The sequence below is a fragment of the Larimichthys crocea genome, chromosome XXII, assembly GCF_000972845.2.
Source record: "Larimichthys crocea isolate SSNF chromosome XXII, L_crocea_2.0, whole genome shotgun sequence".
Lineage (NCBI taxonomy): Eukaryota > Metazoa > Chordata > Actinopteri > Sciaenidae > Larimichthys > Larimichthys crocea.
Genome location: NC_040032.1, coordinates 9692637 through 9835843, shown reverse-complemented (window position 1 = coordinate 9835843; position 143207 = coordinate 9692637). Strand labels below are relative to the sequence as shown.

The following is a 143207-nucleotide window of genomic DNA, read 5'->3' as shown; positions in this document are numbered from 1 at the left end:
GCCTCTCGCTCCACGCCCTGATGAGGATACACGGTTACAGAAAATGGATGGATGGTCAATGATGAGGTCAGGAGTTCAGAAAGTGTTCAGGAGCCTCTGATTTCAGAAAGTGTTCAGGAGCCTCTGATGTCTGATGCTGTATTATTTACTGACGATTGGGAATTAGAGACACTCTCAAAGTTCATCAGAAGTGCCTGAGTCGGTCTCACATTCTGCCCAACTCATCCTGGTGGATCGACGTTAAACCCCAAGATAACACCACAAATACTACACGCCCAGGATTAGTCTTAGCACATGGAGTGCATGCTCGACCAGGGCGCCCCTAAATTATCAGTATTTATTGTCACAACTTTGTTAGAGACTTTAAAACCCTGAGAGAGATTTTCATGTGAGACAAATCTGTCCCAGGATTACATAACAAATGTGACAGGAAAGTATCCGTCTCCTTGCTTTTATTTTGAAGGCCAACTCACCTGTTTTCCGGCCCGAATGACGTGAGCCTGACGTAGCTGTTTAACTTACCTTAGCAACGCAGAGGCCGGCCGCTGGTTAGCTGGTTCGCGGTTTGATTGACAGGACGCGACAGCCAATCGTATTTGGGGATTTCTTGTCGCATCAGGGCGGATCAGCCAATCAGAGCGCTTCAGACCTGTGCGAAGGTGAGAGTTGAAATCCTGCTGCATTAAATGGACTGTGGGAAATGTGAGGACTGTAGTTTATTCTGATAACTCACATTATTATTATTATTATTTCATATTTAATGAATTATTCATTCATATCTGTTCATGCACAGTTTATAATTGTGCATCCTGATTGTCCATAGTTATAAATAGTTATTATAATTATTATCTCAGGTCAGATGGTGTTGTAATGCTGTATGAACTGTAAAGGAGCCCTCGAGGGACATTTGTGATTTGTGTAAATAAATTTGACTTGACAGTGAGTTGCAGTAGTGCCTCAGTGGGAATGTTTCCTCTCAACAGTTGCTGTCATTTGTTGCCCAACAGCAGACTCTGGTGGTCACCAAAGAAAATAAAACATCTAATCATGGTGAAACTGGACTGAGAATAGTGACAATAACAGCACCTTTAGAATAAATGATAGAAACACATCGTGACATGCAGAGCGAACGTTCATCGACCCTCCTGATCCCTCGCATTTCTCATGGATTGTTTTCTTTCCAGGAGGAGGAAGGGAGGAACACACTCAGGAAGGATCAGGAGTGTCTCTCTCCATGTACTGACCTCAAATAAAACCATTATACTCACATCGAAGTCACATTAATATCCCGTTTATTGAAGATAAAATTGCACAATCACAGAAGAACAGGACTATATACAGATCATTAGTGCTCAGATCGAAACAGTTTGCATGTTTTATAACTTAGATTTCATCCTCGAACACAAACTGAACACGTCGTTTGGACTACACACATTAAAGTACTTTAATTTATAATACAATGATACATCCACATTTCTCATTAAGCATGTAGTCTGTACACTCGATCTCACTTCGACGTGCTCTTTGCCATCTGTAGTCTGTACACTCGATCTCACTTCGACGTGCTCTTTGCCATCACAAACATTCTCAGAGGCAAAACATCCTCCACCCATTCTCCATCAGACTGCAACATCCTCTGCCACAAACTTGCTTCACCTGCCGTCGAATCCATCCACACCACCTCCGTCCCGTAACTCTTGCCTGCACGCAAAGACACAAAGAAATGTTTGAACAGTTTCTACCAACACACACACACACAGAGAATATTAGACTCCCTAAGAACCACCACCACGATGACAGACAACCTTAATTAGCTCCAGACAGATTAAGATTAATAAGATTACTGTTGTTGATTTGTGAATGGAACCAGTTCAAGAACCAGAGCGGAGGAAAGTGGTGCTGCTGATCCACATTTTCTCATTTGGAGCCACGACTGTTTCTGAACCATTCGTTCAACCTCCATGCACTAACTCGCCCTCACTTTTTAGCTCCTAACTAATCATGGATGTATGCACACACTAAATATTGCAGAAAATGCAAAAATTAGCTGAAATTTTGTGTTTAAATGAATTCATTTCAGAGATTCCTCTACAGCGAGGTTGCGTACAGTGTCCTAAACCATCTCCAGAGGACACAAATTGTGTCATTTTAATAATAATAATCAGGTTTGTTCATTATCCAAACTCAAATCACATATGGTGCCCACAACTTTCGACCTCAGAGGGTCATTTGTCCTCCTCGTGCTCCCCACAGAGTTTTGTTCTGTCCCTGCTGTTTCCTCTCTACACCGACGATCGAATGAGTCAGCACAAGGACATTCTTAAATTCACAGTCAGTCTGCTTCACAGAGATGAATCATCACACAGGCCTTGTACAATGCGGCGTGTTGTGTCTAAAACCAAAGTCGTGGTTACTGACTTCCCTTTTCTCGCAGATTATAATTGGACAGATCCAAATCCGGATCACACTTTAACAAAATGAGGTCAAAGTCGTGTATCAAAAGCATCCAGCCTGCAGGTGTGACCCTGCTGAAGTGGAGCAGAGTCTCACCTGTCCCCAGCCCGAGCCTCAGACCACCGATGTAGTGATTGTTCAGTCGGTCGTGATCCCACACCGTGATCTCCGCGCAGGCCTCTTTCAGGTCCTCTGGCCGGAAGCCGTCGTACACCATGGTGTGGTTGAACATCGGGTTGGCTGTCCTCTTCACCACCCGGGTCTTCTGGCGGCTTTTGCGGCTCGTGTCGGGAAGCACGGTGCTGCACAAACATTCTTTAATTATTCATTGAATTCTGAATAGTGAGTCACCTGACAGTTTGGAGGACATCCTACCATTTCACAAACGGGTCGATGATGACTCCTCTGACTGGAGGAAGATTCTTGCAGTCTTTCACCCAAATCTGCACCTCGCCAGTCTCCATCCTCGACGTTCTCTTACCTGTGGATGCAGTCAGACCACAATGCATAGAGAGAAAACCAAAACTCTAGCAACAAATTGATCAGAACTTGAGGCGTGGTCAGCTCACTGTGGGACGTCTGCGGCAGGAATCTCAGGGCGACTTTCATCTGTCCTCTGCTGTCCATCAGATGTGAAGGAGACGGCGCTGAAGTTTGTGCTGAGACCTGAAGATTGAGCCGAGGTGAGTACACGTCTTACTTTTATAACATGCAGAGCCAGCCTTGGATTCCACATTCATTGAGTTTCCCGGTACCTTGCAGCATTTCTCTTCTGTCTTTAGAAGCTTTCCTATGGATCGTTTTCTTTCCAGAAGTCTCAAAGAACCTATCTATATCTAGTCTTAATGAATAATAGAAGAACGTGCAATAAACAAGCTGAATGTTCTGGAAAAGTTAAGATTTATCGCTGCTTCTGAGATAAATATTCATGATTAGGACGACAGCTACTATCTGCTAACAAATACTCCCTCACTGTCCATCAGATACGACGGAGACGATGTTGAAGTTCGAGCCTTACCCTGGCTTTTAGTGTATATTCATTTATCTGTGTGTTACTGAAGTCCCACTCTGACAGATCCAGGTCCACCTCGCCGAGGAAACTGTTCCGCCCAAAAGTGTCATTGTGCCACACTGAGATGTTCAAATCCTGAGTTTTCAACACCTCCATTAAGACTTTAAACTGTGGAAGGAAAAGAAGGCAACAGAGACGTCTGTAAAATATTGAATACATGTAATGAGAAACCTATATAAGACTTAAAATCGAAGTCTTACCCTGAGGATTTCATTAAAGTTCGGGTTTAAAGTTTTCTTTTTCACTGTGGTCTTTCTCTTTCCCAACTTTGTTTTGTCTGGAAGGAGGTAACACTTCACATATCTGTAAAAAGACAGATTTACATTCCTGTTATAAACTCAATAAACTGAACGATATGACTTCTGTTCTACCTTTAACACTTCGATCACGACTCTTACGGGTCAGAGTGGTTCTTCTTGGTCTCAGCCACGGCCAGATCTCTGCAGTGCACCACAAAGATGTGCAACTCTCCGAGCTTCTGGATGTAGTTCACTGCAAACTGGATGCTTCCCTGGACTTCAACGTCACCAAAGTAAATGTTGCTGATGCTGCCGCTGATCTGCTCGATCATAAATAACAAAGAAGAGAGAGAAAACACACACCACCCCGTCTGGTTTTAACTGACTTGCTTTTCATGTATTTAAACCTGTGCAAATAAAAGAAGACATACAGACGACATGGAGGCCATTCCCGAAGAAAGACTGATGTTAGACATGGAGCTGCCGGTGTTTCTTCTGCAGCCCAAGCTGTTCTCAAAAGTGCTGTCACTGTCGGTCTGATGGAAACACAAAAGCAAAATCATTTATTGATTGTGTGAGAAGTAAAGTTGACAGCTATATCAGTAACTGTCGTGCTGGTATTTGATATCCTATGCACAAGAGTAAGTTAAGAGCGATTTACCTCGTCGTGCTGAAGAGCAGGCACCGACGCGCTCGCTTTCATCTGCTTCGAGTTGGACAAAGTACCGAGTGATGGAGGAAGTGAAGAAACTGAAAGAAAGACATGACGCTGAATCTCTAACAGAGTCTTTCTTATTTCAAAAGAGTTGAAAAGATGAAATATATTTACCGTCATCCATACTTTGATTCATTTGGTCGCTTGAGTTTTTTTGGGTCCTCTCTACATCTTGAGAAGAAATAAGAGTAACATTGACCAATATATCGTTTGACAAAGCTTTATGACCATCAGATGTGTTTGTAATATCTGAAGAAGAGTTGTGTTACTTGTTTCTGAGATGAGGTTTTCCACACTTTTGGATGAAGACATGCTCCTTAAAGATAATCGTTTCAGAGCTGACGCGATGGGATTAGAAGTTTCATCGTGACCTGCCACGAATGAAACAAAATCAGCTGTGGAAAAGAGACGCCAACTCACCAGAGATTTACTAAGCATTCGTCTTAAACTATAATACTTGTGTTTCCATGAATAGAAGTAATAGAAATAGAAGTTTATTAATGTTTAGTAAATAGGTTTGCAGTGTTATCATGAATTAACAGGAATATTGTTGTTAGTAACGCCGGTCCTTATCGTAGAGAAATGCTTCCTCTAACAAACCACGTATCTATTGCATCAACTCTTTAATCAAGTTGTTTACTAAAAACTAAAATAGATTCCAAAAAAAGTTAAAGGCCAGCTAAACATTTGTTCTACAGTTTTGTACAGATTCACCTGAAGAGGAAATACAAAGAAAAAAACAGATTGTACAAACAGGAATTTGTCTGGGAAAATACTAACTCGCAGTCAGATCAGACATTAACATTAACCTGATGTGATTTGTCTAAAAGAAAACATCACTATGGATTCTTTATCTTAAAGAAATATTAATGGAGAGAGAAGCTCACTGCCTGAACTTGCCCGAGGCAGAGACCAGGTCATTTTGTCGTGGCTGGAGTTTCCATCTTTCCGAGAACTGATTCCGGGAGGATTCCCCTCGGCGGGATTGTCACTGTGGTTCCCCACATGGTCTCTGAGGGCGTTTTGTGGTCTGTGTGCTACAGCACTCTCTGCAGGAGCAGCTTTGTCTTGGTGGAAAGGAGGAACATGGGCTTTCTCCTGTGGCCCGAGGTAGTGCTGATAATCCTGAGGGATGAAAGATCTAGCAAGGGGCGTGCTAGTTCCCAACTTGTTCCCTGAAGCTTTTATGGATTGAGGTGAAGTCAAGCTTGAAGTATTCACATCACCAAAATAAGCCCCTCTGTCCTCTACATGGACAGGGAGTGGTTTAACGTCCGTCAGCGCTTCCTGCCTGCCTGTCTTCCTCGGTTTTGGCACTGGTGTCACCTTCCCTTGATGGTCTTCAGCGGCCTTAGTTTGGGGGTTTATGTTTATTGGAAAGGTTTTCAAGGGAGAGCCTTCCAGTCTGGATTTTGTAGGACTGGAGGATTCTCTAGGTAGGACTCTTGGGTGGCAGGTCTTAGATGGACTCCTCCTGACCACATCTTCCTGGTCTTTTAATCTTGGAGTTGGAGTTGGAGATTTACTAGGACTGAGGGGCTTTTCTTGAGCCTCTGCATCAGCCGCATGTGACCTTTCCGGACTGATAAAACCCTTGTCTGTCACTTTTAATGATTTCAAGACAACACTAGACCTGGTTTGTACCTCACCCTCAGACTTCTCTCTACTTTCTAAGGATGTCCTCAGATCAGACTGAGGTGAAACAACTTTGTCACTGAGTACTGGAATCCTTGAGGCTTCCTTGGCTCTTGCAGCAATTACCTTGGGTTCCTTTTTCCAGAAATGCTTGAGCTCATCGATCTTGGCTGGCTTGTCCTCTTCAAGACTTGAAGTGGACTGTCTGGGAAGGGGAACTGGAATACCCCTCTCTTGTTTTGGAGTGTTGAAGGCTACAGAGGAAGGCACAGGAGTGATGAAGTCTTCCTTGGGTTCATAAATCTGTGACTCTGTTATTGAACCCGTTAAAGAGTCATCCGTCTCTTCGTCGATGACGACTGGATTTGCTCTATATGTGCCGTCTTCTTTAGATGAATCTACAAAGAGGCGACTATTTTCTTGGGATGTGCCATCGGTATCCTTAACTGACATGTCAGATTGTGGTGAGACATTGTTGTTGTTACTCTCCACGTTAGAGTTAGTCTGAGGGAAATCTAAATCTGGTGTTATCTTGAAGATGTCTTTGTGCCTTGTCTCTTCGCTGGTAAATATTTTGGGACCACGGTTTTCCCTCTTCCAGAAACCTTTCAAACTGTGTAGTCTCCCTGTAACAACTCTGTCTTCTGTTGTTGCCTCTAGTTGAGTGTCTGCTTCTGCTTCTGCTTCTACCGAGGTCCCAGTTTCTTTAAGCGGAGTGTTCTGCAATGCTGTGAGTTGAAGAGTTCGAACCTCCATCGTCTCAGAGGGTTTAGCTTCTTGTTCGACGCTTGCCGGTTTGTCCTTGGTTGTATCTGCAGCAACTTGGGAGCGATTCTGGGTGTTGCCCGGTTCTTCCTGCGTAGATATCTTCACATCTTCTTTTTGAGCAGGTTTGTGTTTCTCTCTCCTAAAAAGTCCAAGCAGTCTTTGTCTAGCCTTCGGTGAGACAGTATGAGACGAACCTTTTGAGCTGCTTGACGGCTTGGTATCTGAGGCGGCCTCATCAGAGATGTCAGTGCTTTGTTCAGGCAGTGTTTGGTGATGAATGATGTGTCCGGTTGGCCAGTTAACGGCCCGAGAGCGACAGTCGTCTTCGGGCTCTGTCTCCAGGAGAACAGGCTTACCTGACTCCTGAACGGGAGATATTCGTCCATACACTGCTGGGCTTTGGAACTCCGATTGACAGTGTTCAGAGACATCTGCAAAGACAGTAACCACCAACTGGATCACTCATGTGCATTATGTCTGCTCTGCACAGTATAATTAAAGTCACAATTTTTGTGTATCACTGTTAAATGAAGTAGGACAATTCATTTACTATGCACAAGACTTCAAAATTGGCACTATGCACAATTCATCTATTACAAGGTGCGTTATAACCAGGAGCTCAAATTTTGAGCCAAATCAAATTAGCAGATTATCAAGGCTTTACTTTAGCCCCACTGAGATAATTTGGGATTAGCAATGCCACACTTCATTTCACAGGAATGTATTAAACCAATGAAGAAGCCCAACACATGCATAAGACATTAAAGGAAATGTTGACGTGAATGAATCTTGAATTCAGAATCTCGTGACAGACTTCCCATAATTCCCAAGCGAGGTTGTTCTTACCAGAAGCAGTCCATGCAAGAACATGCACAAGACGGAGGAGTGTAATTAAACTGCTTGTCCATGGATGTATACATATGAAGGTCATTGTTAGTTTGATTAATTGATTGGTTGTTAGTTGACTCATTGGCTTTTAGTAAAACTCTTACCACCAGGGACCTGGTGTTGGCCAGCTTCTTGCTCTTGGAGGATTTGTTCACCTTCCTGAGAATCCACTTTACTCTGACGGACTAAAGGCCTACCTGTTCGAACAGTGGTACTGACAGTATGCTCAAGGTCCCTATTATTCTCCACCTCAAAGGGAGCGATGGAGTCTACATCCAGCACACTGTACTCTCCAAGCTCCTTCCCATCGTGCCAATCCACGCTGCTCTGACCGACCACGGAGCTGAACCTCACCTGCTTCCAGGTCTCAGTAGGAGAGTTCAGACTAACTGGACTCTGAGGGTCCAGGTGAGAGAACGGGGAGTCTAATGGGCTATAAGTGAACAAGTGCTTGAGGATGCCACGTGGACTAACAGGAAAGTTAGTCTCCCTATCTTCTGGCCCATCTACCTCCTGAGAATTGTTGCTGACTGAGCTGTTTATGGGAACATATGCATTCTGGGTGAACGGATTATATCCGGGGTCCTGTTTAAGGGCACTAGCAAAAAAAATGGAGCTGCCAGATGATGGGAAAGGCTCTGAAAGAAACAAAAACAAATGAAAGCAACAACACATCAGCTGTGTGTTTTTCTCATGACGGTAACTCTGGAGGTGAGTTTCAAGTCTTTCAAGTCGGAGTTCTGTCTTTTGTGGACAGTCTAGTTTAGTTTAGAACAAGTTGAGTTTCTTTGAGTTTCTTTTGCTCTTCTACTTAAAGTCGAGCAGGGAATACAGTCGCCTACCGTGGTAGTTTTCTTGCCGGGTTTGGCAGAGTCAGATCAGTTATTGTAAATCGTAAACCATGTGCTTAAACCCATTCTGTTGCCTGCTAATGACAGATTTGGTTAGCATAAGTAAAGCTAATTGTTATGCTGTGCAGCAGTGATTGAGAAGCAAAATCTGGCCCCAATTTTTTAGAATAATTAACGTAATTATTGTGATTATGTTTCATGATTTTTACACTGCAAGGGTTGGTTAGGTACAACACCCACGGTGGTTAGCATGCATGCATAACATGCTTTCTGTATTGTACAGGTATTGAGTAATCAATCCGTTTGTGCCTCGTCTCGACTGTCACTATTTGTGTCGGCTGTTCCTTCTAATCGTCTAATGTCTCATACAAAAACATTGTTTTCAGAGTTGCTGTAACATATTTCCAACAGGCACAAGTCATGCAGTACAGATTAAGGCTTTGGAATGTATTTCTGTTTAATCCTCTGGCTAGTCTGGCAGCCTCGTGTATTTGGACTTCTATCCACTTTGACAACCCCTGGGAAAAGTCTGTGGTCACAGCTCACTGGCTCATTTCACAGTGACTGGAGAGAGAAAAATGCACTTAGAAACACTGCCAGAAATGCAAAGACCTCAGCTGTGGAACTCTGTGGAACGCCACCTTTTCCAGTCCCACTGTGTTACAAACTCTGCAACAAAAACAACTAGTATCAGATGATAAAGCTGTCAGACATGACAAGCCGGGACATGCTTTCCAAAGCCATGCAACCGCTGTTCATGCTCAACATGCATGAAGCATTAAGGAACCCAGCACCTGCACGGCAAACCGATAGAACGAGACTTACTTTGGTTTGTTATGTAATCGCTTTCACGATTTTCCCATCAAACAGTCCACTCAATTAAAAACATAACACACAATATATCATCAGATCACGAGGTATAAAGTAACAATTTAATATTTAAAGTAGCACAAACTGTGTTCATGAGAAGACTCACCCTCAGGCGGTGTCTTGGTTTGATCCAATGCTCCGTCCAATAACTCTTTTTCCTCAAACGTGTCACTTGCAATGATCTCAGTGTTGAATGGATTCTTTCTTTGCTGGAACAAAATAACATTAACACATAGAACACCTGCAACACTCAACTTTTTAAATAAGTTTCTCCAGACAGGTTCCTACCCGTGTGGGCGACTGTACATCCGGTTTATCCATATCTCGCAGTGTTTCATAAAAGTTCTGGTTTTGATACCTGTGAGAAAAACAAGATTACAATGTGTTGACAATTCCTAAAGACAGGGATGTGCAACTTCAAACTTTGTCTTGTGCATCAGGCTCTTTTCTATACAACAGACCTGCTTTGATCAATGGTCAGTGAAATCATAATCTCATTACCTAAACAATGCCTGTTCTGTGCAAGCTGCAACATGTTTCGGGACAAATTCCACTTACATATTTTTGTTTTTTAATATCAGACTGGAAAGTCCTCATCACTGAAGACAGGGTAGAATGTTACTTACTTTTTGTCAAGGAGTGGAAAACATAAACATGTGAGACTTGGCCTTATAAGACGATTACTGAGAACGATGGAGCCGGTTACTAAGTATCCACTTACTGTGTGTACAGCTCTGCTTACTAGCAAATTACACCCAAATAATCTACTCTACTCATGAAGCATGTGACGGCGTCCAAAACAGACAAATCTTTGTTTATGTAATAGGAAGTTACTGTTTTCTGAGTGTGTACAGGCAAGAAATATGTACTTTGTTTTCTTTAACTATACAGCTGCAGCTGGTAAAGATGGGTTTGTTATTTTACTACATGTGCTGCTGGTAGCTTGTGAATCTTCATCCAGGGATCAATAAAGTTTTACCTGCAATAATATATCACAATGTATCTATTGATTATATTTTGGATTATTAATCTTGATCTGCAAAGTAACTAAAGTTATCAAATACATATAATGCTGACTGAAAAGTTCCTTAAACTTGTACTTAAGTACTGCATTAAACAGCTTTGGTTCTCTTTACTCACGTTTCATTGCTGCGAGGCTCCTGAAGGAGTCCACAGAGAACAGGTGGGACGAACACTTCTTCATTTTCACTGCTGACAAAACTGGGCCTCTCGGGCAGAATCTGGGAGCGCTCCACTGCAGAACACGACACACACAGAGCTCAGAGCTATACTGTTAAGAAAGCTAAGCATTCATTACACTAACCCAACAGCTACCGTAGAAGTGAATGTAAAAACAACTCGGATGTAATTACATGTTGTAAGATGTGCTGCACGGTTCAACATGAGGGAGAGAAAGCAAACATGAAACATGGAGGGAAAGGTTTGCACCGCTCAGTTAAGATTCATGACAACAAAACGAAACAGTTCAGACGTGTGAAGAGACGAACCGTCCTGTCGAGGTCTGACGAGTCCACATTTTAAATTCTGTTTGGAAATCAGGGACACAGTGTCCTCCAGGCGAAAGAGTAGAGAGACCATCCGGCTTGTTATCAGCATCCGTGATGGTATGTGGGTGCATTAGAGCATGTGGGCATGGGAAAGCATGCAGTGCTAAACAATACAGGGCAGGTTTGGGAGTAGACGACATCTTACTCAGGCTTATTTCATCAAGATGATGCCAAACCACGTTCTGCATGTATTCCAACAGTCCAGACTGTCACCTATCAATTCTGAAATGTAAAATACTTCCTCGCATTTTATGTCATCTCCACCCTGAGCAAAATAAACTTCAGAGGCACGCAAACACTTGAAGAGAAGCACCTCAAACAGCTTTTTGCATGGTTAAAATCAGTGCTTACTTTTGTTACTATAATAATCTATGATGCACCAATACAAATATGGCATGAATATATATTTTCACAAAGTGCATGCAGACCCCTGCAGAGCCTGCGTTCATTCATGTGCAATGACTGTGACCCCACTCTGACCTTTTCGTCTACACTTCCCTTTGTTGATCTTGACTGAGGATTATCACAGCCTCATGAAACATAATGACTTAAAAAAAAGGTCAAGATAAATAATGGGTTGTTTTGGAGACACATGACACAAGAACAAAAGCTAGATGTAACTGGGACGTTCCCAGACTGACCCCTGCAGTGTTATCATACTCTACTAGGATACTCCAGAGTCCAAGTACTCTTTATAGTATTATTCACAGAGACGCAACGACCATGAGCAGCGACAGTGGCAACTTCCGTCAACCTTCATCCCTCTAATCATCTCCTCCACACTGAGCTTTCAAACAGCTCTTTACAAACCTCTGGGTGACGTCACAGAGACAACGTCCATGTTTTATACAGTCTGTGCTGATGACCTCAGTTTATACTTAGTGTGTTGAGCACAAAGAGTTTGTGAGTTTGGTCTCAATAAAACAGACTCACATATAGTCAGAGGTTTGTGTGTTTGTCTCATGGACGCCCTGATGATGTCGGAGCCGTGGATGCGATCCTCATGGCGAAGCTGCTTGGTCTCGTAGAACCATTCTCCGGTCATGTACCTCAGCCGGTCCCTGTCACTGACCGTCCTCTGGAGGTTCCTGAGTGCAGAGACATTAGGTGGGACATGTATGAACATTTGTTAATTGCAGTACATGTAAATGAAGAGTCTTGGAGATAAGTTGGTGCTGGTGACACTCACTGGATCCGCTGCTCTTCGGCCTTTTTCAGCTGAGCGTCTCTTATCAGCACGGACCGGATGGTCTCCTGCTCCTCCTCTGACAGGAAACTCAGATCGATCATGGCGGCTGTCTTCAGCTTTCCACTGCTCACTGACTCACGCCTTGTTCTGAGTTAACTTAGTGTTTTATCCATCCTAATGTTTCCACTCCTCTGCTGCTGGTTTTGGATGTTTTCCTTCAGCTGGGCTTGTTTTACATGTTTACCTGAAAGAAAACAGAAAAACTTAAGGGGGGAATTCCCAGACAGTAGTTTATAGAGACTTATTTCCTTGTTGGAGGAACTGTGATTGACTCATTTCCTCGTCTCTGACAGACTTCCTCGAGATAAGCAGAAGATTTAACAAACAACATTTATCTGGTTTGCAAAAGTAAAACTTGAAAGTCACGCAGCAGTTCAGGAAACATCATCTCATGCAACCTGACACATTAAAACCTGTCCGAGGCGTCATCAGCAGAATCATGTGCAGGCACATCCTGCGTCTAGATGAAACGAGCAGCTTGACTTCATCAACACACACTATCTACCGGGAGATCAGAGTGTGTGATGAAGATGACACACCTCTATCTGACAGAGGACAAGTAATTATAGTGAAACCAGGACGTACGTATGAGGATCTTTATCTCGTTAGAGCTGCTGCTCTTCCTTTAAGAAGACAAAGACCTTTCTGAGGAATGCCTGCGTGTTCTGACAATGTGCATATTCACTCACATCAGAGAGCACTGTGGGAACTTTTATTTGATTACAGGTTCATACTCAGCTACTATGGAAAGAAGTGAAATGAATGAACACTGAGCTGCACGACTTTTCCTGCACGACGAGTACTTTTAATTTTTTCTTTGCAAAGAAGAATGTTGCACGTCCGGCTCTTCTAACAGGATAAGTCTACCTGAAGGACAGAGGACTTGTTTTCTTGTTATGTTAGCTGAGATTTAACTTACTTCCTCATTGCTGTCAGATTAAACAAGCTACATTAGTCCTAGTCTGAGTTTTGCAAATACAAATCATTGCTTGTTGTCATCTGCAAATCCAAACATTAAGAATTAAAAAGCAAAGAGCAGCAGTGATTTAAAAAACACAACTAAGCCAGTTCATCTTGAAAATGCATTCACATAATGCAAAGAATTAAAAATAATGACACACAGGCAGACGTCTGGTTAATGTTTATCCACTGCAGACTATTAGAAGTTGTGTCAGGTTAAAGATCTACACTGACTGACTTTATAATATGTTGTAACATTACCAGCCGACAGTCACAGGAACTTTGCATCAGTGCTCATTGGATCAGAACAATGGTTTCTCCCTTCGCTCTGACTTTCACTGAACATTCCTCCCAAACTACACCGACGCCGCCTCGGCTCTCAGTCTGAACACGAGGACAGACAAACAGAGGAAAGTGTGTGTCATGCAGAGAACAGACAGTGATTTCTAAGAGTGAAGTCAGAAAGCAGCCAGCTCACCTCTCACCTCCTCGCTGTGGCTCCTCGCTGAGTTAAAGCTGAAATGCAGCAGGATCCTGAAGCTGCTGCAGGTGGGAGGAGCAGCTGGGAGGTCCGCCTCACCTCCAACCTGCCTTAGTGTAACAGCAGAGCCTGTAACAGAACATTACAGGGCCTCAGTCTCAGGTCCTCCTGCAGCAGGAGCAGCTGGAGGTAAATACACGTGGATGAAACTTTGAAGAGGAATATTTGCATCAAGAATTCAATTTCAAAGTTATTGAAGCACAGAGAAAAACACATTTTCATAATTAAATTGTTGTACTTGAGACCGGTCTGTAGACCCTGTAATGTTCTGTTCTGGCTCAAGACTGAGACTGGTCTCAGACCAGTTTTTGAAGGTCTTGTCTCCGTCTCGGACAAAGAAGACTCAAGACCACAACTGCAGGAACATCACCAGAGTTTTCTCTCTAGGTTGTCCCGTCACAGTTTCATAGTGTATAATTTAATTAAGTGGGTATAATTTAATTAATAACACGGGAACAGGAACTATATTTCATGGTACACCTTGCATTTAATAAGTGATTGTTAATATGCGCAGTGTGATATGATGTATCACATTGTTGGTCAGTCATTAAAGTATTCATGTCAGCCTGTAACTAATATAACTTACAGCTGAGAGTAACCAGCTTTACAATAGTTAAAAGAACAATATGTAACTTTGCTCATAACAGTGACATCTAGTGGTTAAAAACAGATCTGGTCCGATCTGGAATTTCAAAAGAAGAAACACTGTTTCTTTAATCTCTGCTGACGTAGCATGGTCGTGTCATGATTTAATACAGTCAATATCTGACATATTGTTCCTTTAATTCAAAAATACTTTTTGACACTTTGACTTTTATTTAATGCTGGTTTAACTAATGTTGCTGCAGCGCTGAGGAGAAGAAAAGAAATGATGGTGAAAGAGAGCAAACATGAGCAGTTAGGGTTAACCCAAACCCGGCTGAAGAGAGGTCAGGTCGAGGTGAAACCACAAGCCAACGGCTGCAAAGTTCTTCCAGGAAATCAACCTCAGTGTTTTTACAAAGCAGGTCAACAAACAGCTCTGTAAATGTCAGCTCAGCCCTTTAGGTTGGAGTCATTACTGCTAATACACCATCAGTTTCTAACATTGATGACAGGCCACCAAAATCAATTAGATCAATTAAATCAATAAAATCAATCCATTAACAAATAGACTGCAGCTGCACCCGTAGACCACAAGATGGCAGAAGAGCTCCATTCCTCTGTGGGGATCTCTAACCTGTTCGAGTTTCTCTCACTGAATTTAACAAAACCAATAGAATATAATGATGATGAGGAGGAATATGTAAGAACATCACGACAAGAATACCAAGTATTTCAGCTGAAAGGTCAGAGGTGGTTCGTTACAAAGAGTAATAACAGTAGCAGACATCTATCGACTTCCTGTCAGATGTTATCAGAAAACTTCAACTTGATGAAAAGAAAGTTCAATTCATCTCATCCTGACAGCTGAATCATCATGGTTATCACAGAAAAGAGGTTTCACAGATCGCAACAAAACACAATTCAGTTAAAGATCAACAGTGTAATGGATCCATTTAGTCACCACCTGAACCAGACATCAGACAAAGATCTTATGAAGCTTTACAACCTGGAAGAAGCTGGAAGACCGGAAACAGACTCTACTCTGACCTCCTCTAAACGTTTGAATGTACAATCAGTTCAATGTTTCAGAACTTATTGCAGAACATGCTGTTCTCTAACGAGGTGATGTACGCAAGGGACCAGACCTCAAACCGACACTGGATGTCCGCGATCTTCAGGCCCAGCGGACAGCAGTGCATCAGACACGAGGCCTCAAACAGGATGTACTCAGAGTGAAGCTTTTTGAGTTAAGTCGACTTGTGAACAGCACGAGCTGCTAGTCGAGCTGTAATCGATGGTCAAGGATACATGACGAGTTACTGAGACATTAACATGTTATGTTGTGGTATAGCCAGCATTGTTGTTTGAATAAACAGTTTGAAATGAAGAAATTTCCATCGCATGCTTAAATTAAATGTCCTACTTTCATGATTTAATAGCACTGTAGCATTTTACATAAACTAAACTACGAAAGTCAAATATCCCAAACTTTTCGTGAGTAGTGTATGTTCAAGATATTTTGCATAAATGTTTTTGTACTTAATGTTGTATTAACGTAAAATAATTTCTTTATATCATCCTGTAACTGACAACTGTTTCCTGTGTGCCAATTAGTTCAGCGTTGACCGACACACCCGCACAGACTTAATCACATCTTCCTTCGACAGCTGCCACTATCTCCACATTCGTTTAACTGCCGTTTAATGAGAGCCAGAATGGTTAAACCGATGTGATGATCGTCTTCATTCTGCCTTCAGACACAGGCAGTGTTCGTTTTTGTAATTCATACCAATGCAAACCTTTTACCAGCTATGGGCCGAACCAGATCAGGACGCTGGTGTACTGCTCGGCAGAAGGAGAATATTTCTGTTAACAAGCTTGTTGTTGCAATAGCTTTCGGCTGATCTCAGAGATCTAACATCAGTCCGAGGCGGGTTTGAACCAATGACTGACGATGCTCTTCCAGCTCAATAGTCAAATAAGGTTAACTGTCTGAAGACTCCCGTGAATAGGAAGGCCTCAGTTCAACAGTGAGGCTTTTATTAAACCGCCAATTCATTCTACCATGAAATTCGGGTGTCTCACACAAACACACACTTTGCATCTTTCGACTGCTGCATCCAAAATAAGGGGAAGTGGCAGCACGACAAAGACTCTTCTTATTGCTGGCGGAGAGACTTTGCCAAGCAGGATGTAGCTTTATATCAAGGTCTTTCTGTGTGTGTGTGTGTGATGCACATGGATGAGCTGCTGCACCTGTGGGTTCAGCAGCAGAAGCCTCCATAATGATCGCTGGCACCCCCAAGAGCCAAAGACTTTCCACAAATTCAGCTCCAGCGTTTCCTGAAACTCCACAATTTTTTATTACCGACAACCAAGTTTCCAAAAAGTTGTCCTTCTGTGTAAAATGTGAAAAGAAACAAAAAGTGATGATGATGATGATGTGCAAAACACTCACTGTGGACAGGCTGGTAAAGATAATTTAGACTGACGGTGTCTCTCTACGTAAAATCTTGTTCGTCTACAGTTCATGAAATCATTCAGAGATTCAGAGAATCAGAAGAAATCTCTGTACGCAAGGGACAAGACTGAAAATCAGTCGTATCTGTCGGTGATCTTCAGTCGGTTCATCGTCTGTGAACACACTTCATCTCTGCATCCACAAATGACAGCTCAAACTTCACCGTGCAAAGAGGACACCGGATAGAACCCAGATCTGGAAACGTCACCGCCGCCTTCTGTGGGCCTGAGCTTATTTAAGATGGACTGAGGCGAAGAGGAAGACTGTCCTGTGGTCCGATCATGGACGCAATGTCTCGTACGGTATGGAGGTGCATTAGTGGACATGGCATGATGGGTAACCTGCACGTTTGTGAAGACACCATTGATACTAAACGATGCATTAAAGGTTTTTAACGTTTGCTGCCAAATAGTGGACGTCTTTTTCAGGGACGGCCTTAGTCGATTCATCAAGACAATATCAAACCACATTTTGGATGTAGAGTCAGGGTCCGGGTGCTAAACCGGCCAACCAGCAGTCCAGGCTTGACCTCTAGTTTGATGCATGGAGACCTTAAATTGTTGGGCATCAAGCAACAGCGGGAAAACATTCCACTTTCAAGTTCTGAGCTGAACTGATGAACAGAGTGCGAAACACAACCCTGTCCAGCTTTTTTGGGGGGGGTTGTATTAGTTTAGTGGCTCTTTATTTAATCTATTAGACATGAAAACAGTGATATCTTCTTCAGTGGCTCTGAAGGAGTTTTGTTATCTCAGCTTGGACTGAAAGCCCAGTGTCAACAGGGGTGTGACATCTCTTGGTTGAATTATGGGAAATGTAGGATTCAGGGTTTCTGCAGCTCGTGACAAAAAGTCAGGACATATCACAATTCTTTTTATAAACTCTGTCTCTCCCAAATTCATGACCGTGTAATACAACACTATCCCTTTAAGAGACAGCTTGTAAAGGTCACATTATTTCACAGAGACGTGTGTATAATTACATAATGTCAAGAAAATCAAACCCTGAAGTCTCTGAACACGAGAATATACGACACGTCTTATCATAGCTCAGACTGCATTTATTTTTGGTCTGAGCCAACCATGACCTCGCCTCCAGGGAGACTCAAAGGAGTTCCCATCAACCACCCGCCAGCTCTACTTAACCACCGTGAGACCCCTCGTGAATTCACGGGCCTGCACTTCATACCAATGTGAACTTTGAGGAATAAACACAGAGCCAAAGTGTGGAAGCTTGCACTTTATTGGAAAAAATCAAACAAACAAAAATATAATCTGCAGGGACAATGCAGAAAATATGCTCAGTTAATGAATCAAGGGCCGCTTTTATGTTCAGACCATCTTTTCATACCTGCACCCAGCCTTTCCTGTGATTGGCAGGATTAAGTTTTATATACACAAAGCACCGATCAACAGTGCTCTATTCTCCTGCGCACCCACCCGATCCCTCGACACCCACCCCTGACCAGAATCACATGAACCCACGCACCAGTGCTCGCCTGTGGAAACATGATCTGAGCATGAAAGCGACCCCGCACATTCAAGTTGGAAGAAAAAACAAAAGAAAACGGGCAGCCAGCAGCTTTGTTAAATGTAAGAATAAATGGCATGCCAAAAGCGTCATAAGCATAAATGCAGATTTTCCTTTCCAATGCAATGTTGCCTCGATCACAAAATGTAGTGCTTTTATTTTTATTTTTTTTTGTTGATGTGAAAAATGTTCCCGCGCCAAATTCATAGAAATCGAGCCCACCGAATCTGACGGCGTTGATGAATTATCACGTTCATACGCAGGACGCGAGCCACGGCGAACTGCGCGAGGCGTCGTCCGAGTACAGAGAATATTTTAGTGCCCACCTCCCCCCAACAGCAAAACATGTCATCTCTTTAAACTTTATATTAACTTCTTCTTTTAAAAAAAAAAAAAAATCATCTCAATCACTCAAAATCCAATTCTACAATCAATCATACCTATGTATATAAACCTGAAGACCATCCACGAGGAGGGAGGTCGGTGACTAGTTACATTTACATTTTTTTTTTTATGCCATCCTCTCTGCAAGTAATCATAAATAAATACAAACAATACACAAGGAATGTCTACTGCAAACAATACATAAAAAAAAAAGAGAAAGAAAACAAAAAGGTGTGGTGTCGCAATTCTTTTTTTTCTAATCTGGGGATTTTCTTTAAGAAGCTAAATCATGATTGATAAATCAAAAAGAAGTGACTCTCTCAGCCTCACCTGGAGAAAGAGGAACAAAAAAAGGCCAAACAGTGTGACAACAACCCGACCCCCCTCCCCATGAGTACAGACGGTGTCCGGACGCTCTCTTCCCTCTGGGTGTTGTGTTTCTCTTAGTCCAGGATGCAGTGTAGGGCTGATCCCCGTCCCACGTGGGTTTTGAATGGCAGCACGCACTCTTCATCTCCTTCTTATGACTTAGACATGACTAGACGGGCACAGTGTCCACTGCTGATGCCTCTCTGAGGTGGCCAGAGCGGCTCCAAGGTCACCAGTGATTTTTATTCAACAAGTCTTATTTGGGCCTTTCGTTCTCGGACAGAGAGAGAGAGAGAGAGAGCGAGGTGAGTTCATTGGAAGCAAACTGCATCGTTTGCCGCTTGGATAGTTTGACTTTGTCGTGAATCATCTTCAAAACGGGAAAGACTCCCAACCCGTCCTCGGGTTACATAAACTGCATCTGCCAAGACACAAAGAAGAAAAAACAACAACGTCAACTCTTTTTTTTTTTGGAACAGAAAATAGTTCTGGAGGCAGAAATGAAACCAGCATCCAGAAATCTGATGTGGAAAGACGTCAGGATTAAAGCTGCATCTCTTCTAATCTTTACATCCGTCTGATGACTCACATCATCTTATTTCAGACGATGAATCAGACGCCGGCGAGAAACTACCGAGTGTAACTTCCCACATCCGACCCTGATCCGACAGGAGACGAGAGTGTGTGTGCAGAGCGGGGACGCCCAGATCCATCGTGCCGCGATCGATGATGCACGTTGGATTTGTTTAGTAGATCTCGACCTCTTTAACGCGGAGACAGAACCGAGCAGACTAACCAAGCTCACGCAGAAGATGAGCTGGGCTGGTGAGGAAGGTTACGGCCTCTTCGTCGCTTCACACTCTGAGTGATGAATCCAGATTTTAAATACTAAATATCAAAAAATGTTCGATGTCATCTGGGCAGAAGTAAACAAGTGTCTCCGTCACACTTCATCGCATTTAGTTTGCGTCCGTACGTCAACGTTTCGTTGACGTACGGACGCAAACTAAAGGCGATGGAGTGTGTTTCTAGTCTTAGACATTAGTGTGGATCGGGTAAACTATGAAGCTGATGTGATCAAAGTCAAGCTCTGTGTAATCTCATAAAACATCTCGGCACGCCTTTTAACGACGGTTTGATTTTTATTTAATCTCGTAAATAAATTATCTGACTCCCTCTGAAGACGATCTCGTGTTAATGAACACAAACGTGTCGAGGTTCGGAGGTTGGGGTGTCGACATCTTTTACCTGTGCACCTGGATTGGCGCCAAACGGGTTGGCGGGCCTCATCACGGGCTGGGTGTACATCATGGTTGGCTGCGTCATCATCACGGAGCCCATGTGAGGAGGCTGAAGAAGAAGAAGAAGAAGAAACAGCACGGATGAAGTCTGTCACCTCAACAAACAAGTAGTACACTAGAGTGTGTGTGAGTGTGTGTGACGGGAAGTGAACTCTTGCTGAACACACACTCCCAGCTGACTTACCATTGCATATGCCATCATGCCCGTCGGTGTGGTTGCAGGGAAAGCCATGACAGATGGTGCCTGAGGCGACAAAAAAAAAAACAGGATGACGGCGTGTACGGAATCAGGACAGCGCTCACATTTAACGGTTTGTTCTCAGAGCACACGAGGCTTCATAGTTCTGTTCACGATGAAGACATGGAGTCTGTGATGATGACTATGAATGCAGCTTGAATGGAAGGAAGATGTTTTTTGGGTTGCAGATGACCAAAGGCCAATGTTTCAGGGCTGTCCTAAATGGATAACATGTACACGAGTTCCTCTGCTAACCGATGATATCTCTACGAACAGATACAACTCAAAGAAGCGAAGACACAGCTAAACCCTTTTCACATGTTTCTTTTCAGCCGCTTAATGTCTCGGGATCAAGTGTCAAATGTTCTAAAGGCCGCGTTAAAGAGCGTGTCAAGTTGGTCGGGGCAGGTGCAGAAGCTCCTCGTGGAAAGAGATTAGAGAGAAGAAAGTACAGACTCTTTCTCTGAGCGCTCCTTGCTTCTCCAACAGCCCCTGCAGTGACAACAAACCCAGATTTGTCTAACACCCAGCCCTCTCGGGAAGGATACGTTTCATTAACTATTCAGGCGTTGGCGAGGGAGCCGCAAGTGAGTCAGACGTGACGCCGGTGCCAAAATCGGTGCTTTCATCGCAGACTGTGCTTGTTTCATTGCAGAGACTTCTCCTCCAGAGTCGCTCCTCGCTGACAGAGTCCGGTTTGTTTCGAGGACGTCTCGCTTGGTCGATGAGACTTGATTTGTGTTGCATCATGTGAGGGATTATCCTTTAATGACTGACGGATGCTGTGTGTAGCAGCATTCTTCAGGTGGCCAGCTCTTTCTTTGGATCCGTCATCTGACGCTTCGCCACATCATCAACCAGTCTGACTAATCCAAACCTGGAGTTCCCACACTTTTTAAACATCAAATTCAAGGTCTTTTCAAGGACCTGCCAGGCCCCAAGGACCAAACATAATCGGAGACACAGATTCAAAACCTGTTTTAAATTGTTTTTTGGGGTATTCATGTCTTTATCTCTACAGGAGCTCAGTCTATGACTCATGATCAACAGGCTAAACTTTCCCGTTTCCTCGTTGCGTTCGGCATCCACACGTTGCTTTGATGCTTTATTCCCCGTGCAACATAGAATAATATTTGTGAAGTGTCTTCATCAAACCAAACACTCAGCCTTTTCAACACCTGACATCCCTAACCCTCTTCCAGGTGAGCTAACATTTATGTCGAGATTTTTCTCCCTTGAAGCCACAAACTTTGAAGACTGACTCATTTGAATAACTGGTATTTCATACTCTAACCAGAACCTTTATGTATCTGTATGAAAGAGGTTAAAAGGTCTTGAGGTTAAATCAGGAGGATTTGTTCCCGACTGTAAAATCAAATTCTGGTTTTGTTGCTCTGACTGGCATCTTCTCCAATAATTTAATAATTCCAAATATTGACTTTGAATAAGAACTAAGACCCTGGGGGGAAAACATTTCAGTGCAATAAAATCATGCAGTGGGTAATAAATCTTCAGTCATGTGAAACAATAAAGAGAAGCAGGAAATGAGCCACTGGAGCTGTCATTTAATTGGCTGGCAGACACGAGCGGCTGTGGCCATTATGACGCCAGTTAAAGAGAGTAAAGGACGCCAGGGAGCCGAGACAGGCACAATAAATTTACAATTCAGGAAAGACTCAAGGACCAACGAGGAAAGCTGCAGCTCCACAATCACTCAACACCAAACCCTGGGTCAGAAAGCTTCACCGGGAAAACCCGACGAGCTGCTTTGTCCAGGACAAGGCCGTCCACAAGACTCCTGCACCAGAGAGTGATTCATTCAGCTCGACGTACAACAGGTGGAGCACTCGACTGACAAACAGCACATTTATCTACAAAGCCAAAATAGTTACAGGCCATTGAGTTCCTGCACGAAAGCCTGAGAGGAGAGACAAGGCTATGACATGTGTCTAAAATAATCCAGTGGAATTTCCCCGGTGTGGCATCAATAAAGTTTAATCTTATCTTTACTGGTTGGGGAATAAAACGGCGACGGGTGCAGACGGGCGACAGTCTCACCATGGTCGCAGGGTTCCAGGTGGTGGACGGCGCCGTCTTGGGTTGCCAGTTGGTCCCACCTGTCAGCTTCTTCTCACCGGGCTGACTCCAGTGGAGATCGCTGCAGAGATCGAGCACAAACGTCCAGTTTAGTATGTTCAATGTGTTTCTGATGCAGCGTCAGGGACAGGAAGTTAAACATTATTTGAGGGCGCTTACTTCTTTGGTGCTCCGTTGCCAATTCCCAGATCTAAAGAGGAAGAAGACGAGTCATGAACGGACATGAAACAACACTTCGTTAGTTCTGTTCGGGGTCGCGGTCACAACTTACTTCCAACAAGATTGGCCAGTGACGAGTCGAGGTCGTTGGACACCAGTTTGTGGAGCTGCTGGCCATTCGGGGTCATGACCTGATTGGGTGAGGATGCCACTGTAGGTTTGAGGATGCCACCTAAAACATCTTAATCAAAAGGGGGCAGGACAGAGGGAAGAGGGAGAGGAGAGGAGAGGAGGGAGGGCCCGGAACAAATGAAGACACGATACAACGGACAGTAACACGGCAACAACACACAAAGACAAACACACAAACAGAGAGAGAGAGGATGTGGATGAGGCAGGAAGCAGAGCTCACACAGGAAAAATAAAAAACTCATCAAGCCAAGACAGTGTGAGAGGAGTGTGTGTTCAATCAACTCACCCAGTCATGCATATGCCATGCAAAAAGCCAAGGCGCCCCGCGGAGTGTGTGTCACCCCGGGACAACGGACACAAGAGGAAACAAAAAAAAAAAAAATGTGGTGAGATCGTGAGCAGCAGAGAACCCGGCGAGGGCGTGACACACTCCACGTGCTACATGTGGCAGATTAATGAGGACACATCGGGATAATTAACACACACTAACGAGGCAGAGGGCCAAACAGTTGTTTCAGTGACATTCATGAGTCATTACACCTTTAAAGATTTTAAATCTTACAAACAGGGAGACAATGATTAAGACTTATCAAAGATTTGGGGACTTTGTGAGGTAGTAGTCAACAGGTGCGAACACATCAGTGGAGGACATCGTCTATCTGTGACGGTTTTGTCAGACGCCCACTGCTGTCACCGCCTCATGATGACGATGTACAGAGCAGAGTGTAAAATCAGTTTCAAGTCTTTATTGAAGCATCGCTGTGAGTTCAAACTGTTACTGATGCCAACAGTGAGATTCCACTTTAATTTTTCTGCTTTTATCCACATGAAAATACTTGAACAAAGGTTGTTATGATACCCACAGAGTATTTCATTTGCTGCCTGGTGTTCATGAAGGCGGTGCGGCTGTCCACCTCCATGCTTGATCTGGTGTTACTTACTTACTTAATAAACCTTCCACATTTGTTTTTATGAGCTGCAAACAGACGCCGCGTTAAACTGAAGGATGTAACGAGTACAGATACTCAGCCCTGAATTAGCATGGGATGGTCACTGCACATCATGAGGATATAATCAACAATTAAAAGAAAAATACATAAAAACACCAACACACAGACATTCTCAGGATTCCTGACATCACGAGAGGACGGTTAAAGATTAAAAGTAGAAGCACAGATCCGTTTCTTCGTCTGACTTCCTTGAAAACCTTCGGTCACATTTAGAAAAGACACTTTTCTCAGTCCGATGATGACGATTGATGAATGATTACAAACATCTCACAGCGACAAACAAATCAAAGTCCAGAAACACGACATGAACCAACACACGCGTGCAATCTGTCCCCCAAACCTTCAGGTGGCGGCAGAGTACACGACATCTGCCGGCTCCTGAAGGCCAATGGGAAGAGAAAATGGCTGTGTGTGTGTGTGTGTGTGTGTGTGTGTGTGTGTGTGTGTGTGTGTGTGTGTGTGTGTGTTTAGGAGTTCAACACTTACCTGTAGGATCCAGGTTGTTGCCGTTGGTGTTGTTGCCAAAAACTGACTCAAAGTCGACGTTAAGGCCTCGAGAGTTCTGTGGCTGCTGGGCTGTCGGGGAGGCCGTGAACCCTGAAGAGGCAAAAAGAAATTTCAGACGACGACACCTCGACAGATCGGCTCCTCCACACACACACCGCTTTATCACATCTGCTCCTCAGATGATCGTGGAGAACTCTTGGGAACATTTTGTTCTGAAGATTTCTGCTTTACTTTTTTTACGTGACAGTAAACTGAAGCTGCAGCTATGAAAGCTGTGAAAAGCTCAACGTCCCTCCACCTCAGTGTACCTACCTCTGAATAGACCAGCTATGGCAGGGGGCTCAGATTGGAAGAGAGGAGTGGTGTTGTAAGGGCTTGGCCCACAGAAGGAGTCTGACACACAGGGACGACAGCAGACGGGCAAAGAACGAGATGGAGAGAGAGAAAAGAGGGAGAAAATTATGAAAGACACGAGGCCGGAAAAAAAAAAGAACAGAGCGGTGAAAGAGCAGCGAGGAAGCCGAGCAACTGTGGGAAGGGCTTTTTAAAAAACAGAGGAAGAACAAAGATCAGGGTTTGCAGGACAAAAGCAGAGGAAGCCAGCACTCATCACACCGCTAAAAAATTCAGGGAAGTCACGACCAGTGGCTGAACACAAAACAATGCAGGCTCACGCTGGTTTGTAGAAAGCAGGGAAGGCGGCATGTTCAGCTGGGAACGCTCTGTGTAAGAATAATCTGAGACGCAGCTCACAGCAGCTCTACATCTAGCAGCCACACACTTTGGTACCTGTGATAAACGTCTCTAACTGTGCGGCAGAGTCAAGATCAGACGCCAGGGAAGAGCTCGAGTCAAAAAATGGATTGTAATGATCTGGAGACAAAGAAGAATGCTGCTGATGAAGATGGACACTCCTTTGAAAATAACCAACAAAGACTAAAAGCAAATAAACGATTAAACCGAAGAATGTTAAGAGCTGAGGAAACAAACATTAGGAACTTGGCCTGATTGTGGAAGGAGACAAATATTTGGAGCAGGGCAGCGAGCCAGAACTTTGATGGATGTGAGAAAAGTGTCGAGACTCGGCATTCAGAGCGGCGACCCGAGACCACTTCAGGCATTTCCTCCATTTCTTTCCCTGCTGCTCTGAAATATTTGAGTATGTACTCACTCAGTACTCTGTTTAACTGCAGTAACTGTAACTGAAGCCATCAAACATTACGGTAACACTGTGACAGTCTAGGCTGTGAAAGAGAAGATACAGCAAAAACAATCCCACCGAACAGTTCATGGCTCGGTGTCCTAGAGGACAGGCTGCCAGCGTCCGAAGACGCTGTGGACGGGAGGACAGCATCGACAACGGGTAGTGTGAGGAAAGGGTTTGAGTTTGGAATGGATTCTTCTACGGCTTCTGCAGCGGAGGTGAAAGGATCTGAGGTGGGCAGAGGAGGAGGAGGAGGAGGGGAGAAACAGGAGTACAAGGACAAAAAAAGGAAGGAGTAGAGAGATTACGGTGGAGAGAGGAGGTGGAGGAGAGTTAAAAAGAGAAGTTTAATAAGTGCATGCAAGATGACAGGCAGGGAGAAAACGTTAGTGATGATACAGCTGTTATCGGGACACGCTGCTCTTATTGGCCCGACGCTTTAAAGCCCAGATGTTTATGACGTTTGTGTTGATCTGCTATCACGTGCACATACTGTAATTATATATCATATAACGAGCTTCTAAACTTTATCTATTTATGTTTGTCACAAAGACAACAAATGTTAGTTCAAGTTCTTCAAACTGTACTTTCAGTCTGCTCGCTGATATCTTCGCTTACATGCAAACACTGCGGTTATCGTTATTGACACACACCAGTTGATATGAAACTCAAGTGAAAAGCACACAACATTATCAGGAGATAAGGAGGCGCTACGAAAGTCTGGGATCGACTCGTGCTCGTGTTGTTTTGTTTTAATGAGGGAAAGTCTGCGTTCGCAAATCGTGCAGCAGGAACGAGCTCCATCATGAACGGTGATGTTTAAATAAAGAGCTGACGTGCAAACTGTTATTTAAATTTATTTAACTAATCCAAACACACACACACACACACACACACACACACACACACACACGCTAAGAATAGAAATCCAGTTCACGACGATACACCTGCTGTAATTTGCACGAGTGAGTGGACATTGTTCGGCCAGCAGAGTTGATGATTAACAGAAAATATAAAAACACAGACGACAGGTCGAAATAGAACAACTCAGTGTGTGTGTGTGTGTGTGTGTGTGTGTGTGTGCGTGTGTGTGTGGACTGAAGAGTTTCCAGGAATAGCGGCGCTCTCACCTCCCCATGTGTTGGAGGTGGAGATGGGCAGTGGCTGCTGGAAAGCCGGCTGCAGGTCCAGCAGGTCGCTGGCTGCCTTGGAGTTGCTGCAGGGTAAAAAAACAAACAAAAGCGACACGGTGGATACGGAGGATGAATCAGTCACACACTGACAACACATCAGCTTCTGTCGTGAGCGACCATTACTGCAGCAGAAGTGTTTACAAATGCGAGCGCGGGGTTGTGTAACTGTATCTGAATGTGTAGACGTCACATACAGATAAATACAGATTTGTCTCTTTGCGTCAGTTCTTGAATTTCTGTTGTGTTTTCTTGCACTGCTTCTAATGTTATCAGCGCTGCTGCAGTGTCCCAGTTTCTGCACAGGTATCAAAGTTCCATCTAATCTTAGAGAACCAAGAACCCGTGAAACCATTTTGAAACATGCAGTTCAGCAATCCAGCCGGCTCCACTGACCCAACTACCGAGACTTCAGGTGTGGAAGCTGAAGATGGCACGAAATAAAAGTCTGAACAGCCTTCAGCCTGTTTTTAAGTCGGTTTCGATGAGTCTGTGTTGATCTGCGCGGACGAGCAGCAGGTGGAGCATTGACCGGTCGCTTTAAGATGAATAATAAGTCCCGTGGCTCACCTGTTGGTGGAGCTGGGGGTGGAGAAGAGGTCGATAGCAGGGGCTGAGTTGATGGTCCCGCCGATTGTGGAGACAGGGGAGGAGTCCGTGGTCACCGCATTGGGATTCTTCTGGAGCTCTTTCAGACGCTGCTCCTTCGACAATGAAAACGAAGATCAGCAAAACATTTTGTTTCAATTTGGGAGTTCAGAGAGACGAGAAATATGTGGAGAGAGAGCGAAGGTGGAGACCTAAAGCCAAAACCGAAGCAGGGATGTTGGGATTACATCGTATACATGTCAGACCACTGAACCACAGGAATGCACAACAACTCCGAATCTGTAACCGTTGTTTTGTCTGTGCGTTTGATTTAATCATGAGATACAGGAAATACTGGCCTAACGACATGACGTCATTAAACTTTAAGGAAAACGTACTTTTAATGCTTTTAGGCGAGCCTGCTCCTCTTCCAGGGCCGCCTGTTTTTCCCTCTCGTCCACTCTGGTGAAAGATATGCCGGTGTTGGCGAGGGAGGAGACGGCGTTGGAGAGGGTGCTCGCCCTGAACCGAGGCACAGACACGGAAAAACAGTGACTAACCAAGAACAACTTCACATTTAACCACCGGATTTTCAAACTGTGACACAAAGAAATAGTTAAACTTTCAAAATAATGTTCCACTTTGAAAAAAAGAGAAAGAAATCAGTCCAACACTATCAAGTTACTGAAGCAAACATGAGCCTCTGCTCCGAGTCGGGATCAAGTGAACAGACGAAGCAGACTTACCTGCTGGCTGCTGTCGAGTCTTTGACTTTCTTTCCCTCTAAAGAGGCCAAGTGCTGCTCCAGGGCGTCCAGCAGGCTGCTGGGGGCCTAGCATGACACACATTAAGTTTTAGAGACCGAGGAAAGCCGAACGCGAGACAAAAACGAGACACTGAAGCATGCCAAGTTATTGCCAAGAGTTCACAGACAGAGCTACTCACAAATACAGAGACACAGAGAGAGAAAAGGTTCAGATACTTACACAAACTGTAAACTGAAAACGGAGAGACAGAAGGAAGGGAAGATACAGAAAATAAAGGTGGTAACAGTCAAGAAGACGTCTGAGAGAAAGCTGCCTAATCCTGGTTCACAAAGTTCGACTACGTAACGAACAACAACACCTCTGGATCGATGTGTTTTTTGTGTTTTGCGGCTCTGTAGGAGGTGGACCAACAGTAGAACCCTTCGTCTACACCTTTATTTGCTGTATGACGTGCAAGGTCAGCGGTGAGTGTGAGCTGGAAGGTGTTTAGAAGTGGGCACATGCATGCATCGCCTGCCTAGCACAGCGCTCAGGTGTTAAAACGTGTTCGGCCTGAAGCTGCAGGAGGTGAGCAGCCTGTAGAAAAGGCAATGACAGCCAGAATTTGGGAGTTCATGTGATGGAGGTCATGAAATCTACAGCAATGTGAATGGACTGCTGCATGACTGCAGAGCTCTCTCTCTGTAAAGTTCCTGTGCTATTAGATCAACTTAAAGTATATCATTAGATTCACAATCACTGCAGTTAACCGCTTACAGTAATTATTAACTCTGAAGTGATTTATAAATGTGAGTACCAGGCGGAGCAGTCATTGAGTCATCAGTACTGAGTGACTGAAACTTTATAAAGAAATGGATTTGTGTTTGAATCCCTCGTACGTTTTAAGATCGATAGATTCTTGAGGTTGTGAGACGTTAAGATCTACGTCTATTCTTCAGATAAAATTCAGTTAAAAAGAAGAACATCACATCCGTACAGCTGTACATTTATTATTCTGTGATCTACCACCTAAAAACAACATCTGTGTGTCGTCTCATGACAAACGGCTGCATGTTGCGATCACATTGTATAAATAATATTAGATTTTGTATCAATTCACCCAAATTTGGCCATTCTCCTTTTTTTTTAGTCAAGCAAAGCCAGCAAAGAGATGAGTGGTAACGAAACTGCAGAGATGCCAAAGACGTGCTTACCTGAGACAGATCTGGGATGTCCCCTCGATCGATTCCAACTTGCTGCAGGAAGGAAACAAAGATAATATGTGAGAAGGAATACTGCCAACCCATCAACACGACCTCGGGTCTTTTCTAACTATTAACTGGCTGATCTCAGGTTCAGACTCACCTCTGCAACTTTGAGGAACTCGGAGATTCTCGTCATTCGTGTAAGGAACTTCTTGTAGATGTCGAGTCCTTCTTTGCACTGGACTTTCTTCATGTCAAAGTATTTCTCTGTGAACACAACGAGACAACAACAACTCATTTCTGTTTTGTCGTTGGTAAGATTCAAGGCCTGAAGCCTCCCTTGAAATCCTGACAAAGTGTTTTCAGATTTGTATGGTTAAAAAGTCCAATCATATGAGCGTTGTACAACATGATCGGCCTCATCTCAGCAGTCTTTAAAGCTACACAAAGAAAACCTATTGTTTGTCTACAAGAAGGTGACACACCAAGGTGGGCAGCCTGGCAGAAGCTGAAACATTCATTTAAAGACTTCACACGGTCTGCAGGGAAACAGTTTGCGACAGCGCTGAATAAACTTTCTTTGAAATAATTCCATCAGGTTTCCAGTTTTTCAGAGAAATGCTAACAAGCACCCCAAATCTCTAAAGTATTAAATAAGTCTGCAGTCTTTCAGCCCATGACCCGTCCTTTATTATCTGACCCTTTAATCATAATGCACACGAGTAGTAGGCTGTGTCAACACAAGCGCTTGTTGCTACCCAGCAGGTTGATTATTCCCTCGTTGTACGCTGCAAACAGTCGGATCGCATCTTTGAACAGAAGCATGAAGGCTGCATTGATCACACCGTTTGTCAGTTCGTTGGCGTTGACCTGGAAGAGAGGTGGAGATGTAGAGAACAATCGTTTTTTTTTTAAAGTAAGTCACAGACAAACATCCTGAAAAGCCGCCGAGCGGCGTGGCACTCACATTGAAATCCAGCAACACGTCCATCTGATTCTGGATGATGGGGATGGTTTTGAGGAGCTTCTCCGTGTTCACGGTTCTCATCACTCCGTCAGACCTGCAGCAAGGAAAGAAAAGAGACTTGTTTATTCATCTTTTATCTTCATTATTCGAGGAGGTCACTGGATCAACATAAAAACACATTCATAGGTAAATAAATCTCTTTTTGCAGTGGGGAAAAATACAAACTAAATCTTCTATTTGGGATTTTTTTATGCAGCCGCCTAAACTGCAACTTTTACCAAAGCTGTCACGACATATTTTGCAAGAAATAAAAATGTTATTTTGCAGCCTCGTCTGTCACGGAGCTAAAGGACACGCTTCTCTGGCTTGTTCTCGAGTTTCTGGAACAACAACTTCAAGCTTTGTGCCTCGGGTGCAAGTCAAACACAAACATCCCCGTCGGTTACAGCGGCGGCTCCTCACCCTCTTTTCACTTTAGTGAAGTCGAAGGCGACTTGTCTGTAGGACACGGCCTTCTCATTCAGGTAGCGGCTATACCTCCGTATGAACGTTGACATGTCGTAGCCTGTGTCACAAACAAAAGAAGTAAAGGGGGTCATGACACGGGTGGATATCAGAGTATTCAGAGTGTGTGGTGTTGGTGACGCACCTTGTAGGCCACTTTTGTCCAAAAAATTGCTGAGGTTGAATAGTGTGTTCCTTGAAGCCAGATATTGTATAAATCTCTGCAGGGAAGAAAACATATGAGGAAGTCAGATTGCACAACAGGCACAAGTAACCGAGCAGTGAACTAACTCGCTGTTGTGCAACGGGCGGCTTCAGTTAACAAGCAATCTCACAGCACACGTCAACTTCATCAAGAAGTCCTGACCTCGTTCCCGTAGACCATGAGATGGTGCGTGGCGGTGAGCGACTTGAAGACGACCACCCAGCTGGTGTTGGTGGTCCTCTCGAACAGCGTGTCAGCCAGCTGAGGGATGTTCACGTTCATCTCGTTCGTGCACTGAATCAAGTCTGAGGAGGAGAAAAGGAAGGAGACGAAGAGATGGATGAGATGTTCAATAAAACACTGCGGGCCAATGAAATGCTGCTGAGGCAGAGTTCAGGACAAACAAACTAAAGGTCCAGGAGTATCTGACAGACTCATGATCAGGCGCTCAACACTTGTTATCCGTGGACTGACGGGGCATGCACCCTTAACACGGCACGACCATCTGGCCTGAAGTGAAGGCGAACGCCGCCTGGTTCCTCTTTTCCATGAAGGAACACACACAACTGCAGATCTCATAACCTGAACTTCACGGTGCCGCAATTTTGGATCTCAGTTTGAGAGCTTTGGTGGAATTTATTGGAAGAATAAAATAGAAATGTTGTGTTTTTGTTACTTTCTATCTACAGAGGGAGCAGGTCCTCTTCCACAGAGTCCTCCATGTTTCTACAGGAGCACAAACTAAACACTAGAACACTCCAGACTGGGCCTTTTGCAGTTTTTATGGGTTTTTGCGGGCGCTGTAGAACGAAGCAGGACGAGGAGCTCAGCTGACGGGACGGTGAACTCTGACAGTCATCAAACAATGTCAGCCGAGTCGCGGGACGTGATGTAAACAGATATTATCACATTTTTTGATGAGACACCTAAGGATTGTCTTTATTTTGTCCTGTTCCAGAAAATCATGTGACGGACTGTTGGAGAACGATGCCAGTTATCCAATATTCATACCGACCGGACGCCAGAAGAGGCCTGGCACACAATGTAAATAAATATTTAAGTGAATTTTATATCTGAGGGGACATGAGCGATCACACTCGTTCCTCAAGATGTAAAATTAAGAGTGCGTGCTCCATTTTTATATCCTCGTTGTGTTTTATTGGCTGTGGTTTCACTACAGATGAAGCCTTTTAAGTGACACGCTGTACATCATAACTCACTGTACAGAACCACATCAACCGACCTGTTGAAGCATTTTGTTAAATAATAGTTACTGTTGTGCTGCCCCATGCGGGGCCTTGTTTACATGGGTGGTCTATGAATCCTCCTCAGTGTTTGTCGAGAGCCACACAAAAGGCTTTTTGCCTTTTACATACACAATGGGGCCACCCATGTGACAACAAAAGCCTTTTCAGACGCCGCTGAAACGCCCGTGCGGAGTACAAACTCGCCACCGATGTTCTCCGCTGCCGTTCCTGCAAGTTTGTTTTGATGATCAGTCGTTACACTCGGCACCGGACTCATCACATCACGCACAGATAATCTGAACCCCGTGTACAGACAGACAAGGTCAATATGGAATCTATCTGAAATTAAACTCCTCTCGTGACCTTCTGTTGGAAGTGTTTTGTCTCACACACACACACTCTGCGTATATCAGAGCCTGTATAGCATGTCAGCGTTCTAATGTTAGCCTTCGACTGAAAGCATAGCTGAGGCCGACAAATTACAGCTTACGCTGATCAATCCTTTCCTCTGGTGCTGCTCGCTCTCCCACGGGACGAGCGTTACAGTATCTGTGGCGACGACCTAAGAATAGCAAACGTGCCTGGTGTCTAACGTATGTATGGTAGGTCAGCGTTCAACAGGAGTCGTCTCCAGCCCGGGTCGAGCTACCTTGTGGTATTCAGAGAATCCGTTTGCTCCTCCCTTGTTTGTGAAATGTTCAAATATATTCGAAACCCACCGACTTCCCTAACATCCATTGTTTTAAGGAAACAGAACTAAAATTGTTGAGCAGGGTTTCCTCAGTTTACACAGCTCTTGGCTAATACGACATTTAAAATCCTCTGTCAGCAGAAATTCTTGAGTCGGCTGGATGAGACAAACGGGACATTATTTCCCGACGTCTCTTTATATGTTGGCTCGGCCGCTATAATCGCACATTAAAATGTCACTAAGTGCAGCTGTAACAAGAAGCTTATAGAGCCCACACACAGACCGTAGGCCGCGGCGGCCTGCATACATTTCATCTGGCCGGCTTTAAAGTCCTCGCCACGACAGATCTGCAGAACAAATCAAGGAGCTGCAGGCCACAACTGTAGATTACACCGAGTCAACCTTTTTCTTGTGACCCAGATTCAAGCTGCAGGTCGTGCTCTCCCCCTCTCTCTCTCTCACACACACAGACTTCTTTATTTTACTGTCACTATAAGGTAAAATGTTGGGTCTTTAAACTAGAAAGACAAGGTTGCACCTTTAACGCTGCATCTCGGATCGTTCAGAGCTCTGCAAACATCTCAGAAGGTCGAGACAACAGGAAGACAACAGGAAGCCAGAGAGAAACAAGGTGGTTAAAAGAACTCAGACGAGAGATGAGCTGGAAGGGACGCAGAGGTGGGCGACATGTCAGGGTGGAGGCGATGATGGCTGCATTATTAGAGTATACTCGGTACATGCCAGAGGAAGTGATGAGCACACAACTTTCACAAAAATGGATGTGGGTGAGCTGGACCGGCTGTAATCACAGGAGCTGTAAAAAACAGCAGCTTCTTTTAAGTTTAATATGTCGTGTCTCACAAAGTTTAATTAAAACACGTCAACAAACATCAAATGAAGTCGGTTTCGCAAAGATCGCTCGATCACACTCCACCGCTGGCTTTTAATTAGCGATCTGTGGCACAAACTTCTGCTTTACGACACAGCGGTCGGAGCTTTGAGCTTCTACTTTAGCAGCTTTTGCTTTCCCGATGACGCCCAAGCTCCATTCTCAGTTAGACACGGTGGAATTTTAAGATAACGTGATCACAGACGTGTCTGGGGTGTCGTTGGCGGCTCCGATCTGGTCTCTGGAATCTCGGATGCTTGTAATCAGCAGCGCAGGAAACGCATCGAAAGTCTCGCAGCCAATCTCACATCTGATCGGCTCAGCTTCCCGGTGCTTTGGGAAGCGGCCGGGTTATGTAATGACTTCCTGTTGGCTGTTTACCCTTGGCAGATGAAAAAAGGCTTCAGGAACTAGAAGGACACTTCCTGCTTCAGGAAATGTCTGATGTGGGGTGAAGCGCATACGAAGCCCCTGAAACCACGGTGTGATGTTTCACTGACAGGAGCAGAGTGCGTGCCGCTCATATTTCTGTGTCTGCACAAAACAGCGAAAAGAAAGTTTGACACAAATTGCCAAGAAACAGTCGACAGGCGCCTGTCACCGCTTTAAGACTCCTCCGGTACATTGCTGTGGTCTCTGGTGGGCTCGCGTCACTGCAGCCAGTTTGAGTCGTGCTATTGAATCTCACGGGCCTTTCACAGTTACAGTGGACTCCATTCAGCTCAGCTGGTGGACAGGGTGTCAGCACTTTTTTTTTTTAAGGGCCGTCACTTGATGCCACTGCAGTCACATGCTCCTTGTGCAGCGCTGCATTCAGCGTGGGGCCGAGCCTCCGGTACACCCACATGTATACGAGTGTTTCAGATGAAGCATGTACTGACACAGAATCAACACGTTCACCTGGAGAAACATTTAATAATATCATACAGTAAGTCACCAGCAGGTACAAATAAAACTTTAATAAACCTGATGTCCTCTTGAATTATATCTCACCACGAAACTAAAATCTGGTCACGACATTTCCAATTCTCCGCTCTAAACATTTCACCGTTTCATTAACAGTTCATTCTCAGCCTCGGAAACCTCGTGTACGTCCACAACTTCCCACGTTAAGTTGTTTCACAGACGGACGTGTGAACATCACATCGACTGTGGACCAGAGTAACTCGGAACAGGTGAGACAAGAATGAGATGCCACACTTTCATACCATACAGACACTGTCAGTGCAACATAACGGCCTCGTTTGATCAGCAACAGTGAAGAAACGGGTCGACCAAAGGTGGAAGAGGGGAAGACACAGCCTGTCTGCACAGACGCATGACTCAGGCTGCAAACTTTGCCCCTCTGTGTCACTGATAACACACCGTAACACAAACATGTGCATAAAACAGTAACACAACAACAGAAGAAGCGTCTGCGACAGATAAATACGTATTAGCTCTGCTCGCCTTTGCACTGAGTAACAGGAAGTGGTGCAATTGTCTCGTGCGAGGTGTCACAGAGCTCGTCTGACTGACATCCAGGAATAAAAAGCTGAGTTACTGTAAAGCTGCTTCAAGTCGTCGCGTCATCAGAACGAGCAGGATGACTAGAATACGCAAAGGGAAGTGGCGTCACTTCAGAAATTCCCCACCGGCGTGTGCACGAGTGTCACAGCAGCGGCACTGAACATGACTTTAACATGACTTTAATATGAATAAATACGGGACCAGAGGACATCTCAGGGCTCGTTTATGTGACCGTACTGAGTCATGATGTTTGTGCGGGGACCAAAGGTCGACAGCCGCCGCTGATTTCATGGATTCATCATCTCATGAGAGACCTTTGAGCACTTTAAGAGCAGCGTGTGATGTAATGGCAATTACCCTGTCTGGAGATTGCTGCCATGCGTTCAGGCTGCAGAGGAAATACCATTCATTACAGAACTGTGAAGACAACGTGTCCAGAAGAGAGTCTGCAGTTTCATACGCTCCAGCGCACGATGTACTTTAACCCACTTAGGTGCAAATTTTCCCTCGCAGTCATTTCACACTCACTTTAAACAAACACACGAGTAAATAAGCTGGAGCTCGCAGCGGAGGTTGATAATTGCAGAGTCGCTTTAAAGTTACGTGATGGAGTTTATCTAGCGAGGCGGTGTTAAAGAATGCGAGTGCAGAGGCCACATCTCACCTGCGATCCAGACACGGGGAGACGCATCGCAAGCGCAGCTATATCTGGAAACACCGAACACAAGTGTGCACCCTTCAGCAGCCCTCTTTAAATACCTCGACCCCGAGTGAGAGTCCTGCTCGGCTCCAGCGGCTCTCGAGATTACCTAGAGTACACCTGGTCGTCTGGAAAACAGGAAGGTCACTGGGACACGGCCTCGTTACCGCCGATCAGCTGTGGTTACGTGACGTGTGTGACCACCACACTATTTAAACTTTATCCCACGCACCGACTGACGGCTGCTGTTCAAATTAAACAGACGGTGCAAAAACATGCAAATTCAATGCGGATGCATTGAATTTGCATGTTTTTTTACCGTCTGTTTACCGTCTGCGTCCTGATGAAGTCACGATTCGGTTTGGCGGAAGCAGGTAAACTAAAAAATAAGATGACAGCTAACCGACTTCAGCGTCCGGCTGCTGCTGATTTCTGTTCAATTTTCAAAACAAATATTAATTTTAAAAGGAAGCAGCAGAAACAGAACTCGTTATGAACTTCTGTTGTTCGTCTGTGCATCTTTTCTATTCACACGAAAACAGCTCAGCGTCCTTCCCTCAACATATCCATCCCAAAGCCCAAACGGAGTCGCGTGGAGCTTTTACCGAAGTAAAAACACGGAACCGTCGACTGATTACGGACGAATTCTCTTGATGTTACGGCTCGACTTTTCTTATTTTGATTCTCCAACAAGCCAGACAAAAAAAAAAGAGACAGAACAGAGAAACAGCAGACGTCGAATATCAGGAGATATTCTGTCGTGTCCCCATGTCACACACAGCTGATCATCATCGTGCTGATTCTGTGTAACACTTCAGCACGTCGCCGCTGTTCGTGTGACTCTTGCTCCACATACGGTTCCTCAAACCGACACAGTTCCACCTGTAGAGGCGAAACAGAGGAACCGACTCCGTGTGATCGAACCTCTTCTGAAAACAGACTCACTGCTGCACGGACGCTGATATTAATACAGGGTTCCCACACCTTTTCCATGAACAAATTCAAGCACTTTTCAAGCACCTTCAAGCACCAGTTTTTCCATTTTTCCAGCACCTTTAAATAGGTAGCCTACTAGTTGTGTTTGCCATGATGGGAAGTGCAGCGGTGCCACTGTATGGCTTAATAATATGGGTCTAATTAGCATTGTTTCATATGGTGGTAGATTGACTGTTTGGCTTGTATTTGTCAGCTTGTGAGCGGCAGAACACCAAGCGAGTATGATAACTGAGTTCTGCATGTAAAGGCATCGGATCAAGCGCGTAGCCGCTTAGGAAACATTTTTGTTTTCTCTTGGTTTATTGAGATAGACTTCACAACAAATTCAAGCATTTTCAAGCACGTCACAAAAAATTCAAGCATTTTCACAACCTTGAAAACACTGAATTGAAATTCAAGCATTTTCAAGGAATTCAAGCACCCGTGGGAACCCTGTTAATAACAGCTCCACGCTAAAATAACGACAGTGGATGTGGTTCTGACCCGTCCACATCCTCACAGCCACTTCCTGAAAAAATAAGAGCATAGAAAGTGCTGGCACACAGAGAACACACAGCACCGAGCTGATGTCATGCGATTATTGGATTACTCAGATTTTTTACACGTTTATTATTGACTAATTTCAAAATAAAAGCTCAGTCCATAGGGGACTTGACTTGGGAACCTGGAGGGTGTCCGGTTCAAGTCCAGCACGGACCAAAAATATGTTGGCTGGAGGTCCAAAGTCCCAGACCGACCCGCACCACCAGTGATCTCCACTGTCACTCTGTCTGCTGCTTCTTATGTGTTTGTGGAAGGTTTTTAACACGACAGCACTTTTTAATTTAACTGTATTTTAATTAAATTGTATTTATTCATCTGTGTAGCTGTTATGTTTTGTTCTTACGGCTTTGTTGTGAAGCACTTTGGGTACCGACTGGCTGCTGTAAAGGGCGATATGAATAAACCGGTGCCGGGTCAGCTCCTGGGCACCGAACCCATCACTCCACCATCTCTCTACACATTTGCATGTCTATGAGTCTTGCATACTGCATGTGTGTGTGTGTGTTCTGGGTTACAAATAAAGTTCTTACACATGATAACTTCACAGTTTCACTGTGTTCTGGTGTCAGGAGCTCAGACTCGGGTCAGACTGTCTGAAGTTCGGGTCTGTCTGCAGGGTTAATCATTTCACGTCCCAGCCTTTGTGCTGCAGCTCGGTGAGCACAAAGGGAGGTCAGTGCATGAGACATAACGCGTTATAAAGTCAGTCTATGAGCAGATATGTCACATGCAGGCCTCACAGCCTCGGAACCGGCTGGACCCAAACACAGACAAACAGCAGAATCAGCAGAACCACACTCACAGTCCAGATGTTTCTTCTTGGGCCCCATGATCTCGTGCGTGGTCGCCTTGCACACGGTCTTGGAGATCGCCGAGCCGGTGACCGAGTGCTGAGCGGCGGTGATCCGGTCCGTAATGCTCTGCCCGGACATCCTGGAGCGGGTCGACGGTTCCACGGTACACCGGAGACAAGTGTGTGTGTGTGTGTGTGTGTGTGTGTGTGTGTGTGGACGGTCTTCACCTGACAATACTGGAGACAAGAGACAGAGAGTGAGACAGACAGAGAGTGAGACAGACAGAGAGTGAGAGAGTGAGACAGACAGAGAGTGAGAGAGTGAGACAGACGACGGTCGGCAGCCGTTACATTTCGCTCCTATGCTAGCTGGCTAGCTCCGCTAACAAACGGGCCCGGTACCGGAGCCGTTACTTTAAAAAAAAAAGCAGCTTCGGTAAGAAGAAGAAGAAGAAGAAGAAGAAGAGTCCAACGGTCCGTGACGGTTTAATACGAACCCCCGGTGTCTTTCCGTTTGTTTTTTAATCGGTCCCTCACGGATACGGTGTCTCCTCTTCCCGTCCGAGTCTCCCGGAGCCGCTCACACACACACACGGTGAGAACACACGGTACTTCCGGAGAGGGGGTTTCAAAATAAAAGACACATTGCGGTAACAGACAGAAATGTAAAATAAAATAAAAACTGAAGAATGAGAGTTTAATGTCACAGAGGGAGCAATGATAATAAAATGATAATCATTAAATAATACTAACATAATAAATAAATAAGTTTATGGTAAATACTAAGAGTAAAAAAATAAAATCGATAAAATAATAATAAATTGATAATATTAAAAAAAATAGTATGTTAAATACTAAGAGTAAAAAAAATAAAATCGATAAAATAATATAAATTGATAATAATAAAAAATAACGTATGAGTTAAATCCTAAGAGTAAAAAAATTAAATCGATAAAATAATAATAAATTGATAATAATTAAAAAAAATAAAAAAAGTATGAGTTAAATACTAAGAGTAAAGAAATTAAATCGATAAAATAATAATAAATTAATAATAATACTAAAATAAAAAAAGGGAAATAAAAAGAATGCATAAAAATAAAATAAAAAGTCCAACAAATAGATTCAATAAATAAATAAATAAGCAATCATGAAGCTAAATAAATAAATAAAATAATATCTACAGAGGGAGCGGGTCCTCTTTTATGGAGTCTGCCATGTTTGTTTCTACAGCAGCCCAGAAGGGACAAATATACTACATATGTTTTATAAGTTTTACAAAAAATGATAAAATATGATAATAATTAAAATAAATTAATTAATTCTGAGTTAAATACTAAGAGTAAAAAAATAAAATCGATAAAATAATAATAAATATAGAATAATAAAATAAAAAAGATAAATAAAAACAATACATAAAAATAAAAAGTCCAAGAAATAGATCAAATAAATAAATAAATAAATAAATAAATAAATAAAATAATAAATAAAAAAGTAAAAAAAAATGTAGATAAATAAAGGAAATAAAATAATACAAATACTAATAATAACAATAATAATAATAACAGCAGCAACAGGCAGAGAAGACAAAATACAAGTACATCTTTGCACAAAAGTGATCTGCATTATAAGTCTAAGTCTTTACAACTACTAATATTAATTAAATATGATTTCTGCTTATAGGTGTATTTGTTCAGATGAAGCTCTGTATTAAATGTCCAAACTTTAATTAGTGATTAAAAATCATAAATAGACTAATCTGGCTTCCCACCAACTGTGGGATCATTGAGTTTGAGATTTTATTTTGGAGTCCACACATGTAACTTCCAGTATCACCTCCTTTAGAGAGTCCAGCTTGACGCTGGTTCTCGCTGTTCTCTGGTTCCCACGCTGAACTCCGTCCAGCTCCTCGCACAGCGCCTCCCCCTGCTGCCTTTAAATCATCGTTTAAATGGACTGAGGGGGGCTGAAGGAAAATGGCGGGTCTATTTCCTGACCTTTCATTACCTCTGTACACAATGCACCATCAGTGATAACCTGAGAGCTTTATGTGGTCTCTGTTGGCTCCAATGACAGAAATGACTGGTGACTGTAAATCAAAGAGCTGAAAGTTAAACATTAATTCTGACAAACCCTCCTGCTGCTTTATCATCCATGGAATATTTCAGTATTCAAAGTGCTGACAGTACAATGCATAAAAACCTGAAGAAAACTTGCAACTTTGGTCCAATGTGCCCAAACCGGATCCATACTGAGCAAAAACTAAAACTAAAATGAACCAAACGCTGACAGGCCGAGTTCAAAGTCAGGCCGAAAGTTAGAAAACTAGCATTAAGCAGGAAACATTTTCTTATTCCAGCAGAAATATTTGTTTCCTCATAACTCCAGTTACTCATTCATTTCAACACAGACACATTTCTCTCATCGTATTCATCCGAAAATGGAAAAACTGTTTTTACGGTCAAAAACTGTACCGTGATAAATACGGTATAACCTTTTCTTTTTTTTATGATTCAAATTTTTTAGCGAGTTTTACATTTTACAAAATTAACTAAGAGAACAGTGGAAAAATAAAATAAATAAATAAATAAAAATAAGGCCAAGTCAAGATAAAAGATGCACAATCTTATTTTGACAATAAAACATAAAAATAACAAATAGAAAATGAAATTAAATAAATACAAGTCCCAGACAGATACATCAGTCCATGCTCAATATGTTAAGCAGTCCATTTACCAGAAAACAACCACTATACTGTCCCATGTGAAATTCACTGACCACAAGTAGACTTCCGGAAAACAGATCCCTGCATAACATCCAGTCCACTTCCGGTATAACCTTTTCTGATATTACGGTAAAAGGATATTGATCATGTGGATTTCATGTTCACGATTGATGTTTTATTCCATATTTTAAAATGTCTCTGGATTTTTACGGTGAAAAACTGTCAAACCATGACAGCAAGATCAGACTGTACGATATGCCATTAAATATTACGGTGTTTTACCGTACAGTTAACGTCTTTAATATTAAAATGCTTCATAGTATATTTACGGTCTTTTACTGTCATCATGGGCATCATGGTTTGGCAGATATGACGGCTCCACTGACGCGTGACTGTTGATTATTTTGATGATTTAATAAGAAATAAAGATTTCTGACAGATCCTCCATCTGTTTTGTTGATCTTATTGTGTTTTAGTGATCAATACATGAGCATGAATGTTTGTTTAATTATCATTAAGGCGCTAAAGGACCCAGAGATCATTGACCTATACTGATCATACTTGGTATCTGGTACAAGCTCAATTCCCAGTCAGGAGCGGAAGCTTTTCTTTCTGCTGGGCGAAACAATATGTACTCTGATGAAACAGGGTTACTCATCCATCTGCTACAGGAAGCGGTAACATGAAATGTCTCCAAAGATTCGCCTCCTTTGTGAGGCTTCTCTGTCCTGACTCCATGCACAGTAACCAAAAAGGATCTGGAGACATAGCTGGAGACTGTTGCTCAGGGGGGGGGGGCTGCATTTGGCCTGTTTTGCATGTCAAGTGCTACAGAGCTATTTTGGGATCCAGTGGAAAATATGAAGTGAAGGACATGCTCTCAGGCTACACATGATGTTGCAAATGATGGAAATAAAAGTTTACAGCAGACTTCTGATTATTTGGGACCTACATAGGATGTTTCTTGGTATTTAGGCCCTGAAAGCAGAACCCAGACCAGGAGCTGAAACAGTAGCCGACAATGACTGAATCACTTTTAGCTCTGACTCAGCCTCTGTGTCATCTTCCCATCATGACTTCTTGGTAATACGGATACCAGAGAAGAAAACTTCCTCATTTAGCCGCCCCTGCTGTCAACACTCAGCTGTCTGCTCTGTGTTTAATCAAGATTTAAATCTGCGTTTTCCCACAGCACTTGAACATACCCTCCCTGCCCTGCTGTCACTGTGGTAAAACTTTGAGGACATCTAGTGGTCACCATCTGCTATGTGGCACTACACAGACAACTTCAAGCCACCTTCCAGAGATTCATGTATTATTTGTGTGTGCATACATTTCATATTTTCTTTAGTTTTGTGATCTAGATGACCAAAAATCATTTTTTGATAAACATACCAAACATCCACTCGCACAATGTGCCATAAATTGAAGGAGAAACGCTCTTACATGTTTTTTTCATGTCGACCACTCATTAAAGAGTCATGCAACTGAGCCGACCGAGTTGCATCATCGAGGTTTCTCCAACAGGACCGGAGCAGCTGTGATTACGCACGACCATTACGCACGGCTGTGGGTATTTATAGCGCTCGTACCCCAAATGCATCACGCACGTACCCGTAAACCATCATTTCAAACGTCATTATTAAACCCCGATCATTAAAATAATAGAGCTCAGAGGGAAGAGTGTGCTATGCAGACTGCAACGTAACACAGTGAAACTGGAAAACGTCTTTCTACATTTACCCGCAGCTTGTGTGTCTGTGTGTGTGACTAGAAAGGGGCTGTGCTAAGTTCAGGGTAAGTTAAGTTCACATTTGAATGGTACTATTTCTGAATATAGTTAACTGTATTGAACAGTAAACACTGAACAGTATATGTTGGTTCATGCATGAGGATTTCTGCGCACCTCCATCCATCCATCCATCCATCCATCCATCCATCCTCCATAGCTGCTTATCTTTATCAGGGTTGTGGAGGGATGGAACCGATCCCAGCGGGCTTTGGGTTTGAGGCCAAGCACACTGGCTTTCGACAGGACCTGTTATGTTTTACAGCCACCACAGTTACTCTTCCAGGAGGGAGAGGGTGAAACGAGGGGGTCGCAATCTGCAACTACACCACTAGGTGCCTCTAAATCCCACAGGCTGGTCCTTTAAGTAACCATTCTGGTATAATGAGGCGAGACATTGATAGCTGTGCCTCCTCTGGTCTATGTCTCTCTCTGTGTGCATTCATCGTGCTTAGACGAGCTGGGAATGTTGCAATATCTATAAAAGTATGTCAAACAATAGAATACATGTCATCTGGTGTTTGTAGCCCACTGATGAACTATTTCGGATTTATTTTCCAGGTTGAGATCATACAAGTTTTCTCTTATCCCTCTGCAGTGCATCACTTGACACTGACATACCTGCTACCTTTATCTTCCACCTACTTCTTGGCCCCTAGCAAAGGACAAATAATAATAATAATAATGATAATCAACTAATGAAATGAGCTTCTACACCTGCCTTGGTAATCCAACCTTGGCACAAATAACGCACGCTGTCCTGCCTCGAGGTCAGTGCTGCATGCTTCCAGCTGAAAACAGTAAGAGAGAGAGACGCGTCATTCATCCTCACAAACAACCTCACTGTCAACACGAAGACGAGCAGGACGATATCAGCTGAGACAGGTTCTTCAGTTGATGGACAGTTTATGGTTTGTTTTGTCCACGACTTTCCGTCACCATAAAATTGTGTCCTTCATTCAGCAATAGGAAGTTGTTTTGCCATGGGTATCGCCTCGCAGGCTAGATACAATAGACTGCCCTACATAGGGCATAGGGCATATAGTGATAATTAGGCCATTGAGTCGGACACCATCATGAAAAAATCTGTTTTTCAAGTATTACAATTGATCAAAAGATATACAGAAGAATTATGTAACCGACTGTTCGTATTATAGTTCATTTCAGTGATTTAACGTTTGTTCCTTTCCTGCAGCAGCTATATTACCCGGGGAGAGAGCGCGTCCTCCTCTGAAGAACGTATTTGTCATGTATATAATGGGTATGTCAACAGGGAGGACAATCGTATACAGGGATACTCTCTGAGGGACACTGAAAATGATGCAAAGACTACTTGTATGCGTGCCAGGTGATGACATTTTAGCCAACAAAAGCGGAGAGACTTGCCCTTTCATTTTGTCAAAGACGCAAAATTATTTGTGTGCCAATCAAACTGCTAAAGAGAGCTCAGTGTGACGGCACACAGTCTAGATTGATTTCACTCCAGATAAAGGATCCTCAGATCTTATTCTGCTGACAGAGATTGTCACTAGTTTTATCATTAAACCAAATGCAGTTCTGAAAAATAGGATGATTGTCTCATGTGGCCTTATCATATCGGTATATTGTCAGCAAAAACTCAATTATACATTCAACCCCTGAACATTATCACCTATATACAGAAACTTAATTTGTCACTCAAGAAACGTGAACCCGCTCTGACCTGGATGTCACACCTCATGTAAGAGCTCCCATGTGATACATAGGAGAGGGATCTAATGTACAGTGCAACGAGGACAGCTGCAGGGGGATGGATTCAAGTCATTGTCATCTCTATTCACAAACCCACTGTCACTCATGACTCATTACTGAGGAGATAAATTGGGCATATAGTTTGACAACAGTGAAAACAAAGCACAAATAAATATCGGTTTCAACTTGTCGCCTATTGGAAATGTTGGCGAATTATCTAAATAATCCAGTTCCCAGACTCTTATATGCTTATAGAGTGCTATCAAAAGCAGAGCTGATGAACAGAATGGTAAACATGAGCATAACTATGACGTTTATGAAACATGCTGCTGGCATCAAAATGGACAAATCATTAGAAATATGGTTATATCATCAGCGTAGAAACGGACTTTGCAATCCTCTGTTATATAAATATAAATACAAGTCCTAGTATTGATCCACATGGGACACCGTTGTCAACAACAACTGATTGAACCAGCTGAAAGCAAAATAATCAAAACCTTGAGTCACTTCTATGCATCCATTTTCCTTCTGCTTATCCAGGGTCGGGTTGCGATGGCTGCTACAAACATCATTTGCAAAACTGCTGACGCCGCAACAATCCGCCGGTCAATCTCACGCTCCATTTCCCCGTCACATCTAAATAAGACCCCGAGATACTTGAACTCCTTGTGCTGCTTGTAGCAGCGACTTGCTTCCAACCTGGAGACTCAGAGAGGTGCAGTGTAGAGTGACTTATTCAACAGTATATTATGATCAGCTGTATCAAAAGCACAACATGACATAACAGCAAGTCCAGCAGTTTTTTTGTGTTGTGAGCAGGTCTAACTTTCTGACTGCTCTGGCTGAAGCACAGAGGAGTGTCGTTGTGAGTTAACCAGTTATTCTAGGACTGTATGCAGACAGAAGAGTCAAGATATAGACGGAGACAGGTTAGGTAATAAATGCTACTACCTTTGTGTGAAGGAATATGAGCTGTTTTCCATGTACGAGTTAAAAATTTGATGAACGTGGAATAAAATGACCAACATTTACTGCAGTTTACTATAAATATAGTTGATTATTGGGGACAGCAGGACTTTTCAAATCAGACTTCATTAACTGAGGTGAACTGAGTGCTTACCTACTTGATTACATAAATCTTATCTCTGAAGATAGTGTAACAAATTGTCTTAGTATGAACTAAAACAGTTTTTCTGCAAAGGGAAAAGCATTGACGGCATAAACCTGCACCTAGTAACGTTGCTAGTGCAATAATGTGTCCTTTATGTTACAAAGGATCATAATTATACCCATGGGCCTATAATTTAAGACGTCAACACCGGATTTATGCTCAGGTCTGAATAAGTCCTTGATGTCAAACAGCAGGTTGTCTCACAGTAATCTTGAATTGGAATCCACGCAGATTAAGACATCTTTGTTTTCTACCAGACATGATCACCAGAAAATTAAATTTGATCTCAAACTCAGTGAGCAGTCCGTCACCTATAACGTACCAGGATCTAGTCCAAGGTGAACGGAGTGCAGCATCCTGCAAATCCATGAGCATTACAGTCCTTCAGGGCTCGTAGCTGCAACAACCTAACTTGATAATGTTCATTATTTGTTACACAGAATTTATTTTCTGATATGTTATTGTCCCTCACACTCAGTACAGAGCTGGAAACTATGATTGGGTGAATGCAGTGTCCGTATTGTACTCTGGTTGTTGACTAGTCAGGGAGAAGGACACATGATCATTTAACTAATATAAGAGATCCAGCCTGAAGAGCAGCAGGAGCTCGACCTCCTCCGTCCTCACACACACCACCCTGTCCTGCAGGTGTCAGTGTTGAGGCATTTTAATCAGGAATCAGAGTTTTTGCAAAGGATAGATTTTATAAATGATACTGACATTTGGTAATGGCTTATTTCAACATTTCATCTCCCTGTTGCCCATAAATCTAAATCTAAAAATAGAAGAGGAGCAGCCTCCTCAGTAAGAAATGAGCAGAGATTTTTCTTTTTTAAAGGCAATGAAATGTTTCTTTAAGCAAAGAGTGTGACCTGTATATGCTGCCAATAGTTCTACATTCATTTGTACACAGGTGTCCTTCCTGAGAGGTCATGTGCTAATAAACAGACATTTATCATTTTTATGTTGTACTGTCAGTGTCAGTGTACCAAATGTTTGGTTTGATGTCATTTTATTGTGTTTGGTTGTTTACTGAAAGCAGGAACACTTGTTGATTATACTGATTATAGTTGTATTGTATGTATAGTTGAAATAGTGAATATTTTAATTAGCTGTTGCCAAGAAATGAGGATCCAGATAAACAATATAAATCACGGGAAATACAGTGTTTTCCATTCTGATTCATCATACAAAGAAAAACAGATTGAGTTCATTTAATTCAAAACTTTTTGTCAGTGCCTAGTCTCTGTGAAATCACAGGTTGCTGTGTTGTTGTCAGGAGAACGATTAAACTACATGTTAGCTCGCCTATAATTTGTTTAGTAACCTCTCCGCATGTTGTTTTTGCCTCCATCATATCGTCTCCATGTCTCCTCAGATGTCATGAACAGACATGCATTCACATGCATCTTCAAAGAGCTCTCAAGCAGACCTGAGTGAGGTGAGCTGACATTGTTAAAGGAAGGTGATGAAAAGCTCCAAAATGGTGTCTTTAGCCTCCATAGTGGCCATGTTGTATGGTTTAAGACGCTCTCAGACTGATAAGATCGACGGGATCGTATAGAGTGATGAAATGAGTTCTGGATAATTGAGGCGCTCGGGCACTCTAGATGGCTATCAGGAGAAGAAACGTACTATCTCCAGTTTTTTTGGCCGAGATTCTTGTAATTATACTTCATCTGGATTAGCAAAGTCATTAGAAATAAGAAGTTGCTATTCTCCAGCTCTCAGTGCTCCGTGAGACTATCAGAGCAGCGAAGGAACACGACTGAACGTCTTGAGCTGCCGAGGGTCACTACGGTCCAGGAGCTCGACAAGAGGAAGACACCGCGGGACAAACACTGCCTGGACACCCTTGAATAATCTTCTGAAGACAACAAGATACTCTTCAGGTAAGAAGAACCTGCCTAATTAACTGTGTGCTAATGAATCGAGTCAAATATAAAGCTGTCTATATCTGGTGATGGGCTAAGGTTAGGAGGCAAAACCTTTACTGAAGCCAGTTTGTAATGATCATGTGATGCAGAAGAGAGAAACCAAACAAGCGCCTCTTGTTCTCCTTCAGCCTAAAGTGAGAAGTTTGCACTGCAATGTCCATCTCATGTTCCATATTCACATAATCCCTGTGTGTCCTCTGGTCGGCCTGGTTCACACTGCAGCAAAGCCCGTCACATATACTGCTGTCCATATGGAAGACGGGACAGCGAGGACCCGGCTAATCCCCCCCCCCCCGAAACGCCATGAACTTTGCTTTCTTTCTCTTTGCTCTCTTTATGTGTCCTGTAACCAGGAATCAAAGTTTCAGGTCAGGTAGGAGGCCCGGCAGCAGCTCACAGCCCCACCGAGCAGATTGCCTGATGCTGTGCTGACTGAGTACTGCTGCACACAAAGCATGAAAAGCGTGGATTCCCGGGGCCAAGGGCCCGCGTGGTGGGTTTCTGCACTCCCTGACTGGCCTTGGGAGAAAGGAACGGCTCAGTCAGCAGGCCAGGGCCACTGGAGCGTTGAAAGGATAATTCTCCCCCCCACTGCCGCTGGACCTCTTGCGGCGTCAAACCATTTGTGAGCGGTGACACAGCCAGATTGGGCCGAAAGGATATGAGTGGGAAACTTCAAAACCTGCTCATGTTTCTGCGAACGTGAAAGGATTTGTATAACACATTCAGATTTGATGGACTTTCCCATGTTCGCCCTGGACAGCCCTTTTTTGTTGACATGTTCAAATAATGAATCTCTTATGTGTAGGATCCCTTTTTCCCCCCCTGCCCCTGAGTCCCGTTTCTAGTTGTCGGGGTAGGGATGCTGTGCGGACCATTCCATCGTCTGTCCCAAGCTTATGGAGAACCGCTGACTCGCTGGCTTCCAGGAACCAGGGTGAGTGGATCTACGTCCCGTAGAGCGGCGGTCTTACCTTTTTTTTTTACCTCAGGCTGTCAGGAGCAACACCATCTGCTGCCAGGGCAAGGGACACTAACTGCAAACTTGCAATTACTCCTTTAATTTAGCCGTTTGCTCCGGACTGAGACTCTGTATCTGTGACTGACAACGATTATGTGATAAGAAGGTTTCACGGGACAATGAGATGATGCACGCAGAGATAAGCCATTCTACTTTATGAAACGAAGCAGTTATGAGCACATTATCCGGCATCGTTTCTTATAAGTTTGATGCCAAAGCTGCAGATATTTCAACGTGACATTTGTAGACTTTGATTTGTTTTGGCAGGCGTGTGAAAGAAGTCCAAGATAACTGAAGTCTTCTGAATATTTTGTGTTTTTCTCAGCACAAAAACTGAAATTTAAGATTGATTTTATTTTCTGTTTTTACCCTTTTTTTTTTTAAAGATTTTATTTGCTGCTTAAAAAATGTATTTCACACATTAAGTTCAAACTGTCGCTCTGTTTCAGGTGCTGAAATGGAACATATACTTTTGATTCTTTTACTGTTTATTAAGGCCTTATCAGTTGGAGCTCAATTCAACGGATACAACTGTGACGCCAACTTTCACAGCCGCTTCCCCGGTGAGGAACTGACACAGATTCACACGTGATTATGTTTTTTAATGGAAAGTTTATTGGGGGATGATGACATTGATATTGACATGATGCTTTTGGACTGTAAATATCACAATATACAATATCGCACGGCTCATTTTTTATTTCTTGTTGCAGCCGAGAGAGACATCAGTGTGTACTGCGGGGTGCAGACCCTCACCCTCAAGATCAACTTCTGCCCCGTCCTCTTTTCCGGCTACACTGACTCCGACCTGGCTCTCAACGGTCGCCATGGAGACGCTCACTGCCGCGGTTTCATCAATAACAACACCTTTCCCACCGTCGTGATCTTCAGCATCAGCCTGGCCAGTCTGGAGTCCTGTGGCAATTCCCTGGTGGTAAGAGGAACATCAATGCATACGATCAGGCGTTTTACAGCAACACTCATGACTGCTGGAGCATGTAATACTGTTGTTAAGGTGAATAATAGGTATCAGATTGCAGCCTTGAGAAAATAAATATCAATCAAGGTAATAGTTTGTTGTCAAGAGATTCCATTACACACAGCTCCTGTCATGAAATGACTCTACAGTTTTCTGTCTGACTAACACAGGCAGCAAACTGATGCTGAAAACTTAAAAACCGTCCCAGCATTTTCTTGTAAAAAAGATCAGATGTGTCTTTTCTTTCAGCGAGCTGTCTCTCCTTCACAGTAGCCATGTTTTGATGTTGACAAGTTGAATTTATGCAGCTTGGGAATGAAGTCCAGCAACTCGTTATCTCGGTGAAAGAGGGGGCTGCCGCGGAGATCCTAGAGGCCCTGTCAGGATGATGATGAGTGGAAAAACTATTTCTAAAACAGTTTAAAGTGAATCGTTGCTGAGTGTGCTGTCGAGCTGAACCAGATGGAATGGGACTGTTCCTGCAGGGTATGCTGTCAGAGATGGAGGGATTGAGTCTGGGATTATTGATGGGCATTAGTGTGCCCGGTGGGATGGCGATCAGCCCCTGTGCAGCGCGTCCACTGTGAGATAATGTCGGTCGGTTAGGCGGTCAGGAGGAGTGTTACCCACACTGATGCTGCTCTCTGCAGGTCTCCACAGCTCAAGGCCCGAACGCTTACGGGAACCTGTCCCTGGTGCAGATTGGAAACATATCAGGGTATATCGACACTCCCGATCCCCCCACCATCATCAGCTACCTGCCGGGTCTGCTGTACAAGTTCAGTTGCAGCTACCCGCTGGAATACCTCGTCAACAACACGCAGGTGGCCTCGTAAGTCTCGCTCACATACAGCCGGCCACCACATCATTCATTTCAATGGGTAAAGCATATTGTGTGTGGGACTGGAAAATAATCATGCAGGGACATTTTAAAAACTGAGAATGGACACATGCAAAGATGCAAAGCTGTTTAGTTTGTGTTGTTGTGAATCAAAGATACATTTCTGAGGCTGATAATTACTTTTCTTTTCCCATTTTGTTCTTGTGCAGTGTTACTGTGCTCCGCTTTTGTCTCACAAGGACAAAATGGACAAAATATTAAAGCATAAAATTATTAAAGTGTGAGACGTACATAGAAATCAGCAATGTGAACACCCCCAGCTTCACAAAGGTTTCAGGGTTACCTTCATCACATTTTATACAAGTGTTCAAGTTATTGTGCAAACCTCCTGCTGCTAAAATTATTATTTTTTTAAATCATCTCTGGATCTGGCTGGGAAAGAAAATAAATGAATTTTTTGGGGCCATTTCATACTGATGTGAAAACTGATTATTAAAGTTGAAGATGAGAGAAAGGTTGTCCAGATTCTGCACAGTATAAAATATAAAAAGTTTATTAACCATGTGCAGCAGTTTTAAGGTGCAGTAAGTTTGTTCTTCATTAATATTGTGAATTATTAATTTAGTGTTCAGAGCAGTTCTGGCAGCTTCGATCTTTTTTATCTTTACTGAAGGTCAGCAGCTGCAATCTCAGTGAAGGACAGCAACGGTACCTTCGTCAGCACGTTGAACCTCCTGCTTTACAACGTAAGTTCACATCGTTATTCTTAGCGTGCGTTAAAGAGCGCAAGAAGCTCTGCAGCTGTTTTAAATTCATTTGCACCTTTCACATCTGTAATTGTGATGATACACCTGTAAGACTGGGCGTGATACCAAACTCAGAAACCCTTTTATGCAGCGTAAACACTCTGCAGATTGCCTTAAATCCTGTAATTGGAGAAGATTATACTCAATTTACCTTCAATGCATTTCAAACCTTCATCTAACTAAAGTCAATTTTAACCAGAATGAGATTCTGAAACACTGTGTTTACGCGCAGGACTCATCGTACGTTCAGCAGCTGTCCATCCCGATGGCAGGACTGACCCTGAAGACGCGAGTGTTTGCAGCTGTTAAAGCTTCTAACCTGGACAGGAGGTATTCAATCAATTTGTTTCATCTGGAGGTCTCAACAGAGGCAGAGTACATCACCATATCCCTTCATGTTGTCTGCTATCATTCGTCTTCTGCCAAGTTGTTGGATTATTTTAATGGAAATAATGCAGAACAACACACAGGGCTGTAAAATAACATGATATCTAGGTGATGTAGTCACAGAACATGAAGACAAACACTTAGTCTGACAATAAAGTTGTTCTCTTTAGTAAAAGTGTTGCTGGACTTGAATATTTAAGTGATACCAGATCTCAGTAAAAGTTTAATTTCACTCCAGTTCTCATCGAGCACGAGCTTCGATGTTAACACTGTGAGAAGGACTTTTGTTTCACGATCAGCTCCTGTCGTTGATTCGTAGAGAGCAGTCCCTCGACTTTCAGTGTGAGAGCTTTCGTGACCTAAACAGGAAACTCTGGGCTAATTATAAATAATGCTTTCTCCATCATCGGCCGGATTTCCTCCCTGTTTGGGGATTGAAATCACCATCGAATGTAATTCATGTCGGGAAATTGTTGGAAATTGGTTCTGATAAGTTTGCCTAACCTCTCCAGAGAATGGGAACGAACATGTTCAGCAGCAACACGTTTCACATTTGTGGAAAAATGACTTTGACTAACTGATCTCCCCTTCTGTTGTCAACATGATTTAACCATGTAAAGTCTTGTGGGTGTTTAGTCTTGCCTGTGGGGTGGATGTTAGGCACTAAAGACATTCTGTTTATTCATTTTGAAACAGAAGATTGTTTTCTACATTCTTTAATACTGAATGCATCTGCTTTAAAAGTTTAAAGGTTTGTGTCTCGCTCTGCTCAGTGAACCTCAAACATCTAAGAAACATAAAGAAAGAGACATTTTTGCAGGAGGACTATAAATATTTAAAAAGCCAAAAGTAACAGGATATGTACTTTATTAACATTTAACCACCATCTGTCCCAACCGTGAAACTACAAGCAGGACTGAGCGTGTGAACTCTGCTCATCTTCCTATACAGAAATATAAATATTAGTCTTCCTACAGTACAAACAACTTCAGCGGGAGGTAATTACATTTCTCTACAGAACGAACAGGTTGTGTGTTGGAGCTGTACTGTCTCATGACTTCTTAATCTGTGTTGTTAAATAGGTGGAACATCCTGATGGACTACTGCTACACCACGCCCTCTGGAAACCCCAACGATGACCTCCGCTACGACCTTTTCTTCAGGTGACTAAACTTTGAAAGCAGATCTGTGATCCCGTTCGGTTTGCTCTCCTTTCTCATAATGCTTTCTGTAATCTCCCCTCTCCCTGAGCCAGCTGTGATAAAGACCCCCAGACCACCGTCTTTGAAAACGGGAAGAGCCAAATGGGACGCTTCGCCTTCGAGGTGTTCCGCTTCGTGAAGCACAAGAACCAGAAGATGTCCACCGTCTTCCTGCACTGCGTCACCAAGCTGTGCCGAGCAGACGACTGCCCGATGCTCATGCCGGTGAGACTCACACTTAACATGACAAACATTCACTCACTATCATCTGAGTCGCTTTTAAATAGAGATACATCAGATTAAATGTTTTATATTAAGTATAAAATCTGATCCAGGTAGCGTAGTGGGTTAAGCGGCCGCCCCGTGTGTGGAGGCTATAGTCCTCGCTGCAGCTGGGCCCGGTTCGAATCCCGCATCGGACGGCTAATTTTCTGCGTGTCACTCCCCCTCTCTCTGCCCCCTGCTTCCTGTCTATCTTCAGCTGTACCATCAATAAAGGCATAAAAGGCCAAAAAAAGATCAGTCTGAATAAAGTTCTGTGGTTCTGGTTCTGTACAGTGACCAGTGAGGCCCGGACAGAGATGACTGTAGATAGACCGGATCAAACGGGAAACACGTCAGAAGAGAGAAAGCGTTTGATTGGATGTAAAATTAGTACACGCCCCCCGACTTTGTGGAATATATGATTCTGATTGGTCACTCTACTGTCTGCTACCACCACTAATACTGCTATATTACAGACTACCATGGACACGGGTCAGGTCATAGACTCAGGAGGACGAGCAGACTCAATTAAATCATTTTTAAATCAATAATTTGACACAGAATATTGATTTCTCAAGTAAGTAGTAATAAGCGGCATGTGTCCCGTAGGGGCGTGTGATACTACAGAATCTGGTATTGATCCGATACAAAGTAAATACAGGGCCAGTATTGCTGATAAGTCATAATTTATGAAGTGAATGCATCAATATGCAAATATAGGAATACTAATGCTTTGACAGTTAAAGGGTTATTATATTCAGTCATATTCACATTTCAGCTCTGAGTGTTATAGATCTTTATAGATGAATATATTTTTCAGGTCCAGTCTAAATAATTCATTTATATTTATTCCATCTGACTGAATAAATTATAAGACTGTCTGAGTAGTCTATGTTTAGACTCTGTCTGCTGAAATTACACTTTGAAAAATAACATGAACTCATGATGGAGATGACGAAGTCTTACTTTCACTTCTTTAAATCAGCTACCTGGATAGACCACGCTGACCTCTGTCTTCATGCCAGACACAGATACTGATACTGGTTTGGGGATCTCCATCCTGAGAGTAGAGAAGAGAAAGTGAAACTTAAGTATCGATCGAGCCTCGTGGTTCAAGTCCAAAGTTTGGGCTATAAGTTTCTAGTTATTACACAGCAGACCTTTTTCCTGTGCGTCAATGTTATCTTTGTGCCCTTACCGCTGACATTTCTCTGTTCAGAGTAAAACCTAATATTTTCTGTCAGTTCAGGCAAATGTCACATTTATATATTTGTCAGACGTGATTACAGTGCGGGCCTTTTTATATCCATGCAGCCTAAGTGACTGTCTGATGTCCTGCTCACATTTCCAAACAGTGCTTTATCAGGGGGCCTAATTGACAGCAGCTGAGCAGCCTGTGATCTGTAAAAGTGGAACAGCTGCATGATGCGAACACAGAAAATATCTGAATTATGAATGACTGAAGGGGGAGGATAATTAAAGTCACTATGAGACAGCGTTTGCTATTTTAAAGTCAAATTTTTTTCATACATCACATTTCATATGACAACATAACCCAGAAAAATACAGTAAAAATGTAAAATGAAGCATCCAGTATGTGTCTCCTGAACACATCAGGGGGGTTTCATCCAGCCACCACATCTCCACGTCTCCACGTCTCCACGTCTCTGTTTTTTCCACAGATCTGCGGCAGCAGAAAAAAGAGAGACGTCTCAGAGGGAAAGGAATCAAACGGCGCATCTGGGAACGCTGTCCTGACTGCCGGGCCTATCATCACTCGCAGTGGTACGGTTTGATAACACACCTCCTCGTCTTCTGTTATTCTTTTCCCTTAGCGTCTGTTTCACCACCAACCAACCTTCAACTTCCCGGCGTTAACCGAACAGCGCTGTTACATGAAACATAAACCTTGGGAGTGGAGCGCCATGGGCTCTTTCAATAGCACGTGTAAATCTGCAATCATTAACAGATTGAATTATATTAAAAGCTACTTGCGTGTGTCTGACTCCGAACTTGACACTGGGTTGTCGACTGATGGTGAGAACTTATCTGGGGCGGCCTAGATAGTCGCCGCCTGAAGGCATCATAAAGACATATTTTGCACAAGAGATGAACACATGTAGTGTAAAGCATGCTGTGCTGAATACAATGCACTACTGTCACCCTTAAACACCCTATACTTTTCTTTTTCACAGATGAAACACCGACTAACAACTCTCAGCTGGGTAAGATTCACGTTCCGTCCACGCAGTGTGACAGTGTAAATGTGGCACATGAATAAGAGTCATTCCAAACAGTAAAAACCTTCCAATTGCTCGAAAATGTCTCATATCCTCGTCTACGCCATTATCCCTCATTATCCTGCGATGCTTGATGTGTGACAGGAGTTTTATTAAATGCCCCATTTCTCGCAGAATGCATTTTCTAAATCACACAGTCAGTTATTTTGCTACATGTGACAGAACGAGGAGTGAGAACTCCCACAGAAATTATCGCGTTCGCACGAGTGGAGATGGATGAATTGATTGTAATTAAGCGTGGCTGCGAGCAAAGAGAGCGGTGCTCCATAATGTCTTTGTCATATTCTGCTGTTTGACTTTAATGTCAGCGAAGAAATCGGTTTCTCTGATTTCTACTTTTGTCCTGATTTGTGATAGTTTGGCTCCTGCTGCTGAGCTGGAAATGTCTCAGCGTGACTTTAGAAGTTTTCAGGTACTGCAGACGTGGCAAAGATCTGATCGTCTCTTTGTGTTTCTTTCTGCTCCAGCTCATCTCAAAGCTCCGGCGTTCCAGATGAACACGGTGACGAGCGCGCTCATCTCGGGCATGATCATCCTGGGCGTCATGAGCGTCTGCTTCTTCATCTTCTCTCTCACCCTCCTCAAAGGCAAGGGCGCTCCCGTCAGCAGCCTGTCTGGAGCCCGCAACCCAGCCTTCAACTGAACGCCTGAACCCGACTCACCGCAGACACTCCGACCACGACCGACAGTGCTAAGCGAGGGGCAAACAACAGATGTGACATGATGTTTGTGCATGTAGTCATTTTACAGAAGAGCTAAATGTTGATTTAGAACATTGTTAACAGGTCTGTACAATGTGCAGTAGTGTAGAAGTAAAGCAGGACTTTTTATATGTTGTTTATATGTTGGGCTGTAGGTCTCAACCTGCATGTGATCATTCGTCATGCAGCTCTAACCCACATAGCGGGGGACACTCATAACTTAATTCAATACCTCAGCTATACAGCTTTCATTTGCAGGGCATAGGATCAATTGCAAAGCTTCCACAGCATATTAGAGTAATGCATGATGTAATAAAACTCACAGTTAATGTTAAGAGGCTGAAATAATACTCACGGGACCCAAAATAAACGCTTCACTGAAAGAGCAAACAGGAAGCCGGTCGAGCTTCTCATGAAATCTAACTTTTAAAAGTATATTGATATAATTGGAATTTAATTTATTAATATTTCTACATATTAGAGAGGTAGGCGTTGTGATTAATCAATCGATAGGTCTGTTCTACCTAAATATGTAGTTCACTCACTCACTTTAAATATTTTAATGCGACGTGGCAGCAATAAACTTTATTATGTTTGTTAAGTTTCATTTGTACATGCACCCCAATGTAATTGTGTATAACGTACCCGTAATGTGTTTCTTAAAAATGCCATTGATGATCTATTCCTGAAATGTGCAAATTGTGTACAATTGTACATATTGCAAACATTGCACTTTGACTTGTGATTAAAACTTATCCCGGTGTCGTATTTCTAAACAAACAGATTGAATTTCTTTCTGGAAACTTTCAGTCAACGACAAAAGGAGAATGACAAGGTCAGATGGTTCAGTTACACATGTATATTGTGTTTTCTCTACATTTAAATGCACAAACCTGACCAGGAAAAAACAATACACGCATTTAGATATAAAAGCTTCTTTTATCTGGCGCCTGTTTTTCTGGCTTCAAACTGCAGCTCACGATCTTTCAGTTCTGTAAAATGAACGTGAAAGATAAAATGTTAACTTCTCACTTCTCAGTACATTAGATATGATTAATCTGCTGTTCTGTCTTCAATCAGCAGATAGATCTTCCATCACAGTGAGCAGGCAAACAGGTGAAAGCAGCTTGAAGAGACAGATGTTCTTCTCAGGTGGTGGAGGAGCCTCAAAAATTAGACGTACATTCACCAGGTGGATACAAACACTACGTCGATAAGGATCTAACATCATGATATGTCAGTGTCATGTTCACAGCCTGTTTCTGCTGCCCCCAAGTGGCCAAAAAAAACAGTTACTGCAGATTTAAATTATTTAAATTTATTTGCAGTTTGTCGACCAGTTCCAAAATGTATGAATCAATCTTCATTAAGATATAAAACAGACCTACAGTAGTTCTGGGGGGGCTAAATCAACACAGTTTCCGTTTTCTATCTAATGATGGGAAAAAAATCCATGAAATAATAAAAAGTATTTCCAGTGACTGGAGTGTTACAGAGTAGCTTGGAGGCTTGCGGGCTCCTGGAGCGCCTTAAGGTTGGCTCTCCTACTTGTTATGTGTTCTGAAAATAACTCAGAACATTGTCTAAGCCAACTGAGAGAAACAGTTCAAAGCAGAGAGCCATGTCTGATGTTTAATTCAAACAGTCTTTTAACTCGGCGTCACGGGGATCTTTCTGGGCAAGTGATCTACACTGTCTTTGGGGTGGTGGGCAGAACGGCTGACGTAGTTTACCTCTAAAGAACACGGATGGATACACATTTGTTTAAACCAGGTAATATTTTAGTCAAAGTAGAAGTGTTCAGTGTATGAATGAATCTTTATACTGAATTAATCAGCAGAGTGTATTTCCCCTCACTTGTGAATGAGCTGTGAAACCATAGTGAAATAACACTGTGGTAATAATAATAGGTGTTGCTTTATAGTTGGATATTTCTACACAGGCTCTGAACAGTTTGAACCAGGAATGATTCTATAGCTCGTAAAACGGTCAAATGATTTGAATCAGCAAAGGTTTTTCCTGTTCGGCGAGAATGAGTTTTTACATTTCTACTTGTGCACAGATCATACAGATTAGCTTGCAGCCAGGCCGGCTGTTTCTCTCTGACTTCAGTGGATTGACTTCTATGAATCCCAATTGAATCCTCGCTCACAGTTACTGCACAGACCGAGGAGTGGTATTTATCTTCTCAACTAGCTCTCAGCAAGCATTTTCCCCAAAACTATCAAACTTAACAGCCACTCTACCACCAAGATGGTCTGTCAAGCTGTCTTCAGTAACTGTAACCAGAAATGTACATCAGTGCATTGATATCTATCATCACATAACATCAGATAATCGTCATCAGGGGGACGTACTCGGCTCTCACTGCCCAGTCAGAAGCTGTTTTCTCGGGGAGAGTCGGCATGGAGGACCGACCGGGTCAGTACAGTGATTTTTAATTAATTCACTAATTAAATTAACTTTCTTCAGTCAGTGGTTGCTAATTAGTCATCTGCTGTGGTATTTAAAACACAAGAGGCAATTAGTACAATGTGATAATTACTCAGCTGTTGAAAATGTTTGGACACATTTGGAAAATGTGATAATATTACTTGATGAATTACACAACGTGAAGTGACAGCCGTCCTCATGGCTCCACATTAAGGCACCGTGCATTGTTTTGGGTAATCTGCTGGAAAGGTCACTCAGACACGCTCAGGTTATCAATCAGAGAGCTACACCCACCTATCATCTTCCACTGGAGATCGCTCACTGTGTGTCTTCTCACATTTTCCTTTTGAGCAGAAGCATTCATGTGTTTGACATTTGGCAATTAAAGTGGCAACACCTCAGTGCGCCCTGAGCACCGACAGTGAAACATTTAGGAAACACTTTGTGGTCATGAAGTAATGCAACAACTAAGGAATGTCAATCATAATGACTGTGTTCATAGGTAAGTTTGCAGTTAAAGAGACAAATATGAGTTGGAATATTATTAGCAGTATTTATTTATGAGTATCTTATTACCACTGTCGCTTTAAACTAAACATCTTTAGTGAAACATTTTTGTGTTTACCAGTGTTAACCATCACAGAGCCAAGAATAGAGCTCGTGTTTGTATTTGTAAAAGTGATGGAAGACTTGGATGCATCAGTTTTACATTTTCTGTAGCGGAAAATATAGTTTGAAAAGTCATATATCTAAAAAAAATACTGATCGTCACATCCTGTTGGATTTCAAGCACTGTAATCATCCGACCCGGTCCGCCTTTAACACTTAACATATGAAGAACACATGATGAATGGTGGCATAACTGGGACTTCACATGTATTAACTATTTGTGGTAAATATTGAGCAATAAAACATTCAACCTGCTTGAGCTGAGCATACTATACGTATATGTTCATTTGATAACCTAAAGGTCCAGTGTTAAAGATTTGGTAGTATTTCTTTGAAGGAATTAAATTATGTTTTCATACGTCTACAACAACCTGAATATATGAATTATAAAATGAGTCCTTTATATCAACAGTAAGAGCGGGTCCTCTTCCACGGAGATGCTGAACTACAACTACAGATCTAGAAATGGCCTTTATGAATTGATGTGAATTTGGCAGCCAGAGTTTTTCCTACATGCTTGGAAGGAGATGGTGAGACGTAAGAAGAGTGTTCATTTGGTTGCAGTTTGCACCTTCACCACTAGGTGCCACTAGATCCAACAGACTGGACCTTTAAGTTGATCAAATTCAGTGATTTCACATTATCCCAGCTGTAACTAGAGTCAGATTTCATTAGGCTGTTTATTTTATGTTGCTCTTATACAATGCAAAGTTATTTAAGTTCATAATGTCATTAAAACTGATGTAAAAAATGTAATAAATAAGTTGATGTTAAAAGGGTAAAAATAGATTCAAATGGTTCAAAATCCACCAACTTAAAATAATATTTGGTTAACATATTTAGAGCTTTTTGTATGGGTTCCAAAAAGCACACAACGTTTCTCACATAAACAACGTGACCTGAACACAACCCATGGTATCTAAACACTCTTTTGGTCCATGACCTGTGCTGTTCATATCAGGGTTCACGCAGAAGTTTGGGATGTGAGGAATGCATCTGGAGTGTTTACCATAAGTAGTCATGTGGATTTACTCCCTGAAAAGATCATAAGCTGTGTTGATTAGCTATGCTGAACCATAAAGCATTTTTCTGACAAGGGTTAGACAGCTTTAGAGCTGCACAGAGTGAACTTAAAAGGTAAAGGAAAAGAATGGCTATGAATAGCAGCAGAATGAGTTTATGCAGTGATGATATACAGCGCGGTGCCCGCAAAGAAGCCACCAGTTTCCCCACAAATAATAAGAATTCTCTCCCAAGTTTGAAGATGATTTCTCTGCAGTCCCTTTTGTTAAGGAGGCTTGTGTTACTATAAAATGTATTGAACTATCTTGATAGCACTCTTATGGAGGTCTGACTGTAGATAGATGACTGTCTATTTATATTCTGACTACACCTTTTAAACCAAAAGGCATTGGCTTGAAACCATCGTTTACATTTTACTTTATGAACATGCGTCTGTCTTTCCTTCATTATCACACAGGCGCTCTGACAATCACCTGAAAAAACTACAGCATCCTGCCATAATTCCTGTTTCAAGATGTTGCCAGGCAGCAGTGAAATATCTTCTTGTAAAACACATCTGATCCTGGAAATATGCTCTAACAAGCTCCGGCTGCAGAGAAATGAATAAAGAATTGAATATCAGCAAGATAAAATAAGTATGATGGTCTCTCCTGACTGAATGTAGTGCCAACTCTTTGGACCATGTGTCAATGAGCCACTTGGGTAAAGTGACAACCGATGCACCACCAACATAAAGATTTTCTTCAGCAGGCGAAACTAGAATTGATTTATACATGTGATATTTTTCCATTATGAGAAGGATATTCACCTCTACTTCATGTCAGGATGTAGGAATCAACGCCTCCTGTAATGCTATATTCACTAATTTCCATGGATACGCATTACACTACAAGTAAACAATGAAAGGACATCCTGGTTGTCAATAGAAACAGAGCTCCAGGCTTTACATACGGTCTCTCAGGCGTGCAGATGTCACTGACACAAAACAAAAAGCTGTTCTGTAACAATAGTCACACTGAGGAACAATCAGTCTTCTTTTCTCTGCACTATTAGCTGTCATTCAACCTTGAGAAACCCAAATACATACGCACTCTTTTTCCTTTCCAATACAATCAACTGTAAATGCCCATCCTGCAGTCTGGGTTTAATATTGAGTCATTTAAAATGATTGTGTCAATCTCTGACCCACTATGCAGACTTTGGAAACCAATTGAAGTACCCGCAGTGAAATCTAGGATGTGGAACTATCCCAGCGGATCATCTTTGGGTCTTGATAGCGGATATTACTGTTATTGTTAATACGTACTATCACCTTAAAAGGGCACCAGAGTATTGTGTATTATCTCCAGGGATTTAACACTTACTTCATCTTAACATTCTAAGGGAATCTGTATGTTACAGAAAAGAAGCTCGGTCATTGTCCCTCATAAAGACTCACTGTGTAGGGTTTCAATAATTACCCTTAAGGTAAGGTCCATGGAACACCCAGAACAATTGTTCCCATAAAGTAAAGGTGTAAAGTTAAGGTGCCCCAACCTACATTGACCTTGTTTCTGTCCAATCCTAAGAAAGAGTCATAGCTATATAAGAATCTCTGTGAGTCAACATCGTTCAAATCAGTAGACAAGCAGAGAAGATCGGTGGGACAAGGTGGGTGTCAAATACGGAAATATCATCTCCAGAAACATCAGGTTCTTTTAACGCATCATTATCTTTTGCTGTTACAGATATGCCAATACCAAGGAATGACAAGATGAACCTCCTGAGCTTTCTCTTCTTGGCATCCGTGGTGGCCAAGAGCAGTCAATTAGCATGCCAAGAACACCTTCGGCGTCCAGGTACGGTATCCCTGCTTCAACCTGTTCTGATGTGTTATGCAGGTCCTGGAAAGGCATTTATGTTCTCATCCATAGTTTATGTCAAGCTTATTATTTCATTTTGGCCTGAGGACCTCTAAAGTAACAATATTTTGCCACCTTTGAGAAAATTCTTCTTTTCTTCTATCTTCTAGACATGGATGAGTCTTGAGATTTCTTGTGACATCTGCAGATAAAGCTCACTGACATACCTTTCTCGCTCTTATAGAATACACTGACATCGCAGTTGAATGTGGCACGGCCTCAATTACTCTGTCGATTCAAATCTGTCCTGTTGTGTACACTGGCTACAACGAGTCTCTGCTCATCCTCAACCACATTTATGACAAGCCTGAGTGCAGAGGGACCTTGGATGAATCTGTCACGCCGCCTGTTGCCAAGTTCACCTTCCCACTCAACATGACCAATGCTTGTGGCAGCAACTTTATGGTTAGTAGAGGTTGGAGGTTAAATTGTGGAGAATCCATATGTTTTCTAAAAGCATCCAACTCTTTTTTTTGTACCCTGTGCTTGACTTTACCATAAATATTGCCCCCCCAGACAACCAGTGCACACGGCACGGGGATCTTCGCCGACTTCTCCAACATCCAGACAGTCAATGTCAGCGGTGTGGTGCGTTCACATGATCTAACCTCAGGAACAGTCACCTATAACGCTGAGCTCAAATATTTTTATTCCTGTGCCTACCCTCTGGAGTATCTCATCAACAACACCCAGGTGGACGTGTAAGAGCTCTGCTTGTATCCCTCCTCTTTTGAGATGTTTACTGTACATGACCGGACATGTTGTGACATTGACTTTGTGATGACAAGGACCTTTCTGTTGTGACCATTCTGATGGTAAGTGAAGGGATAGTTTGGTTTTGGATGTTTTTCTAATTAAATAGAGTGAGGAATGACTTTCTGTAAAGACATGTTAAATTGTGATATTGGCCTAGTTTAGCCTAATCCTGGACTGTTGCAGCTCTTGTTGCAGAAATAGGCAAAGAAATTAGATTATAACAAGATGCTGATCTTTTGGTTTACATGTACACACTGCATGAGACAAATAAAGTCTAAATTATTTTTGTTGGTTTAAACGTGTAAAGAATTAAAGTCTCGGTTCTGCATAAGACACATTTCTTGTCAACACTGTGTAGCTTTAGACATAGTAAATAAAACTCAAAAAACCAAACTATCCTTTTGTGTGTCACTGTGGTCACTAAAACAGCTGTAACCAAATATACTATGGTGATATACATGTGTCAAAATAAGATTTACAGGCCTTAAAAACATCTTAACCTCCTCTGTTGGTGGAAATCCAATCCTGGTGTACAGTTACATGCAGTCACATATTTCATCCAGCCACTGTGTCTGACGTCACCCCTTGTCCCATTTAGGTCATCATCTTCCATTGCAGTGAGGGATAACAATGGAAGCTTCATCAGTACTTTGAGCATGCAACTATTCAGTGTAAGTTGAGATGTTTCGTGGTCAACTTAGTGTAACTAGATATGTCGAATTTTAGAAAGTTGTCTTTCTTGTTGCATGTCCACAAGTGTGTTTTGTGACAGACGTTCAATAAAGTGACATTTATTCAAGCATTTTACCGTGAAATATATTTTACTCTGGCTCCCCCAATATCATTCAACACAACATACAAATCAGAACGATGGTCAGATGTAGATAATAACCAGCATTTACAGCTAAACAACTCTACATTTCTATTGACAGGACAGCTCTTTCACTACTCCTCTGGTCATACCACCACTGGGCTTAGAGCTGAGGACCATGATCTATGTCCAGGTCAAAGCAGCCAACCTGACTGATCAGTAAGAGACACAGTATTGGAGCTCTGGTATCTCAGAGGAAAAACATAAGAAGAAAATAAACATGTATTTTTGCACCACCATCTGATGCTCTTCTTCCTCCACCAGGTACCACGTCCTCATGGACCGATGCTATGCTTCCATTTCTCCTTATCCCTCCAACTCCACCTTCTTCAACCTGTTTGTCTCGTAAGTCCTCAAATCTCATTCTGAAGAGGCAAATTAAAAAGTCCACGCTGGGCTAACACTGTTTTTTCTTTTTTCTTGATGTCAAACAGGTGTTCTAGAGAACAGATGACCACCATGATCGAGAACGGAGACAGTCACCACGCTCGCTTCTCCTTCTCAGCTTTCAGGTTCCTCGAACAGCAGAACGAGACGGTGTCCACCTACTACCTGCACTGTATCACCAGACTCTGTGAGATCAGCACCTGCAGTGACTTCAAAGTCAGTAATACAAAAAGACATTCAGTGGTGGGAGTAGAGTTGTCACGATACCAAAATGAGTAACCACGATACTATACCAGACAAAGTATCATGGTTCTGGGTATTATCGCGATACTGTGGCATTTTTTAAATTATTATTATTTTAATGAACTGCAATGTATTTGTACAAATTGTTTGGTGCATGATAAACATAATACTGGGGAATCAAGAATTAGGCCCGGTGCTTCTGCCACAGTGTGTCGTCTCGGGTTTGTGACTGTAAGCCGTGCACGTCTGGGCCAGACAGAACTTTAGCTTGTTGTTTGTTTTGAAGCGGACTTCATGTCTTCATGGAGTTCATTCTTGCCGGCAGAAACACACAAACAGCCAATCAGCTAACAGACGGTAACAGGCAAACAGCCAATCATTCAGCAGCTGTGTAGTTCGGTTGCAGTAGTTGCCATGTTGGTTTGTTTACAAGGGAGTATCATGCAGTGAGAAGCCGGGAGGAGAGCAGAGGCGGCTGCTATGTAGCGGAAACTGGCACCGGTAGTATAGTAATCCACGGTAGGACCGTTATGATTTGGTACCGGCAACTCTAATTGGGAGTTGTTCATTCTTTTTTCTTCTTCTACAGCAATGTAACCAGAGGAGGAAAAGGGATACTCCTTCAGTTTCAGAAACTACCACCCTGTCTTCACAAATTCCCATTGTCGCCCAGAACGATGAATGTAAGTACGGCTGGATCATAATGCAGTAACAAAATACAAAATAATAACTTTGAAACTCAATAATTTGGAAAATGATATACCCATTTTAAAGAGCCATGCCATCACAGGTGCTGGCTTTTGAACTGATAATAAGCCGGATAGTCCTCCAAGGCGAGAGAGGACTCTCTTTAACCTTGGAGGACGCGGCATCCATAATTTCACAGGACGGTTTTCCACTTCGCCTCGGGCCATCTTAAAAATGAGCTTGTGCACATAAAAGCCGGTGTCCTCTTTGCATTGTGGATGAAGTGTCTTCATAGCAATTGGTTTTCAGAAGTGCTCCTCAGCCCATGCAGCGATGTCCACGACAGAATCCTGTCTGTGTTTGATGCACTGCTGTCTGCAGGGCCTGAAGATCACGACCAGCTCCCGTACATGCAGAGATTTCTTCTGATTCTCTGAATCTTTGAATGACATAATGAAGTGTAGACAATGAGGTCCACATATCCTTTGTATTTTTAGACTCGCATAATGTTACTAACCTGTTCCCAGTTCCACCAGCTGTTTGCTTTCAGAGGTCTTTTGTTGTAGCTGTCCAACTTTAATGAAACGTGCAAATGCACCAAAATGAGCACATCATTTTCCAAAATCAATTAACTTTAATGGATTACAGTACAGAGGTGTGAGGTGGTCATGTGATGTGGAACATTTAAAAGGTTGCTTTTAAATTTCAAAGTCAAAGTTTCGGTGATGTATTCTGATAATCACTTGAGTGGAGATGGGTCGCTAAGCTTTTTATGACTGAATGAAAATGAAGAAAGTGCAACAAGAGTTCCCTCAGATATCCTAATCTATCTTCTCTTTCTTTCATCTCTTCAGCTCTGGGATACGACGCAGGTATGATATAGTTTCACTCCATAAATTAAACGTATTTCTTATCGGTTCACCCATGAATTCATCATTTAAATTCTAAGAGGAATATAAATGTTTCATTTTAATAAGTGCTATCTCTTTGGTTGTGAAATTAATTATTGAATAGTGAGACTAAAGACCGGCTTGAGGCGAATTTCTGCCTGGCTGTATGCGGATAATGTTCTCTGAGTCAATGTTTGTATCGTGTGTTCGAGCAGTTCCGTCCAGCAGTGACTCGGACTTCAGGGTGGGCCTCGGCGCAGCTCTGGGAATCCTCTCTCTGGCATTGATGGTCTAGTCTTCAACAGATCCACAACAGGCTCAGACAGTTTTTAAAGGTGAACAGACGCCTCTGCACAAGCTGAATTGTCGGATTAATAAGGCGACGACTCCCACGAGGCCTGTGATGCAGAAGTAGCGTGTACGTGTGTGGTTTAGAGGTCTTACTCTTGTAGTTGTGCTAGAAATGTGCCGTGTATACTAATTTGAAATGCAAAGTGAGATGCTTTGCCTGTTTCCAGTAGAAAAGCAACATTATATGATGACAAGCTTTAGTGTTGGCACTCGTGCGCTTTGGCTTTAAAAAGCATAAAAAGGGGAAGTGATAGTTTGTTATGAGGGTAACAAAATGATCTAGAGATTATTTTATCACCAGACACAAACGTACTTATTCTAATCTATGAAGAAATGTGATTCATGTGGTGTTCTGCTGAGTTTTATGGAAGCTAAACTAAACTAGTGACGCTGCTCGAATGTTTCCGGGTCACTCAAATGTTTGACATTAAAGACTTGAGTGTGAAGCCACTAATCAATATATTGTTTTCTGTATTTATTAGGTTTTTGCTTGGGTGTACACAGAACAGAGAATAAAAAGATGTTCTAGCTTTTGTGTTTGTGTTGTGTTACAAACCAGAGCGAGTGACAGTGTGTATGTGTCGACGGCCTCGTTAAATCTCAACTATTTAAGGCATATTTGTATAGATGTATCTAGTTTTACAGCAGACCACAATGGAGGTGAAACCAGACTCTGTCTCCTTCTATACAGCCTGTCTTTGAAATGACCTTTGTGATGACTCATTAATACAAAAACATCACGCACCATGAATAAAGTCCGGCACCAGTTTCCTTTCTTTGTGATGTCCGGACTGAAACTGAACACCATTACGTCAAAAACAGCAGGTCAAACAATGAGGTGGGACAGCCCCCACATCACCACGCCTCTGCTTTATGGAGGCCGGATGCAGCAGCAGCGCTGCCTCACTTTAAAGCAATATTAGAAATCTGCATTATTCAGAGCAAACTGAGTCCAGCTAACAAACTGAGCTAACAGCAGCTACAGCTGTCAGCAGTTTACTTCACTGTCCATCATAAACTCTGTGAATCACAGAGATGAGTTGATGTGCAGCAGCGATCTGGGGAAATTACAGGTAACGTGGTGTGTCAGGTGTGTCAGGTGTGTCAGGTGTGTCAGGGCGGGACAAAACACTGAAGTGAAAGTAGGACATGCATGACCGCCAACTCTGCAGGGAGGACACACTTCTGCATCCTCTGCTGGAGGAGGAGTGACAACATGCTGAATATGAATATGACCATTAAGAACATAACTTAACATAGACACTTCACAGACTGCTCAACATAAATAAACATAAATAAACACAAAGTCACTTTGAAACTCAAACTGACCTTAAAAGGAGCTTCCTGTGCTTGCATGCACAGGTGAAGTCCTGCTGTTAAATGCATCCCTGCACAACAGGTGACAGATATGAGTTCCCACCTGGTACACAAAACAAATGAATAATATAAATCCCATAAATAATACACACAATCATATTCATGGCAGCTCTGTGTGCATTAGAAATGATCAGCTGTGACTCTGATGAAACATTTAAACTGTCACAGCAGCTGGTGTCAGATGATAAACGTGATGCTGCAGAAAACCTCGTCAGCTTTAACAGCGACTGAGCTCCTTTAAACTTTCAGAACTTCAGTAGTATCATAAGGTTACGCACTATTAGACCTCTCATGATGCACATCGCTCGGTTCGAGTCTTGGACACATGGGTGAAGCTTGGTCTGGTATTTGGAGGTGTGAACCTGTGGCCTTGACAACTGTAACACTTCCACAGCAGAGGCTGAGCAGATAATGTGAGTACAGGGAGAAGAAGGAGCTGTGAACACACCGACGTGTCCGAATATGAAATGATAAAAATACTAGAGCTACCGTGTGACTAACACCACAGTCGAATGAATCCTGATAGATCCGGCAGCGATCTAACAATCTTCGGTTGCACTCTCTCGGCTTCATTTTTAGAATCACTTAATGGGACGATGGAAGGATTATGCTGTGTTTGGGTTTTATGACCAGAAAAGTCTCCACACAGTGTTTCACAGCATGCATAATCATGTTCTGATCCAGTATGTGAAACAGAGTTTAGATCTGTGATAGTTGAGTCAGTAACAGTAGATACATGGTGCATTCTCCATGTTCCATATAAAACTACATATGTGTTTGTCAGCAGTGTTTGGCTGTTCTTCTTCTCACTGGCTTCATGGTTAAATGACCCGCTCCATGTTCTTTAACTGCGTGCACATCCCTTTGAAACACACAGCAGTCTCATGTATGTACAGTTACCCTCCACGCCTGCCAGTCTTTTGAAGCCGGCTTGCTAACTTCAGCCGACCGGCTGCTTGTATTTGCACTGTTTGCCGTTTGACTTTCATCTGCATGACAAGCTTTGTTTGACTCTGCCTGGAAATAATAGGATGGAATTTCCTTTTGAGTTCTGCTGAAAACTGCACCGTGGATTCAAAGGGAAACTCTATCAGCAAGATGCTCGGTTACTGAGAGGGAGAGAGAGAGAGAGAGAGAGAGAGAGAGAGGTCGGGGTGTTGTGTAAGAACGGATGACAGGAGAATCACTGAGACTTTGAACTCATGCAGAAGTGGCTTCGTTCTCTGCCTCACACATGCACAAACACACAAACAGCAACAGGAGGAGTTCAATAATCATCATTATTTTAGGGTAATAAACTGAACTCACCTGCACTCTGGCAGGAGTGTGCATATATTTCATGTCCTTCTACAGTAATTCCTCAGGTGAACCAGCAGGAGGCACTTTAATCATTAGTTTCTGCTTGTGTCAGTTTATATAATTCCTCATCTGCTTTGCCTTTAATACAGTACGGCCATTACGCACAGACTTATTAATATATATTCCCAATACCCCCTGTGTGTGTGTGTGTGTGTGTGTGTGTGTGTGTGTGTGTGTGTGTGTGTGTGTGTGTGTGTGTGTGCTGAATGTAAAACTCAGGCTTTAAATTAAAACGCTCTGCTGGGGGTTCATTCAGATCTAAAATGAGAATCACCGCTCGCCGGCTTCATCGGTTTGCACTTTAAAGTAATAGTAAAGATTTAAATCTGTCGACCCACAATCTATCCAGCCGGGGGGGGGGGGAGATAAAATGATGGTGATTGAACCAATGACCTCCTGATGAACTCTTCTTTCATCTGCAGCATTACAAACTGGGTTTCTGTGGCGCACACAGTTGGAGATGTGTTTTCCATCATGGCGGTGCAAGCCCAGCCCCTCTGCATGCCATCCAGCTTCACTCTTCAGCTGTCACTATCAAAATAAAGGTTCAAAAAGTGCCAGAAAAACTGCAATGCACTGCAGGTACGGGCTATGACCTAATGTCAGCGTCTACCGGCCGCAAGAACCAGCAGTAAGCAGCCGAACAGGGAGTACAGCAGCCCACAGAGATGGTTTATTGCCGGGTTTGGCTCCTGGCATCCCGAGCATCCTGAGTCAGTTCAGCTCCCTCAGAGAACCTCAATTAGAGGTTCACTACTTAGCAATGTTTCCAACAGGAAAGTCCCTTCGGTCGGGTAACATTATTCCCTGCTGGTCCGGTTCTGTTGCCTGCTAACGGCAGATTAGGTTAATTAGTGGTTATCTGCTGTAGCGAGTAGTTAAAGCTATCTGTCCATCAGAAAACATCAACCCTGCATATATTCTGTTTGAGTAATTAGCACAGTAATTAGTGAGGCCTGGCCATACATGCATGTAGCAGCCTTCAGAATCAAACAGGAAGCTCACCGCTCCGGCGGCGTCATCACCTAGATTTCATTGGCTGTAAAATGATTACGCGCCCCGGGTGCAGGATGAGTCATCGACAGTTTTTATGGTTTATCAGGAAACTCCACCTGAAAATACTGAAACGTACGCGGGCGATGCAGACGGGACTTTGAGTCTGAGGTGTGTCTGGACGGAGTTATCAGGCGTTTACAGCAACAACAACAAAAAAGCTACATTTGCATTATTGAAATGGCATTTAACAATTAACACAAGCCTGAGGCAGAATGCAAAACTGCCAGTAAGACCGTCAGTGTGTGTTCTATCTGTAGGTTTCATTGTCAGCACAGTTAGTCTACAGATACAGCCTGCTACACTCTGCAATCCTCCGTCGATGTATGTCTGCCAACATGCAAACACAGTTATCTGTGTTGCAGAATGTGTCTAACATTTGTGTTTTATGTTTTTATGAGCCTGCGTGCAGCGACAGGGAGGTAAACACACAAACTCGACGTGGCTTTGTTTTGGTGGCTCAGTGCTGCTGTCAGCTACACCTGCACCATCTTCTTATCTTCTCCGCTCAGCCTCAGACTGTTCCCTGCACAGTCTCTGTCCACATCAATTTTTATTCCCCGAGCTGACTCGGAGATTGATCGGGTGTGCCATCATCACAGATGTTTCAATTTTGTTGGTGTACATCTGAGGAGCGAGAGGGAGGTACAGACGACGCCGCACCTGTCCACTAGATGTCCCTGGTTCTCTGTTGAGCACCTGACTGTCCTTGTTATCAGCGAGCTCCATGCTCAGCTGCTCCTCATTATGTACATACAAAGGAGCCCGTTTCCAATATGTTAGTGGCAGACTGGATGCTGTTTCTGTGAGCCTGATAATCACAAACAGATTTTTATGCCAGCTGCTGTTTCTGTGGCACTTCCAGGGTCTTGGTGTTGTGCATGTTTTTCTGCCTAAGTTTAGGGGACTGACTAAACTTTGTGGCGCTGTAAGATTGTAAATTAGCACACAGATATCAATGCACAAAAAAGTTTTTGGTCTCTGCGAGGCCAGACTGCCTCATTTGGAACAGAGGCACAGTTTCAGTCTGGCCTTCGGGTGGCCTGATGCTCCGTGGAGGATCTGACCCCTGAACTGTGTCTGCATTTGGGTCCAGGTTTGCGCTGGCTGCCTATCTTAACTCTGGCAGGTCGCATGTGAAAGGCACACGGGACGTGACTACACTTCGTTATGCAAGCTCGTGGCTTAAAGTATGCAGGAAACAACGCGGTGCAGAGGAGAAGTAAATGTCCTTGCAGGAGAAGAATTACAGTGAAAAGAGAAGTTTGACCATTCAGACCGTTCTGAAAACACTGAATGGAAAAAAGGTTTGAGTGTTGACAGCAGTTAGAGATCAGTATTTGTTGGATTTGTTGCCTCTAGTTTAGTAAATATGTTCAGCTGTACTCGAGTATTTGTTCTGATTACTTTACTTGTGATCAAACATCAACCAGGTCCCCAGCAGCAGCTGATATCACTGCCTAGTCCAGCAGCAGTCAGCCCAGCTCGGCGTCTGTCTTTCAGCCTTTTATTTCACCAAGCTCTCACCAACCACTAAAAGTCAGTCCCAGGTTTTTACTCTTGAGTTCTTCCCGTGCCCGGAGCACAGAGTGCACCATTTACCTGAATACAAGTCACTGTAATTATTTAAAATCTGTTATTTAACAGTAGAAAAGTGGCAATGTTGCTTTATATGAAAAGAAATGGATAGTAATGGTTGTTTTTCTTGGCAGCAAATGTGCATCTACAAATAGTCCTAATGTATCATTTCCTCCCCTTTATGTAACATTTACTAAAACCTGCAGTGAGCAGCCGTTCAGGAGTCCACCGGGCCTCATTTTAAAGTGTAATACAGATATTAAAAGCTTAGGAAACAACCAGCTCAAGGCTGGGAGGCACATTTTAGTAACACATATGCCGTCACCTACCAATAAGACTTTATTTGGAGAGTCTGCCCACAGATAGTTAACGTTTCAACTGTTTGTCTCTGTAGATGTTTAACAGATTATCGAGCGCATGTGACAATTCATGAACTCTCAGCTAACAGGCCGCTGAGATGTTACAAGCACAGCATAAACAGTCTGTACGCAGACTGTCCAAATAAAGTGATAAACTCATGACAGAAAATGCATTCTTGTGAGAGCCTCTGCTAACTCTCATCACTGGCAGGTACAGAGGACAGCCTGCAGGAATGTTGGCTGTATAAACTATGCACCGAGGCCTATGATATTTAATGAGTTCACATTCTTTCAAATGTTCACCATGACGTCTCCGACTGTCCAAGGCCGTGCAGATCTGCTGTTGGGTTTCTTTTCACGTACGCTGTTTACAGAGGCGACGCCGTTCTTTGTCTGAATATTCGCGTTCATGCCGTCCAACCCTCGAGCGTGGAGTGCAGCTGAATGCAGCTCTGACCTCTGCCCTCCCTCGGCGTATGTGTGCGAGTTAAACACAGCAATCGATGTAGTTACATTATTGGCACAATGTGGAGGAGAGTGCAGAAAATGAATTCTATTGAATATCGATGGGACTTCATTCAAATCCGCGTTAGCTGCCAGAGTTTAAACTGGAAGAGAACAAACCTGGTGGAAGGTGCGATGCACTCGTAACACGTTTATTGACCGAGAGCTGGAAAATAAAACAGAAATGTATCGGCTGTCAACGCAGCGCTTTTAGTTTAAGTCGATGTTGCTCTGCATAAACTCTTCAGTGAGGAGGTGCCATGATGACTTAGTGTCATGTCCTGTTACTGTGATCTGTCCCAGTGAAGTTTCCTCAGGTATACAAAGAATCAAACTCAGAATATCTTCATGTACTTTTACAGTAAATGACTCATAACTCACAGTAATATCTTCATGTACTTTTACAGTAAATGACTCATAACTCACAGTAACATATATGAAGGTCTCTGTATTATCCTGAGTTTCTATTGTAACCAGACACAATATTACGGTAACATTACTGTAGAACTACATTATTTTATAGCTAAATCACAGTATTGTGTACTTTATATTACTTTCTCATTACTGCAACTCAGTAGCCAGTAAATTCCTGTAGATTTACACGATGTGTGCTACATTATATAAAAGCCACTCTGTGATATTCCACATAACAACCCATCATGCGCTGCAAAAGTGTCATTACAGTAGTTTACTGCTTATTTTTAACAGTGTACACAGATACAGACAGCTGAAAACATAAACGTTAAATCACTATTTACATATATAATGCTGGAAATGTGTAGATGTGCAGGCAGACGGGTGCAAAGGATGCTGAGATAGTATCAGTATGAATGATATTCACATTTTTTAATGAATGTAAACACAGTAGTAGTAGTTAATGTCTGACAGAGGCAGAGCTGACAGTGAGCGTATACACTGTAAGTCACACCTGGCCACAGGTCATACTAACTAGCTCGTTATAAAGTCACACTGTGTTATAAATACATAAATAATAAACATTCTTCATGTAATGCTCAGAAATCTCTTCATGTGTGGCATACACTGCATGACCTATGATATCATATTTATAGTTGCATGACCTATGATATCATATTCAGGTGTTCCCCAGTGTCACAGTTTCAATAATCTGCTGTTATTATAGGAAAGCCCCGGTGGACGAGTTTGGAGTTTTACTACAGTTTGAAAATGAATTATGGGGATCTTCTTCTTTTTAATAACAGCTCATTGTTGCTTATTGAAAAACACTGTAGCTTGAAGAAATGGTGCTTTCAAGGACGACTCGTAAAGTTTCCTGTAAGTGTTTTTTTTTTTTTTTTTTCTCGAGCCTTAAGGCGACAGTACCTGCAGCAGCCAGCCAGGTGTGTGAGCATGCGTGACGGGACGGGGCGGGAATGAGTGACTGCGGGGGGCAAAACAAACCGAGACACGAGTTTAATGTTTGTCTATGATTCATCTGACGTCAGTCTTTTTTTATGAAAGGTGATGCGTTCACTGACAGGTGATCACACCTCCATGACAGGTGATCACACCTGGTCAGATCAGCCTGTTGGAGTGACACACTTTATTCATATTTACAACCTGACATCTACTTCAAAAGGTTTTTTATTGCGTCATCAAAGGTTGGTCACTTCCTGTAAAACACCTGTAAAAAAACAAAAACAAAAAACTAAAAAAAACTACAGCCTCGTGCTTTGTTTGCTGACCTTCCGCGTGCATTTCTAGGGGAGTGTCCATATTTCCCGACGGCCCCTCAAGGCCACACGGAGGCAAAAAACCCCGAGGAGGGTTGGTCTCCTCCTCCTCCTCTACCCCCTCCTCCTCCTCCTCCTCCTCCTCCTCCTCCTCCTCCTGTTCATGCTCTCTGTATTTTACCTGACTCACACACACACACACACTCTCTCTCTCTCTCTGGTATGTTTCGGACTTTCCGCACCTCTCTCTCTCTCTCTCACACACACACACACAGCAGTGACACATTCACGGGCTTGCATTTGAACGTCTCACACGGACTCCTGATCTGAAGCCGAGCAGACGCGTTCACAGACCCCGCACAGACCCCGCACAGAGACTTTTTTATACATTAAGGATGGATTCGGCTGCGTTCCTGTTGCTGCTGTGCGTGAGCGCCGGGACTCTTCTCCGAGGTAAGGCTCGTCCACACTGAGCTGGGTTTATTCTAACATAGGAGTCTATGTTCGCTGTGTTTGCGTTCCGGTAATAACTCCGGACCGGTTCGGTTTGATGTGAAATACCTGCAGCGTGAATCAGCCGCACACCTGAACTTACCTGGAGCTTCATGTTCACGTGTTATTACGCTGCAGTGACACAAGAAATAGTCCGCGGAGGTCTGACCCATCACCTGAATACAAACACATAAATATAAATATATATTTTATTAATGATGGATCAACTTTGTCTCCGTGTGAGCTGCTTCTGTATTAAAGGTGGGGTAAATAAACAGGTGGGGCAGTTTGTTTTTAACCCTCCGGGGCAATTAGTTTGAATAAAGCCTAAATAAACACCACCTGCCACAGCCCCCACCCAAATTCTGTTGTAATCCAAGCCTGTGTGTTTGTGTGTGTTACGTGAGGCTGTGTGTGTGTGTGTGTGTGTGTGTGTGTGTGTGTGTGTGTGAATGGGCACACTCAGGGTGGGCCCTGTTAATGACTCAGATTTCATGAGATGAGTCGACTCGTCACCTCGATGGGGGAAGTTTGATGGGGAATTTGAAATGTGCTCCCTGGTGGTGTGTTGTGGTTCGCCCTCTGTGTGACTCTCCCTCTCTGACTTTGTCTTGTGTCACTTACAGAATAAATAGTTTCTCTCCCCGGCTCTTATCTCTGACTTGCGTCTGTGTCGCCGGCCATCTCGCCGCTCACAGAGCTGCTCTTTGTCAGGGCGGCTGGAGGGCGGGCGAGCCTGTCTGAAGCTGGGGATGAGTGGGTGTGGGTGTGTTTGGAAGTGGGTGGGGAGGTCATTGGTGGTCGCCACTCAACACAGCCAGGGGCACCATCCCCATCTCCCCACCCTCTTGATGCTATCTGCTCTGTCTCTGGATCAGTGAGTCCACAGGAGGTGGAGGAGGGAGCGCTTGTTTTTTTTCTTTGTGGTCACATTGCATTCATGATGAAATCCATATTTATCCTCCACATAATGACAGATAGCAGCGCAGCAGATAGCAGCTGAAGTCAGTTTCCAGCTTGATCTGTAGCATTCCTCACATCAAAGCGGGGGATTGCTTTCAAAGGGACTTCTCAGACTCAGAAGTTTGAAGCCGCGGGAGGCTTCCAGGGTGACTTTATAGCGGTAAACTGCCGGCACAGATGTGAGGGGGTACAGCAAGAGAAGTGTGGGCTGTTAAAAAATGTATAGATAAATGGTAAACAGTGTTTGGAAACATCATTAGTGACAGAAAACGACAAATAAATGTAATTCCTGAAAGGTTCCCAGCTGTGTTACATCTTATAGAGTCTCCTATAGAGACAACGAGCGCCGTAAAGTGCCTGTAAACACTCTGAAGGGTGTGTGTGGTTAAGCATGCTGCAGAAGATAAGCCAGTTAATTTAGCTGGTTTCGATGATGGCAGGAAGAAGGCTCTGTTATTAAGACTGCAGCAGCCCTCGTTCATCCGAATGGCACCGGTCCACTGACATACCAGGGGAGCCGACGCAGAGGCGTCCACAAAATCAATTTGCCACAACAGAATGCACCCTCACCCTCACCCTCATTCAGCGGCCAATCATACGCAGCGTACACATGCATGCAAGCGACACATTCCTGGTTAGATTAGCTCTCTGCGCCGACTGTTTAGTTTGTGATTGTTGCAACAAAAGGTGGAACGACCGCCGCCGTGGCTGAACTCGAGTTGTAAACTGTCTCATTGTAATTCAGCCACTGTGCAGTGTTCTGTCTCCTGCATTCCTGCAACATGTTTCATGTTTTACTGGTTCCTTAAGCAAAACCAGCGCAGCCCCATCTGCTGCCAGAAGTCCTGTGTGCTCTTAGTAAGATTAACATTAGGAAGGCTCAGTATCCAGCACAGCAGCAGAGAGACCTTTAAACTCAAATCTAGTCATGCTTCTGCTTTTTTTAAGAAACTTTGAATGCCATAACACATGAGGAAGTGAAACCATGTGAGCAGAAAATAACCTGGAAGTGACGCAGGTGGAATCACAGACCAAAACTGAACCCATGAAACAAAAAAAAGGATTTTTACGCTTGAATGAATTATCATTCTTACAATACTTCCTGCTGAGCTTGATCCCAGTGAAGAAAAGTTACATCATAGTTTCAGAAACATTTTGTATTTTATATTTTAATCATCTGTCCGTCCATTATTAGTACTGGTGCTGGTTGCATGGCAACTAGAGTCAACCTCGTGACGCGGGGCGTCCTGTCATCAGAGTTAGAGGTGTTAGTGACGTGTTCGCTAAGGTCAGTGTGCGTTAATGCTGTCGGTCCGAGGAGAAGAATGAATCAACCTTTGGTCGGTCAGACGTCGAGGGCAGAGGAAGTCATCCGTTGGATCTGCAGTCCGGTGAATTTGTTGCTCAAGAAAGTGTAATTTTAAACACCATCATGAGACCAATCACAAATCCCATGACTATCTTATGCTGGCTCTCTAAATTGGCACCGTCATCAAAACTTTGAGAACTCCTGATCTAGAAGAAACAAACCCTACTACCTGCCAGACGTCTCTCACTAAACCACTCTACGAATTTACCAAACTGGTTCGTTGCCAGATGCACAAATGATTAATGAATCCTCCACGAATGGCAGGGCGCCTCTCCATCCTATAGCATTATGCAAATTTCCCCATTTCTCATTTGGATCACGATACTTTTTTCTCAAAAGGTTTCAGCCCCCATTATCATTACATGAGTACCTGAGTCCTTTGGTGTCAAGCTTTGATCCTTTCAGAGCACAGGTTATAATTCATTCCAGTCAGGCTGTAATTAGACTCCACACACACACACACTTTGAAATTGACCTAAGTAAAAAAAAGGTTGAGGTTCCGATCTGTCCTCTCCTAAAAAACAAAACAAAACAGGGTTGGTGGTTGATGCCGGGGCAGCCAGACAAGGTAATGGGTGTGGTATGCACTTAAAATTGCTTTAGCTCGGGGGACGGGACAGTTAGAAATGCTATCTCCATCTGCCCCGACATGTAAAACGTCTTTTTCTGGAGGGAAAATACCTCAGTGGGGGTCGACGGTGGTGTGGGAGTGGAGGGAAGACAGAGGGAGGGAGGGGGAGTTCATCCAACATCAGCCAGTAGCTGATTTTCTGAAAGGTCACAGTCTGTTTGAAGCTCCACCTTAAATCTTTCTGTCAGATGGTTTTAGTTTGATCTCCCCACCCGAGCCCTGCCACTGTTCAGACACGTCCCATTAAACGTCTCATAACTTGCTATTGTCACATGGAAGGGGTTAAAGGTTTACACGCTTCCACATCGAGGAGCTGCTGCTGAAAACTCGACTTTAAACTCCAGGATGTTGCATTTAAATTCTGAAAAGCTGACGTTTGGGAGTAACGAGGGTTTCGCCTCCGAGCAGCAGTGACATCTTAAAAAAAGCCGAGGCAGCCGAGGGAATGTCACGACGGTATCAGATCACCGATCACCAGAAATATAAGAAATAAAAGTTGATCGTAAGATGTGCTCACAGTCTTGAGTGATGCTACTGATTCAGCGGTACAGTTTCCTCCCCAGAGGGCCCCGGGTTTCCTCGCTCAGGCTGGATTAACGCTCCAGTCAGCAGCCTTGACAGTCAAAACGTGGCTCTATTTAACTCATTCACATGTAAATGAAAACACTCTGTCGAATAAATAAAGATCCTGGATGGATGGTGGCTGAAATGCAGACGTCTTTAATAATCCGCGAGCTGTGAACCAAACAGGTATTTTTAAAGAAACACACAGAGGAGTATTAAACTTAACTAGGAACAGGGAGGAAGCTTTTCTTTATGAGTTCATTATATTCTAGTTAAAGTGCTACAGTAAAACATCTTCGGGAGGATCTAGTCTCCAGGAGGAGGTTGAGTACTGATAACTCCCTCTGGCAGTAAAGTATCAGGTGTCAGTAAACAGCACAGAGTCATTGTGTTTGCCCGGCCCGGCCTGAGCTGGGCTGTGATGCATTACCACAAAAGACCATGATGTAACCTATCATCTCGTAGCTAATGTTGATTGGCCGCTGTGTTCTGCTTCTCTGGAACAGAGAAAACCTGTTAAACAGCAGGGGGAGACTAATGAAAGCAGAAACACCAGAATGTCTTGAGAATATATGATTCTCTCTGTGGGCTTTAGAGCCCGCGGGCCTCTTTTGTGAAGGTGAGAAGTGTGTCTAATGTCGGGGGGGGGGGGCAGAAAGCACCGTACTCTCACCGAATTGTCCAGTAGCTGAAAAGACCAAAAGTGAAACTAAATGAGATCATGGGCACACACACTGCTTCCTTCCAGAGGCGGTGTGACTCATGCATTCCACTTATATCCCTGTGGTGAGTGTCGGGCTGTTTATAGCAATCTGTATCTACAGTAGTAATGATGTTATGGAAAGTCATTTGACTTGTCCAGTCAAGTATGCATCATAAAGTGAAGTGAAACTCCGGGTTTGCCCTAACTCAGGTTTGATGTGATGGGAAATTTAGTCCAGCTCGCCAAGAAGAAACCCTGAAAGCAGCTTGAGTAACTTGTGGAGTAACTTGTGTTTATTGATTCGCTGTTGACGAGCAAAACAGGAGCGGAGCGGCGTGTTCTTAATTGAATCCATGGAGGAGATACGGAGGATTGATATTCTGTTCATCGATGGGAGAACCGGACAGGAGGAGGCTCAGGAAGACATGTCAAATATAACCTGGTTACTGCAGAATTATTAGATTATCTGTTAGGAGTGTCATTAGACGGTAATGGAGAGTGACAGGAACGCTTGGAAACTCGGGGGGTGGCGGCTGCAGAGCAGAGCGCGTAGTCACAACAAAGTTTTTACAGTAAAGCAGCGTGACAGCGTGAAGAAGCCTCTTTCATTCGGACCATTCTTCAGCGTTTCAACGCTTCATGGTCGTCCTCCTGTCGGCCTCCCACCCTGTCAGCGCTAACAGACATGGGACCTTCTAATAGACTTTGCCAAATTGCCTTAAATCTGCTTCCTTAATTACCCTGGAACCACATGAAATTGAAGTTTTATCACGGAGATGGTTATATTTTTAATTGGCGGCTGAAGGAAAGTAGGAAATTTGTATAGTTGCTGGTGCCAGTCCTGAATGGAGCGAGCATGCTGTGTGCAGAAACACTATTATTTATGTAGATAAGAGATTATTTCTACCCAGAAGCCGTCGCCATGCGGTGCAGGGAGGGCCACCGAGAGGCTCCGTTAGATAAGTTTTAAATAAAAGATAGAATAAATGTATTTGCAATGTGCTGCTCACTTTGTAGTCGCTGAATACATTACAGGCAGCTCGTGGAGAGAAGCGGTGGAACAGAATGTGAAGACACTGATTTGTTCGGCGGGCACACACACTTATCAATTTGATGAAATTTGGCTCATATCCTGAACCGAAACTGAACCTTGAACTCTTGATACCGAAGACAGAAACAACCTCAACAACATCATGAGCTGACAAGTCTTCAACCGTTTCTTTTTTTATTCCATCCCAGACCACACTCTCCTGTAGAGGCCTCGCTGCTGCTGCTGCTGTTGAATTGAATGGTGAAAAACCTCCTGAGATCCTGTTAAGAACACTCAAAACACAAAAAAATCAATAGCCATAAAAGAAGTCTTAACTGGGCTTGGACTCCTATAACCAGTGGTCATTATTGCAGCCTTAGACGTCAATTAGTGGGATGCAGCTTAGAGTGGCTCCTAAAAGGACCAAGAGAAGAGAAATAGCTCTATTACCTCGGAGCTGAAGGGAAGCCTCTCAGCAATGTTGCCCTATCTGGAGAGTTCATGTGCTTTTTTGACTACATCCGAGCCCTTGCGCTCCACCTCGCGAGGCAAAATCAAATCTCAGAAGCTTCGAACATAAAGAGGAGATTGCACAGAGTAGTTCTGCGTTCATGCTCTGCATCTATGAATTCATAAAGAAACGCAGGTCTTCAGATTAGCATTGAACACCAAAGCATCCAATTACTCAGCTGAATAGGCATCCCTGATGCATTTATGGGGGATAGAATAGCCTGCCCTACTGTCATAGACCATTTAACCACCTATTTATCCAACGAACATAAGAGAGATGAAATACTGCCCGCCAAAGAACACTGCAGGAGAACTCCAATCTGTGATATCGAGTCTGAGCAGCACAATAATAATCACACACTCTCGCGCTTTCTAACCCGCCGGACACAGTTGTTAAAAGTTAATTGGGTGTTCTCTCGTATGCCTGTTAACTTCCAAGCAGGCTGTAGCAGCTTTACAGTCAGCTAAACACACACATACTTGCATATTTACGGACATAAGTACGCCTGATACTTGAGAAGCAGGTATTTGACTTGTTGTTTGACCCGCATTCCTGAGAGGTTCAGGTCACCCAGGTTCTGTGCAGCTAAAAAAGAAGCCAACACGCGGAGTCCAGCTTCAAACTAACCACACAGGCTTTGTATGTTTTATCAAATCAAATCAGATTTTATTTGTACAGCCACAAAGTCCCAAAGTACATTTTCCTCTGAGGGCTTTACAATCTGTACAGGGAGTGACACCCTCTGCCTCGGTTCGCGTGAGGAAAAACTTTTTATCTGCCTCCATCTTATCAGGTGGTCAAAATAACTGTGGCATTTTAAAGACGACACCGGGCCACTCTTTTAAGGATAATTGGATTTTCTCAGTGAGACGTCCGCTCCGCTCTGCAGCTTCCTCCAGCTTTTATTTCACAATGTTTTGTTCCTGCAGCAGGTTTCATGCACACTCGTCCTGATCGTCTTGAAAGCAACTGGATGTGACAGAGAAGCATTTCTCTGCATGCCGAAGGATTGTGTTACAAAGTGTATATGTAGGTAGGGTACGAACATGCCTCCGGGGGGGGCAGAGGGCACGGTGCTGTGTTTTGAACTAATGCTGTTGAAGTGCGTGCGCTGCAACTTCTGCTTTTCTGACAGAGAGTGGTAGCTGACAACACGGGCAGCAGAGGAGACGGGAAAGTGGGTCATGTTGACATTGTTTGCTGCTTTTAATTGGTGCGTCCTGCGAGCTTCACAAAGCAGGCATTCATCTTGTGTTTTCCCCTGCAGCATCCTAATGCCTGATGAAAGCACTACAGTTGTAGATCACCATGTTTGTGTTAAACCTCCTTCAGCTAAAGTGTCTTGTGCCACCTCCCGTGTCAGCAGCAAACAGCGGTCCAGCTGCGGGATCAAAATCACGATGCTGCTGCTGCTGCTGCTCTTGTTTGTTGTGAATTAACAGCCTCGAACCAGCCTGGAATAGTTTGAATGACAGCTTAAAATTAGAGCCTGATATCGGCATTTATAACGGACGAAACCCATGTTATGGGTTTGTCCACCAGGAGGCACTCAACAACGTCCCTGATGGCAACACTCGTGTTAATTAATGCAGCAATTTGTGTGGAGGAGAGCCTCGTTGCCAAGGTCCCCGTGTGAGTGCAAATGCAAGACAAATCTTAGAAATGTAGAATTCCTCAGAACAAAAGCGAAAAATGGAAAACAAGTAGGTCAGGGGAAGAAAATTGAAAATGCACTGTGCTGTATCGTCGGTGTTGTTTTATTAGAGAGAGGAAAATGGCCTAACCGCAGCACACCAGCGATAAACACACCTCGATGCACGGGGTAGTTAACATCGGGATGAGAGGACGGTTCAGCTGCGTAAACATTCGTCTCCTCATTTCCAAAGATGTAGACCGTTGAATAAACACTTCTCTCGTCTCGGAGAGGCTGGAAGCTCGGTGTATACAGAAGCCTGGAACAAACCTGGGAATAAAACATTTAGATGCACAAAGCTACTGACGTTTGCCTGCAGCAGTGTTGTGGAGTTAGGGGAAGTCAGATGAGAATTTTAAGTGAGAGGAACTGAAAGTCCTGACCTTGATGTGCAACGGGAGGAAAGGCGAGATGCATCTTCCTTTAATTGGCTTTTCTTGTGGTCCTGACATGAAAAGTATTCCAGTGGGAACTGGACCAAGTGTCAGACGCCGCAGGTGAATCAGTGACGGCCACTTTAAACAGAAAAGGCTGTGAAAGATTTACTGCCACCTAGAGGTGTAGTTGTTGATTGCAGCCTCCTCCTCGTCACACCTTGGGGGCGGTTGTGAAAAACACAAACTATCTCGAGCTGATGTTCAGTTTGTCTAGAAAGAAACTGGCAGATACTTTTATAACAAGACCTATGTTATGATTATACGATATATTCTGTTAAAGAGTCCCTGAACTCTCACACAGCGGACCTTTAAAGCTTTTGTTTGTTCTCAGCTTTCATTACCGTGAGTGTAGATGTGTGTATCGAACCCGGAGGATTTGGACTCTCTATCTTGTAAAACATTTAAACACACAGTTTCTAAAAAAAACAGAGAAATCCATTTAATTCTGACAAAATGTCAGATATAGCTTTAATATCACAAGCTCAGAAAACATTGAAGAAATATCATTATTCTCTGGAATTCATGAGGCGTTTTGCAGCCACAACATTTGTGCTGTTTGTAAAATCTTCTTGTTATCCTCCAACATGCTGTTTCTGCTGGTAATCCTAAACCGTATGCAGCCTGAAGCCCAGGCTTTTGGTTTTAAAGCTGACAGCCACCTCTGTGTCTGTGAAGCTGCTGGTGGTTCAACATGATGCTTCACATATGACATGAGTTGTGGATATCAAAACGCTGTCGACCTGCTCGAGTTTCAGCGCCGCGAAGCAGGAATGCCGCCGGCCTCATCCTCGTGTTCGCACGATCTGCAGGAGATTCAAATTAATACATTTTTAGGGGGATTAACACTCAATTAGAGGCTTTGAAGTCTGATATTACTCTGCTGAAGAACATTTAGGCCTGAATTTACTGAGCATTAAACACTGGAAGGGTTTGGAAATGGTTTGTCCATCCATCTAATCTGTGATGCCACGTGGATGTGGAGGCCCCATGGAGAGCACGGCAGAGAAAAAATGAAAAATGTGTCTGTCACAGCTGCTACCAGCTCCATATTTTAATATAAGACACACCTGAATGTCATAATTGAGACGATTATTCTTTGTGTCACGCTTATTGTTGCCGTGGCATTTTCAGAACGGAGAAAGAACAGGGCATCCATAGGCTAATTACATTTGAGTGATAGTTTCGGATTTCAGCCATTTAACACGTTTTATTCTCCATCCGTAACTATTGTGGTGTAGTCTGAGCTGATGGAGCAGTCTTAATGGACCAATGTGGAGGATTTATTGGCATCTGCGACACAGTGGGTGCAGCGTGACCGGGACCTTCCCGCGTGGAGTCTCCAGGTCTGTAGGTGTGAACGTGAGTGATGTTTGTCTCTGTGCGCCTGTGATGAACTCCGGATCTGTCCGGGGCCTCTCGCCCGATGTCAGCTGGGATCAGCTCCAGCCCTCGCAGCCCTGCATAGGATAAGTGGTTCGAGATAATGGAATGAAGGATGGATGGATGATAGCGGTGGAATTACTTGAACTGCCTCGCCTCAGTGTCTCCGTCGAAGCATTAAAGAGAAACTACAGTCGCTGTGGAAACAGCTGCAGCAAACTGAAAACATACTTGTGCATATTATATTCACTGTCTGCCATGTTCGGTAAACAGCGCCCCCTAACACTGACTCTGGACCTTCAGGATTGGCATTCTGTTGAGGCGCTGGTGCTCAAGCTGTTTGTGCTGTGTCATTGTTTCAAACCGTGGCTGAACGTCTTTAATATTAATGCTTCATGCGTCATATTGAAATAATGAATCAGAAACGGAGTGCTGCTCTCTTTTCTCACTTTGGATTGGTTTTATTTTGGCCAGCTTTGTTTGTCTCTCTCTCTCACAGCGAGCACTCCAGCCTGGAACGCCGAGCACAAAGAGAGAATTACAGGTCTTAAGGTCTTCATCTCAAGCACCGCCCGCCAACATAAGGATGCGAGAAGTTCCACGGTACAATTGATTTTCATTCAACAAAGTATTCTCGGATCATTGTAAAAAAAAAAAAAAGGTTGCCCTCCACATGCACCGTCAAAAATGCGTTCTGCTTAGACGTCTCTCTGTTTGTTTACAGAGTCTCTGCAATAATTGAGAGATTATTCCTTTGAATGGTGCTGAGAGCCACAGTGAACCTCGGCATTGTGTTTACAGCCATGGGCTTGTCTCTGAATCCACTTTGCTAACCGGGGGGCGTTGTTCTTTTTCCATTTTCCGTCGAGTCGCTGTCGCTCTGCCACAACACGGACAGACGGAGATACAGTGTCACGAACTTTGCAGTTTGGACTGCTGAACGTTGTAGAAAGTTGTCTCTTTGAGTCCGTCTGCCCTCGCTTTTCTCCTCACACGAACCCTACCATTAACCAGTCACGCTGGTCGTGTAGGAGAGCCAGAAAAGGACTGGTGCAGGCCTTTTTTTCCCCCCATGAATTTGAAATATGTAATTAGGTTTGTTCTTTTGTTGTGCATCAGAGCCGCAGCCTCGGGAGTATACTGCAAACCCATCCACTGCTTCCCTGTCCTCGTTCATAATATTAATTTAATGCTTTATTAACTCACGCAGACCAGAGAGTCTGTCCCAGACTTCCTGAGCGAGCGAGTGATGAAGTTGGAGAGTTTCCTCATTTACCATTTCAGAATGAAAAGGTGTGGACGTTAATTAGGCAACTCCAAGTTCTGTGAGTGCAGACTATCGCTGGAGGGTTTATCTCTTGCTAAAGATTTTCAGTGTACGCCTCCACCTTACCCCCACGTCTGTCTCAGCTTGTCTGCAAGTTGAGCTGTGAGAAGACGAAAAAACAGCTAGTTAAAGGAACTGTGGGCCCCACAGCTGATGTCTGCAGTTACACTACATAACTAATGAATCACTAGTGGGGTTAGGACATGCAGGATGTGTCCATGCACATCCACTTTAAGAGAAATCAATAACCAGCCCATAGTCAATGCGTCACAGTCGCAGTACAGCGTCGGGATTATACATCATCAGAAGGCACGGTGACAGCACAATACCTGATATTCACCGTGAGGGAGTGAGACTGGAAAACAACATGAAACCTGCCGCCGTGAGAAGCTCAGAAGACGGTTACCCTTGCAACAGTCCGGCACAGAGCGAGAGGGGAAGGGGAGAAAATAGCCACCAAATAACAATCAGCCTGAAAACGCTCGAGTGAGTCAGACACAAATGAGAGACGTGAATGAAAGAGCAGGGGCAGTTATTATAATAAAATGAAACATCTCAAGTATTATTCTTACAACTGCACTTGTAACATTTTATGACGCAAACAGGGGCTGCTTCGGTAAACCTTAAGAGCAAACAGAGACGATACAGAACACACGAAAACCAGACTTCAGTCTCTTTGTCTTCAGGGTCAGATACAGCCCTGGAGCTGGTAGTTCAGTATTTTGCTGGAGGACACTTCAGGAAGCCGAACGTCTACAATGAAGCAGTCCTCCAGCTGAAGGATCGTCTGCTGCAGCACTGCTGTGCACAGTGTTCCTCTGTAACTGAGGAATAATCCCCAGAGGTGCTGTGTTTCTCCTGGCTAAGACTTCAGGTATCTGCTGCCAGACGAGAGCACAGATCTCAAACTAGTGCAAGTCTTTCCTTGAGATGGACGTGTGTGTGTGTGTGTGTGTGTGTTCAACTTCCTCTTCACATTTTTCTTCAGAGCCCGTTTTAGCTCACACTCATTGCATTTAAGGTGGTATTAAGATTTCAGAACCCTGTAGGCCGAGACAAGACAAAGCACGACGCATTTTCAGATTCGCCCCGTGACGGCGCCCTGTCAGCACGCGCCATATAATTCATTAGCACGCAACAAGAAACGGCCAATTACCGGTGATCCTTGAAACACAGCACTACGCCCTGTTACCTGACTGAAATGCTAATCATGTCAGAAGTTGTCATATCAGTCCAGAGAGCGAGGCATGCGGCGTGTGAAACTTTCCATAACACAATTTCTGGAATTGACTCCTTGCTTCTCCTTTCTATGCCCGGCTGAGCGTACAGATGGCTTCGTCTACAGTTTCTGTCAGACGTGAAAAATGAACCCACCTCCGGGCCGAACAAACGCACACCATGAGTGCTAAAACATACTGTAAGCTCGACACGTGCGAGAGAGTATTATTAAAAAATGATTAGCTGTGAACAGACGGTGGAGACATCGACAGGATCGCTTGTTGTTTGTGGTTTATTTCAGACTTCAACCTTCGTCTGGAGATTTCAGACAAATGAAAAAATAAGCTCCTAAGCTCTGTTTGCATAACGTCCGGCTCCCCTTTGTCATCATGTCTGTATCATTTTACATAAACCAGCTCATGCATCGTGATGTGGGCTAACTGAGAAACAGCCTGAAAGCACATCTTGATTATTTTTTCACAATATTCCCAGTTTATTGCTGAGGTGGGGACAATAACATCGAGTACAGACTTTACATCACGAACAAACACGATACATAAAAAGTGAATGGCACTCCAAACATCGTCCGTCCTCATCGAGGTGAGCGTCTTACTCGTGAGAATTGAAAATAAACTCAGCGGACGTCTGAATCGGGCTCAATGAAGAACTGCACAGTGAATACTAGGCACCGCGCCAAAGCTTGGAATTGAGTCAAGACCAAACAGACACGATCACTCGGGAATACAAATCACTGCAACTCTTACCACCTAGTTCATCTCTCTTATCACCGAAAACAAAAAAAAGGACAGATTAGTTTTAACGAGGACGGGACGTAACCCCCCGGCTCAACAATCGTCTCCAAATACGACCGGAAAAACAAGACAGCAAGAATTAAACTGGCTACTCTACAAAAACACGAGGACGCCTGGAAGCTGCACAGTTTGTTCCAAATCAGCTTTTAGTATATATTCAAGTGAATTCGCTCCAATCGTTCAGATAACACATGGTCACATATAAATAAACAGTTTCAGGCGTTCAGATTAGAGAACCGCCAGCGAGTCTATCAAACGGCGTCCACCAAGCATTAACAATAGCAGCTGCTGTGACAGCCTGCTGGAAATGAACCAGAAGCACAAACAGCACTTTAACACCGGCTACATTTACTCCCATCTGGAATAACCCTGATTTTCTAATTAACGAGAAACCACAAAAAAAGACATTGCACATGTTAAACTACAGTATCTTCTTTAATAATACCCTGCTTACAGTCCAGATGGTCCAGACGGATCGTAAGCAAACAGTTTATTGGAATATTTTAAATCATCCGTCCAAAGAAAACACCGAGATCCTTCAACTTTAGTTAATTAACATCTCTTCCAACTTAAAACTTCTTTCCAAAAATATGTAGAAGTAGAAGAGAGCAGACCCTGCACCAACAGTCTTCTATGACAGATCATTTCTTGGTAAAGTTTGATTACACGTGCCTGTAAAGATATTAGACTGAGCCTGCGACACATCACAAGGTTCATTCAGTCAAAATCTTTTTCTCAAGTGTGCGTGACTCCTCGAGGTTACGCTGCGTTTAAGGGTCTAGCGATTCTGCATGAATCATCACACGAGCGCAGAGTCATAACATAAAGTTGTAGTTGCTGGAGTAAAGGCTGAAGCAAGACCAGACCTGCTGTACCCTGATGTTCTCCGCCGAGGCCAGGGGGGTATTAACATCTAATTTTAACTTTGAGGCTGGATAGGAGCCGCTGGAATCTCGGCCTCTTTTGGCCTTATTGAGGAAATACCAAGGTGATCTCCTAAGGACCAGTCAGAGATAACACCCACCACCACCAAGCTGTCTCAGGACAGTCTCAGCACTCAGGTATTTCATCCTGGACTAACATCTCCTTGAGACAACGCTCTTGAATCTCTCTCACTTTTAACCCTGCTGCTAAAGGATTCTCCACGCGTGTTCATCGCTGATAAGAAAGCACGGAGGGATTTCTATTTAAAGGGACTTTTTTTTTGGGGCTGATCTTTATCTAGTAGAAGTGAGACAAAGAACACACACAGTCACAAAGTTGGCCGATACTGAAACCGATGGTTCAGTTTTGCTGCATGCTGCCGTGACCGCTGAAAAAGAAGAAGAAGAAGGCTGCGGTGCAAAGGTGCAGCACTCCCCAGCCTTCCCTGCGTCTCTCGCTGACATACACAGCAGATAATAAAGCTAACCCGAGGCCACTGAGGAATTGGCTCATCTCCTCTCCAAAGGCTGTCTCACTGCCTCTGCTTTGGCTCGCACTCGGCCTTTCTATGGCTCTCTCCTCCCTTGTGTATAGTACACCGCTCTCCCTTTCATTCCAGTGCAGCCATTGTGTTCACACCCTCTTGTTCTAGCTGTTTTCCTGGTCACCGGAGAATGTGGTTGTACTTCCTGTCCCCGTTCCTTAGAGGCTTGTAAACGCCTCCGGTCGCCTTATTTGGCAAAAACACATTCGGTGAACGTGGATCACATGCGTGCACGGACACGGGCTGTTTCCACCAACAGCAGTGACGTTAATTTGATGTTGACGGGACGTTGCCTAATGATCACATACTCCAAAGCAGATTTAAAGATTTGCTCAAGCACCTTTTCATAATTTATGCTTCAAAACCTGCAGCCGCTTTGTTCAAACATGGATCAATCAACTTGTCGAGTCGTCCGTCCCTCGCGGCGCACGCGGCGCGTTCATCGCTGAGTTTGTTTCTTTTCACGTTCTACCTCGTGTGTGTCTTTGTATCTCTGTAACCGCTGAAGGCGACGCAGCGTGAGGAGGACGCTGACAGACCTGTCGTCTCAAATATTTAAACTTACAAAGGATTGCTTCCATCCACGGAGGAAGAACGGGAAAAAATAAAGAAAACTGTGATATGCAAATGAGCTCAAAATGCAGGATAGATAACTTTCAGCTTTTCAGCTTCGTTCTCCCTCTCCACCTCTCTTTCACTCTCCAGGCTCGAGCCGTGACATGCAGCTTTGAAGAGGGATGCTTTGGCACAGTCAAGAAGTCTGATGTGGTCTTGATAGGCTCGTTGGCGCTCATTGAATTCAGTCAATCATGCGCAGGATAAATAAATAGATACCCCGGAGAGCCGAGTCATTCGGAAATATATTTCCTCCGAGCTTCACGACATGAATTAATAGTGGCTGTACTGTATGTGGCTACCTGGAGGAATGATGAGTAATTTAGCATATGGGCCGGCTGCAGCAGAACTCGCTGAGAGAACAGTATGTTCTGTTTGTCTGGCTGGAAATTTCCAAATAGATTTTTTTTTTTTTTGTTGGTCAAGTTCAGACTTGCAGAGTTCTTAAGGAGCTGATCAGAGAAAGAAAACTGCGGCGAGAGCCTGAGGGCAAAATTCCAACTCGTGCTTGAAAGACTAAGAGAGTTTCTCAGTTTAAACACACTCCATGAAGTCAAAACCAATGTGTTTTCATCATGTATGTCTGCTGTAGGGGCGCAAAAAGTTGGAAACTTTCCATGGGAATTTACAAAATTGAAGGTTGGACCTTAACAGAGAATTTAAATATATTTTTTTCCATAATTCTCATGGAAATTTACCAAATTTCGACCCCTTTGCAACCCTAATTTGGTGCTTATACTTGGACCAACACTGACACAGAGTCACAAAGTCATCTGTGTCATCACTGATTACTGAACAACTTTAGAACTTTATTCAAACTGGATCAGATTTTATACACGATATATTTGCTGCTTTTCTCCGACACTGCTGCTTCGGGAGGTTTGTACACGCTGACATCTCAGCTCATAGCGCCAGCTGCAATGCAAGTTAGTCTCCCTATCTGAACATTTTTTATAGGAAACACGTGTGCCTGTGAAAGGTAATCACTGATGATGATCATTGGGTTTTAAATCAGTGACTCTTTGGAGGTGACGTGTCGCCAAGTCACCTGACATCTGAGACAGATTGCCACCACAGGATGAAGCCTGTTTGATTTTGATGACTGACGGTTGGTGTGAGGCATGGAGGGTTGTGACATCCTGGAATCAAACCCAGGATGTTGTGGTTTTCATGTGACGCGGCTCAGCAGCACGCCCCCCTCTCTTTCCTTCACTTTTCATATACATGCTTGTTGTTTGACAGATGAATAATAAATACCTGCTTTGGTAGATTTTTTTGACATCTTGGAAAATTTGAACCAGATCAAACACACGCATTGTTTTTTTTTATTCTAATGGAGCTGAAGGAGTTTCATATTTTTCTCTTTTCAAACACAGAGAGCTTCAGTGTTTGCGGCTCAGTCGCATCTTATTAATTCTCAACGTGTCCGTCTATGAATAATGTCATCGTGCACTTTACCGGAGCCAGTCAGGGTTGGAGAATAGATCTAACAGCACACAGTACCTGGAAGGTAGATGAAGGGAAGCCTTTGTGTGTCAAATAGCTGCAGTGTGTCTGGTAATTATAAACATTTCAATGTGTAATGTGCAGGCTGGCGTTCAGGGGACGTGAAGCTCTTCAGGAAACGGTGCTGATTATTTAAAAGACTCGGACTGGGCAGCCTCTCATTTTCATTTCATGTGTATTTAACACCTCAGACGACACTGTTAGGATCTATTCAGACCAAATCAGTCATGGTGGAGGGCTGAGGGAGCGGGTCACTGGAGGTAACCTTTATGAAACAATCAGAAAATAACCGGCGCGTCCTCGTTCTCATTCAGTGTCTACGTCGCTCGACCACGCACTCTCGAACAAACCAAAGGTAACTTGTTGGTCCAATGCGGGAACATTGTCACAAACTCGAGATCCACCTGCAGCTGATTGGCTCAATCAGGATTGTGTTGACGTTCACCCATCCATCTGTTTTCTGTAACTGCTTATCTTCATCAGGTTTGTCGGCTCAGTTCTCTATAAAACTTCTGAAATCTCTTGTAATGATTCGAAATGATTCTGATCATGTAATATGATGAAAACTTGCCAGAGAATTAGATCATTTTCATGCAGTCAGAATAACCAAATAGGCTCCAAACACGTCTATTAAATATTTATCTGTCTGAGAATGCATTATTAAAAAATCAGAGCTGCAGACACGGTTCACATCCAGCCAGTTTCTCACTTGATAATGTGTGAAGGTGAGAATATCCTGCACAGGAACCTGCTAAACACGTTTAATTCAGGTGTGAGGCGTTGGAAATATGGACAGGAGTGATGAGATTTTATCGATATCGATGCCGATTATATCGATTCAGCTTATCGATCCAGTTCTTTCATTGATTCCTGGTTAAAAGTAGGTGTCCACAGGTTTCATTGACTTTGAGTCTGAACTAAAAACAGAGTGTGTGCAAAGCTCCACTGTTTTCTTACTCAAAGAAAAAAAAAACCTGCTAATCCAGTCTGCATGGCGCCAACGTTACAGGACACTAACCCCCCAGTACCGGACGTGCTCGGTGTCAAATACAAAAGCATTCATGGAATTTAGAAGCTGTTTTGCATGTCGCTGTTGTTCCCAGCCTTATAATTTCACAAACCAACACTGTTACCTCCTGTTTTCCACCTCGAGAGAGCGTAGACCGTTTGATTACTCATGAAGACGTGATGTTCTGCTGTTAAAAAAGCAGGAAAACAGTTTGGACCCCCGTGTGCGTCAGTTCTTATTTATACTAGATTGTTCCCTGTGAAAACAAATAAATCATGCTCATGAATTCACGTCCGCCTGAAATAAACTGTCATTAGCAGCTGACGCTGGGTCCTTAAATCACCCCTCTGCCTGTCGCATCACTCCAGAGGAAATTATTAATCTTAATCTTGCTGTTGGTATTCTGTAAATTGGTGCCATCACCTCGAGGATACATCTTCTCGCAGCAGAACAGATTGCTGCCAGCGAAGCTGCTGATTTTCTGTCATCCTTAACACACACACACACACACACACAGACACAAACCTGAAAAACGCATGCTGCTACATTCCTGCCATGCAGGCGGTGTAATTCTAGTCCGAACCGTGTCACCTGTCACACGGCTGAAAACCTTTTTCCTCAGCCGCTCTGCAGCTAAAAGCTCCATTGTTTGGCCTTTGTCCCACTTCAGACCTGAGACTGTGGAGTACACGTTACACTTCATTCTTTCCATCTGTTAAATTCAAGTCATATTTCCATCTGTAATAAGGCGCACGCTGTTACTTGTTACTTGGAAAATTCACTTAGGCTATCTTAAGAAACATATTCAGCTACTTCAACGTGATGAAAAATCTTCTTTTGAATCTTTTGAACCCGTTTTACAGACGATAAAATACATCAGCTGCCAAAATCATTGGATTCCTTTAATATAAACAAATTAAAGTTTTACTGTTTCAGGTTAGAAAAACATCATAAAATATGCCCGTTATCTGTTAAAAGGCAAACACACTCGTAGCTCCGGCGGTGAGTAATAGTGTATGGAGTGCATGACATCAGCTCCCTGTCATTTAGAAGCCAGGAGATAAGACGGATGACTGATGCTTTATCATCCTTTGAAAGGATGGAGGCAGACGGAGGAGCCGATGCAAAGAGGACGAAACCTGAACTGTTTAACACCTGCACGGCTCCAACAGGTTCTACATCACTCCCCCTCCCCGTGGCAAAGGTTGTTTTGTCGAGGCAGATAAATGGTCGAAAACAAGGCGGCTGATAGATTCGTGCAGATGTTTATTTTCCGAATCCGTTACAAGTTCGATCAAAGCCAGAGATTTCTGACGACAGCGGTTCGACTCTTTACAAATTCCTTTTCATGCTGTTTGATAGATAACGTAATCCTTTTGATATCTACATAGCTCCCTGATAAGGCTGAGATAGGCCCGCTTCCACGGCGCAATGCGATTCTTAGGGTGGGTTTGACGTTTTTTTTTAAGATAACCATCCGCAGACATCACGGTGATAAAGCGCCCGTTCACGGCTCTGTTTAGCGTCTCTTTCCTCCATATCTGCCACGCTTGGAGTGCCTGAGCGTTTAGCTGCTGATAGACTTTTTTTAACCATTTGCTGGAGAGCATCTCCTGACAAGCCGTGTCCATTAATACCCACTCTGATAAACATGGAGTGCTGCCTCTCTGTGTCTGGTAATGGACCTCCACTGAGAAGGCAATTGTCCAATTCACTTCCCTCAAATGGCAAGTGCATGCCTTATGCGTGAACACTAACAAGCATAACGACAGGGCATCCGCTGAAGGTCAACATTTCCTCCTCGCTCTTAATTGCTGCGTTCGTCTCTCAGACTGTCTCTTCAGCTCGGATGCAGTGCACATTGTTTTTTGGTAAATTAAGTGGTTAGTTGCTAATGAAAGGCACTCAGGTTTATTTTTTTAACAAGAGGGTCTAATGTTTGTGACGAGCAGCATAATGCTGCTGTCCAGACATGCTGGTGCCTCCGCAGCATAGGGGCATTTTTCCATGTAGAATGAATTAGCTGAAATTCTCAGGGGTACTTGCCTTTCCATCTCCAGCTCCTCCTGCAGGGCACCACACATGGGGGCACGCAGAGGCCGAGCTGCAGCTAATCAGGAAGTTTATATGAAGCGTGTGTGTGTGTGTGTGTGTGGGAGTAGACCATCAATAACACATGGTTCACCCGTCCTGAGGGATGCAGAGGCGAACGAGCAGCTGAGGTTCAGAAAGAGATGGAGTTTTTTAGTAGCGATGGGAAGTTCAGTTGTTTTTAGGGAGTCGGATCATTCGACTCAGCTCACCAAGAAGAGCCGAATCCCAAACATCTCTTCACTTTAAGGCTGTTTTATGATTTGCATGTGTACGCTACACTTAGGACGGCTATTGACTGTTGGATGTACAGTTTTCATGTGTCTCATGTGAGGGTTGTTTGTGCTAGCGATGGGAAGTTCAGTTCTTTTTAGGGAGTCGGATCATTCGACTCACCAAGAAGAACCGAATCCCAAACGTCTCTTCACTTTAACGCTGTTTTATGATTTGTATGTGTACTAGAGTTGCACGATACCCACGGTATACACGGTACCCCGCGGTGCCAAATCATAACCGTCACTACTATACTAGAAATTTTACACGACGGTGGATTACTATACTACCGGTGCCAGTCTCCGCTACATAGCGGCCGCCTCTGCTCTCCTCCCGGCTTCTCACTGCATGCTACTCCATTGTAAACAAACCAACATGGAACCGCAACCGAACTACACAGCTGCTGAATGATTGGCTGTTTGCCTGTTACTGGTGACAGCTGCTGAATGATTGGCTGTTTGCCTGTTACTGGTGACGTCCAGGGATATGATAGGCTGTTTCCGCACGCTGGGTCCGCCCGTCTGTTAGCTGATTGGCTGTTCGTGTGTTTCTGCCGGCAAGAACGAACTCCATGAAGACAGCTCCGCTTCGATAGAAACTCGCTTCAAAACAAACAACAAGCTAAAGTTCTGTCTCGCCCAGACACGAGACAACACACTCACCATGGCAGAAGCACCGGGCCCGAGCAGCGAGTCTGCCGTGGCGTCTTCGTCAGTGGCAACACTAATTTTGCTTAAAAAACAAACGTCGTTGTTTCAAACTAACTTGTACAAATACGTTGCAGTTTATAAAAATAATAATAATAAAAAAAGGCCGCAGTATCGCGATAATACCCGGAACCGCGATACTTTGTCTGGTATAGTATCGTGGTTACTCATTTTAGTATCGTGACAACTCTAATGTGTACGCTACACTTAGGACGGCTGTCGACTGTTGGATGTACAGTTTACATGTGTCTCATGTGAGGGTTGTTTGTGCTAGCGATGGGAAGTTCAGTTCTTTTTAGGGAGTCGGATCATTCGACTCAGCTCACCAACTTTCAGCTTCAGCTTTTTTAATTTAGCGCTGCTTTGACTTTTATATCTGTACTTACTCATTTGAATTTGTAGCACACCGACACATAACTAGTTTTTTATTCTGTCTGACGTGATTTTATTTATTTTTTGTCCCCAGACGTGATCTGATCTGAGTCAGACTGTCACCACCAAAAGTTTCACTTCCACATTTAGTTTGGACGTTAGTGTTAAACGGAAGCTAGAAAGTCTTTTTTTTATTTTATGAAGGGTGTGGTCCGTTCGATGGAAAAAGGAAACTGTTCATTAAAAGGAAGAAAAAGGAGATGATGAAATTTCCATTTGCTTAACTCTGCAGTTCTTTATCCTGAGCTTCAAACTGAGAATCTGGTGACTCATGTAACAATCTGTTACACATTCTCTAAATATTTAACCCCAAAATATCCTCCAAAAGCTTTAAATGCCCAGATGCAAACACCACCTGACACTTTTTATTGCCCCGGCCCCACTAAAGGTAGAGATTGATGGTTTCTGTTTGAGCCTGTGCTGCTTTATAAATGTCTTCCCCTCCTCAGAAGGAGTCTCGTTGTCTTCATCCGAGCATTTTATACTCGGGTCAATTGGTTTTTAATCACATTCGCCTTTTGTTCTGGCTTTACTTAAACCCCCAGGAGTCCCTTAATCAATCTCTCTTTCTCTCTGTCATGGTTGAAATATAAATAGCCGACCCCCGCAGACATCAGAGCGGTCAGCATTCCTCTGCAGAAGCATGTGAGTAATAAGGGGCGATGAGCATGAAAGCACAGTAAGAACGGCAGGAAAATAGACGCTTACAATCCGTCTGAGTTGTGTGTTTAGTCCCAGGTAGCACGGGAATGACAAAAGCAGCTGTCAGGAGGATGTTTCTAAAGAAACTCCACCCCTGACGCCCCCACCGAGGCACTTCAGTGGCACTGGGAAGAATTTATTTGACCTCCACGACCTATCCTATCCATTTGGACTCATGGCTGCAGGGATAGACTCGCAGAGAAAATGGCTGTTTTGCTCCCAGCCACCTGTTCAACATTTTATCTTCCAGCACCGAGTGTGTGTGTACACAGTCTATATTTGCACAGCCAATGTTCTTCCTTCACCAGTGAACTCCACAACATCCTTTGAGCTCATGGTGAAGGGGCTGTTTTTCCATACTTAACGTTGTTTCTCTCCTCCGGCTACAGCGATGGCGGGAACAGCAGGGGAGGAGAGAGCGCTTAAGGAAAAGTCATTTTTCTCTCACTGACATCAAATTAAACATTTGGTGTAAATATGTGCTCGGATAAAAGTAGAAAGTGCTGATGAGGTTCAGAAAAAGTACAATGGAACATCAGTGTTTAATTCTTCACGAGAAATGGAAAAACAAAGCGTTTTATTGTGCGACACAGAAATGGATTCATGTTCTGCAGAGCGCATTTCGTGAACAGTAAAAATCACAGAACGAGGCCAAACACAGTGTCCACAAAGATCCAGCAGGGTTTCAGATGACTGAAGCTGAAGACTGAAAGATCCAGCAGGGTTTCAGATGACTGAAGCTGAAGACTGAGACAAATAAAAGTCTTAAATTTGGTCTTTTGGAAGGAAAATATCTTGAATTTGTCTTTTAACAGACAAGTCAGCCTCAGAAATGAGATTTTAAGAATTTGAATCAAACCCTGAGCTGATCTCTCGTCATCAAACATTTTTTCAAATTAAATTGAACTCTTCACATTGAAATGTGTTCTCTCCCTGACTGTGTTATTCACTGCGCTAATGCCGAATGTGTTTTGGCAGCGGCAGGTGTTTGTGGGGATGAATGAAACGTGATCTCAGACAATAGTTGCTGATGGAGGAATGCAAACACTCCAAACACTCGTGGCCTCCGCTCCTGTTGTTGTCATTGCTCAGAGTCCTCCGATGTTGGGTCATGATGATTTGTAGAAGAGGAGGAGCGCCGTGTTGTTTCTGCTGTTTCTCTTCTGTCTGAATGTCAAGGCCGTGGTCTCCCTGGTATTCCTGTTGATGTTTGCACACACACACACACACACACACACACAGTTGGTACATGTTGAGTGCTTAAAATTTTGTTCCCGGTACAATACTTGCTCAGTTTTTGTCCGTGTAAAGTCAGAAGAACGTCCTCTGAATGCGCTGAAGCGACTGAAACGTGTCCGATGAGTTCAGAAAACGACATGACGAACTTTAAAACACTCTGAGCTGAGATGATTCATCTCTATCTCTCTGCTCAGGGTGGCCTCAGCGTGTCATCGAGCCACAAAAAACTTTTTAGCAACTGTTTCTCAGCATCATGTATTCTGAAAGAAATCTCTGAATTGCTTTCACACAGACTTAAATCAACAAACCACTCAAAAACACAAGTTATTTTAATTAAAAAAACACAACTTCCACTTTAATTTGACACCAAATATCGACACAATTCTCTAGATTTTTACGTCTTCGTCTCTTTTTATGCGATGCACGGTGACTCAGGACTTCTTTTTCCGTGTTTTAACACACTTGGAGAGACTCTCAGGGGGTCTGAAGGGTTAAATCTTAAATGAAATCTAAAACTTTGGGTGCACGAGGACAAAAAGGTACATTTGAAATGTTCAAGAACTTTGTTTCGATAAGGAGACGTCATGCACACACACACACACACACCTCCTAACAGGGAATGAATACAATCATATACACTTCAGTCATTTCTCTGATATTTGCGTGCAGATAAGGTTTCAGTGCTCGCTCAGCACTGTGCGAGTCAGGCGAGTTTCTGCCTTATCGCTCTCTTCTCTTCACCTTGTCTCTGTCCAGCTGCCTCCAAACCTCGCACCGAAGAAAAGCCTCATTGTTTCGTGCAGAATTTTTGATTTTGATTAATGGGGGTTGAGGACAAGGCAGGTACTGAAGTGTGTGTGTGTGTGTGTGTGTTTTAGTGCATGCCAAAGAAAGGGGATTATGAACTGTCAATCAATTTGCTCCCAACTGTAAAGTTCTCAAGCAGCAAGGCCAGGGATTAAGGCTGGATCAAAGCACTTATTCAGGCTTTGGTTTAAAACGGACAGGAGGGGAGGGTGGACCGAAGCGTGGAGGGAGGGAGGGTAAAAAAAAAAAGGCAGCTGGGTAATGATAGGCCTTCGCTGTAACACCTGCAGTGGTGGGAGAATCTTTCACAGTAGCTGCAGGCGGTGAGCTGCCCTGAAACAACTTAATGCCCAGTCAGAGTCCAGATGAATTGCATGAATCTGCAAAAGGAACCGTGTCTGTGTGTTTGAATGGAGCCGGATCCCGCTGGGGAAATATTTCTTTTTGTTGCTGTTTGAATGTAAAAAAAAAAGAAAAGAGAGACATCCTTGTTTTCCGTGCATCTACAGCAAAAGGCTTGCGTAACTATTTCTGTATTTATAGTGCAGTAACTGTGGGAACAAGGGCAGTGTGCTGGACTCTCAGGGGCATTTGATAGGCGATAGGCCATCTGGCCGTGTACCCATACAACGTGTGGCACCATAATTGTACACTGGTGCTCATTCGCCGCCTCTCAAACAGCACTGTGTGTTTTTCCACTGCCGGCTCGGATGGAAAAAAAAAGGGAGGCAGAGATATGGACGTGGATTCTGCTGCACTGTCAGCCTCGGGTCGGTTTTTCTGGGCTTTATCACCAAAAGTTGGACGTCACTGATTCCAATCGCAGCCTCGTGTGACGGCGCACAGTTAGGGCTGTAAAGTTAGCGAGTGTATTTCATGGTAGGGCTCTAAAAATTAATGACACGGCACTGAATCGATCGCGCTTCGTGTTTTTCTTATTTGACTTTGAGACAGGGAGACATCTGTGCGTCTAACAGGCTCATAATCGACGAATCAGTCAGTGATATCATCAGAGTGTATGTCATGGTGTGTGTTCTGCAGAGGTGTGTGTACTGAAAAACATCACACGCTTCCTCCTGTGTTTAACTGCATGATAAAGATATTCACATGCAAATTTCAGTCCACTTTGGAAGTCCATGTCACTGGTCCCTTTAAGATCGGAGGCAGGTATCTTTAAGTTAAAACGATCCGGCCGTGAAGCCGTCCACACGCTGTTTGTTCTCATTTTTCTTTGTTAGGCCGACACTGTTCAAGCCGAGCTGTCCATCGCACACAGCTGACAGCCGGCCTCGGTCCAGCGTGAGTCCAAAGCGTAGCCAGAAATACAAATTTAATCGGCCCAGTGAAGCGGTGCCTCGCTCGCTCGCTCGCTCGCTCACAGTATATTCATTTAATTTACAGAAAATGACTTGATGATTCAGCCCAAACAGGTTTTCATCATCAGATTGCAGAAACAGATTTGGCTACAGAGTTTAATTACACTGCTGAGAGCAATCTTTCTTTAATGGAGGTCAAGATGGATCCTCCTCGCGGCGGGCAGGGTGAGGACAGATAACAAAATACATACCAAGAACACTGGATCCCTCGTACCTGCTCTCCTGCCACATATTGTGGAATGCTATAAAAGTTGGTGCAGTGCCTGAAGGCTGCGCTCAGCCCGTTCTTCATCTTGTCTTCTCAAAAGCTCCATGTGTGTGTGTGTGTGCATGTCAGAGGTTGCACTTAGCCGCAGACTAACAACTGCTAATTAGCCCGGTCCATAACGATCCGTAATAATCAGGCAGAAAGAGCCGCTCCAGCCGGTGATGTGCCACTGACGCTCTATCATTTAGCTTAGCGAGAGATGGATGGAGGGAGCGATTGAAAGGGAGGAAGCCATTCATGTCTGGTGAAAGCCGGTGATCTCTCCCTCCCCGGAGACTTTACAGCCCTCTTCACCCCCGCGGACCTTGTCCTCCCACCACCAGCTCTCTGAGGCCCCATTGTGCTTAGCTCGGCTGGTAATGCATCACACTGCAAAGCCTGATTGCAAAGTGCACTTATGCCTCGCAGGCCGGACAGAGGAGTAACGTGTCCAGCTGAGATGTTTGATCATCTTTTTTTCTGATTTATGATCTTCAGCAGATTTGAATGGATCGACTCATTTCGGCGTCACATCCCGGCATGAGAAGCGAAGCGGGACGCCGCCCACTCTCCTCTGTGCACCAATCAGTGTGTTGTTGTTGTTGTCGATATTTCTGCTGCTTTCCCTTCACAGTTTCCTACTTTTGTCTTCAGAGAGTCCAGCAGGGTGAAATTACATCACACAGTTTTGGAAAAGCTTCTCAGAGGAAAATCAACTCGTTTCTTCGGCTTAATTTCAAGTTTAAATGGATCAATATGTGATTTGATCGCTCGGGCGTGTTTGATATATCCTCACAGCGTTCACGAAGCCTCTCAGACGAGATGCAAAACATCATCACGAGTCCAGATTTAACCTTCTTGACTGAAGTTTGCTTCTATACGTGCACGATGTAAACACAGATGAATGCAGACACGGACGGCAGCAATTATTTAGTCAAACTAAATAATTGCTGACAAACCTGCCTCAAGCCAAACGGATTAAATGGGGAGCGCGCCTATGTTTGTGCAGCACACACACATACACACACACACACACACACACACACTCATACACACCTAAAATATCTTAACAAATCATTTCATTTCATTTTCATTGTCTAAGCACTCAAATGTTCGAGGTGCGGCGCCTTGAACAGAAACACACACACACACAGCAAACACATATCAGTGTAACTCCAGCAACAAAATATCCAGTACAAGTGCTCATTCAAACGGCGTCCATGTCTGCAGCACTTCCTGTCTGGCTCCATTCTCGGCTGAACCTTCAGCTCGTATCACAGAACCTTCGTCTGAGACCTTTCATCCTCAGAATTCATGAGTTCGGTTTAAACATTTTAAGAACACAAGCAGCGTGCAGGGAGTGCATGAACTCTGACTCTGTAAATCCAGGACAGCATTTTAAAGAGGCACATGACATTGTTTGCAAATCTTTATATTCGTGTGTGCACGACACAGGCGGGGATGCACTAACCGTCTGCCTTAAATAAAACCATGCTGGTGGTCAGAGCTAGTAATTTCAGCTCTGTCAGAGCCAGAGGAATCCACCGGGGGATTCACGAGGCCTTTACTGACCTCCACGCCGCAAGTCACTGGCCTTGTCCTCCTCCTTCAGATCCAGCTGGCAAGAAGAAGTCAAACGCTGTAAAACCTGAGCCGTCCTGCCAGAGGAAACCTTCTGGGTTTCTGTGTAGTGGCAGCTTTAGGATAGTTTTAAATAAAGCAAAGGTAAACAAAGTGGATTTGAAGACTCTCTCTGCTCCCCTTTGTTCAGCAAGGCTTTATTATTCTTGTCAGGATATGTTCACCGTAGATTTTCATTAGGCGTGTCTCAGTTTGCAGAGATGCTGTTTTCAGCGAGAGGCCTCCATGTTTATCGCCTGTGAGGGGATAAAGAAGAAGAAGTGATGCGTATATATGCATCTGACCTCAGCCTGTTAGGATTCAGCATGTGCCACACTCCTCTGCTCTTAAAACATGATTTCATTAGAGTCGGAGCAAAAGGTCACACCGCTCCACCTTCGCTGGATGACCTCGTCTTGAGCTCTGTTTACAGAATATGGAATATAATATGCATAAATATGTTTTCATTAGTGTGTAATCATCTGCAAATGAGAATCATTGTGCTCAGAGAACAGACGGGGAAGGTCCTCTTCCACGGTAAGCGCCGTAGTTTCTCCTTTCTCGTGCACGCCGCAGAAAGGTATGTGGAGGGAGTTGATGCCACTAAATTCAACACACCGATAGTTTTATTGATCTAAAAACAGAAACAAACATAACTCTGGCTCCAGGTTCAAGAGTTATCTCTGAGCTGTATCTCCAGCTGTGGAGGATTTAATGATTTTTTAAGAGCATTCACAAACATCTGAGACATTCAAAACCTCCTACACGCATTTTTGTACTTCAACAAAAGCTGTGATTAGCCTGACTGTTGGTTTGAAGCTGTGTGTGTGTGTGTGTGTGTGTGTGTGTGTGTGTGTGTGGTTACAGGGGCAGGTTTCAAGACAGTGATTTTACAGCTCCCACTCAGAAACAGCTCAAAGAAAAAGTCCAAAAAAAAAAAAGCTTATTCCTGTTTTTTCCTACGGATAAAACATTTTTATTCCACCACAAAAATGTGACAGCATGTGAAGTTCTTCTCCCTAAAGTAGAATCCTGAATACAAAGGGTGTGATTTGTTCTGTTCTGTGTTTATGAGGGAACCGAAATGAACACAACCTAACGTGAAGCATAAAATCTGTGCGTTTGTGTCTGCGGGCAGATTGTTTTGTATGTACATGTTTGTAACTGTACAAAAGAAAGGAAATGTGAAATCAATGATTCCTGAGTGTAGCCTGCTAAAACGCTGACTGCACTTCACCACGCCCGCTCACTGAAGGCTTTGTGTCGCTGTTAAACGATACACGGCAGATCTGACTCGAGCATTTTTTCCGGCCAATATAAAAGCTAAGATTTCGAGCACTTACACGGCCTGAACATCGCTTCTTTCCACAGTTACACACAGAAACTGTGGCACAGAGTAAGCTTCTGTAAACCGTGAATCAGTTAGAGTGAGACAGAGTAAGCTTTGCAAACACACCCTTGGGCATATCATGTAAGGCGTTATGACAAATGACGCTCGGTAACGTGAGCAGAAATACATCGACGACCAACTTCAACATCTTTCCTTTCAGCGTCGCCTCACATTGAGACAGATGGAGCTGCTGGCAGATATTGACGGGCACATTGATGTGCATATGGCATCTTGATTGCCGTTTTTGCTGGCGACAAATTATCTGTTAAGTGCCAGCAACTCAATCCATTACTGACACTGACCCTAACAGCTTGACTGCAGGCCTCCAGAGGTGTAGCCTTACACCGGGGTGAGGGGACCCTGCAGATGGTTACAGGACGGCCGCCTTTATGTCCTGATATCGTATCCATCATTCTTCCCTCTGAGAGTTATCCCAAATCCCTCAAGTTTTAACCCAGGATCACTTGGAAGGAAACCAGCGTGCAATCCATCCGAAAGTGAAAATGGGGTTACAGCTTTGTGCAAAGAAGGTCGGATTGTTTTGAGCAGTTAAATGTGGATTTATTTCACAATCATCACGACAGCAAAGATTGAAGATGTTTTCATTGCGTTCGCCGGCCGTTTGACCTTGGAAAAAATAATTCATCTTGCAGAGCGTCTGATCAATATGCCCCGCCGTGTCTTTCGGGAGTGGGGATGCATTTTAATGATAGAATAGTTCAAAGTGGACTGCTAAAAGGAGAATTTACTTTGGAGGACGGGGAAGTCTTCTTCACATTTTGGTCAGAAAAGCTCAAATTAGAACGTAAAGTGCAGGATCAAAACGTCTCCCCTGGCTGACAGTGTTAATGTGCCGGAGCCTGGCCTTAATCTGATCCGTGGATCATGCTGCAGCTAATTACCATCTGCTCACTTACACTTCCTGGCCCAGGCACACTGGCTTGTTTTCAATTACATCTCCCAAAATAAGATTACAGCTTTTATTTTTATTTTTGGCGAGGAGGAGCTGCATGGCTGCGTTTCCACCAGGTGACGACCATTATGTGCGACTGGAGGAAGCGGCAGATGCTTATTTTCCCCGCTGTGATGATGGCGGGGTTGGGGTTGATGGCTCACGCCATCCATCCAACCGTTCATCGAGCCAGTTCATCACAGAGCTGACACGCAGAACACATACAAACGCTCACATCCACACCTAGAGTCACCAATTAACCTGGTAATTATGACTATTAAGCTGCACGTCTTTGGACTGTGGGAGGAAGCACCGAGGAGAACCCGTGCAGACGTGGAGAGATCATGCAAACTTCTTCACTGTGCCGCTGCTTCAGACCATCCGCCTTACATCTGTAAGAGTCATCAATTAAGCTGCACGTCTTTGGACTGTGGGAGGAAGCTGCAGAGATCATGCAGACAACATTTTTTTAGCCGGCATTGGGCGGAAAAGTGCGGTACACTCTGCACAAGTCGCAACACAGAGACAATTCACACCTATGAGAATTGAGAGTCACCAATTAAGCTGCAACCACGCAGACGTGAGGAGAACATGCAAACTCAGAAACATCCCAGTGGGCTGCAGGGAAAATGCTAACGTGGCTCATACCTGTGAAGCTGCGACACTTCTCCACACTGAGCGCTGCGACCCTCACATCACAGGTTCATGTAGATTTGGACCTTTCATCTGCTTCCTCAAAGCTCCAACAGCTTCGGCTTGTTTGGCTGCGGCTGCTCTCCATTTCATAAATGGAACTAAAGTGTGATAGAGCATGTACCCTTCGCCATACAAATAATACGCCACACTGCCTCGTGCTTCAAAAAGCTTTTATTCCTTACATCTTAAGATGGTGCTACAGCTGGAGATTACAGCGCCGTGCACTCAGCAGCTTCAGCAGCTCTGCAGCGGTTACAGCAGATGTTGCGCTCTGGCCAAACATGAAGCGTGGACGAACTGTGTCCAAAGCTTTAAATCTGTTTCTCTCTGCTCCCTCTTAATGATTCTGCTTCGGATGGTCGAGGATTTCATTAGCTTCATGAGAAACATCTCTTTGGGCTATGTCTAATTGGGCCTTATGGATTTAAAGTGCAGAACATTAAGACAGAGTGTGGCTGAGTTGGTTCCCTGTTGATGAGCTCACACATTGGAAACACATCGATGCTGTTGGCTCTGGAAGCAGCAGAGAGCAGCGGGATAGATAAGTGTGTTCTTGGAAACGTGTAGTGTAACATAATTATGAATGTAAAGTCGGTGTTACCACGGGGATTGAAGTGAGCTGCACTGCGAGCTCTCATGTTATAGATAGCTGAACTTTTGTGTCTTCTTTTAAAGTCATACGTGGCATCAGGACGTGTCAGCTGATCCAGGTGAAGATCAGAACATTTTTTAAAGCTGGGTCAGAGATAACAGCAGATGAATATCAGCGCGGACACAGTTTGACTTGAAGAAGGTATCTGATGAAACATTCGTCTCGTGCTCGTCACCTGATTCTCAAACCGACAATAAACAGCAGCTTTCAGTTTTCCTCTGAAGCTCTCCGCATTAAATTCTTATTATGATCGATAAATGAGCAACGATCAAAGCTGAATCTGGACAGAACACGTCCTGTGTGTGTGTGGGCAGGTTTAACTCGATCTGACTGCCGTCAGCGGACGGAAAACAACCACCATGATTTGATTTACACGGAACTAAAGCGATGATTGGTGCACAGAAATACGTGACATCATTTTTCCACCTTAAGAAGCATTACAAAAACCCCATAACCCTTCGTACTATCTTAAGAAACCGACGTATTCAGATGAAGTCGTCCGTCCAGGACTCTTCTGTAAACTGTGTTTTTAAGGAAACTTAAAACGTGGAATAAATCTGAGGGAGTATCGTGGGTGTGTTTTAAGATATATGCGAGTGTAACACGAAGATGTACATGTGTTTTTGGAGCATGACTCATGCCGGAGACTAAAAGTCAGGATGTCTCGGACAGATTCTGACCCCCTTAAAAATAGAAATGTGTCTCTCATTAATCTCCCGACAACACGGCTGAAAGTAAAGCAGCAGCCAGGTTTTGTGTTTTATGTGTTGTTGCTCCACAGCAGCAGCAGCAGCAGTGCCATCACTCAGGACACATGTTGACACTAGGTGGGAAGGAGGTCTGAGGCCTGTCAAGGGGAAGGAGAAGTCTGCTGGTTCATATCTGGTTTCAGACATTTTGTGGGTGAGGTATAAACATCTCCTCCTACCTGCGCATGCTGATGACACACACACAGTCAACAGACAGCGGGATCACTGCTTTCCCCTCAATCAAGCTGCCATTTTTAGCCGGCCTACAGTCTTACAGTCTGACTTTCATCACCGCCGTGGCACAAACCCTTCTGATGACTCATGCAGATCGGCTCAGCCTCGCTCGCACACTCATGTGGTTTGGTGTCGTAGAGAGGCCGGGACGGCATGTGATGAGCGATTTAGTCTGCTGATTGAAGGTGTTCGTCTCTGCCGGGACACTCAGTGTCTCCTCCGGACTCTCCTTTCTCACCGTTAATAGATTTCTTCCTCGTTATATAATGCACTTTTTGTTAAACATGAGTTCGAGGCAGCGGAAACAAGCCGTGACACATCAGCATCTTGTAACTTGATTTGGAGAACCTGTTAGCAGAGAGTTGCTTATGTACACATCCAGCATTTATTCCATGAATGGAAGTCTCGTTTTTTGTTTCCTGAGGGAAATATCTTGATTTTTAGCTGCTGAACGCTCCGCTGTGTTCACCAGCAGGTCATCATCTGCGTCTGTTTGCAGCGGGCGACGTTCTTCTCTGCAAACAGCTGCCTGCAGCGAGGATGCAGCAAACAGGCCTGAAACTGACTGAGGCGGTAACTCACTGAGGCTTTGTTCGGACTGCAGGCAAATCAGATTTCTTTCTCAAATCAGATTTTTCAGGCAGACTGTCCGTACTGTTGTTATCTGCAAGTGATCCAATCGGATTAGTGTCCTGACCGATCTGCACGGGTTGCTGTGGTAACGACACAGGTGCAACGACTTGAATGATGGAGATGAAGAAGCGTCGTTCTGCGCCGCTCTGATTGCACTTCCATCTCTCGTCGTTTGTCACGATGCTTCAAGCGGCTTTGAAATCCGACGTGAGCGTCTGAACTGAGATGCGTCTGCAGAAATCCGATTGGGAATCACATTTCTAATCACCTCCAGACTCTGAAATATGAAATATAATCTGGATTACCTGAATAACTTGAACACGAGTCAGTGTGACCTACGAGTGACACCTTTAATATTTCCCATATTTGCTTTTTTTAGCGTGGAAATCCTTTGATGGACTGATTCTTTTACGTCATTGTGCTTCATTTATTATTCAAACAGATATTTCACATTAAGAGATCAGCTTTCACTTTCCCTCTGTGTAACAGCATCACTAATTCATGTGACCCGCTAATCATGTATCGAAGCTTTTTAAGCTCAACTGGAAGCCGTACAGTCGAGCGGCATCAGGACGGAGCTCTCAATCATCTCTAATTGTGGCAGCATCTCGTCTCTTGACCCGGTGTCATTTCACAGCACGAGGCACAAACATAGCATTCACATAAATTGCACTTCTCTGCGAGCAGGGAACTGTCCACCCATCACAGCCGCGTCAAGCTTTTCCCATTATGCTGCAGAGTAGAGACAAGTGGATGTGTTGTTATGCTAATGCATGTTAATCAACTCCTCGGCTGAACGAGCGCTTACCCTCTAACATTTCAAGATATCGGCGCAACGGCAGACATGCAAATGTTTCCTCTGCTGTCGGCGAGCTCGATAGAGGCGGAGAAAAATGATCATGGTGGCATTTTATACATGAACGCTCCGACACGGCGTTCGGACAGGTTGATAAATGAGGCGGACGGCGTAGACGCCTTTGTTCTTCTAACAGAAAAGGGAGTGTGAAGTAAATATGCAGACCTTAAACACACATGTACCTGTGTACACACACACACACACAGTTTTCTTTTGATCTCGTGTTTGTCTTTCTCCTTAAGTTGGAATCAGACGTTTACAGCATGTCCAGAGGACACACAGTGTGTGTTCTCCGTCTTTCAGGATGCTGACGGATCCTTTTGGAGAATTTTCAGTCTGGATAAGTTAAAATAAGATTATTTTAATTTGATATGAGAGAGAAAAATGAGCAAGAGTCACTTCAGTTAGTGTAAAAAGTGTAAAGAAGGTTCAGAGGTTTTTATCGTCACTCGTGGCCTTTGTTGTTGTCTGACTACATCACACACACACACACCTGACAAAGTGCAGAGTGAGCCGTGACACACCTGCTCCGCTCAGCTGAGTCTTGTCATGTTCAGGTGATAATGCGTCCAACCTGGGCTGATGTGTTGTTGTAGGAGAGGAGGAGCGATCACAGCTTCACACACAGAATCACAGCTGCACGCTGGCATGGTTCGAGGCGATAAATACCGCTTCACACACACACCCAGCTAATAGTTTGACTCACTCAGTGAGGCTGACTGGGATGAATTGTTTCCCACAGAAGAAGAAGAAGAAGAAGAAGTCTTTATGCTCTCGTTAGTCGCCCTCCCTCTGCATGCCTCGTTATGTCACGCTCTGCTTCAGCATTATCCGTTATATAAACATAGGTTTTGTCCAGACGAGCTCAGGGGAGCTCGTTGTAACGTGGCCAAGACAAACTGAATTGAAAGAAACTCATGTAGGTGTTTTTAGTTTAAGGACGTGTGAAATCAGTCAAAGCACCGCAGGGCAAAAACATCTTTGCTTCTCATTACAGAAACTGTTTTTTACTGTCGTTTCAAATCCACGTCTCTGCATATTCTTTACACTTCTGAGGAGATGTGAGAGGAGGAAGGAAAGTCCCAGCTGAGTTTCATTTTAAAAAGTGCAAAAAGTTCATGAAAACATCAAGAGCTCAAAGTTTACAGTGTCAGCCGAGGAGCTTTTGTCACGATAAAGAGTGGAGGTGGGCAGAAAGGTCTGTTTTCATCTCTCCTGAACGCATTGTTCGGCTGCTGGATAATCGCGAGATAAGAAGAGCTGTGTTAAAGCTGCTACAGCAAACAGAACCGAGCCTCCAGGACAGAGGAGAGGGCTGCAGCTTTTTTTGTTTTTTGTCTGTGAAAGGTGTTTACCGAGCGTGGCAGAGACACAAAAAAAAAAGGAGGATGTTAAAAATCCTAAGGAGCTTTGCAGCCGAACTGGGAGGAACTCTGCCAGAGTGTCCATGTTAGACGGAGAGATAGCGAGTGTTTGCACAGAGGAGAAGAATGCAACTGTGCTGATTATCCAGGATTTCTGGGAAGACGAGACGAGGAGAAAAGAGGGAGAAAGGAAAAGTTGGCAAGTTTCTGTTGCAGTAAAGTAAACTGCTGTCTCTGACTCCACTCCCACTGTCTCTGTAATGATGAGATCTAATAAAATGATTCATTAATCAGCTGCAGAGTTTAAACAGTGTGTTTGTTGTAGCAACCCGATGCAACAACATTCATGCATAATTAACTGTAGAAATCTAATTAGCAGAGTAAAGTTAAACTTTTCCCGAAGCTGAAAAAACTTGAGTCACCGGATGAGTTTCAGGTGGACGGGTACGTGTTTCTCACCTCTTTGTCTCGGTAATACACAAACCAAACCAACCCATAACTTGATACCCGGTGAGGAAGGCCACACACACCTCCACTCCTCTCTCTGCTCTTTTAAGCTTTTAATCATCGGGGCTAATGTGCTGTTACCTCCGTCCCACCTGCCTGAACAATGCAGCTCCTGGCTCTCTCTCAAAGACTTCTCTATTGTTGACCCAACACGGCTGATACTGGATGACTTATGGGTTGTACCCGGGAGAGATCAAGTAGACAAACGGCGTACTGTAGCTCTTTCTCTTAGGTACTGGTAAAAAGACCCATGATGCTGAAAAGGATTGAATTAAAAAAGAAAGAAAGAATGAATTTGGTAAATGTAATCCAAAGTGTTTCCAATGAGAACATGTGGAAGGCGGCGTGGTCACATCGGGATCACATGAGCTGGCAGAAAAACCGTCTGAAAGAGTTTGTCCAGCACCGTGACAGAAAACACCTTGAATTTAACACGATCACTGCGTCTATCAAAGAATCTCCTCGTGACTCTGTGTGTGTGTTTGCGTGCAGGCCGGAACAATCGCGGTATTTTCTGAATAAAATGGCTTTAATCAAACGTCATGCACGGGTAAAGTCAAAGACGTCAACGCTCTCCATCGACTGCATTCAGACGCACGTCTTCGTCTTTAGCTTTGAGGTGCTGCAAATTCTCATTCTCTCTCTTTTTGGCTGAAGCCACCAACCAGTAATATTTACTTAGTTACTATTTGGTGCTAAACATGCACAGCGCACGCTTTAACAGAAACCAGAACAAGAAACTGGGCAGGGAAACAAAGCGTCGTCTCATTCTCTCTAAAATTAGAGAAGTTAACTCGTTTTCTTCTCGCTTCTTTTTGCACTCTGAGGTTTCCGAGCACACAGATGCTAATTGGCCATCCAGACTCGGTTTGTTTACTCCTCCATGAACGATCAAAGATGATAAATTTAGCTGATTCTCTGAGCCGGGTTCCCATGTGACTTGCGTCTTATTACCAGAGAAAACACGCTCCTTTAATGACGAGTCGAACGTTGACACAGTTGCTTTAATTTTAAAGCAGCTTTGTGTGTGTGTGTGTGTGTGTGTGTGAATTCCTGGAAAAATAATAACTCAATGAAGCTTTGTGTCACTGGAAAATCACACCATTGATGCTTTTTTTTTAATATATATAAACATACGTTCAAACGACGTGGGCGAGTCTCGGCTTGTGAATCCATCAGAACTGACATTACTTATTACATCACATGGAGGATGTTCCAGGAATAGAGGAGGCCATATGCTCGCTTTTACATGAAGGGCAACACATTTACAATAATTGGTGAATGTGTGATATAATTAGTGATTGACACGGATACTAATAAGTTGTTGATGAAGATTCATGATTAATCACAAGTGAAATTAAGTCAAAAAACAGGAAAAGTTTTGGAGCCCGATGTGCACGAACAGTCACAGACTCGTACCACCACTCCTTAAATAAAACAGAAGTATAAATACAGACACAGAAATAGCTTTTTTTCCAGTTGGTGTCGTTCCAAACTCTCATATAATGAGTTCAGTTTCTAATCTAGGAGTGGGAAGAGTTCAGTTTGTATCCTCCCACACTCAGGGAGGCTGGTTCTGTTCAGCTTTTTTAATCCAAGGTTTGGGATTCATGGGCCAGCTCGCTATCTCCAGTGTTCTGGAATCCCAGGAAACGTAACAAAAACCTGACCTTTAAAAAGTCACAAGGAATGATTCAGACGAGCTGCTTTAGGGTCTTTAAATTTAGCAGAGATACTTTTGGTCGAGGCTGTAGACATCGACAGATTTAACACATGACATGGAACATTTACGACTTTCTCTGTGTCGTGTTTTCTCAGAACCGATTTGGTCCAAAATCATAAAACTCCAGTTTGTGGTTTTCTAATAATTTGCTGATCATCGTCGACTGTTTCTATAAACTGGACAAACAACTGTGTGACGTTTTTCATAACCCCAGAAATAAAAAAACACCAATGCTGGAGACAATGAGGACATTTACTGAGAGACCACACTCACATTTTTTTGGTCCTGCCCCGCCTTAAACCCTTCTGGACTCAAGTGCAAGCTACCACGAAGAGGATTCTCAGATCTGGATAACAGGGACGAATCTTATGGCTGCAAGTAAAAAAGGAATAACTAGAAGCTGAAAATGTACTAAATAACATTTACAGTATGGGCTGGACCAGGACCTGATACTCAGCCGCGTCAGTTAGCAGCTGCACTTGTACATTTTCTGGCCTCATCGCTCTGGAATGACCAGAATCTGAACCGCTTCTTGTTCTGCCTGTTTAGCTAAAAGCTCAAAGAGAAAGAGCTGAAGCGTGAAGACCTTTGGTGTCCCCCCTCCGCCCTCGCTCCCCCCTCCACCATCCATCCATCTTCCCTCGGCCCCTTTTTTCTTCCTCCTCCCACGTTGCACATGACTGGGCTGTGCCACCATAGCAACCACTCCACTCCGGTGCCCCCTCGCCTTTGTGGACAGAGTGAATGATTTTGCGGTGGCGTTGCACACGGAGCACCGGGCCTGACCTCTCTGAGCCCGACCTCCCACACCTTGAAATGTGGTGTCACGACATTTGGGGGGGACAACAGACTGCGGTGTGGTCGCTGTGTTCACACCCATTCATTTGGAGACATTTAGGTTTGGGAGGAGCTGCTCGGTCTAACCACAGTCTCCTTCAAGAGTGTCTTAAAACTTTGAGATCAGAAGGATGTGAGCTGTATATGTTGTTTAATCTTTCTATCAAGTCATCGAAGACGTGATCCAATGTCTTTTTCTGCTGTTGTGATGTCAGACATTTGTAACATTTTAACACGGCGTGCTGGAACATTCAGAGTTTGATGCACAGACAATAAAACATCATGAAAAACACATATTGCTCATTTTACCTCCCCGGATTTGTCCAGCGAGCTTCTTGAGCAGCAGCTCTCTGTCGTTGTTGTCGTTGCGCATCCGTGACTAAACCAAGCCTTCAGGATTGTTCACGTCTTCAGCAGGTCTTGCTACAGTATATTTTCTGAATAACAGTAACAGTCTTGTTGCCTTCTGTGTTGTTGCAGCCCGGGGTTCAGACAGCATGACCGCCTTGTATGGAGAGACCATTACCATACCATGCAACAGTGGAGCTCCGGCACCGGCGGACCTGATGTTCGTCAAGTGGAAATACGTGAGTAGATACCGAGTCTCTAAACTGTCTGTGAAGTGTTTCAGGCTCGCTTTCACAAAACATTCAATGACGTGAAAGAAGAGGAAGATTGTAACATTTGAAAGGTTGGAGGTGGAGGTGGAGGAGGTGGAGGTGGAGGTGGAGGCTCAGGCTTCCTCCTACAATCCAAAGATGTGCAGGTTTGTGGTTGGGTAGTCTGAATCCCTCGCCTCTCGCCGATGTCGGCTGTGAAGGATAAGAGGTCATGGAAAATGAATGAAATGATGCTTTATCATTTTTCACACTCGAAAAAAAGAATTCTGCACATCTTCAAAGATAAAACCACCCAGCGGGATGAGGAATAACCGAGCAACATGGGTTATTTTCATAGTTTTAGTCAGAATATTAGATATACTGTATGAAAAAACATCTAATACACGATAAACAGATAAAAACAGATGATACAGAGCCTCAGATGTAAAGTCGTGCAGACACATTAACAGTAAATGTATCATATATAACAGTAAAACACTGTCATAGACCTTTACTGCACGATGACAAACCGTAACAACAGTTTCATGATCATATTTAATTTACTTTTACAGATTTCCACTCGTGCTTTTGCTGGAAACGTTCAGCTCCACTGAGGAATATTTATTGTCATATAATTATATAATCTAGGATGTTGGATAAATCGTCATAATCCCGAGTGTAATTAGCCAGAATGAATGAGATCAGATCTGATCTGTCTAATGCTGCAGGAGTACATGTGTGTACTTCACATCTGTTTTTCAGGACGTTACAGCTTCACACGTTTGATGCCGCGTCATGCATTGTTGCATCTTTGTGCACATCTGTTCAACTAAACCACGATGATGACAGATGACGAGGAGCTGATTTTTCTTTTTTCTCTGACCCGTCACGTTTCAGGAGAAAGCCGACGGCACTCCTGGAGATCTGTTGATCAAACAGGCCCAGAGCGACCAGCCCACCGTCCAGGCCACCGACGATTACGCCCAGCGGGTCAGCATCGACGACAAGTACAACCTGCTCATCACTAAGGCCACGCTCAGCGACCAGAAGACCTTCACCTGCATGGTGGTGTCAGGCACCAACCTGATGGAGTACTCCGTCACTGTCTCTGTTAGCAGTAAGTTCAACACTGACACAAAGCATCATCTTAAAAGTTGGAGCAATCTGACAGAGAATTTGTAGCAGAAACAGCTGAAAGTACGACGCAGTACGTCTTATTAGTGAGTAGTTTTGTTCCGTAACCCTGAAACTCCACCGGGAACGCCTCCGTCACATCGCGGCCGTTGGTTGGCGCTGCTTTGGTCCGTCCTACACGTGACTTCAGACCCCACCGGGAACGTTTCAGACTTTGTTTACTTGCTCAGATTTGGTCATTTTCCTGGTTAATGTGCCTCTGAATATGCTTCTGCATGTGTGAATATTCTACGCAGTTCAGTTGGTGTATTTTATTTTGAAAATCCACCATCTTCTCTATGCTGTTTCCGTGTCTGGCTTCCTGTCAGCTCGAGGTGTTCTGTATTTGTTTCCGTGTCTGGCTTCCTGTCAGCTCGAGGTGTTCTGTATTAAATTGACGTGAGCTGCTCACGGCGTCCGTGAAATATAGAACAGCGATTGCCGAGCGGAGGCGACACTTAACTAGAACGTATCTGCATGATTATTCAAACTGGCCAATGTTAAATATTCTGTCTGAAAAGATTTTTAAAGAGCATCGTGTCACTTAAAATGACAAATGCAGCTGATTGATGTGAACTGTTACTGTCACAGTTCTGTTTAACTCAATCAACATAATGCACAAATTAAAAAATCACATGCAGTCTGTTGATCTGTTGAACAATACACTTTTTACATTTTCAGGCTGTTTTGGTGTCGTTTCCAGGAAACTCAGCGACGTGGAAAATCATTAGCACTGACTAATTTACCCCAAAAATATATTCGTCAAGCTCATTTAAAAATACGCGGCTGACACGTTTGGATACAAACCTGCTAACAAACTGCTTGGATTTAATTGCAGCAGAGTTCAATGTTATCTGCTGTGGATTTATCCCTTTTGTTTTCCTCTTACGCTTCAGGAAACGCTGCTCTGAATCGGAATCTCAGCTCCCCAAAACCGCTCATGTATCACCTGCTAATGGGCTTTGCAAACCCAAGCGTGAAATAGGAGATGAAGAGACCAGCTCAATAGGCCTTAGAGAGTATTAGGTTGTAGTTAACAGGGGGGGGAAGTTAAAATGATGTCCCACAGCTTGAATATTAACAACACGGTAAGTCTGTACAAAGCATTTAGACGGACCGGGCTGTGCCGCCGGCTGGATGTTTGTTTGCACTCTTCACACTTCTGTGGGAACGTTTCAGAAGTTACTGACAGGAAAAGAAATCTGAAGAACTTTATGCAAATTCTCCACAAGCAACTTTCATGGCTCCAAACCTGATTCTCTCCTTTTTGTGTTTGCAGAGAAACCGACGTCAGTGGAGATCATAGACAAGGCCGACGTTCTGCAGAAGGACAAACCAGTAACGGTAAGATCCACACACCTCAGCGCCGTGTGTGTTCAGCACTGAATATAAATATGTTCCCACTCAGGGACTGAACTCTTTCTTCACTTTGATTGAGCTTTCTATTTCTATTATAAGTAAACCTCCGTTGGTTCACGGTAACACCTCTCGGCTCGGCTCGGCTCGGCACAGCTCACAGAAAACAGTCGACAGTTGTTGCATGAGTTGACACAGTGGTCTGAGGCTGGGGCGCACATGTTGGATCATTTACACAGTCCAAGAGCGAGCAGCCTGAGGCATTAGAGGAAGTCAACAAGAGGACTAAAGATATCTCCAGACACAAAGTCCGAACGCTCTCGTGCTCGTTTGCACTCACAGGACGTTGGTGCTGACTCGGCCCGGCGTGGTTAAACTCTGCGTGGTTACAGACTCAGCGGTGGTGCATTCAAGGACGCTCGCAGCTCATTAATGCAGCGTTTTCAATTAAACTGCTTCCTGTGAATACATCACCTAGGCGAGTTTTGAATATGGTGATTTGAGTTTTCATACTGCACTGAAATGAACCAGTCGCTGCAAGACGGTGAGAAATCAGGCTGGGGTACGGTCGAATAATCAGCTCCTACGTGCTTTCCTAACCACCTTTCTCTTGGTCTTGATGGAAAACATCACGAGGTCAAGGAAAGATGTGAAGGAGAGGAGATAAGGAGTTAGGAGACGACTGCTCTCACACTAGACTACGCCATAAAGAGACGGTGAATGTTCTTGACGTGATCTACTACAAAGTCCAGAAGATGGACTACAAAACATCTGAGATCCCTCCTAGATTCATGAGGATCTGCAGGACGCTGCATGGCACAGATATTTTGTATCCTACGCTAAAGGAGATGATAAAGGAAGCTCCTTTCTTCAACAGTTAGAGGATTCGAACAGCTCTTATCGCTACGTTAATACTTCTCACTGCTGTGTCACCGTACAGAAACATTTTTGGCATTGCGAATGGAAGACTTGTCTCTTCCAGAAGAAATAAACTGACTTGTAAATATAAACTTTAATTATTATTATTAATTATTACGCCGGCTAATCAGCTGTTAAGCAGAGCCTGAAGCAGAATCCATTAGAGCGGCTGCTGCCCCTGAAGCTACAACTTAAATTTGGAGACGCGTCCGTCTTATCGTGGAATTGTTTCACCCCGCGCGCCTCGGTGCTTATGCAGTTCATTTTCTGGTGATCGTGTTGGGAGTGGATGATAGATTTGAGATTCAGCCGCTGTGGTGAAGGATGACAGAATCCAAACATCTCTCATGGTCGCTGCTAAAATGATTTTTTTGTTGTTGTTGTTGTTTTTTTTGTGGGGGGAACACGGATATGAAAAGCCACAATAAATGTCTGAATGTGACAGCATGTGTACAAATGTGTCTGTGGGCTTTAGGAACAATGCATACGTTGCAAGAATCTTTCCTTATTTTGCTGTTGGGTTTTTTTTTTGTCTCTTGTACGAGGATGTTAGAGGAAAGAAAACTTTCGGAAAGCTGTGGGCAGCACATTCACAGCGGTCATCTACCTCTTCTTCTCTAGCAAGCAATGCGTATTTTCTTCCACCGCATGCGGCACACACAACATTTATTATGGATCAAGTGAATGCTGCTGCCTGGTATTCCCACCTAAAAATTCAGGTGCTATTGAACAACTTTGAGTATTTTGTAGGGAGGAGAGAGAGACACAAGGCGTGATGTTGAGAATATAAAAAAAAGGATGGAAGAGAGGGAATTCAGCTTTGATAACTCTGCAAGAGGGCGATGGAGGGCACGGCTGCTTCATACTCAACTGAATTCCAAATTAGAGGAAAGTGTCATGTTGAGGGGTGGAGAACCGTCTCAGCCGTGCAGCAGCAGAGGTCATATTTTCATTTGCTTTCAGAAAGTCAGCCCGTGTGTGCTTTTTCATAAAGAAATTAAGCGAGCCATGCTGCTGAAGTCGAGCGTTGAACTCGGGATGCTTCGTAAATGGGAAAGCATGTACTGTAAAATCTGTTTGGGTCTGTGCAGGAGAGAGAGTGAAAGCAGTTTGGGGCCTGACAGAGGCAGGATAAGCTTCACCTCAGAGCTGATGACTCAGTTAATTAGTCACGTAACAGAAAAAGGGAATTCATTGACAGTCAGTTAACCGTTCGAGTCTTTTCAGGGTAGAAATACTAATCGTGCAGCGGTGCTGTCTGTGCACCAGAACGCTTCAGATAGGGCAGCTCGGTGACTTAATATTCAAAAGGTGAAGGAGCGTAAGCTTACAAGATCACGAGGCAGACAAGGGTCAAAACCAGAAGGCAGCAGTCGCAAATAAATCCAAAAAAAGGAGCAGACGAGAATCCAAAACGAGACACTCAAAAACTAGACCGGGTCTTCTAGTAAAGACAATTAACGGACACGAGACCTCTCACGAGGTGAACCGATAAACCGTGTGGAGCCGAGGCTGATTGGTGAATGAGGTGCAGGTGTTGGGAAGCAGGTGACTGCAGGGCTGATGATGATGAGGAGGAGTGGGAACAGGTGTGTGGATGGGCGGGGCAGTCAGGTGGGAAGGAGGTGAGGACATCTGGTGGACAGCTAGAGGATTACGACGTGCTGATATTCGGAATAACGGCACGACAAGGTTGATGAGGTTTATTATCAGCCTGTCGTCTTGTCTCAGTGCCGTTATTGTCTATATCAGCACGCATGGAGCTACCTGTTGTGTATTTCCGATCATAGTAAGAAGTTTGTGTGGTTCAGATTTTCTTTGGACAAAGCTGAGTGACTGAAAGTGACAGAGCGAGCGCGAGCGCACGTCTGCGGATGGATGGATTTTGTTGTTTTTGCATTTTCGGATTCACAGACTCGCTGAAACAGAAGCTACAAACCCTCACGAGGGAGTTACACAAGATTCATTAGCAGAGAGTGCGACATCTGCAAAGGTTAACTGCCAGATAATGTAACAGCTCATTAGAGTGCTGTAATGACTTACAAAGGGTCGCAGAGGGTTACGTTTACAGTTACTGCTTTCTGATGCATCGCTCTCCTCAGCATATGCTAAAAAGCTGCAGCACGAGGAGCGGCACTGAAGTAAATTGTATGTTGTTAAAGACCGACACACACTACACCACCCAGTTTTAAAGCACGTTTAATGAGAGGTGGAGGAGATGAGGTAGCTTGAGGTTTGTCTTTTTTCCACTGACTGTGAAGGTGGATGATGCATTTGGGTTTTTATCCACTTAATCTGAGCCAGAGGAAAAAACCAAACATGCACTTGGAAAGATGCCTGTGCTTTGTCTCCATCTCCTCCTGGACCTACAGCGTGTGAAGAGCTCTCTGCATTGTTGTAGACTCTGTTGGCCGATGGATGTTTTTTGTTATCTGACTCAGACTGCACGTTCAGGTTATCTTCTCTCCTCCTGTGGTTAGGTGATGTGGCATTCTGCATTGCCGCACGTTAGATCAGACCAAACATTTCCTCACATGCATTCTGCGAGGAAGAGTGGAGAACATCTGGAGTTCTGACTTTAAAGAGTTTTGAGAGTTTCACCTTCTTCCGTTCATTCTCTCATAATTGTGCAATAAGTTCATAATTTCTCTTCCACATCACGCGGTGATAATAATAAAACACCTGCGGGGCTTTCATGTAGGTTTTGATGAATGCCAACAACTTAACAATTGCTTCAGTCACTTTGTGCTTTGAAACAAGAACGCTCACTGTGCTCTGCGTTTCAAGACATTCACAATAGCTCTCCACCGACAGCTCAGCTCCACCGAGCATGGAGCGTGGGGAATTGTTCCATTTGTGTGACGTGCATGTCACCGACAGCAGTCCTGATCACGATGACGTTCCACCGTGATTACAGTTACAGGACATCGTCCCTGAGCAGCTCCCAGTGTAAAGCACAGGATGTGTTTGGAACAGATATGTAACAGTCTGTCGTGGTTAAGGGTGCAAAGATGAGTCCTAAAGTGTGTGTTCTGTTTGTTGTTCCCTCGCTCAGTGTTTGAGTTTCGCCATGCAGAACGATGTATGTGCAGAGTGTAATGAGATAAAGCTGTTTTCACATCTGCCGAAGAGAAGGAAAGTTTCTCTGTTTCTATTAGAACTCACTTTAAAACCTGGATGTACCAGCCGGATTCATAACATCACGACGAGTTTAGAAAGCAGCAGCGGTTCAATATGCAGCTTACACAAGGAACTGTGAAACTTCAGCACACACACACTGAGAATAGATTTTTCTAAATTGAATATTCAGTCTGCGTTTCGATGGATTGTGGATTTTCCAATGAGAGGAAAGGATTTAGCACAGCCAGTGTGGTAAATACGTTCAGCTGTACTCGAGTATTTGTTCTGATTACATTACTTATGATCAAAAACTGAGCTGACAGCAGCTACAGTTTACTTCACTGTCCATCAGGAAACTCTGTAAATTACAAAAAGGACATCAGAGGGAAAAATCTGATGCAGTGTCGCATCAACATGATTTAAATATGTTCTCTGTAGAAAACAAGGCACGTGAACTTTTTGTAGAAATAAACAGACGCATGCTTCGACTGCGTGATGACTGTATTTCCTGACAGACTGCTCAAAGACACATTTGTGGTGAGTCACGTTGACTCAGAGGTGCAGACCGCCGTACAGGATATGAAACAAATGGAATGTTCCTGTGACTCCTTATCTGGTTCACACGCGGCATATCTCCGCTACCGTTGCTGACCTTCAATCCCGAAGATTTCAACAACGAGACACGGAGGACGGCGAGTTTATGAACACAAGAACTGGTTCATTCCTGAATGAGACAGTTGTTTGTCTTTTCTGGCACGCGTCCAACATTCTCCTGTTAATGCTGGAAAGCACACATTACATTATTTGTCTAGTTGCAATGAGAGAAAGACAGAAATGAAGGTTTCAGAGCTCAGCCGGTGGAGCATCCGCCCTGTGTGCGAAGGCTCAGCAGCCGCCCATTGTTCGAATCCGACCTGCAGCCCTTTGCTGCATCTCTCTCCACGTTCCTGTCACTCTTCAGCTTTATAATATCTTTAAAAGCAGATATTTTATGCTTTGTTGCATACATAACCATTAATTTAAGCCTCTGAAATAATAATTAGACGAGCATCCACATTAAAAAAAAAACAGGAGATAATGTTAGGCTGATGCACTTATGTGAAAATTGTTAGAATCGATTCAGGTGGGAAAGCTTTCACGGCGTTTGGATAATAAACAACCTTCATCACTTCCAGGCTGACGGTGGATACAGATGAAACCAGATTAAATTAAATAAATGCGTCCTCCGTCCTCCTCTGAGCATTTTTTAATTAAATGAATGAAGTTTTATTGTTTTGTGTCTCCTCCAGCTCGGCACGTGCGTTGCGACAGATGCAAACCCCCGAGCCGAGATCACGTGGACGAAGAACGGACAGCTCATGGTCGCCGACGGGAAAGGTAACCCACACACGAGATGCTGATGACGGAGACCGACAAGTGTTTTTGTACGAGCGAGAGTGAAAATGAAATCTGGAGACGTTGGAGACATAAATCATTCACCGTTGTTTACTCGTGTCATTTGATTTGAACAGACAGATTCAGTCGTTATTTGATCAGCTGTCAGGTTCTGCAGCTAAAACAAAGAAAAGTGTTTAACACACTTTGTTGTGTTTCTGTGTGTGTGTGTGTGTGTGTGTGTGTGTGTGTGTTCGTCTCTCCTCCTGCAGCTGTGGTGATCATCCCGAGCCTGAAGGTGAATCCAGCCACAGGCCTGTCCACCACCTCCTCCACCCTCCAGTACGTCGCCACCAAAGAGGACGCTGACGCCGTCTTTGTTTGCGTGTCCACACACGAGATGATCACGGAGGACGCTGAACTTGAACCCTTCGCCATTCACTGTAAGTGAAGCTCCATGTCTGCATCCTGTCTGATCTCCTTCTTCTTCTTCTTCAGAGGAGGAGTTCTGATACTTGTCTGGTCGGTGTTTTAATGATTCGACACTTTTTTTATGGACTTGCAGCGTTTTTAAGACGCCAAACACTCAAACTGTTTTTGTCTTTATGTAATAAACGACTGCGGCCGAAGGTTTGGTGCATTTAGAACGGAAACGCTGACAATTGCATGTTTGGCCTCATGCAATATGTATTCTTTGGGTATATTTCTATTCAGAGGTGCAAAATATGGGAGGAGGAAATGAAGATTTATTTAAATAACTTGCTGCGCCTGATTTATCACTGCTGACTGACCGCTGCAGTCTGAAACTTAAGCAGGTGTGAAATCTGCTGCACTGTTTCATCACACACACACACACACACAACGGCAGAAGTAAATAGTCAAGAATCAATATTGATATATACTTTATATATATGAGTAAGCAGAAGACACTTTCCTTTCTTTATATATTATTCGTTTAAGCTGTAAAGGTAAAATTCATTTATAGTTTGAAATTTCTTTATTTTCATCTAGAAAACTTCGGTGTGAAGTTGTTTTCCGTCACGTTGAATGCAGATGACTGTCTGAATGTGAAATATAAAAATTGCCATAAATTATTCACACCAAATGCGTCACGATCCAAGAAAGGAACAACGCTCCTCGACCTTCTTTCTGATTAGTGTAGCTGAACAGAATAAAATCATCTCCGTGCTGGACCCGATCGCCCGACAACAGGAGGCGACTTTCCAGCTCGAGCTGCTCTGATTAGCCGAGCGTCCAGCTGTGATATGCCGAAGCAAACCTCGAGAATAAGAGACACCGCACACACACACACACACACACTTTGTCTAATCCAGGATCAAACTGCTGTCATATGCACAAACAACACATCAACAGTACACACTGAGTTATGCTCAGCTGAGGTTTCACTGCAAGACGTGCACGTTGAATATTAGAAATATAATATTCATCAAATTATTTATACAGCGACAAATCATAACAGAGGTTACCTCAGGACGCTTTCACATAAAGCACGTCTAGACTTTGTATTACAGAAACTCAACAATTACCACAGAGAGAACCTAGAAATGGAGATGAATGATGCTACTGTGTGGTGTCAGACATCATTCAATTCAATTTGATTTATATAGCGCCAAATCATAACAAGTTATCTCATGACACTTTCCATACAGAGCACGTCTAGACCGAGGAAACACTTCCTCTAACAAGCAGAGACTTATTGGAGCAGCCTGATAACAGAGTTACAATGGTCCAGCTTAGAAGTAACAAATGCGTGGACCAGTTCTTCTGCAGCCGCTGCATCTTATTGCGACGTTACATAGGTGAAAGAAAGCAGTCCTCGAAATTTGTTTTAATTGGACGTTAAAGGACAAATCCTGATGAAAAACAACTCCAAGATTCTGTACGGTGGAGCTGAAGGCCAGGGTGATCCCGACTAACGTAACTCTAGAAAGACAGTTTGAGTTTAACTTGGTCAGTGATTCCTAATAATGTTCCCTAAAGGAAGCATATATAAACTGAATAGAAGTGGTCCTAGCACAGAACCTTGTGGAACTCCGTGACAGACTTTGGTATGCACGGAGGATTCATCATTGACATGAACAAACAATCTGAAAAATACGACTTAAACCAGCTGAGCGCGGTTCCTTTGATGCCAGTTTGATGTTCCAGTCTCTGTAAAAGAATTTGATGGTGTCAAATGCGGCACTAAGATCTAAACACGGAGACGAGTCCTCTGTGTGATGACAGGAGAAGGTCATTTGTAACTTTGACTAGCGACCTCCTGTATATAAGACATAACGTCCTTTCTGTTCACCCCATGTGAAGAAGCCTGTGCTGGCTTCAGTTAGTTGTTGATGGAGAACACGGAGGTGGTGCAGGACTGAACAACTTGTCGTAGGAGGCAGTTTATCACCAACTGCACATAATGACGACGCAGGGAACAATGTGCTTGCCGAGCTCTCTGCTGCAGGCCGGGAAGGATTTAGCAGGATTTGAGGGGACTTCCATCAGGGAATTACAGAGAGCGTAGTCTTTGTGTTCCCGGTCACATCCCTGGAGTTTAAAGAGTGGATGGAGTGGGAGGCTCGGATCAATAAATGAAAACGAGGGGAACTTGGGAGGAATCTGCAGGTCCATGGTGGGATTTCCAATTTGTAAGCTATTACTTTTTCTCAGTCATTTCCGTGTGCGGAGGGTGGTCTACACGCCGGCTGAAAGACAGGTGGCAGGGTCACCTTTTGAAATGTTACAGGAGGTTATTTCACCTGGTTATTGGATTATTTCAAAAGGAAGTGGAACGCCTGTGGAGCTTTGACATTCATGCTTCCCGTCTGTCTGCCCTCTGAACCCCTCAGATCCATCCGAGACGGTTAGCCTCCAAATTATGTCCAAGAAGCCCGTCGTGGAAGGAGACAACGTGACGCTGAAGTGCAACGCCGACGGCAACCCTCCACCCAGCTCCTACTTCTTCCACCTTAAGGTCAGTGGCAGCACAGACTTCACACCTCGAGCACCACGCTGCGCTCGGCTCTCAGACTGCGGCAGCCACTTAGAACCACTTTGAATTTCCTTTTCTGAAATTGTCTTCAAGTGGGAAAGATTCCATTTAAATTGGAAGGGGAGGGTTCAGTTGTTATGCTTAATTTGAGGACCTGCTGCGCCTTTTTAAAAGCTCCACACATCTGATCAATCCAACCTCTTTGTTGCATTCCTCTTCTGCTTCTCTCTTCCTTTCTTTCTCATTTCCTGATATTATATCAGAATGACAGAAGCTAATAGCTCTCCTCTCTCTCCACCAGGGCCAGAAAATGCTGGTGGAAAATTCGGACACCTACACTTTGACTTCCATCAGCAGAGAGGCTGCGGGTGAATACAAATGCACCCTGCCTGACAACGAGAAAATGGAGGACACCCAAAACATTGTTGTTAGCTGTGAGTACTCATGACACATGCAGGAGGCTTCACATGCCGTCCACACAACAAGAAGCATCGAACACAAACCTCAAAGTGTGTCCTCTGCTCCCACTCTCTCTGCTTTGATTGAAAACTCTTAAGTTCCTATACGTAACAAGGCACTTTTATTCACTGTAAATAAAGTCATGGGAGCGGAGTAATGGTAATCGAATTCAAACCTTGAGAGTGGAGCCAGGCGGCGGCGGCGGAGGCAGAGCGTGGAGTGCCAGGCAGGGAGGAGGAGAACTAATTAGAAATTTCTGACATCGAGTGAGCAAAAGTGACAAAGTGTTTGGGTGGGCGAGGAGCTCAGGCAACTGATAAGCTGTTTTCCCCCCTCCTACCATCCTCCAGCACTCCCTCAAGTAATTACTCCCTTCTTCCCAGGTGTATGTTTCTGAGCCGTCAGTTCAAATGGGTCCTATCATTATAATAAAAAATAAGTCTGACACGCTCTCCCTCCTCGCTGTCCCTTATTGCAGCTTCAGTGCATTTCACACATCTTAAACAAAGAAGTGTTTTTCCAGCTCCACAACTTTTAAATTGAGTTTCTGACTGAGGAAAGAAAAACAATAGCTCTCTAAATTGGAAATTGTTTAAGATATTTTTGTGACTTATATTTTGTTATTGTACGTGTCTCGAGGGAACGTGCCCTCGTTGGAGAAGGAGTAGAAAAAGTTGCTGTTCCTTCAGCCGGCTGGCAACACGTGAACGTCCATGAACATTTAACACTTTTCTTTGTATGATGAAATTTTTCCCTCCTTCTGCAGCCAGAAGAAGAAAAGAAAGCTTTCTTAAACCAGCGACGCATCATTGTGCTGCACTGTTTACCGGACACACAATGCTCTCTATTTATTTGCAATGAACAGGAAACAATGATGGTGAATACGATTAAAAACAAATGAGAAACAATTACTGACATTTCCTGGAGAAGTTCGACGCTGCTGCTGATTTTCACAATTAGCACACATGCACTAACGCGTGGGAAACACTGACAATCAAGCAAACAAGTTGTGATCACGAATTCACCTGATTAATTTGACTTTTCAACATGCTTTGATAATCAGGTTTTAAGGGTGCCGTCGTGGCTACATCTCATGTGGCTTCCTGAGCAACGTTAAATAAAAATAAATCACCACGCGACACACGAACACTCTTTGCAGCAGCAGTTGACCTGGAAACCTCGCCTCGCTCATTTCGGCTGATTTTCGATACGGAATTGAAAATTGTGACACCCCGAATACTTCAGGCGACCGAGTTCACAACATCTGTGTGACTGCTGTATACGGGAGCTCGTATGTGACACCTCCGTCACCCGGATGCAGCACAGTGTCACGTTCACGTTACATCTGATTTAAAGATCTTCCTGTGAAAACATGTCAACCTGCGGCTGATAATTGGGCTACACGGGGCTGTGACATCGGAGCGCGGCATCATTGCTGAGTTGTGTCAACATGGATTGAAAACTTATCTGAATATTGTTGTGTTATTGTCGAGTTTTACTGTTAAACAAATTCCATGAAATCCGACAGAATATGAGTCGAACTCTCAACCCTTTCCATGTTCAGTCCGTTGGAATCCATTATTGTTATTATCCATATTTATTATTGTATGTAGCTCTCCAGAGTCCAGCCACACTGAAAATAAATACTGCTGCCATGACGATGGATTATAGCCAATGCAGAGCACATGTAGGAACTACAAGAAGAAGGTCAACAGATAGTTGACCCGCGCGATACGAATTCAAAAAGATCCATTTAATTTGCTTTTGTAAACGGATGGTTTGTGTTTGAGAGAAGTGAGTCAGCTCTTCAGAAAACAGACACGATAGAAAGGATCTGAAAAAGACCTTGTGATGTGTTCGTGTCGTTCAGTCGCTCTCAGGGTTACCGATGATGAGAGGGAACAAAGTGAACATGCTTCATCTTTATTGAACCAAAAAAAAACAACAACAAAAACTCAATAAAAACATCATTTCCCTTTTTTTTGTCCTTTTTGTTTTTCCAGATCTGGACCTGAACTTGAGTCTCAGTGGGAAGGTTGTGAAGAAAGTGGGCGAAGCCTTGTCCGTCCAGACGGAGAAGAGCGGCTCGGGCGACGTTAAAGTGTCGTGGACGAAGGTAACAGAGAAAACTTAAACTGTCTGAGGTTGTTAGTCTGTAATCAAAGCTGACGGACGCTGAGCTTTTATATACAGCTGATGATTTCTTTCCACCTCCACAGCCTATGGAGCCGCATGGCAGTGTCAAGCCATTAATTCCACACTGTGCGTCTGACAGAGCTCAGCTTAAAGCACGAAAACACAAAGAAAAATCCATTAAGCTGCATTTAGAGAAAGGATGGGCGCCGTAGGAGAGTTCTTAAAGGGGAACCATCGTTCAAAGACTTATCTACAAGCTAAAGGAGAAATCTCAGTGAGATATGTTTGATGTATTGGTCAGTTTAGTCTCGTATGAAACATGAGAAAAGGTGATTCTTGAGTCTGGGTCATTGCAGCTACAAAAATAGGAAAAACTATAGACAATGATGAATTACTGCAGATTAGATAACGCCGTCCTCTTCACATGGAGGCAGAGATGTTTTTCCACACCGATACAGAAAATCAGACCGCTGCTCTGAAACTGACGACATCGTGACTCTGGTTTTCAGAACGGAAAGACGGTGGCGGAGCCGCAGGCCGACAAGCTGAGCTTTGCGGACGCGGGAGTCTACGTGTGCGTGGCTTCCATACCCGGCGTCACGCGGCGTAAGAGCTTTGAGCTGGTCGTAGAAGGTTAGTAAGTGTGTGTGTGTGTGTCTTGTGTAACCACTTTAACTGGCCCAATTAGAGGGAAAAACCATGTAAACACTTAATCTGGTCATTTCTGTTTTTAATTTCTTACAAGAGTTATAAAAAGAAAACACAGAGGCGCCGCAGTCTGAACCGAGAGGGCACTTTATATCGCTTCCACCGCTGTGAACAGCAGTGCCCCGTCTATGATAAAAAGCCCCACAGTGCTTTAATAAAGGCTTAACTTAAAACGCACTCGGAGCATTTCACTAAAAGGCAACTGAATAAAATATCTCACAGTAACATCAGGTAACAAGGCAGGAACGCCTTCTTCTTCTTCTGTTGTATTTATGGCACATTAAATGCTTCACAGCAGGAGGAAGCACTTTGTACATTTCAAAAAAGGTTCTGTCAAATGCTTCGGAGCATGTAGACCAACGTCTTATCGGATCAGAACCGTTTCAATCAGGTCAACTCTTGTTGGCTGTAGTGAAACAATGAAAATGTCCATAAATTTACAGCTGCTTTGGTTTCTACATCAACACATAAAATACGGAAATAAATAAATAAGTAAAAACCCAACGAAATAATAATAAATAAGATAAATAAAAATACAACTTGGACCAGAAGATACGAGATGAAAGAAAAGTGGAGTAAAACTTGGAGACAGTTTTATGAAGGACTCTTCAATCATTCCTTATGTGACCTACTGTCTAAAAAGAAATTCAGTCCTTGGAAAGATAAACTCCTGTCTTAGTTGTTCCAATGACTGAAGCTCTCCTGAAAATGTCTTTCTGTTATAGTTATAAAATACTCCAATACAATAACCTCTAAACTAGAAAAGACAACATCATAGGATCCATTAACAGCCGCTTTGAAACCACTCTCCTCTCTCTGGTGCCTTGAGTTCAAACCCATAATAGCGAACCTTCTGTCCCCGGATCCTGACCTCTCTTTGGTGAAAGCTGGAGGTCACGTAATATCTGCGTGTGATCGCGTGTTCCTGAAGTAATGACGTCTTGTGTTTGCATCAGGAAAGCCCGTGATCACCGGCCTGTCCAAACACCGCGCCGACGATGCCAAACACAAAGTTCTGACCTGCGAGGCCGTCGGAGTACCGGAGCCCAGCTTCACATGGAGCGTCAACAGCACGGACGTAAGTGTGTGTGTGTGTGTGTGATTCTTAGCTTGCATTAACAGTGAATGCTGCAAGTACTCGCAGTTTGTTACCAATATCGGATGATGGGGATCTTTTATACATGCTCAGGCTTCACATATGATCGACACCGCTTAGCGCGCTTCCCTCGGATTATTCAGGAAAGCCTCGACTGACCTCTGCGTTTAGTAACCCACAGGCACAAACACATATTTTCATATTCTTGGGTCGATCGATGTGTGATGGACGGCACTCGTCGTGCATATTGTCCGTGAGAGCCTGAGAAGAAGGCGTTTGGAAACTCCTCAACCTCAGACCGCATAACAGAAAGTTATGAAACTTCAAGATCTGATTTCTTTGGATGCTTTTAAATTCATTTTGGAAGACCTGGAGACAGAACGGCTTGTACTGCACTTTTTCTTTTAGAGGTTATGTGTTGCAGTAATTTCTCTTTTAATGTTCACTTGTTCTTAGTTTGCCTCGGCCAGGACTCCTTTGAAAAGAGACTTGATGTAATCAGGAAAAGACCCACTGAGAATAAAAGGTTGATTAATAATAAAAATAGATGTTGTCCTGTGAAACTATGCAGTATATATGTGGTGGGTCCTGAGGGAGTACGGGGTACCGGGGCCGTTGTTACGATCCGGTCCTTGTACAACTGAAGTGAGAGTTGTGTCCGTATTCGTGATTATCATGGACCGGATCTGAGGAGGGTTTCCGGTTTGGGGACCTTAGGACTTTATCTCTGCAGAGGATGTGGTTCTGTTGGCTTCATCAGATCGTGACCTTCTGCAGCCGGGATGAGAGTCAGCACCTCCAAGTCTGAGGCCGTGGTTCTCTGCCGGAAAACGGTGGAACGCTCCGCCCGGGTCGAAAGCGAGTGACTGCCCCAAGCGAGGGAGTTTAAGTATCTCTTGTTCACGAGTGACGGGAGAATGGACAGGATAATGAACAGTTGCACATAATGTTGCAGTTGGAGACGACATGGAAAGACGCTCCTGTAACGCTCTTTATTGTTTCAGCTTTGTGGGTTCAGCCAAAGTGCAGAAACACTTTTCACTCTAATAAATAAACGTTCTCATCACGATGACTTCCAGGCCTCGTCACGAGCAGGTAACACTGTCACAACAAGACAACGTTTCTCTGTTGGACTCAGGCGTGTTGGCGTGGTAGAGGGTATCTTCTGTGTTTACTTGTGCATTCAGAATCGGTTTGCAGTTTTGCGTTTACCGACTCCCCCGGCTTCAGCTCCTCTGTCTGATGTCGACATTTGCAGTATTTTCTTCCCATTATCCGTATTCCCACCGTCCCACAGTTACCCACCTGTCAAGCAATATACAAACTATCCAGTAGAATGGAAAAGTCGATAATGTGTGTGCAGCTAAAGAGGCTGCTGCTGCTGCTCGGAGAGTTTTGAAGCCTCTTACACCTGTGTGTGTTTTCTGTGTGTGCGCCTCTAGGAGGAGAGCTCATACGTCAACAACAAGGCCACCCATAAAATCACCGTGGTCCCCAGGGTGAACCTGACTGTCACCTGCACCGTCAGCAACAAGCTGGGAGAAGATGTCAGGACCATCAACGTTTCCTCCGGTAAGTCCATGCTTGTCGACAAACTCGGGTCTGTGGGCTTTTTTTTTCTGCAGCACTGCGTCTGTGCGGTGGAGGACTGAGGTTACAGCTTTGAAAAGAGAAATATAATTTCATCCGCCTCGCCGTGGCACTGTCTTTTGTTGTTTCAGTTAATGCATTCGGCTAATTAGGCTGATAAGGCAGCGTTAGTCGAAAACAGAGAGAGACAAATGAGTCAAATTAAATTATGCTTAACTCCAGATACAGCCATTAGCTTTCAATGTGCCTTAAAATGTGCAATCACAGACATTTGCTGCACAGTGACAGCTTTTCTCAGCCGCTAACCTTGTTTGGCATCGACGCGTCTTGTTTATCTGCAGCTGCAGCTCTGTAGGAAACAAGCGTGCTGCCCGGTGACCTGATGATTGTGTTTCTACCAGTGTGACGGGGGGAGATCCTGCAGGAGCCTCATTTCCAATAATGAATGCTCATTGTTACGCAGCGGTCGTTATTCTGCAGCAAAATGAGTCCCATTAACGAGGACTGCATCTGAATACAGACAGTTAAAGGCAATCCACGCTGCTGATAAGGAATATATGGACCCGATTCAAAGTATAAGAAAGAAGTTTGTAGGATTTAGTGCTATCGCTGATCGCCACCCCTTCTCTTTACCCTCTCCTTCTGAATGTGCACACCCCGCAGTTCCTCTAACGTCCACCTGAGGCTGGCTCCAGAAGTGAGTCAGTCTCCATAAGTCCCCATGTCCAAATGTCCAACTTCACAGCAGAAATAAACATGTTTACAGCCTGGTACTAAAAACAGTTTTGGTCTCTGTAGCTAATTTCCCCGTTCATGACAACTGTACTGAGGGTGAATTTATATACAACTCACCTGTTCACATTATATTAAGGCTTAAAGTTATGCAGGGTTAAGAGCGGGGACGCTTTGACTGACAGGTGGGTGTGGTCACGGATGGCTTGTTTGGTCAACCAGGCTTCATTCAGCCCGCCTCATGTCCACACTGGACCTTTAAATAGCTGCGATGACATATGAGACAAACATACTGAGGAAAAGACAGTACCAGTATCTATATGAATATAGCAAATACTCCACAGTGTGTGAATGATATTGACATCTACAACACTAAGTTTATCCCTGATAGATCCTGCTTCAGCAGCACAAACATAACGATCAGCACTATTCTTACATTTTCAGGTGGGCACTCCAATCTGACACAAGTATTGATCTCACTGCTCATCACGCTGCTATTCATTGCAGCTTTACTCCCGTGAAGAAAGAGACTCGCTGCAGATGTTTTAAGACCGGTGCTGCTGCCTTTCTTTCCTTTATCAGCACAACAACAATGAGAGCGTGCTTTTATACAACACACACACGCTCAATAATAATCACACCTTGCCACGCCTGCACTTTGCCCTCAGAAATAAAATCGATCTCCGCAGCTTTGGGAGGTTTTGGTGCTAAATGATGCAGTTTCCTGAGTTTGAACCGCTGCTACGTACGCTGCACGAACGTGCAGAGACTCGAAGTAGTTTTTCTTTCCCCTTTTCCCTTTGAGAGCGATGCATAATTATACTTTGTTCAATTTCCTACAAGATGTTTAAACCTATTATCAACAGCGGTTATTTGCTGAATCAAACTGTTGCAGAGCGTGCTCGCGAAGAAAACTTGCATTTTAATGTGCGCGGCGGCGCCGGCGTGCCAATTACACTCAAACACAACAAACAAAAGAAAAGTGGATATAATGAGGAGAGGACGAGACCGTCGTAGGCTAATGCTGAACTCCTTTCATTTCATACATGCTCTGCCATCGCTGTTCCTCCTCATTCTTTCTTTTTGTCTGTGATAATCCTCCTTTCTTTGCTCACCGTCTCCGGGGTTTAGCTGCATCTCTTGTTTGTCGCGGAGCTAAAACTGTCTCGCTCTGTGAAAGCGTGCTGGAGTGAATTGTTGCTTTTAAAGATTATTTGATTTGATCTGATGAGGCTGCACCCGGCCGGACTTCTACGCACTTTTTTTGATTTTTGTTATGTTCTGTTTGCATTTTTCTTTTTATGAGTTCTAATTTATTTATGTTTGATTTCAGTTTTTAAGGAAGAAAGTGAGAAAAAAGGTAAGAGTTTGTTTTCCTTTCATTTCCTTTCTTTTAAAGAGATTCTGTCAGATTAGTTTCAAGGTTTATTCAAGGTGGATTCTTTGATTATTACCCCAAAAAAACCCATCACTCTCTTCATGTATAATCAGACCCATATTCATCACTTCACCTGCAGACAATACCGCAGCTCAGCTTTCTTTTCTTCAGATTAAAAAGGATTATCAAGACTGCCTGATGATTATTCAGCGATGAAAACACAGTCATCAAACATTTCCATGTGTCACCGGTCATGCCGTCATGTATACAGTGTGTTTAAAAGATGCAGATCCCTGTGGTTTATTTTAACTGTGTTAGATGAGTAATCATGTTTCTGTCAGCTGCACACATCTCCCATCAGCCTCCACGTTCGCTTCCTGTCAACAAAACAAGTGTAACCCTTAATTATGCTGTCGTGAAAGAGTGTCCGCCTACAGAACACACAAATTATGCACGCTATTTGCAGACCCCCCGCTGTCTTTTCAAAGTCACAGATCGCGTCGCTCGGCGTCCACAGCGCAGCAGCTGCCATTAACCCGGTGAGAGACTGATGGCGAGTCAGACGGAGTAATCCAACTGTGACGGAGCAGAACGTCAAAACAGTTTGCGGACATTCTGACATGAGTGCAGGTTCTCGTCTCTCTCCGACACGCACCGCCATCAGGACGGCGACCTGAGCTTTGACAGACAGGTGAATTCTGTTGTCAAGTCAACTCAGACTCTCTGATCTGGGAACAGTCATTCACTCTACCTCGCCACCATTTCCTGTTCACAATGGTCCAAGAAACAAGACCGCATCGCGTCTATTCTGCCAACCTGTTCACTTCAGGATCAGTCGCATCCTTCTACTCGTCAGTAAATCTCTCCACAGTCTTGCCCCGACATATATGTCAGAACTTCTCACTCCGTACACCACCAGTCCTCTCAGATCGCCACCGCTGTAGCACACCGAGGTACTGGGTGTTTTCAGAGGCTCTGGATCGACATCCCGGAGGCCTGATGATGCGTTCAAGACCCACTTTTATTCTCTGTGTCTGACTGTGGGAAGCACTTTAGGTACAAAAAGTGGTTTTCTTTTAAAAGAGATGAAGTAGATTTGAAACCAGGCATCATCTTCTCCTCTAAAATATCCAACATCCCACCGGACTCCGCTGATGTTTCCCAGAATATAGACTCGAGTAATAAGTCGCTCTTGTATAAACACAAAGATGAAGTAATAACGTGTAAAGTGTTGAATATAAATCAGCGAAAACAGAGGCGAGTTTGAGAAGGTGCTGAGAATAATCTACCGGGGACACGTTATGATGTTGGTGTCTGTGTTCTCATCAGCAGCTAAGTTAAAAATCCCTTTAGGTACTTTAGGTGTGGAGTGTGTGTGTCAGACCTGCAGCTGAAGCAGAGTTGCCGCTCTCTGTTTTCAGAGTCTCAGGAGGATTCAGACGACCAGGCGAAGCTCATAGTGGGCGTCGTGGCAGGGCTCCTCATAGCTGCTGCCGTGGTGGGACTCATCTACTGGCTCTACATGAAGAATTCAAGGTACGGAAACCAACTCACACACACACACACACACACTCACATTTGCATTTCACATTTATATTTCAAGACCCTGCTCAATTCCTGGTCGTGCTGCTCTTGCTAACTGACACTGCATTCCAACCAGAAGGAGAAACCGGAGTTTGTACTCTTGAGAGTGAATTTGGAATATTAATCAGAGGGAAGCCGGTCAGGGGTTACCACCACAGTCTCTGACAGCAGATTGAACAAACACGCCTGTACACCCTTAAATGATCGCACGTGTCAAAGGTGCGATAGCAGCTGAGGATGGTGGTGAGAGAGTTTTCAAAGCACGTAGCAAAAAGGAAGATAGAGCGTGAGGAGGTGTCAGTTCAGAGGAGGAAGTCGGAATGTGGCGTGTGCATATTGAAAAGATGAGTTTGCCGTGGAGAGATGCGACTGTGCTGTATAGAGCAAGGTGAGAAGGTTATTCTGTAGCAGGGAGTCCATCACGTCTTTACAATTCTGTATTCACCACAGACAAGGAAGCTGGAAGACCGGAGAGAAGGAGGTGGGGACGTCTGAGGAGAGCAAGAAACTAGAGGAGAACAATCACGCTGTTTAATAAGGCACTCAGGCTGTACTACATGGGATGAAAGAGGTAAGGAGAGTCACTTTCAACCAAACATACACATAAACACGGTCATTATACCGACTTCAGGCGCTGTTCTGAGTGTCATTATACTCCAGTTTACCATCTTTGTAGCTTTGGCCATCATTCTTATAGATAAACATGAATAAATCACAGAGAGGGTGTGCTTTAACGTCAATATTGGCACCGTCGTGCCAATATTATACAAGAGGTGTGCTTTAGCGTCATTACCGGCACTGTTGTGCCAATATTATACGAGAGGTGTGCTTTAACGTCATTATTGGCATAACAGTGCCAATATTATACGAGAGGTGTGCTTTAACGTCATTATTGGCATGACAGTGCCAATATTATACGAGAGGTGTGCTTTAACGTCATTACTGGCACTGTCGTGCCACTATTATACGAGAGGTGTGCTTTAATGTCATTATTGGCACGACAGTGCCAATATTATACGAGAGGTGTGCTTTAACGTCATTACTGGCACTGTTGTGCCACTAGTATACGAGAGGTGTGCTTTAACGTCATTATTGGCATGACAGCGCCAATATTATACGAGAGGTGTGCTTTAACGTCATTATTGGCACTGTCGTGCCACTATTATACAAGAGGTGTGCTTTAACGTCATTACTGGCACTGTCGTGCCACTATTATACGAGAGGTGTGCTTTAACGTCATTATTGGCATGACAGTGCCAATATTATACGAGAGGTGTGCTTTAACGTCATTATACGAGAGGTGTGCTGTAACGTCATTATTGGCACTGTGGTGTCAATATTATACAAGAGGGTGTGTTTTAACGTCATTATTGGCATGACAGTGCCAATATTTCACTAGAGAGTGCTACAAGTTTGTCGTATTTGATAAGACTGATGGCCAAAACAAAACTGGAATGATCCTTTAAGATGAATGTTTTATTTATGTATTATGGTGTTTTTCTGTGCATTATTTAAGTGACTCTTTCTCCTTTGTATGTCTTTCTGGGTAAAGCAGCCCTTCAACATTAAGAATCCAGACTCCCAGTTGGCTGCCGAGGCGCTCTATCCGGCTCCAAAATAAGCAGCAAACAACCCCGGGTCATTTTTCCAACCAAGTCCTGCCCCACAGCCTACTGTCCCACCTCACTGTTAAAAGTCTGCACTGAGGCTGACTCGTGTTACTGTGTCATTTTGTCTTTTGTGTTCCTGGTGAATGCTCCCTGTTCTGTTCTGTTCGAGCGATTCTGTGAGGCTGTGTGGTGGGGTCGGGTTTTTTTGTTGTTGTTTTTTGCCGCTTATTTCCTTTAGGATTTTTTATTTGTTTGTTTGTTCTTGAATTTCTTCAAAGAATGTAAATTCCTTGTACACTTTCTAAGACCTGTATGAAAAAAAAAAGAAAAATAATCAGAATTATGCGTGTGCCCTGGCTGAGCATGCCAATGTTTTCTTTTCATTTTTGACTTATTTGTGCGCTGTGTGTGGAAAAAGCCTTTGGCTGTGCTCAGAGAAAAAGACACTTCACTGCTGTATAACCCTACTGAAACTGTCCTTGAACCTTTCAGAAGATAACCTCAACATATCGTAACCTCCTGATTTATGTTCTCTGCTTTTTTAAACACTGGCAAACTTGATTGTCTGAATCTGAATTGTTAACGGACGCCCACGACAGTAGAGTTCTAGTTCTGGTCACGGTTTGAAATAAGGAACTGGATGTGCTGTAAATGATTTCTAGACATGCAGTTTATTGTAACTGTGACCCCCTCAAAAAATTCAACATTACTGTTTGTGTCGATGCAAATTGGTCAGCATTACGGCACGCAACCACTAATTACTGATTTATTTTATTCCTTTCTGTTGCCAATAATTTGATCTGAAAAAGGCGAGAAGGCATCGGAAAAGTGCGACTCGTAAGAAATGCAAAAGTGTGTTCTGACATGAGTTCATGTTAAATTTCTTTTCTTTTGTTTGTTCACCTGTAATTTAGTTTAATACACTACATCGTTCACGTCTTCGCCCGTCTGCTCTGCGGCTCGCGTAACATCCATCGGTTACGGTGTGACCGTGCGCTCGGAGTGGATTTAATATTTGCTGTTTTTCATTTTTGGAAGAGCTTTACTGATGCCAGGTCTGAATTATGTTCTTTTTGTTTTTCTCGTTGTGTTTTTTGATGTATTTATATTCTGCGTGCAACCTACCAAGATGGCAATGCTGCAGCATGCAAGATAATTCTTTTTTTTTCTAAGCTTGCGTGGAGGGCATCATCAAGTGTTGAAAAGGAACTTTATGGCGAGAGAGCTACATGACAATGAATGAATAATATCTGTGCTCATTCTCTGCTGTATTATTATTGTTAGGATGTTATTTTTTATCTCAGTGGTGCGAAGAATAACTCTCTCTGGATTTACATCATTCTGCTCTGGTTCTTCTGACAATGCAACACTGATGAGCCACCAAAGAGAAAAAGCATTGATAAGATAGTTTGATAGAAATCATAACACACTTACAGTTCAGTCAATTTAGTTCACTTCACAACATGGAAAAAAACACGCTGTATTTATGACGCAGTTCTCAAATAACTCGACGGAAGAAGAATCAACCTTCAACTCAAGCTAAAGTCTGTTAATGTTTGCAGAATATCAGTGAATTATGACCATACATAGTCAGATTTACGAGAAATTTGAAGCATCATCTGGCAGAAAAACACCTTGTGATAATTAAAAGACTGCACATTTCATTCCTAAACCAACACTAGCAGGAAAATAGCAGGAGCTGAGCTTTACGAGCTTCAGATGTAGATGGAGGTTGTTTAACTTGAAGGAGCCGTGCACCGGTTGACCTTGTGATTGTCTCAAACTGTAGCAAAGAGCTGACATTCCATTCTCTCATATATATTCTTTTTGAAACAGTCTGTCGAAGTTGAAGCGATGTAGCTTTAGACTTCCACACCCACCCAGCATCTTCACGGTCACGAAGCTGCATTACATGAAAGTAGTAGGTCAACATTTAGTTCCACTGTTCTCGCATTGCCTTTTGTTCCTTTTCAAATAATCAGGTCAGCAGTGAAACCAAAGAGGGTTAGATGAGAAGGCCATAGTAGTGTTGTAAATACAGACTTTTGTTTTTGTACTGTTGTTGACAATAAAGTGTACATTTTGAAATGTTTGTGTCATATTTTGTCCCCAAAGAAGATTGCGAGATCATTTCTGGGGTTCCCCCAAATGGATGTGAGCGATGTCAAGCCTTTAATGGCGTTCAACACACCTGACTATTGTGAAAGATCACGACTCCATCAGCTGCTGTAGAGCATGTTGTTCACATGGCAGGGTGGTGTCAGCGAGTCAAAAAATACATTTTGATCCCCAAGTGAAATTAATGTATTCCCACTGAGCCAGAGAACATTTCAATCAAAACACAGCATTTATTTTACTCTCCATCCTGCATCACGAGCAGGGAGGTTCATGCATGGTTCAGTTACTGAACCTTTTGGGATTTGTAGTCCAGTTATAAACTTTGACACATACTCACAGGAAGGTTCAGGGGATTATCCAAATGAAGAGGTAGTACATGAAAACTTTAATTACTCGGCTCGTAATCCAGACAAAAATACTATAAATAAAATTCAGAGGAAAGAAAGAAAACAGGAAGAGAGGAAACGGACCGAGACATAAATAAGTCCGGACAACTCGACACAGGTGAATCCAAACGAGGCACAGGTGAAACTAAAAATAAAGGGCAGGAAGTGGAAATACAAGACACATAGAGGGGAGAACTACAAAATAAAACACACAGAGAGGAGATGTTTTTGAACAGACGTGTTCAGTTTACACTGTGCTACATAGAAGTGCACCAACAGAGTGCAAACTGAGACACAGTGCAGTCCTGATACACTCTGGTCTTTGTTGTGACTTGGTCTCAGTTTCGATGCTTTTTACTCGGTCCAGTTTTTGGCCTTTGCAAAAAGATGTCAGCAGCCTCCATTAGACTCTCTGTGTTCAGGCTGGAGCTGTTTTTCCTGCAGTAGAGTCATTTCCCCCGTTTCTGTTGTCGTCGTCGTCCCCTAAACCAGAGCAACAGCTTAAAACCCAACATGAAGGCAAACAGATGACACAGCTGTAACATCATTCGAGTGTTTCACACGCTGATGTAACCTCTTCTGCTGGATCTCTGCGCTTAATTAGCCGGTTTATGTCTCTGCGTTTGTGTCATCTGCAGGCCACTCGAGATGTGAGGAGGGGCGGTGGTGGTGGGAGGACGTGAGGTTTGTGCAGGAGACACAGTTAATGTTTCTGCTTCCTCAGATTCCCTCGTCTCTCAGTGCTCCATGTTTTCAGTTTATTCAGTCTCTGCATCCTGTGCAGTGTAGAAATATAGCACTTACTCTGATCAGACACATTCTCCACCCACTGCCTCCACCTTTTTTGGTTTTGGCATTTCAAACCCAACATACTGTCCAAAGCATTTGCATATCTAATAGGTGTGTTTGTAGAACAAATCCTACGTCCGATGCATTGAAACAAACAAAATGGGCCCGACTGCGTTCACGCCGTGAGATCCGATCCACTTCAGCTGCTGCAGTGTGTCAGCACAGAGGAAAAAAACTCCTCAAGAGATTATGTTTCCCAAGAAATTCAGCTCACTGAGCAGCGTATTGGAAATGTTTGGAGAGGTCATCCATTCCACTCCAAAGAAATATTCAGTCTGAAGCCACCAAACTAAAGATTTGAGGCATTTTAGGGGCAATGTGCAAGATTTAGGGCAGAATATGTACTGTGCATGTTTATTTTAAGTGTATAATCCCCTAGAAATAAGAAATGCTATGATTCTGCAGTAGCCTTCGACAGACAAAGGAGTTCTGGTTGCCACCATAGTTGCTCCTGCACACTTAAAGGGGAGCGATCTTTAGTTTTGTGGCTAAACAAAGGTAGGATTAGATTTTCTTTCTGCTGCGTGAGATTAAAGGAGTCCAAGCTAAGGCGTCAACCTGTACAGGTGACTGTAGTGACACAAATCTGTAAGTTCGTGAGCAAACGCTCGATCACAAGACGACACAGACACAAACAGAAGCACAGGGGAACAAACCTGCACAGGATCTTAAATAGGCCACACCCTGATCACCTGGATTCCCATCACCTGTTGGTCAATCAGCACCTGTTGGTCAATCAGCACCTGCACAAAGATTCAGTGGCACACTCTGGTTCAGAACAGAACAGAATATAACATGTGGTGTAATTAAACAGAGCAGAGCGGAGCTGATCATACGGATAAATTAACGTGTTTTTTTCTAGATTCATTTACATTGTTGTGGATGTTTATTGCCACTAGAGTGTAAAACACTGTGGTAGATATGGACAGATGTGTCTTCAGCTCCGGTTCTGTCACAACACCGGCTCTGTTCAGTCAACATTCCACCGCGTCCTGGGCCTGAACACCTGTAAAATACTAAAACTGCTGAACCCTGAGCTCACAGTCCGGGCTAACATTAGCTAACAGCAGCTAACAGACTGAGCTAACATGAGCTAACAGCAGCTAACAAACTGAGCTAACATGAGCTAACAGCAGCTAACAAACTGAGCTAACATTAACTAACAACAGCTAACAAACTGAGCTAACATGAGCTAACAGCAGCTAACAAACTGAGCTAACATGAGAACGGAGCTCAGTAGCGAACGCAGCTAACAAACTGAAGCTACATTAGCTAAGCAGCTAACAAAACTGAGCTAAACATTAGCTAACCAGCGAACAAACTGATCCATAGTAACAGCAGCTACAACTGAGCTAACATTAGCTAACAGCACTAACAAACGGTAACATTAGCTAAGCGAGCTACAAACTGAGCTAACATGACTAACAGCACTAACAACTGAGCAACATGCAGCTAACAGCAGCACAACAACGGAGCTAAACAGAGCGAACAGCAGCTAACAAACAAGCTAAGCATTAGCTAAGACGAGCTGACAACACTGGCAAGACGCTAACATGAGCTAACAGCAGCTCAAACGGAGCTAACATTAGCTACAGCACTAACAACGTGAGGCCTAACAATGAGCTAAACAGCAGCTAACAAACGAGCTTAACAAACATGTACAGACTAAGCAGACATAGCTAACAACGCGAGCTTACATTGCTAACGGCAGCTAACAAACGAGCTACAGCTAACTGGCAGCTAACAAACTGAGCTAAACTCTAGCTAGACAGCTCAACGGAGCTAACTTAGCTAACAGCAGGCTAACAACAGAGCTAACAAACCAAGACTACTAACAAACGAGCTAACATGAGCTAACAGCAGCTAACAAACATGAGCTAACATTAGCTACAGCAGCTAACAACGAGTAACGTAGCTAAGACTAAACAACTGAGCTAAACTAGCTAACAGCAACTAACAACGAGTAAACATTCCCTAACGGGTTAACAAGATCTGATTCTGAACATGAGTAACTAGCTAAAAACTGAGCTACATAGCTAACAGCAGCTAACAAACAGACTAACATGTAGCTAGACAGCTAACAAACTGAGCTTACAGAGCTAACAGCAGCTAACAACAGAGCTAACTTAGCTAAGCTAGCTACAACGGAGCTAACATTAGCAAAAGAGCAGCTAACAACTGAGCTAACATGAGCTAACAGCAGCTAACAGACTGAGCTACATGAGCTAACAGCAGCTACGCTGCACAGTTTACTTCACATGTCCATCATAAACCTGTAAATCACAGAGAGTTGAGGCAGAGCAGCCGGAGGACATCAGAGGGAAAAACCAAAACATTTTCTACTTAAAATGTTTTTTAGTACTTACATACTTGATGATTAAAATCTGTTATTTTTATGTAAACTTCCACAAGTGTTGCTTAATGTGGATAATATCGTCCATAATTCAATGTTTTTTAACAGAGGGATACATACACAAGCTTCGAGACACACATACTGTTAGTAGGAAACATGTCAGCGGGCTGGAGTCCATGAAAATAGAAGATCAGCAGAGCTGAACCTTAAACGACGTTCTTGTGTAATAAGACCCCTATGAGTGTCATTTGTGCCGGCAACAGTAAGCAGTGGAGTGCCACTGGGCATTTCTGCTTAGTGTGTCTCTCGGTAGGTGAGTTCACCGACGGGACATCTCTCACTTTTCTTTTTAAATCTCAAACGCCTTCCATCAGCTGTCGAAGAGCGCCCTCTCATCTGACTTTACAGCTCACGGGCAGAGAGAAGCTCCTGATTAGAGGTGGCACGCTTTCTGTTTATTTCTGTTTCATTACCGAACAAATAAACCTCTCTCGACTCGACTCACTGGAAGCTTTTTTATGTAATGTGTGTAAATGCTGGAACAAAGTGTGAGGAAGCAGCTGTCACACAACACCACACACCACACACCACACACACACACACACATCAAATAAAACAAAGGATCGTGACTTTTTTTTTTTTTTTTACGATCCTGAAAATAACATTCAGAAAAAAAAAAAGCATGAATAATGTAGAAATTAATTGCACATTAATCTATGCTTTACATATTATCAACTTTAATTTTTGTCACCAGAGCACATTAATACGAAAATGAATTAGAAAATAAAAACAGCCCTTACTTTTTGTTTTTTTGTTGTTTTTTGTTGCAACCTAAGGCCACTTACCCCCTTCACAAGGGAGTCCAATGGAATGGACATTCTGAGCTCAGAGGGGTTCAAGTTTGAGAAATAAAATAAAAACAAAATCAGACCAGTGCAAAAAAAAAACAAAAAGTTTAAGCGTCAAGTTGAAGGGGAAGCCACTGAAGTTTCTTTTTGTTTTTTACGTGCCTGGCTGCTCAGCGGAAAACAATACGGCATTGTCTCATCTGCGAGCTGGAAGAGGAGCTCAGCCTGGCAGAATTTCTCTCTGGTGTTAATAAAATGTAAATAACTTGGCGAGTCCAGAATTTCTGAGCTGAGCGGATGACGACGTGCTTAGCCGAGTGTTTAAATTGTAAAGTCAGAATAAAAAAATCGTGTCGGAGTTTGTCAGACCAAAGATGAAAGTGTCATAAGCACCCAGGCTAAATTTGAATGATTAAAAATATCAACAAGTTTAAAGGAAATCTCTGAGCTGAGATGAATCATCTCGCTGTCCTCGCTCAGGGTGGCCTCAACGTGTCATCGAGCCTCCTTTAAGGGACCCAACCACAAAAAAGCCTGGACTGAAACGTTTGAACCTCTAACTACACAGTTTCAGTGATATATTTCAAAGTCTTTTCACGTGTTTTTTCTGCAACTATTTTCCAACAATTTAATGTTTTTGCCTTCACTTGCATGTTTTTATGTAGTGTGTTGGGTTAGAGAGACGCGATCGCTCATCGTCGCCATCTCTGGGCAACATTATAAAATATGTACATTTTAAATGACAGTGGTGTTCCCCTTTAAAGTGCTGGCTCAAAAAAAGGAAGGGGTGGAGGTGGAGACGTGGGGTAGGGTGGATGGTGATGGATGGTGGGGTCATTCCATGTCTGTTTCTGTACACCTGACCAGATAATTAATCAAAATAAAATAAAACTTTGAAAGCACGTTCACTGACGGGCGTCATCATTTCAGTCCTGCGGCGCCACAGCAACCTTTTTTTTTTTTTTTTTTAAACTCGTCCATAAAAAAGTGTCATGAGAGCTTTAAGGTCCAGTGTGTCGGATTCAGGGTCTTTATGACAGAACATGACCTCAGGATGGGACGAACTAAATACTGGATGAGCCACCTTCACTTCTCGGAAGAAGCGGTGAGGCGAAGAGGTTGGGAATCAGCAACGTGCCACAAATCGAACACACCGCCCTTTAAGACACCTGTTTATTATCCCTCCAGTCGAGGGCGTGAAAGTGCTTTCTCTCACATTAGAATATACATGAGAATAAAAAAAAAAAGTCAGTGAGCTGGATTATTAGGACGGGGATCATCGTATCCTCCTGCCGTATGATCAGGATGTTCTAACCGAACCTTTTTCATCCCTCGTTG

General features: G+C 43.7%; 5 protein-coding genes and 1 long non-coding RNA gene across 33 annotated transcripts; 4 read left to right on the top strand and 2 right to left on the bottom strand.

The window, feature by feature from the left end:
- Nucleotides 1–1275: 1275 nt before the first annotated feature.
- On the bottom strand, nt 1276–13819 carry sytl2a (synaptotagmin-like 2a). 10 transcript variants are annotated; one of them, XM_027273904.1, is made up of 20 exons: nt 13748–13819; nt 12250–12493; nt 11994–12148; nt 10633–10747; nt 9781–9850; nt 9599–9701; nt 7876–8409; nt 5368–7314; nt 4750–4851; nt 4595–4651; nt 4427–4515; nt 4197–4301; nt 3925–4085; nt 3727–3829; nt 3473–3634; nt 3024–3120; nt 2830–2935; nt 2551–2756; nt 1577–1701; nt 1276–1531 (listed from the first exon to the last, which is right to left on the bottom strand). In XM_027273904.1, the coding sequence occupies exons 2-20, from the start codon at nt 12348–12350 to the stop codon at nt 1508–1510; spliced, it is 4362 nt and encodes a 1453-aa protein (XP_027129705.1). In that variant the 5' UTR covers nt 12351–12493; nt 13748–13819; the 3' UTR covers nt 1276–1507. The 10 variants fall into 10 exon arrangements, with proteins under 10 accessions (XP_027129705.1, XP_010752089.3, XP_027129708.1 ...); XM_010753787.3 differs by lacking the exon at nt 1276–1531 and having other exon boundaries at nt 1539–1701; XM_027273907.1 differs by lacking the exon at nt 1276–1531 and having other exon boundaries at nt 1539–1701; nt 7240–7314.
- Nucleotides 13820–18140: 4321 nt separating this feature from the next.
- Nucleotides 18141–39316, bottom strand: picalma (phosphatidylinositol binding clathrin assembly protein a). Of its 15 annotated transcripts, none has more exons than XM_019279467.2 (24): nt 39178–39316; nt 38690–38917; nt 31475–31617; nt 31253–31328; nt 31066–31168; nt 30604–30697; nt 30395–30506; nt 29797–29903; nt 29646–29687; nt 28672–28683; nt 28432–28517; nt 28084–28207; nt 27668–27801; nt 27038–27123; nt 25983–26135; nt 25493–25576; nt 25016–25096; nt 24683–24793; nt 23107–23235; nt 22995–23025; nt 22797–22896; nt 20685–20744; nt 20448–20549; nt 18141–19620 (listed from the first exon to the last, which is right to left on the bottom strand). In XM_019279467.2, the coding sequence occupies exons 2-24, from the start codon at nt 38817–38819 to the stop codon at nt 19606–19608; spliced, it is 2115 nt and encodes a 704-aa protein (XP_019135012.2). In that variant the 5' UTR covers nt 38820–38917; nt 39178–39316; the 3' UTR covers nt 18141–19605. The 15 variants fall into 15 exon arrangements, with proteins under 15 accessions (XP_019135012.2, XP_019135015.2, XP_019135017.2 ...); XM_019279470.2 differs by having other exon boundaries at nt 23107–23226; XM_019279472.2 differs by having other exon boundaries at nt 23107–23205.
- On the top strand, nt 23476–24275 carry LOC113744331 (uncharacterized). The gene is made up of 2 exons (XR_003461449.1): nt 23476–23858; nt 23909–24275. It is a non-coding gene; the product is annotated as an uncharacterized LOC113744331 (long non-coding RNA).
- Nucleotides 39317–47466: 8150 nt separating the features above from the next.
- On the top strand, nt 47467–57293 carry zpld1a (zona pellucida-like domain containing 1a). Of its 3 annotated transcripts, none has more exons than XM_027273277.1 (13): nt 47467–47540; nt 47824–47991; nt 48390–48973; nt 49554–49620; nt 49771–49991; nt 50687–50868; nt 51551–51623; nt 51916–52013; nt 53153–53233; nt 53326–53497; nt 55219–55321; nt 55732–55761; nt 56304–57293. In XM_027273277.1, the coding sequence occupies exons 3-13, from the start codon at nt 48899–48901 to the stop codon at nt 56477–56479; spliced, it is 1278 nt and encodes a 425-aa protein (XP_027129078.1). In that variant the 5' UTR covers nt 47467–47540; nt 47824–47991; nt 48390–48898; the 3' UTR covers nt 56480–57293. The 3 variants fall into 3 exon arrangements, with proteins under 3 accessions (XP_027129078.1, XP_019135003.1, XP_027129077.1); XM_019279458.2 differs by having other exon boundaries at nt 49507–49620; XM_027273276.1 differs by lacking the exon at nt 47467–47540 and having other exon boundaries at nt 47591–47991; nt 49507–49620.
- Nucleotides 57294–62252: 4959 nt separating this feature from the next.
- On the top strand, nt 62253–67253 carry LOC104936486 (zona pellucida-like domain-containing protein 1). Its single transcript, XM_010752528.3, has 11 exons — nt 62253–62312; nt 62390–62500; nt 62748–62968; nt 63080–63264; nt 63918–63990; nt 64252–64349; nt 64455–64535; nt 64625–64793; nt 65410–65503; nt 66362–66379; nt 66613–67253. The coding sequence occupies exons 2-11, from the start codon at nt 62392–62394 to the stop codon at nt 66690–66692; spliced, it is 1128 nt and encodes a 375-aa protein (XP_010750830.1). The 5' UTR covers nt 62253–62312; nt 62390–62391; the 3' UTR covers nt 66693–67253.
- A 7620-nt stretch (nt 67254–74873) lies between these two features.
- Nucleotides 74874–137403, top strand: alcama (activated leukocyte cell adhesion molecule a). 3 transcript variants are annotated; one of them, XM_027273381.1, is made up of 16 exons: nt 74874–75122; nt 112965–113071; nt 113981–114200; nt 115536–115600; nt 120940–121027; nt 121297–121467; nt 123880–124004; nt 124324–124456; nt 126485–126597; nt 127127–127250; nt 128282–128403; nt 129864–129993; nt 132077–132103; nt 133543–133657; nt 134156–134276; nt 135261–137403. In XM_027273381.1, exons 1-15 carry the CDS (start codon nt 75065–75067, stop codon nt 134238–134240), a joined length of 1683 nt encoding a protein of 560 aa, XP_027129182.1. In that variant the 5' UTR covers nt 74874–75064; the 3' UTR covers nt 134241–134276; nt 135261–137403. The 3 variants fall into 3 exon arrangements, with proteins under 3 accessions (XP_027129182.1, XP_027129181.1, XP_027129183.1); XM_027273380.1 differs by having other exon boundaries at nt 135258–137403; XM_027273382.1 differs by lacking the exon at nt 132077–132103 and having other exon boundaries at nt 135258–137403.
- Nucleotides 137404–143207: the final 5804 nt, after the last annotated feature.

What these genes read in the sequence shown, in the direction of transcription:
- zpld1a (XM_019279458.2), top strand. Translation starts at nt 48,826, where the DNA reads ATGAATCTCTTATGTGTAGGATCCCTTTTTCCCCCCCTGCCCCTGAGT. An exon ending in CTTTCACAGCCGCTTCCCCG is followed by an intron (nt 49,621 to 49,770) that starts GTGAGGAACTGA and finishes TTCTTGTTGCAG; the next exon opens with CCGAGAGAGACATCAGTGTG. An exon ending in CCTGTGGCAATTCCCTGGTG is followed by an intron (nt 49,992 to 50,686) that starts GTAAGAGGAACA and finishes TGCTCTCTGCAG; the next exon opens with GTCTCCACAGCTCAAGGCCC.
- picalma (XM_019279467.2), bottom strand. Translation starts at nt 38,819, where the DNA reads ATGTCCGGGCAGAGCATTACGGACCGGATCACCGCCGCTCAGCACTCG. An exon ending in ACCCCCAGCTCCACCAACAG is followed by an intron (nt 27,124 to 27,667) that starts GTGAGCCACGGG and finishes TTTACCCTGCAG; the next exon opens with CAACTCCAAGGCAGCCAGCG. An exon ending in GCATGATGGCATATGCAATG is followed by an intron (nt 20,550 to 20,684) that starts GTAAGTCAGCTG and finishes CTTCTTCTTCAG; the next exon opens with CCTCCTCACATGGGCTCCGT.
- LOC104936486 (XM_010752528.3), top strand. Translation starts at nt 62,392, where the DNA reads ATGCCAATACCAAGGAATGACAAGATGAACCTCCTGAGCTTTCTCTTC. An exon ending in AGAACACCTTCGGCGTCCAG is followed by an intron (nt 62,501 to 62,747) that starts GTACGGTATCCC and finishes TCGCTCTTATAG; the next exon opens with AATACACTGACATCGCAGTT. An exon ending in GCACCTGCAGTGACTTCAAA is followed by an intron (nt 64,794 to 65,409) that starts GTCAGTAATACA and finishes CTTCTTCTACAG; the next exon opens with CAATGTAACCAGAGGAGGAA.
- sytl2a (XM_027273904.1), bottom strand. Translation starts at nt 12,350, where the DNA reads ATGATCGATCTGAGTTTCCTGTCAGAGGAGGAGCAGGAGACCATCCGG. An exon ending in GCCTCGGGCAAGTTCAGGCA is followed by an intron (nt 4,852 to 5,367) that starts GTGAGCTTCTCT and finishes CATTCGTGGCAG; the next exon opens with GTCACGATGAAACTTCTAAT. An exon ending in TGCCTCTGAGAATGTTTGTG is followed by an intron (nt 1,532 to 1,576) that starts ATGGCAAAGAGC and finishes TACAGACTACAG; the next exon opens with ATGGCAAAGAGCACGTCGAA.
- alcama (XM_027273381.1), top strand. Translation starts at nt 75,065, where the DNA reads ATGGATTCGGCTGCGTTCCTGTTGCTGCTGTGCGTGAGCGCCGGGACT. An exon ending in CGCCGGGACTCTTCTCCGAG is followed by an intron (nt 75,123 to 112,964) that starts GTAAGGCTCGTC and finishes GTGTTGTTGCAG; the next exon opens with CCCGGGGTTCAGACAGCATG. An exon ending in TGAACCCTTCGCCATTCACT is followed by an intron (nt 121,468 to 123,879) that starts GTAAGTGAAGCT and finishes TGAACCCCTCAG; the next exon opens with ATCCATCCGAGACGGTTAGC.